This window comes from Trachypithecus francoisi, unplaced genomic scaffold, assembly GCF_009764315.1.
Source record: "Trachypithecus francoisi isolate TF-2019V2 unplaced genomic scaffold, Tfra_2.0 Lachesis_group11, whole genome shotgun sequence".
NCBI lineage: Eukaryota > Metazoa > Chordata > Mammalia > Primates > Cercopithecidae > Trachypithecus > Trachypithecus francoisi.
Window position 1 is genome coordinate 86,757,692 of NW_022681456.1, and position 144,179 is coordinate 86,901,870.

A 144,179-nucleotide genomic window follows, 5' to 3' on the forward strand; every position below is an offset into this window, starting at 1 on the left:
CCCATGGATGTCCCTAATTTGGACAAAGAACCCCCCAAACTGGACCCATCTTGGTGTGCCTGCCTGCATGACCTATTTTTTAAGCTGCAAACAGCTAGCATTACCTGTTCTCAACATCTGGCATTACCTACCTGCTTAGTCACCTTCCCTCAGGCTTCAAACAGCTGTAGGGCCCCACCTCCTATCCATCTAGGGTCCCTCCCTCCCATTTTTCTTCCTGAAAGGATCTGGAGACACCAGCTCCACAAGTCCTGGTGTCTTTAAAAGGATCAGCTTGAGGAATAAGGCTCATTTGAGAGCCGTGACATTCATCTGACTCTTGTGAAAGTACAACAGCCACTCCCTTTTTGGCCTCCAACTGGGCACCATGAGGGCCTGCATCCCTCTGGTATTGGCCGTGCTGTGCGGCCTGGCCTGGGCTGGTAAGTCACTATCTGGCGGGCATGGGATTGCTGGCAGGGCAGGATCTTGCCTAAAGAAGCAGAGAATTGGGGAACTTGGTAGAGGGCAGGGCTGTGGGACAAGGGAGGGTAAGCTCTGTCCTAAACCCGCAGAACTCTTTTGGGTTGTCCTTGTCTGAGGGTGCAGGTGTTGTTCCTGGAATGGACTGGACTATGTGGAGAGAGTTGCAGGGCTGATGGTCTGATTTCATGGAAGTCCCTTCTTGACACCTTGGAGGATCAGCCCCAAACATCCCTTAGTCCAGCCTGACTTTTGATCTCCCCAAGATTTTGTTGTCTGGGGCCACTGTATGGTATAAAGCTAGGGCTGGGTTCCATGAGGTCTAGTGGCCTGGCTGCCCTTGGTCACTCCTTCCACTGCCCGGTGACAGGTGAGGTTGTCTAGGGTGTGATCTTACTTTGTGTAGGGCCTTAGGAGGTGGGCAGGCTTAGGAGGAAACTGGAAGGATCCTTAACCAGGAGGTGGGCCACGTCCTATCTGGGCTCTACAGGGGTCAGAGGAATGGATCTCTGTTGCAGTGTTAGGGGGATCAAAGAATAGAGAAGGGACCTGGCCCACAGTTATAAGAGGTCCAGGGGATGGGACTGGCAGAGGAACAGGACCATGTTCCTGTTTAGTAACTGTGCAAAATGCTGGTGCTGATGTGTTACTTGGTAGCTAGTGGGTGGGTGGGAAGGACTGCCAAGGGAGGGGCTGAGCTGAGGAGTGTGGGGAGAATCCTCCTCTGCCCACAGGAGAAACAGTCCTTCCGCTGGGTCACTCCTGTATGGGACTGTGGAAAGGATTAAATGAGATAATGTATGAGAAGCACCTGGTGCAAAGTGAGATCTCAGTGAATTGGAAATTCGCTATGATTATGACTATAAATATTCTTGGGACAAACTTCCACTTGGGGTCATTTCCAATGGGGTTGTGGAAAGGAGACCCCTAATGGGATTTTTAAATGGAAAACCCTTGGAAGAAGAAGTTGTACCTCCCAACTGTGGATAAGATAGTGCACCTCACCAGGAACCAGCTCTGCCTGGGCCCTACTGTGGAGAGGGAGTGGGGAGCATGAGGGTGGGCCTGGGAGCCACCGGCCTCAGCCCTGTTGGTGGGGAGGAAGGTGGAACCTGGGGGGGCTTAATGTGGAGGGGTGGCCAGCAGGCTTGGCATATCCCAGCCTTAGGGAAGGAGAGCAACTCTGGACATTTGGTCCCTGGGGGGACATCCCTGAGGGCAGAGGTAGCAGTAGCTTTAGAAGTACAGGTGGAGCTCTTGCTGCTGGGTCGGAGGGCAGTATCTGCTTCATCTGTGGGATGGATGGGAAGTGAGGTCAAGTGTGTGAGGCCTCCTATGGTGGCAGGGAAGAGGCTCTGCACTTGTTGATACTATCCCAACATCTCAGAACTGAGAGGCAAGAATATGAATCACACGGGGAATCATTGACAGCCTCAGGTTCTCCTTTATGAGCTGGGTATCTGTGGAGAACCTTGGTTGATTTTTTTGGTTGTGAATGGAGGCAGGAAGCTAGTCCAAGGGGTGAGGCTTCTTGGTTGACTTGGTCTCCATGGAAACAGCATCCAGGGCCTTCTGAGAGGTACAGACATGTAGAATGTCCCAGTCATCAGAGGGACTGAGCGCCAGTGTACAGGGACACTGTGTCCACCCAGGCTTGGGACCAAGCTTTCTTGATGGCCAGTATGGATAGGGAGTGGCTGTTCTGGCATATTGAAGTCTTAGAAAGTGCAGAGAAATTGATCATTTCATAGGGAACGGAGGAAGAATCTGAACCCAAGAGAGGAAAGGCTCAAATGAAGAGAGGCAGAGAGTCAGAGAGGTGAGGCAGAGGAACAAGAGGCACAGGTTACTAGAGCAGTGATTCAGGCACCTGGCTTGGGGAGCAAGGCTTACTCAGAGTATTGGTGTCAATGGTGCAGTGTGGGGGTGCTGGAGTGAGTTAGGGTGACTAGTTACTCATGAGAGTGTCCCCAGAACGTCACAGCAAAGTGCCTGTGAGGAAAAGTTCCTCCCACCCCTGCCCTCCACTGTCAAATCCCAAGGTCACCTTGAAGCAGACCAAGTGCACAGAGAAATGTGAGAAAGTGCTGGCATGGGGCTCTTGCTGGAGACAAAGTTTTTGAGCAGAGATGAAAAAGCCCACTCAGCTTGGGCCGGCGGGGGTGCTCTCCTGCACGTCCAGCTGACTGCTTGCTTGCAACCCTTCTCAACTGGTGCCAGCTGCTGGAATGAAGTGAATTCTTTCCCTGGACTCTGCTGATTTGGCCCATTAAAAACATTGCCCTGATTTGCCTGAATTCTCTCCCTTTGGATTCTGGGTGTACTGCCAGGCTGACTGAGTAGGGAGCTGATGGGCTGAAAATTTCTCCTTAAGATCTTCGCATTCAAGCTCCAAGGGAGCATCATTTAACATTCAAGAGGAGTTCCTGTGGGCTTGAAGGAACAAGTGGCCTTAGGCCTGGTCTCTTTTAGGAACTGGAAACCTGCCTTCCTGGCCATCTTGGAGGCCTGACAATACGAAGTTGTCTGAAGACCTGGGTTAACCTTGACCCGATGCCTCTCTAATGTAAAGAATACAGACCTGTAGTGATGAAGTCAGCCAGGAAACCAGCAACACAGATGTGCTGACAACTCAGCCCAAGGGATGGCCCTGTTGAAACCCTGGGAGAATGTCAGCTAGATTAAGTGTGTCAATAGGGCCACCACACAGGGAAGACTTCTCCACCTAGTCTGAACACTTGTCACTTGGAAGACGGGCAAGAAATATTGCCACCATTTATTCACCTAACAAATACTTCTATAGTACTACTATGTGTCACTTGCTGTCCTAAGTGCTTTACACATATTAACTCATTTAATTCTTAAAAATATTCTATGAGATAGGCTCCATTATCATCCCACTTTTACAGATAAGAAAACCAAGGCACAGAAGTTTAAATAACTTGCCCAAGATCACATAGCTAGAAAGCAGTAGAACCAGAATTCCAGCCTCAAGCAGTTTGGCGCCAGAGTCTAGGTTCTTAACCTCTCTGCTATGCCATCCCTCATTAGACACAGTATCAACCCTAATCCCAGAATCCAATACTAGGGACTGGTAACTAAACCCAACCCCTAATATTTGAGCTCTAACCCACTCCAGGCTTAAATTAAGACACTATACCTCTGTTGAATCATAACCAGAACCAAGCCCTCAAACAAAACAGAGATTATTCATCTTTTCTCATCCTGAATCCTCAACCCCGAATGTTATCTTAAGTCTATTCCTGTTCCTTACCCGAATAGCAATACAAAATTGCAATACAACTAATTTAACTCAAGCCCAAATCCTAACTGTAGTTCTTAACCTAACTAACCCCAACCCTGGTCCAAATTAGGTTTCAGTTTCCTCACTGATACAAATTCTGATGCCGATGGTAACTCTGACTCTGATCTTGACATTCTCTGTAACCCACAGTATGACCTCTGAACCCAGTGTTCGTGAAATCCAAACCTCAGGAACCTCAAATCGAACAAAGACTCTTATCACCCTTAAAGCCCAGAGTGGATAGTGGGTTTCCACTTTTCCTTCAAAATGTCTTGTCTTACGTCCCTTGCGACCAAAACCTTGCTTCTGCAAACTGTTTGGCTGCAGTGGGGGATGTGGTCTGTGGTTACACAATAGAATGCTAGGCCAGAGCCCAATTCTCACCCGTACCCACCTCATTCCCCACCCTGAGCATAAATTAATCTGAATGTACTCCAAAGATGGGAAAGAACAGAAAGATGTGACACAGGGGGAAAGAGGGTACAGAGAAGACAGATGAAGGGGAGAGAAGAGCAAAGAAGCAAAGAACATAACAGGGATGGGATAAGAGCCAGGGGAAGGTCAGAAGGCAGGGGACATCCTTGGGGCAGCATCTACATGATAGGTGAAGGGGGCCTGTGGGCTACACCCAGTTCACAGACCTATTTCTTTGGCGTGCTTAAAGTTTTACATGGTTGGAAAATTTCGCACCAAAATGAAGATTTATCTTGAAAAAAAAAAAAATGGGAGGCTCTGGCAATACTGAGCCCACATCCCAACATGGCAACAATCAGCTGGAGCTGAGCATCAGCTACGAATTTCAGATGGAGCATTGCTCTCAAGTTTGTCACGGTCTCCATTTCTTCCTACTGCCTCAGACCCTGCTTCTTTACTTGTTTATGTTCTGGGCCTAACCCAAATAGGCATTTGGGTTTGTGATCCTGATCTCTTTGATGAGCCTTGAAATATTTGGTGGGTGTTGGGCGGTGGGGAGGAGGCTTATGTTGTGCACGGGAGGCTGTGGATGTACTTCTCCCTTGCAAAGAGTAATGCCCTTCCCTGCCAGGTACACTCCTGTCCTGATCTGTGAACCCTCCTGTGGGAGGCACCTTGGGGAGGAGAACAGGGTCTCCACAGAGCTGAGTTTGTGACCTTTACTGCCTATAGGAAAAATGGAATCCTGTGCATCTCGATGTAATGAGAAATTTAACCGGGACGCTGCCTGCCAGTGTGACCGCCGGTGTCTCCGGCATGGGAACTGCTGCGAAGACTACGAACATCTGTGTACTGGTAAGCCTCCTTGTGAGACAAAGGCACGTCCAGCCTGTCTAAGGGGCCATTGGCCTGGGTGTCCAGCAGGCCAGAGCAGCGTTCAGAGCTGACAGGGGCTCTAAAGGTCTGGACAGAAAGCACCGAGAGACAGAGGCAGGGTCAAGACTTTGGCCACCACTTTTCTCAGGTTTTCTAGGATGTCTCCAACTTAAAACACAGTAGATGTCATTTACCTAGAATTCTGTCTGAACTACTAGTATTAACAATATCTTGAAAGTTTAAGTACCAAATTCTAAAAAAGGGTAAAATGATAAAAATAATATTTTAGTATGTATGACATTACTAATTGTTATTCAACACTTTAAATCACAAAAATGTAAAAATGGTAGCAAACTCCCACAACTCGTGTACCACCAGGAAGACTGCATGGTGTCATCACAATGACGGACATGATTCATACCACTCTTCCTCTAGTGAAGGGACCACATGGCACAACATCTCCAAACTGTCATTTCCAGCCTACCAATTAGAACAGGATATGCACCACCTTTAACTGCATAGTTTTAAATGAATACTTGAAAAAAATAATGTATGAATAATCAAATTGTTTAGGTGCTTCCAATGTTGTCAAATCCCAGATTAACGCTCTTCTGCTTTGTGGCATCATTACCTAACGTGGCTTCAGTGAGCATGTTTTCAAAACTGGGAGTCAGAGTGCATGGATTGCCAGCACTTAGAACACAGCCTGACACATAGTAAGTGATCAGAAGATGTTTGCTGACTGAAGAATAACCTGACTGGTAGTTCTGATGGTAATAACTTTCCAGCAAACTCACTAGTAGATTCTGAATCACTTTGTCACAGTATTGTTTGTTGGGTGTGTGGAGGGGATTGGGGGGTATTATTCCACTCTGTGATGAGAGAGGAACTCAGAGTTCCCAGGAACATTTCTCCCTGCCACACCACTGCCAACCTCAAGTCCACCCTTCTCTGCCCAGAGCTGAGCTACAATCACTCAGCTTGCAGGTGAAGGGAGTGGGGCAGCAATAGGAATGTGCTTTTCTGAACATGCCCTTTCCATAGACACAGTCTTTGTGGCCATTTCCAAGTGGGGCAAAGAAAGAAGGGACATTGGAATCTCAGGAAACAGCTCTTATTCCTTGAGGCCCTGAGAATTTACCCTGAACTCTGATGAGAGGTTTTTCTAGGTACAGGATGTTCCTAAGTGAGGGCCTTGTCCTTAGGACAGCATCAAGGCTCTATCCATCTGTCAACTTTTGTTAAATCAGAGTTTTCATCACCAAAATCAGAGTTTTCAATCCAGATGTGTCACCTGGGGAAATTATTTTCCTTTTTTATAAGTTTTCTATAATGTGTCTTCCATTGGAAATATCTTCCATTTTCTGTTTTCATCCTCATTATTTGGTGCCCGTCCTTTGGACCCCAGCTCCTGGTCGGGATTTGCATCCAGTGCTCTTGCTTGTCCCCTGAGGCTGGGGGAGCAGAGAACTAGAAACCAAGCAGCAGGGGAATTCTCAGGTTATTGGTGACTTTATTTTTCTATCTACCTGCAGAGGACCACAAAGAGTCAGAGCCATTGCCACAGCCGGAGGAAGAGACAGAAGAGGCCCTCGCCGGCAGTGAGCCTGCCTCCCCAAAGGGGCCCTCAAGATAAAGCAGGAGGGACATGAGGGTGACAAGGAGGGGCGGCCATGGCAGTGGCACCAGGCACAGGCCTCAGCCAGATGAGAGAGGCTTGTTGGACTCTGGGAACCTGGGCAGGAAGAAGCCTGGGGGCGCTCAGCCAGCCTGGGGGGCCTATGGGGGGAGGGTAGCTAGGAAAGAGAGCCTGAGGCCTGGAGAGGGAAGTGGAAGAGATTTTATTTTTAGAATGGGAAGATTAGAAAAACAGCGTGCCAGAAAGCAAAGATCGGCATCAGAAAGGACTTCCTGACTGTGAAGGGTGTGCACGAATTAGCCTTGTTTGTTTTCCTTCCCTGGAGATCTTTGCTGGGCAGAGTCAAGAGAGCCAGGCTAGGGAGGGACGGCCTGCGGGCGTTCAGAGCGACCTCTAGAGGTCAGCCCGGGACACACCTCCCCTCTCTTCTCAGACTTGTACTCAGCACCCACCTCCTGCCAGGGCCGCTGCTACGAAGCCTTCGACAAGCACCACCAATGTCACTGCAATGCCCGCTGCCAAGAGTTTGGGAACTGCTGCAAGGATTTTGAGAGCCTGTGTAGTGACCACGGTTAGTCTTCTGCTCCTTTAGCTAAGCTGCAGAGACAGAAGGACTCTAGAGCAGGTTCTCAATGTGTGGTCCCTGGACCAGCAGCAACAGCAATGTCTGAGAACTTGTTAGAAACGCAAACTCGGCCGGGCGCGGTGGCTCAAGCCTGTAATCCCAGCACTTTGGGAGGCCGAGACGGGCAGATCACGAGGTCAGGAGATCGAGACCATCCTGGCTAACACAGTGAAACCCCATCTCTACTAAAAATACAAAAAACTAGCCGGGCGAGGTGGCGGGCGCCTGTAGTCCCAGCTACTCAGGAGGCTGAGGCAGGAGAATGGCATAAACCCGGGAGGCGGAGCTTGCAGTGAGCTGAGATCTGGCCACTGCACTCCAGTCCGGGCGACAGAGCGAGACTCCGCCTCAAAAAAAAAAAAAAAAAAAAAGAAACGCAAACTCTGGGGCTTCACTCTGGGCCTACTTAATCAGAAACTCTGGAGGTGGGACTCACTTTCCTGTTCTACCAGGGCCTCCAGGTGATTCTGATGCATGCCCAAATGTGAGACTCCTCCTAGGGGGAAGGGGCGGGGGGACATTCTGTGGGCAATGCCTGTGCTGATTTTACAGGTCCTTTAGGCTCTGGGCCCCTGTCTACCACTAGGGTGTCCAACTGTGGCTCCCCTCTGTCCTTGCTGGCTTCTTGAAGGTGCCCAGGAGGGGATGCACACAGACAATTTCCTGCCCGCCCCCCCTTCCCTCTGGCTCTGAGGCCACCCCTCTCCTAATTCCTCCCAGAGGGCTTCTCCCACAGCAGTGATGCCATAACCAAAGAGGAGATTCAGAGCATCTCTGAGAAGATCTACAGGGCAGACACCAACAAAGCCCAGAAGGAAGATATCATTCTCAATAGCCAAAACTGCATCTCCCCATCAGAGACCAGAGACCAAAGGGATCGCTGCCCAAAGCCGTGAGTTCCCGCAGTTCCTCTTCCTACCCCCCAAATCTCACCGCCATCTTTGCTTTTCTTGATGCCTTAGCTCTTTTATCCTCAAGTCAGGCAGGATCAAAGGGAGAGCAGAAAAAAAAATAGGTCTCCAGAGACAAAGCCATCTTGAGCGACTGTGGATATCCAGTTGGGAGGGTTTCTGTGATTGGCCAGGTTGAGGATAGAACAGCTCCTCCAAAACATGAGGTGGAAGAAAAGTGACCTGACTGTGGCTTTCAAGAGTACCCAAAGTGCCCCCTCGGCTCCTGAAGCCAGCCCTCGCCTGCCTGCCCCTGGCCTGTCTAGAAGTCTCTGGAGGGGTTGCTGCCCCGTGTTTGGGGCTCTCAATGGGGTTCCCCTCTGCCTTCCCCAGACTCTTCACTTACGTCAATGAGAAGCTGTTCTCCAAGCCCACCTACGCAGCCTTCATCAACCTCCTCAACAACTACCAGCGGGCGACAGGTCATGGAGAGCACTTCAGTGCCCAGGAGCTGGCCGAACAGGACGCCTTCCTCAGAGAGATCATGAAGACGGCAGTCATGAAGGAGCTCTACAGCTTCCTCCATCACCAGAGTGAGTGAGCACCCCCAGGCCCCAGGGTGCATGAGTCTGTCTGAAGGGAGCCAGGCGGGTGGGGGAGGAGAAGGTTAGGAGGGCAGGTGAGGAGGCGGTGGCGACTCTGTGGAGGTCAGTGTACAACTGGCAGGGATGAGGGATGAGGCCAGGGGGAAGCCAAGGAGAGGTTAGGAACCCAACCAGGAGCTGACACATCCTCTGGCTGGCTGGCTTGGAAATCACCCCACCTTTGACTTCACGTTAACTGCCTCATGCATGCCCACCCTTTGCTACAGTCTCAGGGTTCTCTGCCGGGCATGAGCCTCCCCTCACATCCCAACCCCACCCAGGGCACGTCTCAGCCACCTCTGCGATCCCGGAGTTAGCACCATGTTTCAGACAGGTAGAGTCACCGACTCTACTCCCTCCTCCTGCACTAAAGTCCAGGAATCGGGTTGGCTGAGTCCACCTTTTGGCTGGGGAAACAGCATCAGAAAATCAACAAAGGTTCAGAGAGGGAAGTCCTATCGGGAAGAGTTGTGGTTGGAAAGCCTCCAGATAGAGATACATTAGAGTCAGACCAAAAAAGATTTTGGCCGCAGGACTTCTTGGCATGGGGTTGTGTTTGTTAGTGTTCTGCAGATTCCTTTCCCAAACTCCAGGCAGCTGGGCTTTGTCTGAGGGGTGGCTCTGTCTGGGTCTTCCCTCGTTGTCCCTGAGAGTGCCTTGGCTCAGAGCTGCTGCCTCCCTTAAGAGTTGGTGACACTGTTTTTAGGTAAAGTGACAGTGACACAGGAGCGACTCTATGAAGAAGTTGCAATCCTGTGCTGCCCCCTGGCGTTCTCTTTGTAGTAAATACACAAGAGAATCTTGGAGGTCTAGACTGAGCAAGGGCTTTTCAAATGAGAGAAATGGAGGCCAGACAGGCTAGACTTATCTGAGGCCACAAACGAGTTGGAAGCACAGCTAGGGCTGGAACTCAGGGTTCCGATGCCAAGGCCAGGCTGTCCCGTTACTCACTCTCTCCTCGCCTCTCTCCTTGACCAAATCCCACTTATCCTTAAAGTTCTATAATAGATCATATCCTACCACATTTGTGAAGGCTGCACCTGCCCCAGCTCACTCTGGCTTTCGGCAGCTCTGCAGAGTTTGGAGTGTCGTCCACAATAGCCTTGGGTCAGAGAGACTTGGTTAAATCTTGGCTCTGCCACTTGCTAGTGACTTGACCCTGGGCAATTTATTTGACCTCTCTGGGGCTTCCCTTTGAAATGGGGTTTTTGAGGATGATTGCTTATAAAGCACTCAGTAGAAAGCTTGGCACTCAGTCCACGCTCAGTAAGGGTAGCTATTCAGTGTGTGAAGCCATTCTCTGTTATTTTATGTATATTTAGTCTTGTTTTCCAAATGTGTTTCAAGTCTTTGAAAGGAAGGAATATGTCTGGTATTTCTTTTGTATTCACCGTACAAAATTGTGGGCAGTGAACAGTCAATTTCTGATGGTTCCTTCATTGAATCTCCAGCCCCGAACTTTCCCAAGGGCCTTTTCAACAACTCCACTTAGCTATCTAACTGATATTCACACAGAACTTAGTGTAGAAAGAATTTTTGGTTCCCATCTCTTCCTCCACACCTGCTCCTCTCTGGGTCTTCCCCATTTCATAAATGGCAACGTAACCCATCCGGATGCTCAAGCCAAAAGCCTAGTAGTTAGATTTAATTGTTCTCTTTACCTCAAAGTTCCCTGCTCCCATCTCCTCCATCAGTAATGTAATGTCCATCACTCCCACTTCAAAATATGTCCTGGGCCTACTGCTTCTCTCTCCTCCTCTGGAGTTAATACCACTATCTAAGCCCCATCAACTTCTTACATGGACAAAGCATGAGCCTCAAAACTGGTCTCTCTCTGCTTCCACTCATACCACCCTATTGCCTTTTTAACATACACAGCCAGGGTGATCTTTTAAATGCTCCTATCATACAATTCCCCTGCTTAAAATCCTTCAGTGGCTCTGCACTACCAAGAAGCTATAGAGTTGTTAAAGAGATTGGTCTCTGGAGCTAGACTGAGTGGACTCAAGCGCTGTCTCCACCTTTCATTAACTGTGATCTTGCATGAGTTTCATATTTTGTCTATCTCAGTTTCTTCATTTCTAAGTTGGGGATAATTAGTATCAACCTTATGTGAAGATTCAATGTGAGGATTCAGTGTTAACATTGAAAGCACTTAAAATGGCACTAAATGGACAGAAAACAATTAGTAAATCTAAAATATTTTTTATTTTATTTCTATTTGCTTGAGATCTGACCTTCTTGCCATGGCTTGAAGGATCTGACCTCTGGCTGCTTCTCAAACCTCCTCTCCTACCACTCTCCCCTCCTGCTCCAGCCTCACTGACTTCTTTTGGTTCTTTGACCAGCAAACTCAAGTCTGTCTAGAGCCTTTGCTCTTGCAGTTCCCTCTACATAGAAGAATCTTCCCCCCAGTCCTTCTTTGTGTAGCCAGTTCCTTATCCTTCAGCTCTCTGATAAGTACTACTTTCTCACAGAGGCCTTTCTGTTCTTCCTTTCTAGAAGACTCCCCCCTGCCTCCTGCCCCCAATGTGCCAGCCCTTTCCCGTCATTACGGGCTACTCTGCTTCATAGCACCGATTTGAAATCATATTTCTTATTGTTTACTTGTTTATTATTTGACTCCTCCACTGGAATGTAATACAGATAGAGACTGTGTCTGGAATGTAATATAGATAGAGACTGTGTCCTCGCTATTCCCAGCTGAATCCTCAGCCTTTAGATCTAGACCTGGCACAAAATAGGCATCCCATAGATAATCATTGAATAAACAGCTGAACACATTTGTTGATTGAACCCCCATGTTTCTTGATGTGTGTAACAAGTAGCTCTTCAGGTCTCTGTTTAGCGCTCCCAGGACCTGGCCCTGCCTCCCCTCTCCAAAACCCTCTGTGTTCCTCTCTGCAGGTCGCTATGGCTCAGAACAAGAGTTCACTGATGACTTGAAGAACATGTGGTTTGGGCTCTATTCAAGAGGCAATGAAGAGGGGGACTCGAGTGGCTTTGAACATGTCTTCTCAGGTGGGAGCACTTTTCTTGGAAAGAAAGAGTCAGAGGGATGAAGAGGAATGGTTTTGCCCTGGGTATGGATTAATCAGCAGTCCAGCCAGCTAGCATGGAGGGACCTGTGCACGCTCCCCCACCCAGATGGCCAGGGGAGGGGGGTGTCTGAGGAGCCATTCTGAGAAACAGTCTTTTCTGGAGTACCTAAGGGGGAAAGAAGACCAGATGCTGGGGCTCCCCAGGGGGCACATCTAGGACAAGACATGTGTCTGGGAGCAAGTTTGCCTACCTCTGAACAGTCCTTTGCTTCCAGAGCCTGGCCAGCTGCTTCCCAAGAGGGCCATGGTCTGTTCCCCCCTGTTCTACCCCATACAACTCCCACCAAGCCTGGCTTGCTGCTGGAGTAATGGCTGAGAGAGGTCATCAGGATTACCAGAAGGAAGGATTCTCCCAAGGGCTTGAGCCAGAAGGGGTGCCTTCCTGAGGTGAGAGATAGGACTGTGAGAGACTCTGGGGGCTCAGAGCAAGGGGCCAAGCAGCTAGAAGTCAGAGACTGGAGAAGGGGGAAGCCTTGGCATGGGGTGGAGAAAGGGGACTGGAGGAGAGGGTGGGGAAGGAGCCCAGGTTATCCATCTTGGACTCTTTATTATAGGTGAGGTCAAAAAAGGCAAGGTCACTGGCTTCCATAACTGGATCCGCTTCTACCTGGAGGAGAAGGAGGGTCTGGTTGACTATTACAGTCACATCTACGATGGGCCTGTGAGTACACAACCTGGAAAAGCCTTGTCAGCGCCCAGACGTCCTGCTCTCACTCTGCATTCTAGTCAGACTTGTCTCGCAGCCTGACTCTCATGGGGCAACCCCAGGCAATTGTGACTATGATGTCCTCACCTGCTGACAGCCAGTTTAGCCAGCCAGGACACTGGAATTCCCTTCCAAACAGTGAAGGCTTAACTGCAAGGGACAGGAGGCAGGAGGCACCATATTTGGGTGGGAGCCTGGAGCCTGGGGAGGATTCTCAGAGGGAAGAACAAATATATGCAATTACGCCCTGCCTCAGTTTCCTTAGAATGTGGCTGAAAATTTCAGCCTGGCTAGTCTGAGCTAAACTTCATACACTTTGTAAGACAGAAACCTTTGCTGCCCGGTACCAGGAAATAATTTGGGGGTAGTAAACTATCCTTCTCTTCCATGTGTGAGGGCCATTGGGAACAGTGATGTCCTTGATACCCAGAGATGGATCCTATGGATAGTGATTTTGGCCTTCCTGGTAGATGTGCACTAGCAGCTCCAGGCAGAGGGTCTGGGTGGGCTCAGACAACTTAGCAAGGCAGACTGGCTCCTCTATTTAAAGAATCCAGTCTCCCTGGAAGGTTCACACAGGCCCCTAATGGACCCTCAACAAATACTGTCTGACTGTTGCCATTGGGCACCTGTTCTACTCCACTCTGTGGCACTCACCAGACCCCCTTTTCTGCCCTTCCCTCCACAGTGGGATTCTTACCCCGACGTACTGGCAATGCAGTTCAACTGGGATGGCTACTATAAGGAAGTGGGCTCCGCTTTCATCGGCAGCAGCCCTGAGTTTGAGTTTGCACTCTACTCCCTGTGCTTCATCGCCAGGCCAGGCAAAGTGTAAGGACGGGGCCAGCCAGGCCTGGGGAGCAGGCTGGGGCTGCAGGCTGTCCTCAGCCAGCACAGAGTCAAGAGACCTGGACTCTGCCACAAAGAAGCTGACAGGGCTTGGACAAATCTGTGCTTTGGGCCTCAGTTCTCTTGCTTGAACAATTAAGTTTTTGGATTGGTTCAGTGGCTGCCAAACTTCATCTTAGCAGCAAAACTATCTCCCCTCATCCCCTCACAGTGAAATCTTACATAGGACCTTAATATATGAAATAGAAATGGAGTCGTCCTGGGGCTCTCAGCCTCTTTATTTGTGCCCTGAGGCTACTGAGGGGAACCTAGAGCCCCAGAAAGTACCACTAGGAACCACGGGGCCTCATGTTCTCTAACATTCGGACACATTAAGTTCTTCCACTTCTGAAACCCTAAGCAAACATTTAATTTCTGAGGATTTCACCTCTAGAATCTGGGATTTTGTAATACTGCTCTGGGAAAGATGAGGAACAGCATTCTTTAAGAAGACAAGAAATAAGGCAAAGATTTTGAAATGGCTCCTTGCACATGGGGAGCTGGAGGCAGCTGCTGAAGAAAGCAGTGCCAGCTCTGTCTTTCAGGCTGTTTAAGCAGAACGGAGCCCTTCTGCTTAGGTTGGGCTTGATCCTTCCAGCCCAGGGAGAGGCAGGGTGAAGTGGGGAGCACCTCTGATTTCAGGATCTTTCCCCGCAGGTGCCAGTTAAGCCTGGGAGGATATCCCTTAGCCATCCGGACATATACCTGGGACAAGTCCACCTACGGGATTGGCAAGAAGTACATCGCCACAGCCTACATAGTGTCTTCCGCCTCATAGAACTTCGAGCCAGAAACGGGTATGAGGGCTCTTGCAAGACTGAAGTGCTATCTTCTCCAGACTAGAGAGAAGAGGGAGAGGACTGGGAGGGATCACCAAATCTCAAAGCAATGAGAAGCATTCCTAAATCCCAAAGTGCCCACATGGGAAAGAGATAAAATGTACAAATTAGAAAAATTGGATAAACAGTCAAACCTTTATCCTCTGGAATTTTGGCAATGTAGACTAAGAAACAGAGTCCAGGCAGAGAAGGTAGGAGCCCTCCATAGCTCTCTGCCCTGATGTGTGGGGGAACTAGGAAGAAGTCCTTTGACCTCCCCAGGCCTCATGCTTCCCTTTAATGTAAAGGAAGGGGTTTCCCCACTTTCCTCTTTTCGGGGTTGGGGAAAGGGCAAACCCTGATATTTTTACTGTGATGGTGTTTTCAATTGTTCTTAGGAAGAGCAGCTGATAGAAATTCAAGATTACTATAATGGCTGTTATTATACACAGCTCTGTAAACTACAACTCAGCCCTGTGTTGCGATCCTCAAAGAAGTAAGGCCACAGTAATCAAGCAAGGGCCTTTGGTTTTTTTTCCAGAGTTAGATCCTCTCAGAATAGAGCGGGGAGAACTCCAATGCTGAATGGAGAAGGGTAATAGGTTGGTGCAGTGAATGGGCTGAGGGTGGGGTGGCCTTCTCCAGGCCTGAGTGTTTTTGTGTCCAGCTCAGTATCTGCATCAAGAAGTTTCCCACTTGTGGATGTTTAGTGCAGCCATAGACTTGTATTTTGATCCCCAATGTTTTTCTTGAAAGAGTTCTCCTCATAGGAAGAAGATTCAGCATCAGAAAAAGAAGGAATTCACAGCTTGGTGTCATTAACATAATTATTTTAAGGCTTATCCAGCAGGCATAATTTGAATAACTCTAGGAGACCAGAGAGACTGTGGTTCCCTATTTTAACCTCAATTATGCATTTGTCCCCCAACCCCACTGAGAACTAAATGCTGTTCCACAGAGCCAGGTGTGAACTACGGTTTAGAAGGTTCAAGTTTCCAATTAAAGTCATGGAAGAAAACTTGAAATGAGTGTCTTCTTTGTATACGGCCTCCCTCCACTGTCTGTCTCCCTGCCTTTTCCCAGGAGCAGGGCTGGGAGTGATACTTTTGCTCTAGAGTCTTTTCAGAATGGCTTGAAGAATGCGGTATCTGGGTGAAGTCCCTGTTGACTCACTAAGTCTCTCTAGCCAAGAGGGGAAGAGAATTCTGTAACATGAAGAGTGGAAGGAGCATTGCATACAGATAGTGAGGTGGGGGGTAAATGGAGATTGGTGGTCCCCATCCCCAATAACCAGTTCCCTTGATCACATATACAGGAGTATAAGGACATTTCTGGATGTAGCTTCTGTGGTTGCAGAGGTTGACTACACTGGGGGAAGAGGAGATGCTAAAGAGATACAGAAAAAGACTTCTTATCTGTAAACAGATTACTCAAGTCACAATGCTAGAAAATGGTCAGATACGAAGGGATACCTCTGGCAAGTTTATAGACTGCAGATGGATGAAACAGGGCTGTGTCCTGCCCTTTCCCAGGGATGTTCACAGTCAACGGGCAAGACAGTGAGTCAGCAGAGCACAGGGGTAACAGGTATAGGCTCTGAAGTCATGTTGCCCAGGTACCTAGCCAGGCTCTGTTGCTTACTGGCCATATGAGCAAATTTCTTAGTTATTCAGATTGTTTCCTCACCAGTCAAATGGGGATAATATTACCATTGTTGTGAGATAAGGAATGTGAAATAACATGCTAGTCTTTCTTATAGTAATAATTGTCTCACTTATGATACAAATTTAATTTTATACTGGGAGAGGCAATTTACTATCCCTGCTATCAGCCTTAACCTTCACCTACTGGTGCCCAGTACTTGTGCTCTTCATAGGCCTCTTCAGAGGTCTTCCAGGTAGTCCAGTAGGAGATAGAAAGACAGAAATGTAGGAGAGAGTACTGTATTCCAGGGTCTGGGCCTTAGCTTTGCAGGAGAGAAGGGTAAGAACTAACATTTGTTAAGCTCTTACCATGTCCCAAGCTGTGCTAAGTTGTCCTTTTATATTAATTTTCTCAATCTGGTGGGTATTTTTATCTTCACCACTTTAATTTTACCTAGACAACTGAAGCTCAGATTAAGTCACATTCTTAGTCAGTAGCAGAATCAGGATTGCAAATTCAACTCTTTTCCTTATGTTGTAGTGAGCCTGGATTTCTAGTAGTATCTACTCACTTATTCATTCATTATTTTTTAAAGAATATTTATTAAGACCCCTTACAGAGGCTGCTGGTTACCCCTCAGTGTCTGCTCTCCTCTTCTTCCTTATTCATTGAACTCTTAGTTTTTAGGTACACAAATGACTGTCAAGAGTACAGACTCTTGACCTCCCTTACAACTGGAAGTAGGCGTGTGTCTATGTCCTCACCAATGGCATGCAAAAGGAAGTATTCTTAATGGGCAGCGGGTACTGTTATTCCCACTCTTGCCCTTTGCTGCTGACTGGATTTCAGACAAGATCGTGGGAGCTTGAGCAGCCAGCTTGAACCATGAATGAAAGCCATGTGCTGAAGATCACAGAGCAGCCAGGAAGGAGCCTGGGTCTCACACTGGAACTGTCACACTAGTCCTGGATTGCTTATATTCAGTCTTACATGAAAGAGAAATATCTTTCATGTTTAAGCCAGTCTTATTTTGGGCTTTCTGTCACATGCAACCAAACTTAACAGAGTATCTCCATAACAGGAAGTTCCAAGGTTCATTTTCTTCCTAAAGTTACTCAGTTAATACTTCCTTTTTTTTTTTGAGATGGAGTTTCGCTCTGTTGCCCAGGCTGGAGTGCAGTGGCCGGATCTCAGCTCACTGCAAGCTCTGCCTCCCGGGTTTACGCCATTCTCCTGCCTCAACCTCCCGAGTAGCTGGGACTACAGGTGCCCGCCACCTCGCCCGGCTAGTTTTTTGTATTTTTTAGTAGAGACAGGGTTTCACCGGGTTAGCCAGGATGGTCTCGATCTCCTGACCTCGTGATCCGTCCGTCTCGGCCTCCCAAAGTGCTGGGATTACAGGCTTGAGCCACCGCACCCAGCCAATACTTCCTTTCTTAAGATTTACATTAACTGTCAGACTCTTTAACTATTTGAAAGATCCCAATAATTGTTTTGGATATTCAAATTAATAGCATTTACAATCATTAATTGCAGCATTTTAATGTTGCAATAATAAACACTCCTGTTTATTTCCACTGACCATTACAATTTCAACATATAAAACACATAAAGAGGTTTGTCTCTTTGAAAATAACTATTCAGGTATTAATGGTAAGTTCAATTGAGATGACTGGAGTAGATGAATAAAACAGACATAAAAGAAAGGCATGATTTACACATTTTGTTGAAATCCATTTGAAGATAACTGCCAATAGAAGTGGGGAGGTCTGCATGGAATCTAGGAAAGAACTTAAGGTGGCCTCGGTCTGAGCTCACAGCAGAGAAGGCTGCCATTGCAGGCACAGGTTTTGTGGGACAGCAGGAGCCTCAGAATTAGGTGATGATGACCATCAAAACCATTTGATTAACTTTTCTCACTTTGACTCTATATTCATTAAGCTACTTCTGATTATTATGTGGTTTGAGAGAGAAAAAGAGAGAGAGAAAAGAGTGGTCACCTAACGGTCTATGAGGTTTTACCAGAGTAGCCAGCTAGTCCCTTATCTCTCATCTCAATCAACTCTGCCAGAATAAACCAAATGTGGTTGCTTTTGTTAAAAACACCAATCAAGCAATATTTGTTTTTAAATACTTAACAAAAAAATTCTTAAAAAGTTCTCTATCTCCCTAATACAACCAAAGAATAATTTCATTAGTAAATATTTTGACATACACTTAATGATTTGACTACCATGATTTTAAAATATAAAGATACCACTAATTAAACAATGGGAAGGATGTGTTAATGATATGACCTTGTAAGAGAGGACCCCAGGCTAGTTCTTCATTGATCAGCACCTGGGTTAGTGGCTGCCAGCTTCAAACGCACAGCTGTATCCTATGCTTTAAAAAATTCTGATTGGCTTCACTCAAGACTAGTTACATCAGAATCTCTGGGATAGGACACAGAAATCAGTATATATATATATAATATATATATATATACACACACACACACACACTCACACGTATATGTATACACTCCCTAAGTGATTCCAAAGTTCAGTCAAGACAGAACCACCGATCTGGATTTTGAGGATAATATTTGAGGTTACAGTCCTGTTTTAAATGAAAAGTTTCATTTGTTTGTGTTTGCTTTTGTGGACTTCTGCAGTTATTTTTGTTTTGCTTTCGTTTAAGAGTTGTCATTGCAAGGATGACTCCCTCACACGGGAAGCAGAAGCAAAAAGTGTTAAAAGTTTCGTTCTTTTTTCTCTGTAAGCCAGGGCACATATAAAGACAGAGTGTAACACTGGCACATGTCAAAGAAAGACTCAGAGATAGATTCACCCAGAAAACGAGTTTACTTGCAAAAGATGCAAGGGAGTTAGACGGAAGGACTAGTTTGCCAAATACCAGTACTTCAAGAAAAAAAAATACCATACAATTACCAGGATTACCAGTTGACAGTAGTCTGTTCATGGTGGGAAAAACAGTAACTTCCTCACATGTTGTTATATTCACAAAGGTGAGACAAATCGTTAGACATTAGCAAGGTAAATATTAGAGTTTAAACTGTTTGAAGGGAGTCAAATAGTCAAGGTTTTATTGTTTTGGAGATCAGAAAATCAGGATGACCCTGCAGTTTTTGGGTTATCCCCTATTAAGTTTAGTCATATTGGAAGCCGGCAGAAGGCTCAGGTATTGCTTTTACATACCCTCAAGCCACCAAGCTGGTTCCATCCTGAGAAGGAAGTCACGAAGCTTACTTCCTGCGCGCGCTCAAGCCCAGGCTAAAGGGGGCGGGGCGAGGCCGCGGGGACTTGTGGGAAAGCGCAGGAGGCGGGGCTCTGCGTGAGTCACTGCGGGGCTGACGGGGCTGCAGTGCAGCGGGTTACGGCCTGGTCAGGTGAGCTGGCGTTGCGGTCCTCGCTTCCCGGAGCAGCGTAGGAAATCCGTGGGGTGGCCGGTGGGAGGAGAGGTAGCGGTTATGGTACCGGTGAGGCGGGGCGGGCTAGGACTAGCGGTGGAGGCGCACGTTGAGGCGGCGCGTCGGTATCCAGGGTAGCGGCGTCCTGGGGTGCGCGTTCCCGGAGGGGCTCGCCCTCGCAACACGGGCCTACGCGCTCTGTTTTGCGAACGGACCCTCCACCCTGCTGCCCGGGGTATTGGGCGATTTGCAGTGCTAGGGAAGGCAGAGCCGCCCTCCCGCAAAGACGGCGGTGGGACCCGCCCCCTTGCGGCGTGGGTGTGCGGCGTTCCCCCGGACAGCGTGTGTGAAAGTGATACCCCAAGCGCTGGTAGTTTCTGATTGCTGGCTCGCACCCCTGCCCCATCGCAGGGTCCCTGGGAGAGTTTTTGGGCCTGCTCGAGCAGCAGCGGTGATGGGTGAAATGGAAAAGCATCTAACCCCCGTCAGTATCTGACTGACTTGTTGCGTTTTTATTCATTTAATTGAGTCACCAACAAAGCGTTGTACCAGTGTTGGTTTTGAATGAGATGTACATGTATGATCCAACATGGACACTGCCTGAAAGAAACTTAAACCTAATGTAGTTGTTGAGGCTACGGGTTAGAAGACCTATCTGCATCCGCAACTGTCCCTTCTTAGTGAGGTATTTTTCACTGTCCTAAACAAATGTTTTTCTAATTCCGTCTCTCTCCCTCCCACCTTCTCTCCCCTGTCCCTCAAGCTTTGAATCTTCTTCCACCTTTTTGGAGACTTTTCCCCATCACTCATCCTTTTTCCTGTATCTTTTACTTTGTTCCTCTTCCCCCAGACGATGCTCAAGAACAGGTCTTACATTATCAAAGGCAAATGTACTCTAATTTCATTTGCTTAACTCATTTCATTCCCCCCTCCTTTTTTTTTTTTTTTTGTCCGAGGCTGGAGTACACTGAGGCCATCACCGCCCACTGTAGCCTCCATCTTCCGATCCTCCCACCTCAGCCTCCTGAGTAGCTGGAACTATAGGCACCCGCCACCACACCTGGCTGATTTTTGTATTTTTGGTAGAGACGGGGATCTCGAAGTGTTGCCCAGCCTGATCTCGAACTCTTGAGCACAAGCTATTCCCCCTGCCCCCCAACCTTTGCCTCCCAAAGTGCCGGGATTACAGGCATGAGCCACAGCGGTTGGCCTTCCGCCCTTTAAAAAAAATCTCAATGAAACTCTGAATAGAGGTCAGGCGTAGTGTCTCACGCCTGTAATCCCAGCACTTCGGAAGGCCGAGGTGGGCGGATCACTTGAGGTCATGAGTTCCAGACCAGCCTGGCCAACATGGTAAAACCCCGTCTTTACTGAAAAAAAATACAAAAATTAGCTGGGCGTAGTGGCCTGCACCTGTAATCCTAGCTACTCAGGAGGCTGAGGCAGGAGAATCACTTGAACCTAGGAGGTGGAGTTTGCAGTGAGCTGAGTTCATGCCACTGCACTCCAGCCTGAGCGACAGAGCGAGACTCTGTCTTAAAAAAACAAAAACAAACCAAACAAAAAAAAGCCCAGCAACTCTGAATAGTCTTTATATGACTAAACATAATGCACTTTCTTTCCCTCTATGTATTCTCTGTGCCATTTGGCACTGCTAACCTCTCTCACTTTCTTGAACTCATTTTTTGTCATCTGTAACAGTACAGTGTAGGTTTTCGTCCCAGCTGTCTAGGTGCTACTGCCTACTTTTTTCTTTCTTGGCATCTCTTCCTCCGTTTAGTGTTCTCCAGGTTCACTCCATTCCCCAGTTGTCACAGTGGTTAAACATGGCCACATCCTTGATTCTAGCTTCTACCTTTATGCTAGTGACACCGGAATTTATCTCTAATCCTATATAGCTACCTATGGAATATTTCCTCGCTCCATTAGCACTCAAATTCAGCATATCCCAAACAAATAATCTGACTTTCCGTTTGCCCTCCAACAGATGCCTCTTTTCCTTTTAACATTGTATTTCTTGACTCAAAATGGCAGTAATCTTACCAGGCTCCCAAGCCAGAAATCTAGGCCTCTGTTTGAGTCTTTCTGTGTTCTCCAACACTTCAGTCTAGTCAGTCATCAAGTTCTTTTTATTTTACTACCTTGATATATTCACATAACTTTCAGAATATAGGTTATACCTCATGGCCTGCCATTTCAAGTCTGTCCCATGTCCGCCTCTTTAATCTTCTCTTTCTTCATTCTCCCTTATAATTCCTCACTCTGCCTGCCCTCTCCTCCCTGTTAGTCACTTGGTGGGCCCCTTTGAAATCCAGCTAAGTTCCAACACCTCTTGGGACTCCTTCGTTGACTCTGCCACCCTACCATCTGATCCATGCCTATTTTTTTGCAGTCAGTTCCGTAGCATCTCTATGTACCTCTCACACAGGGTTCTCAACCGGGGTTATTTTTTACCTCTCAGGGAACATTTGGCAGTGTCTGGGATTCTTCGTTGTCGCAGTCCATGAGGGAAAGGGATGATCCTGGCACCTAGTTGGTAGAGGACAGAAATGTTGCCAACCATCCTACAGTGCACAGGACAGCACTCTTACAACAACTTTTTTGGCCCAAAATGTCAGTGGTCCCAAGGTTGAGAAACCCTGCCTAACGTATTTTGTTACTGGTACTTTATATAGTTTTTTCTTCTCTGCTACACAAGGGACCTCTTCTTGTTTTTGCATCCCTAAATCTTGATTCAGGGCCTTTCACATAGTAGAAGTTAAATGTTGGAAGAAAAAGAAATAAAGGAGGTAGTTGCTCAACTCCAGAGATGAGCAGCCTGTCTGCTACCACAGGCTGCTTGATAATTTCAGTGATTTTTCTCCCAATTACCTTTCTTTAATGTTGCCTTTCAAGGATGCTCAAGCTTGTCTATTTTTCATTTATTTATTCAGCAACTGATTTATTTTTAAAATACTGTATTGAATTTTTTTTGTTCAGCATCAGTTGGCTCTCTTCTGTCCAGGTGTCTTGGCCACTTATGAAGTGGTAAAAAATAATTAGCTAGCTTTCAGAAAAATAAACCAAATAGGCCTATTCTTATCAGAGGTTGGTTGTTCAAAACTCTGCAGGCCATAATGACTTCAGCAAATAAAGCAATTGAATTACAACTACAAGTGAAACAAAATGCGGAAGAATTACAAGACTTTATGAGGGATTTAGAAAACTGGGAAAAAGACATTAAACAAAAGGATATGGAACTAAGAAGACAGAATGGTGTTCCTGAAGAGGTAAATTAAGAATTCCTAATTAAGATCCACCAAAACTATTTTTATAAAAATAAAGCATAACTTTTAAAAATGTTTTGTGAAAATACTGAAATTGAAGTGATTTGCTTCACTGTCAATTTGTTTTTTCTTTTTATTTGTTTTTTTCTTTGCAATGGAGTCTCGCTCTGTCACCAGACCGGAGTGCAGTGGTGCGATCTGGGCTCGCTGCAACCTCCACCTCCTGGGTTCAGGCAATTCTCCTGCCTCAGCCTCCTGAGTAACTGGGACTACAGGTGCGCACCACCATGCCCAGCTACTTTTTTTTTTTTTTTTTTAGTAGAGACGGGGTTTCATCATGTTGGCCAGGATCGTCTTAATCTCTTGACCTCAAGTGATCCACCCACCTCAGCCTCCCGAAGTGCTGGGATTACAGGCGTGAGCCACCGTGCCCGGCTCACTGTCAATGTCTTTAGAAATTCTGCTTTTCAAAAAGTCTTTGTAATAATTAAATATATTACTATGTTTTAAGGCTTAGTGAATAGTTACCGAAAGGATGATCATGTGATAATACTTAGAGGTAAATAAATGACTAACATCATAAAATATATAGAGGTGTGTGTGTATAAAAATATGTGTAGTTATATACTGATGATATATTAACATACCATATTGTCATAAAAATGCAGATAGTACGTAGGTTCAACCAAAAGTTTTAAGGCAGTGCATTTAAATATGGCTGGATTTTTCATACTGTACATAATATGGAGGCAGTTCAGTTTGCATTTGCATTACTGCTGGTTCATTGTACTAAGGCTGAAGATAGGTCGTTTTTGAAGTTTGAGTTTAGGATTGCAAATTAAAGGTATAATTAGAATTTCTAGGTAATACTCTTTTCTTGTGATTGAACAATGTTCAACACTCATCAAAGTATGAATTAAACTTTTCAAGCATAATTATTATAAGTGAAGGTGGTAAATTGGTCTTTTTAAACATTTTAAAATTAATTTTTATAAGAAAATATAACATAGTGAGAATTTTAAACATAGCTAGTTATACAAAGAGTAACAGAGCATAATACTCACAACTTTGTGTTTTTTTTTTTTTTTTTTTCCCTCCTCAGAATTTACCTCCTATTCGAAATGGGAATTTTAGGAAAAAGAAGAAAGGCAAAGCTAAAGAGCCTTCCAAAAAAACCAAAGAGGAAAACACAAAAAACAGGATAAAATCTTATGATTATGAGGCATGGGCAAAACTTGATGTGGTAAGTTAATCTAGTCATTTGCTTGTTAATATTTGAGTGAAATTTTCTGGGAGTTAGCTAATAGTCATGGGTTAAGTGAAGAATAATGTAGGGTTATGGCCTGTGTCTTTCTCTTATATATGATTTTATGTGGAATAAACATTTAATTACATAGCTCTTTAATGAAATAATATTTTTTCCTGCAATCCTCTTTCAGCGAATTGTGGCTAAAACAGCCAGGATTTTATTCTTTTTTCTTTCTTTTTACAAAAATTACTATTTATTTACTTATTAGTATTTATCCAGTGTACTCTTCATCCAGTTTCCTCTGGTGGTTACATCTTTCTTAGCTGCAGTATACAGTATCAATTGTATACTGTACAATTACTATAGTATACAATATCACTAGGAATTGACATTGGTATAGTGTGTGTATGGTTCTATGTTATTTTATCCCACGTGTAGGTTTGGATTACCCAACCGCAATTAAGATGCAGATATATGGCACCACCACAAAGATTCCCTTTGTGCCATCCCTTTGTAGTCGTACTGCTCCCCTCTTCGCCACCTTCTCTAACCCCTAAACAGCCAGAATTCTAAGATACTCCCAGAAAAGAATGACTGTGCAGATGTCTTTGTTGTAAACTGAAGGACCTGCAGTAATCTGTTAAAAGAGAATGCCTTTGTGTCTAGTCTTAGGACTGGGGTTGTGTAACAATAAACATAAGCCTATCTTGATCCCAGGAAATTGGGCTTCTTTACCCTTCCAGACTGGGATAGCAGATGTGTGTCCTCCCATCTCCCACGTGTGATACACAACATACTTGGAGAATCACCACCAGTGCTCTGCCTTACAATCCTTTACTAGTGTTTTAAGCAGCCACTGTCGTGTCAGCCTGTGAAAGAGAACCTGTTGGCCAGCCCTATTCTGCACTCTGATCTACTTTAAGGGTTGATTTGGTTAGGGATATGTATGTTGAGGGATGTGATAACCAACTGATGAATTTGGAATATATATTCCTCTTTAGTTTTTAAACAAGTGTTTATTATGTAATATTTGATTCATACCAAAGAATATGTAGAGATATATGTTCTAAAGCGTAGTAATAAAATGAATACATGAACATACTAACTTAAAGAGAATTTTTCCAATATCATTGAAGCTACTGGTGTGCTCCTTTCTGATCCCATGTTCTTTTCTCCCTTCTACTCCCAGAAGTAACCACTGTCTGATTTCTCTGTTTATTGTTTTCTCTGCATTTTTCTGTTTAACATTTTTACTGAGGTATAATGTGCATAAAGTCCAAAAATCTTAAGTGTGCATCTTCCTGAATTTTTACTCAAGTGTACACCTGTGAAACCACTGTTCAGATCAAGATATAGAACATTCTGGGAGGCTGAGGCACGAGAATGGCTTGAACCCGGGAGACAGAGGTTGCGGTGCACGTCACTGCACTCCAGCCTGGGCGACTCTGTCTCAAAAAAACAAACAAAAAGAACATTTCCAGCCTCGCAGAGGCCTTACTTTCGGTAGATGACTTCTCAAAATTAGCCACTGTTCTCACCTCTCATACTGTATACAGTTTTGGAATTTCATATAAATGTATTATACAGTATGCATTAAGTTTGGCTTCTTTCGCTATCATTATTTGAGATCCATATTGTGAGTAGCAGCAGTTCTTTTTCATTGCTGACCAGAATTCCATTGTGTGGATGTCTTAATTTGTGTCTGTTCTTCTATTGATAATACTTTTGTATTGTTGGTGATTTGGGGCTATGATGAACCTGCTGTGAACATTCTTGTACTTGTCTTTTGATGGTTATAAGCACCCTAGAGGGGATTTGCTGGGGCATAGTTTATAAATACATTTAGCTTTAGAAAATACTGTCAAACAGTTTTCCAAATTATTTGTGTGGTATTTTTCTTAATAAAACTAAGGCTAATTAAGAGAGAGCTGGGGCTTTTATTTAGTTTGCCATCTGCTTCAGGATTGTCCCAATATAGGAGAAGTAAAATTTTGGGTCTTGAATTTATCACTGTTGGAAATACTTTCTGAAAATAGAATTTATTCTCAAGTGTCATGTAGACTGTCTTCATTTTTTTGTGTGTGTGACTTTATAGCCTATTCCTTTTCATCAGTTGGTGTCTTCTTATAATGTCCTTTCCTGAAAGGCATCATCTCAGATGATTTCTTGTAGAGGTGTTTTCTACACAGGCATTTACTCATTCAGCAGATACTGATTAAGCTCCTGCTGTATGTGGACAATGCCATTAAGATTGTACTGCATAGCTTGCAATTGTCATTTAGTGTCTCTATACAAGATATAGTTGTTTACTTCCCATTTCTTTCTAGTTCAGATCTGAGCAGCTGCTTTAGTGTTCTGCTGCTGTTAGTTTTCTATACATGTCAGCATAGCAGAGTTGGATAATCCTGGCTACAATGTTGGTAGGCTGGTGGTGTTTCTAGAATCTTCATGCTAAAACACATAGCTAAATTTTAATCCATGTTTCAATGTTCATCTAATGAAACTATGCATAGTTTTTTTATTTTTATAAGCAATTTGTTTTTTTCTTATGTAAATAACTTTAAAATAGTGTTTGAATGCAAAAAGGATTTTGTTTTACATAATAATTAAAGTTTGTGTTTAAAAATGCTTTAATGAACTCTAATGGTCGTTGTGGTGGCTCACGCCTGTAATCCCAACACTTTGGGAGGCTGAGGTGGGCAGATTGCTTGGGCTTAGTATCCAGACCAGCCTGGCCAACGTGGCAAAAGCCCGTCTCTACAAAAAATAAAAAACTAGCTGCACATGGTAGTGCACGCCTGTAGTCCCAGTTACTTGGGAGAGCGAGGTGGGAGGATGGCTTGAGCCTGGGAGTTGGAGGTTGCAATAAACTGACATCACACTACTGCACTCCAGCCTAGGCAACAGAGCCAGATGCTGTCTCAAAAATAAAAATAAAAATAATATCTTACTAAAAATCATTGTTTTATCATATAAAAAATAAGAGAAAAATTCTGGTGGCAGTCTATGAAATTATTTATTACCATGAAAGTAGTGTGAGTCAAAAGAGATTGAGAATCGTGGTACTAGCACATTTTTTATTTTTCCTTTGGTAGAGGCAGCTATATTTTGGAATACCCTCAGAGACAGTATAACATATCGATTGACAGCTCTTGGAGGAAGTAGACTTGGTCACTTACTAGCTGAGTGACCTCGAATGAGTTAACTAACTTCTGCATTTCAGTTCCCTCAAGTGGAAAACATGGGTAATTATGCCTTCCTCATAGGTTATTGTGAAGATTAGGAGTTAATGTGCTCTTCTTTTGTTTGTTTTAAAATAGCAGTTTTAAAATAGCAGTTTTTTGTTTTAAAATAAGGAAGAAAAAAAATTTTTAAAAAAACTTTCTCTGCTAATGGGTGCTAATTATATTAGTTTAGGGCTATTTGCAAACTTCCTTTAAACCATAATACCTAATTGCTAATAGTTTGCGATTTAGGGGTGATTTGTACAGTCTGTTGACTTAGCTTTATGAGTTCGTAGTCAGATTCTTGGTTTGCATCTTGGTTTTCTAAACAAAGGCATCTTTTTCTCTGGATATAATCTTAACAATGAGAGATTTGGGTTGCTTTGTAAGCCTGTAGGTCCTTAGATTGTAACAATTTACATTCCTTTGAGTGTATTTTTTTAGTATGTCTTTTTTTTTTTCCCCCCAATCATATAATTATGACCACTGTTTTCCTCCTTTTGGTTTTAGGACAGTATCCTTGATGAGCTTGACAAAGACGATAGTACCCATGAGTCTCTGTCTCAAGAATCAGAGTCGGAAGAAGATGGGATTCATGTAGATTCACAAAAGGCTCTTGTTTTAAAAGAAAAGGTACTAATTAGTTAGATTTTTTTTTTTTTTTCAGGTAAGCAGGAGATGTTGAAAATCATGTGGACCCTAAAGTTTCTTGAGCACAGTTTTAGTAGGTGTTTAAACTTTCTGTTGTTATTGGCTACATCCCTCTCTGGAGGCAGTGTAACATTGGTTAGGAGTACATGCTCTGGAGCCAGATTACCTGGGTTCAAATCTCTGATAAGTTCTTTAAACTTCTGAACTTCAGTTATCTCATCTGTAAAATGATAATAATAAAATTACCAACCTCAATGGGTTCTTAGGAGTAGTAAGTGAACTGTTTTATGTAAAATGCTTAGACTGTATCTGGAGTTGTCCAGTGTTTTTAGTAGTAGATTGAAGTAACTTGAAATTAGTGTGTGATTCTTGGCATAACTATTATATTCCACTCCCAGGTATCAAAGGCTATCTTTGGTTACTTTTTGGAATATTCAGTATCTCCCTGAGGGATGCCTCATTGTTATAAAACCAGCTGTATTACTTTCACAAAGGTGGAACTCTTTTCAGATTAAACTCTTGATGCTTTTTTTTGGTTACATTTCTGTAGGTTGGCATTGTCAATAAGGAATATAATGCTAGGTATTTTACTCATTTTTCTGCCTAGGCTCTTGGTTTGTGCCCATACAATGACCATATACAGTTACCCTTGAACAGTATGGGGTCAGTGCCTCATGCAGTAAAAAGTCTGCATATAACTTGTGACTCCCCCAAAAACTTAACTACTAATAGCTTACTGTTGACCGGAAGCAGTATGGATAACACAAATAGTTGATTAGCACAAACTTTATGTGTTATATGTATTATATACTGTATTCTTACAAAAAAGTAAGCTAGAGAAAAGAAAATATTAGAACATTTTAAGGAAGAGAATGTGTATTTATTTATATAAATATATTTCACTATGTAGAAGTGGATCATTTAAAAGTCTCCATCCTTGTCATCTTCACATTGAGTAGGCTGAGGATGGGGAAGAGGAGGAGTTGGTCTTGCTCTCTCAGGGGTGGCAGAGGCCGAAGAGGTAGAATAGTTGGAAGGGGAGGCAGGCACACTTGATGTAGACTTTTATTAAAAAAATCCACATTTAAGTGGACCCTTGCCCTTCAAACCTGGGTTGTTCAAGGGTCAACTGTAGTGAATTTCAGAATTTGTAAAAAGGATCATTTTATGTAATTTTTTTTCAGGGCAATAAATACTTCAAACAAGGAAAATATGATGAAGCAATTGACTGCTACACAAAAGGCATGGATGCCGATCCATATAATCCCGTGTTGCCAACGAACAGAGCATCAGCGTATTTTAGACTGAAAAAGTAAGGACTTTTGTAACGTGTGTGAATGTGAATGTCTTATGTATATATGGAGACTTATTAAAAAAACTTCTGGAATAAGGTGTGGAGGGCAGATTGAGAATGTATCGCATTTTCTTTTCAACTGTAAATTCTTATAGCTCACTCCTTTTTATTGAATTATTTTGCTTAAGCCATTTTAAACATCTGGTGCTAAAACCTTGTTCCCATGGCTCACTTTACTGAGGTATTCTTCTAAAAATTCAGTAATAGTGTTCTTATCTAATTCACAAAGCTAAAAAAGTTAGTTGGATATTTTTAGAAATCAATATCCCATTATTTTGAAAAGCTATTTATCTACTATTTAATCTAGATAACATTTATTATGGAAAACTTAAGATATGTTTCAACATTTGTTTGTCATTAAGTCATACTGACTTTTAAAATAAATAATGTGGAAGAATATAAATGTGGTATTGTCTTGTCATATGCAGGTAACCAACCTATCATAGGGGTTTTTAAAAAAGATAAACACCATCAAGGAAGACATTCTTACTGTTTTAATTATTTGGAAATACAAATTTTATTGGTATCTGAGTTTTTACTATTTAAATAGCATATTTTTATGTCTTTGAAACTCGTGATATTAATCTTCTAAAAAATTAGGGAAATATTTACATTTTATAATATTTGATATCTGCAATATATGTATCACATACATAAATTACAGAGAATAATTTAAAATAAGCCTATATAAGCACCCCCCTCAACTTAAGAACCAGAACATTAGCATTATTTTTGAAGTTACCTTGATGCTGCTTTCTGTATCCTGTCCCTTGCCTCCCTCCCCATTAACCACTATCTTGAATTATATATTTGTCATTCTTTTGATTTAAAAACGGTTTATTATATATGTATATGTTCGTAAATAATATATGGTATAATCTTGCTTATTTTTGAGCTTTAAAAATATATCATACTGTGTGTAGTTTTCTGTGGCTCACCTATTTCTCTATTATATTTTTATGATTCATTCTTGTTTTGATGCATATAGCTCTAGAGCTCTGATTGTAACTGTTACAAAGGATAATTTCTTTTTAGAAATATACCATTATATGTCTATTCTTGTGTTGCTGGATTGTTGGTTCATTCCTTTCTTCCTTTCTTTTTCTCTCTCTCCCTCCCACTCTTTCTTCCCTCCTTCTGTCCCTCTTTTTATTGCCTACCTTCTGTCTTTTCCTTCCTTAGTTCAGCAATGCTGTGAATATTTTTGTATATGTTTCTTGGTGTTGGGTCATAAAATGTGTAGATGTTCAGCTTCACAGGATGATGACAAAGATAGTTTGTTGTTACACAGTTGTTACAAAGGTAAATGGATGAGTTTACAGTCTCATTAGCAGTGTATAATAATGCCTATTTCTTACCCTTAGCAACACTGATATAGTTGGGCTTCTTAATTGTTGTCAATCTAGTGGGTGTAAAATGGCGTTTCATTGTGTCTTTGAAATGCCATTTTGCATTTCTCAACTATTAGTAAGGTTTTCATTTCTCAACTGTTGGTAAGGTTAAGCATCTTATATATTTTCCACTTTTTTTTTTTTTTTTCCCTCTGAAATGCCTATTTGGTGTTTGGCCATTTTTTTTAGGGCTTTTTCTGTTGATTTATTTTGAGAGTTCTTTATTCTGGATACTAATCTTTTGATCTTTTTCATAATAACTCTCTTTTCTCAATTTGTAGCTTATCTTCTTTATGGAATTTTAATGAATATAAGCATTCAATTTTAATATAGTTCAACTTATTGATTTTTTGAAAAGATTAGGACTTTATAAAATGATTTGTTCAAAAAAAGATTTGCTGCTTGAGTTCATAATAGTCTCCTCTACTTTCTTCTAAACATTTTTTAAGATTTAATTTTCACACTTAGGCGTTTTCACATATGCTGAAGGTTTTTCCAGCTCTATTTTTGGAATAGCCCTGCTTTCTCCTGTGGATCTGCCATGCTACTATTGTCGTATGTCATGTTTGCCTAGATTGCTTTCTCATCTCTCTGTTCTTTACACTGGTCTATTGCCTGTCCTTTCATCCGTTCCACACTATCTTTAATTATTATAGCATTATGATTGTAAGTCTTAATATTTGGTATACTGAATATTCTGCTACCTTTTATTATTCAGGAATGTTTTGGGTATTCTTGGACTTTTACTCATCAATGTAACTTTTAGAATTATCTTCCCAAATTCCTTAAAATATCCTCCTGGGATTTTGATTAGAATTGCATTAGATTTATAAATCAGTCTGGAGAGAATCATATTGTATGTTTTTGTACTTTATTGTAGGTGAATGTGAAATATCTCCACTTACATTGTCATTAATGTCTTTGAAAACAGTCTTACAATTTTTTGCATCTGTGTCTGGTAGGTCTTTGTTAGATGTTTTGTTTGTTTCTTGTTGGTCTGTCGTAGTCACCTTACTAAACTTTTAATATTTCTAGCAATTTCTCTAGATTGTTTTGAGTTTTCTTTTTGGACCATCATATCATCTGAGAATAATTTCAGGCTTTTTTCTTTGTTTCTAATCTGTGTTTCTTTCTTGTGGAACTGCTTTGGTGAAGACCTCTGTGTAATACCAAGAAAAAGCAGTGATAATGGGCATTCTTGTTTCTGGCATTAAAGGGAATGCTACTAATGTTTCGCCATTAGGAATTATAGGCATACCTTGTTTTATTGTGTGTCGCTTTATTGCATCCACAGATACTGTTTTTACAAAATGAAAGTTTGTGGCAACCTAGTATCAGGGAAGTCAAGCAACTCTATTGGTACCATTTGTCCAACAGCATGTGTTTACTTTGTGTCTGTGTGTCACGTTTTGGTAATTGTTACAGTATTTCAGATTTCTTTTATTATTATTGTATCTGTTATGGTGATCTCTGATCAGGGATCTTTGATGTTTCTATTGTAATTGTTTTGGGGAGCCATCAAGCACACCCATATGTTATTGTGCATCCTGTCTGCTTCATTGACCAGCCGCCCCCACAACCCAATCTCTCTCCTTCTCCTTGGGCCTCCCTATTCCCTGAGACACAACAGTATTGAAATTAGGCCAGTTAATAACCCTACAGTGAGGCCAGGCAAGGTGGCTCACACCTGTAATCCCAGCACTTTGGGAGGCCGAGGTGGGCGGCATCACTTGAGGTCAGGAATTGGAGACCAGCCTGGCCAACATGGTGAAACCCTATCTCTACTAAAAATACAAAAATTTAGCCAAGTGTGGTGGCGCATACCTGTAATCCCAGCTACATGAGAGGGGTGAGGCACGAGAATCTCTTGAGCCCAGGAGGCGGAGGTTGCAGTGAGTTGAGATCCTGCCACTGCACTCTAGCCTGGGCGAGAGAGTGAGACTCCATCTCAAAACAAACAAACAAACAAAACCCTACAGTGGCATGTAAGTATTCAAGTGAAAGAAGACTCGCAGATCTCTCACTTTAAATTGGAAGCTGGAAATGATTAAACTTAGGAAGGCATGTCGAAAGCAAAGACTGACTGAAAGCTAGGCCTCTTGTGCCAGTTAGCCAAGATGTGAATGCAAAGGAAAAGTTCTTGAAAAAAATTAAAAGGGCTACTCCAATGAACACAAATAATTAAAAGCAAAAGAAGCTTATTGTTGATAGGGAGAAAGTTTTATTGGTATGTATAGAAGATCAAATCAGCCGCAACATTCCCCTGATCCTAAGTGTAATCCAGTGCAAGGCCCTAGCGCTCTTCAATTTAGTGAAGGCTGAGAGAGGTGAGAAAGCTGCAGAAGAAAAGTTGAAAGAAAGCTAGTAGAAGTTGATTCATGAAGTTTAGGGAAAGAAGCTTAAACATAAAAGTGGAAAGTGAAGTAGCAGGTGCTGATGGAGAACCTGCAGAAAGTTATCCAGAAGATCTAGCTAAGGTAATTGATGAAGGTGACTATGTTAAACAACACATTTTCAGTGTTGACTAAACAGCCTTCTGTTAGAAGACAGTGCCATTTGGGCTTTCACAGCTAGAGGGAATGCCTGGCTTCAAAGGACAGTCTGATTCTCTTGTTAGAGGCTAATGCAACTGATGACTTGAAGTTGAAGACAGTGGCTCATTTACCATTCCAAAAGTCCTAGGGCCCTTAGGAATTATGCTGTATCTACTCTGCTTGTGCTCTATAAATAAAACAACAGAGTCCGGATGACAGCACATCTGTTTATGAACTGGTTTACTGAACTTTTTAAGCCTGCTATTGAGACCTACTGCTTAGAAAAAAAGATTTATTTCAAAGTAGTGTATTGACAATGCACCTACTCACCCAAGATCTCTGATATACAAGGAGATGAATGTTGTTTTCATGCCTCCTAACCCAATATCCGTTCTGCAGCCCATGGATCGAAGAGTCATTTCAAATTTCAAGTCTTGTTATTTAAGAAATACATTTCATAGGCTGTAGCTGTCATAGATTGTGATTCCTCTAGTGGATCTGGGCAAAGTAGATTGAAACCTGGAAAGGATTAACTATTTTAGATGCCATTAAAAGTGTCCGTAATTCATGGGAGGAGGTCAAAATGTCAGTGTTAACAGGAGTTTGGAAGAAGTTAATTTCAACTCTTATGGATGACTTTGAGGGGTTCAGGATTTTAGTGGAGGAAGATGTGACTGAATTGCTGCAATCTTGTGTTCAAACTTGAATGGATGATCAGTTGCTTCTTATGGATGAACAAAGAAAGTGGTTTCTTGAGAGAGAATCTATTCTAGGCGAAGGTGCCGTGAATGTTTTTGAAAGGACAACAGAAGATTTAGAACATTATATAAACTTAGTTGATAAAGTGGCAGAGTTTGAGAGGATTGACTCCAATATTAAAAGAAGTTCTATTATGTAAATGCTATCAAACAGCATCACATGCTACCTCCACCACCCTGATCAGTCAGTAGCCATCAACATCAAGGCAAGATCCTCCAACAGCACAAAGATAAATATTCACTGAAGACTCAGATAATTATTAGCATTTTTTAGCAATAAAGTATTTTTTAATTAAGGTATATACATTGTTATTTAGACATAAAGCTTTTGCACACTTACTAGATTACAGTATAGTGTAAATAAAACTTTTGTATGCACTGGAAAACCAAAAAATTTGTGTGACTAGCTTTATTGTGACATTTGTTGTGGTGGTCTAGAATCAAACCCACAATATCTTTGAGGAATGGCAGTATTGCTTTTATTATGCTTAATTAACTAAAAGGAGGTGGGAAAAATGCCTTCAGTGGGCAAGTAAATTCCCTTTTCAAGGATTTCGGAAACAAATTTTGAAGTTTTGGTTTAGTAAATTAGTTTTATTAACTTTATTTGTTTTAATGTTTTTAAATTGCAGATTTGCTGTTGCTGAGTCTGATTGTAATTTAGCAATTGCCTTGAATAGAAGTTATACAAAGGCTTATTCCAGACGAGGTGCTGCTCGATTTGCTTTGCAAAAATTAGAAGAGGCCAAAAAAGGTATTTTCTAGTCATTATTTAAAAAATTCTTTAACAGTGTTATCTAACAGATGCTATATAGAGAATACTGAGTAATCACAGTTACTACCTTCAGAGAGCTTTCTGTATTTGAACAAAGGTCATTTTTGGAACTGAAAAGATATCTTGATTTTTTAAGAAAGAATGTGTTATTTGCCACCAATCAGAATTTGGTTCAAATTTTCATGTTACTAAGTACTAGCTATGTAACCAGTATCTTCTCTTTCAGTTTCTCATCTGTAAAATAGGCATTAAAATGTCTTGTTGGCTTTTGTGAGGCAAGAGGTAGTATGTTTAAAGCTCATAACACATTTTTGTTCACTTATAAATTCTTTTTTTTTTTTTTTTCGAGACGGAGTCTCGCTCTGTTGCCGGGACTGGAGTGCAGTGGCCGGATCTCAGCTCACTGCAAGCTCCGCCTCCCGGGTTCCCGCCATTCTCCTGCCTCAGCCTCCGGAGTAGCTGGGACTACAGGCGCCCGCCACCTTGCCCGGCTAGATTTTTGTATTTTTTAGTAGAGACGGGGTTTCACTGTGTTAGCCAGGATGGTCTCGATCTCCTGACCTTGTGATCCGCCCGTCTCGGCCTCCCAAAGTGCTGGGATTACAGGCTTGAGCCACCGCGCCCGGCCACTTATAAATTCTAAGCCTTCTATTATTCCATAAAATAGGTTTGTGTATTATAAATCACGAAATCTGAATAAAGCTGATATTTAATTGGATTTTGCTGCTGCTTAGGTCTTTTTTTTTTTTTTTTGAGACAGAGTCTTGCTTTTTCACCCAGGCTAGAGTGCAATGGCGCGATCTTGGCTCACTGCAACCTCTGCCTCCTGGGTTCAAGTGATTCTCCCTGCCTCAGCCTTCCAAGTAGCTGGGATTACAGGTGCCCACCACCACGCCTGGCTAATTTTTATAGTTTTAGTAGAGACAGAGTTTCGCCATGTTGGCCAGGCTGGTCTTGACTCCTGACTTCAGGTGATCTTCCCACCTCGGCCTCCCAAAGTGCTGGAATTACAGGAGTGAGCTACCGCGCCTGGCCTGCTTCTTGGTTTTATGATGTACAACTTATGATAGCAGGTATCCTTCCTGGGGCTGGTGGAAGATGGTTTATCATAGGATTTTGTCTGCCCTGGGGGAGAAGAAGAAAGTTCAGTGGCTTCGCTGGACACAGTGGCTTACACCTGTAATCCTAGCAGTCTCGGAGGCCAAGATGGGAAGACTGCTTGAGGCCAGGAGTTTGAGACTAACCTGGCCAACGTGGAGAAAACCTGTCTCTACTAAAAATACAAAAATTAACTGAGCTTGGTGGTGTGTGCCTGTAGTCCCAGCTACTCAGGAGGTTGAGATACAGAATCACTGGAACCTGGGAGCTGGAGGTTGCAGTGAGCCAAGATTGCGCCACTGCACTCAGCCTGGGCAACAGAGTGAGAATGTCTTAAGAAAGTTCAGTGGCCTAATGATAGTATTTCTTTGTTTCTCTTTTATTTTGCTGTAGGACAGTTGCCTAATTGTCACAGGCAACAAAAGATTGTTTTATACAAGTTTTTAAATATTACCGATCTTTAGAAATTTTTTTATCTTCTCTTAGATTATGAAAGAGTATTAGAACTGGAACCAAATAACTTTGAAGTAACAAATGAACTCAGGAAAATCAATCAGGTAAACTATAGTTATTTAAAATTTAAGTGTATTACTTATAACCTTTATTTGAAGAAGTAAAGCTTTTTGCATGTATTTTGTACTATAGATTTCTTAATATTGAGATTTTCTAATTTTAATTCTTTGTACCATAGAGTTTTACTAAATGAATTTGCAAGCCAGAGGGAGTGTAGTGGTATTTAAAGACCCTTGATTGTTCTAAAAGTTGCCTGAGATCTTTAGAACTACTACTGCTTTACTCTTTCCCAGATGACAGAATTATTATTTTTTTATCCCACTGATTTTCTTCCTTTTTGGCTTATGCACAGATTGAAACATTGAGAGAAAAATGACAGTGATTGGGGAAAGTGTGCTTTTAAATATTACCATTACTATTGCATGTAAGATCTGCTGGTAAATATGTTAACTTGATTGTAGTTGTGAACTCTATTATATATTTTTAAAATTTTGTGTTAGGTCAAATAATGACTGTGAGTATTGAATTTGAGAAGTTTGGTAATGTAGATGTAATGAACCGTTAGGTCTGAAAACAGCTCCTAAAACAGTGCCTGGCCAGTATAGAAATTCAATAAATATTTGTTGAATAAATGAGCAACTACTTTTAATGGATGCTACTTATTTATTTAAAATAATTTGAACTACTATTTTAGATTCAAAAGATACATATGAAGGCTTTTTACATGGGCATATTGTATGAAACTGAGGTTTGGGGTATGAATGATTCCGTCTCCTAGATAGTGAGCATAGTACCCAATAGGTAGTTTTTCATCCCGTCCCCTCCCCACCCCCAGTGTTTCTCTCCCCAACAGGTAGTCTGTAGTGTGTATTGTTTCCGTTCCATGTGTACCCAATGTTGACCTCCCACTTATAAGTCAGAATATGCAGTATGTGGTGTTTGATACTAATTTTAATTGAAATGAGAAGCACATTAAATTTGTTATATACTTATTTTACTTTTTACTTTAATAAGTAGAAAGATTTTGAATTAGAGTAGAAAATGTTATTTCGATTATTTAAAATGTGGCAGAAATTCTAATATATTTGAGGTATTTATGTTTTAAGGTCAACTATATATGCGTCTTGTATTACTTGTTTTATTTTAGCTGACTGCTATGTCTCCTAGGCTTTAGCATCCAAAGAAAACTCATATCCAGAGGAAGCTGACACAGTGGTTAAATCAACAGGAGAGCGAAAGCAAATTGAAGCACAGCAGAATAAGCAGCAGGCCATTTCAGAGAAAGATCGGGTAATCCAAAGCTAATCCAACGTAGAATGTATATATTTTGCTGAGTGTTGATTTATTTCTTGTATATCACTTAAATTTTTTCTCTAATATTAAAGTTTTGCTTGAGTAGGAATTGGAAATTAAATACACTAAAGCCTCTGGGACCTACTAATTCAAAATTTGGGTAATTGATGACTTTATACATAAATTAAAAAAGTAACTATGGAAACACTTAAGTTTGGAAACTACTTTTGAATGTTTTATATATTTACATATACATAGTTATAAATTTAACGTAGAAGTTAATTACAATCCATTCTTATAATGTACTTTTTTCATTAATTCACACTGGACTGTTTCTGATTGAAATTCCTCTGTTAATCGTGAGTTGAGGAGGTTTCATTTATTTATAGCCTTTCCTGGACCCACAGAAGGTTCATAATAAATACTTATGAAATGATTATTGATTGTGATATTTGACTCTGATTATAAGTAAATGTTATAGTGAAATCAGGTATACAAATTCCAATACAGTTGAATTTATCTTATATTTGGGCATATTAAAGTTATTGAAGAGTGGGCTTTATGATTCTGGTACTGTGTTCTTTCACAAAATTTATTTGAGTTATGAAATTCTTTTGTACAGCTTCTAATGTAACTTAAGGAAGTATATTATTTGGACCTTTGTTAAAATAGGTTTTTAAATTTAAGCTTTGCGTAATATGTAATTAATGGAATAATAGTGAATGCTACAAAATAATATAGTAGTATACATGTTTTTCCTTTTTAGTACCGAAGAACAATAATGCCATTAAAAAAGAAACAACCCAAACCAACAGATTCTAAAACGTGTCTCGGGCCAGATTTTTAACAATATTCTTTCCTGAAATACTGTTGGTGAATATCCTTGCAGTGTTTCATAAGATTTGAATTCATTTAATTTTTTTGTATTTTTTTTAATTCTCCATATTTCTCTACAAAACAACAGGGGAATGGATTTTTCAAAGAGGGGAAATATGAAAGAGCAATTGAATGCTATACTCGAGGGATAGCAGCAGATGGTGCTAATGCCCTTCTTCCAGCTAACAGAGCTATGGCCTATCTGAAGATTCAGAAGTAAGTATTTGTTAATTTTAGTGCTTTTCAGGATAAAAATTTACAATAAATTGGTAAATTTTTACCATAAGTTACCTAACATACCAATTATGGCATGTTGGGTTAGCTCACATGCCAATTTATGGTAAATTTAAGTAAATTAAAATTTAATTGATAGATTTTTGAGCATTTAAAGTGAAATGAGAGGGGAAAAATAGTGTGTGTGTGTATGTGTGTATGTGTATGTGTGTGTTTATGTACCTGTGGTATACATAGTTCCAGGCACAAGGTGTGTATTCAGTAGATGTTCTTGTTAATATTTTCCCACTTTTGGCCGGACGCGGTGGCTCACGCCTGTAATCTCAGCACTTTGGGAGGCCAGACGGGCGGATCACAAGGTCAGGAGATGGAGACCATTCTGGCTAACATGGTGAAACCTCGTCTCTACTAAAAATACAAAAAAATTAGCTGGGTATAGTGGCGGGCACCTGTAGTCCCAGCTACTCGGAGGCTGAGGCAGGAGAATGGCGTGAACCCGGGAGGCGGAGCTTGCAGTGAGCCGAGATGGCGCCAGCACACTCCAGCCTGGGTGACTAAGCAAGACTCTCAAAAAAAAAAAAAAAAAAAAATATATATATATATATATTTCCCCACTTTTAAGTCTGGCATTACACAGTTTACCAGTTTTTCTCTAGTTGCTTTATATATAGTATTCTGAATCTTGATTTAAAAATTATTTTTAACTTCAGAGCCCTTTGGGCAAAGTCTTACCTGGAAGTGTTGTATAGACATACATGTAAAACAAAAGGGAACTGCTATCTTTGAAACTGCTGATTAATGACATATGTAACAAAACTTGATCCTATATTAACCAGCTTTTTCTGGATGTGCCCAAGTTGGACAATCAGTGGAATTATATCCGATGGCAGAAACTTAGACTTATACTTTGTATCTCTTGTTATAATACTTTACACACTAATGCCAGAATTTTTAAAAGCCTATAAATATTATAAATAGGAATTCAATACTTCTTCAGTGCCATGAATTCCCCTTTAGCTGTATGTTGAACAATTCTCAGAATATTTTTAAATGCTTAGCTATACAACTAGGATTACAAAGGAAACCAATTATATCAAAATATAGTTTTGAAAATATTAAAAATTGTGATATAGTAGTATATGTGCTTTTTTATTAACACACCTCAAAATGAGAAACTACATTTAAAATACAGGCAAGTGCTGTGTTTTATGCTCACCACTATTCAGAATTACAGTAGAAATTTAACCTGCTGCTTATTTGCAATCACATTGTACCGTATTTGAAACTACATTTAAAATACAGACAAGTTAATGTTAAAAAAATTTTAAAGACATGATTGTAAGGTTTCAATAAGGACACTACATTTTGGGATGATCCCTGACACATCTTCCAACAATACTAATACTAATCAACTTCCAACAATACTAATCAACAAACAAGTGTGGACAGGGAATACCTGAAGCAATGCAGATGATTAGATTTCCAATGTGATAACACATGCCTTAGCTCTTTGGCTTCTGAATAACTACTAGGGCAGAGTTGCCCAGTGGTTGCCAGCCTTGTCACAAGAGTATCTATGAACGAGACACTGCAATCACATGCAAGTAAGCAACAGGTTACATTTTTACTGTAATTCTGAATAGTAGTGAGCATAAGCAATATTTTGAGATACCAGTTGTAATGTGATACGGAAATATCTGATTTTTACTTTTTTTTTTTGAGACAGAGTCCCACTCTGTCACCCAGGCTGGAGCGCAGTGGCGTAATTTTGGCTCACTGCAACCTCCACCTCCCGGGTTCAAGTGATTCTCCTGCCTCAACCTCCTGAGTAGCTGGGACTACAGGCATGCGCCATGACGCCTGGCTAATTTTTGTATTTTTAGTAGAGATGGGGTTTTACCATGTTGGCCAGGCTGGTCTCGAACTCCTGACCTCAGGTGATCTGCCTGCCTCGGCCTCCCAGAATGCTGGGATAATAGGCATGAGCCACCACGCCTGGCCAAAATGTCTGATTTTTATTGGTGACAAAGTGATAGGTACTGTTGTCTGCATTTGTATTTGAAAGAAAGCTAAATTTTATTTAACGTTTAGTGAAAATAGTGATACAGTTTTTTTCCTGAACGAGTTTTCACATCCCCCAGAGAATCTCAGGTTAGGAGCTCCTGTCATAGAAATAAATTTTGATTATATATTTAACCTCATTTAAAGCAATAGATATCATTAGAGATCGATTCTTTTGTTGACTAGTCATAGTAAAGATCATTGCTTCTCTTGCTAACTTATGAAAATTTTGATTTTTGCTATGGAAGAATTGTGCATTGGTTTAAAAATTGTAAAGCCTGAGTCCGTTGGTTTGACTAATGCTAAGAGTAATACCTTCTTATAGGTGAGAGGTTATATATGCATTTATAAGATATCTATTGTATTAGTTTTATTGCTTTAGTTTATAATCATATTAGTGGAATATATTATACCAAGTTAGCAGAGTATATTTTAAATTAAAAGAACTTTATGACTCTTATTTGTATCTTTTTCTAGTGTATCTTTTAGATTCACAGTTAATACCAGAATTTTTTTTCTGTACGTGGAGACTGTTATGTATTATGGACTATGTGAGGAACATAAAAAAGCAACATTTCAATCTTGGGCTACTCCTAGTTTAGGTAACCCCCCTATAGCTTGAGGTTCTACAAACGGTGTCAAATTAGAGCTAATGAGAACCAGCAGTGTAGTCAGTCTTACCTACCAGTGTGTGGGGTAGCAGTAGGGAGTAAGAAGGAATTCACCTAGTTAGGCCAACAAGGATTCCTAGAGAATGTGGTTTCTGGAGGTGATAGTCTACATTAGTAGATTGCATCAGGAGATGAGCAAGACATCCTTGAGTTACAATGGGATGTAGGTTGGTAGATGGTTAGGTTCAGAAAGGCTAAAGAAGTAAGAAGATAATCAGAAATAAGGACAGAAGTTTGGGCCTACATTGTAGTCCTTGAAGAGAACTGACTGAGAACAAATCTGGGTCCTATTCTTAGAGTGAGTAAAGCACAGATTTAGAGATAGGATAAGAAGAAAACAACCCAATAGTATTAGATACTAGATTTGGGAAACAGAGTTGAGAGTTGGTCACAAAAATAAGGTGGAATCTTGGTTGCTGGAACTGGAACCAGGTTAAGACTTGATTTAGTAGAGGGTTCACTTAATGGTGATTAGGGGTGGCATTGACACTAGAGCTAGAGTAGACTCAGGAAAAGTGGACCTAACTGAAAATCAGAAGGAATCAGGGCTAAGGAGCTAGGCAGAGATGATAGTTTTTTGCACTCATCATTTTTATTCTATTTTTGATTAGTCTGTCTTTTTCTCCAACCACCTAAAAGATGTTTGTTGATTGGATTTTTCTAAATTCAGTTTACAAATGGAGTGCACAGGAGACATTTAACAATTTTAAAGGATTTACATGAGTCCATTTTCAAAGAAAAATCATCTACCTCTGTGGCAACTTCAGACTTTAAGAAAAATTGGTGGGTTTTCTTCAGCTGTACAATAGAACATGCAATTAAATATGCAATTAAAATGGTTTCCTAAATGTTTATCTTCTAAGTTTTCTTTGAGTTTGGGTGTTGGAAATTTTTTTTTTTTTTTTTTTTTTTTTTTTTTTGAGACGGAGTCTTGCTCTGTCACCGGGGCTGGAGTGCTGTGGCCGGATCTCAGCTCACTGCAAGCTCCGCCTCCCGGGTTCACGCCATTCTCCTGCCTCAGCCTCCCGAGTAGCTGGGACTACAGACGCCCGCCACCTCGCCCGGCTAGTTTTTTGTATTTTTTTTTTTTTTAGTAGAGACGGGGTTTCACAGTGTTCGCCAGGATGGTCTCGATCTCCTGACCTCGTGATCCGCCCGTCTCGGCCTCCCAAAGTGCTGGGATTACAGGCTTGAGCCACCGCGCCCGGCGGGTGTTGGAAATTTTTTGATTTACTTATTCAGCAAACATTTATTGCACTAAAATATATCAGATGTTCTGTTAGGCACTGTGGAAGGTATTAAGTATACTAATGTATAGTTGTTTTTAAGAAACCCGAAGTTTGCAGGAAGCGACAGAAAAGGAGACCAATATTTGTGAAAATATGCTAAGATAATGCTATGAAGGACACGTGCTATGGGAGTTCAGGGTGGGAAGAATTCTGGCATAGACTGAGTCCAGGCAGGGGAATTCATGGAAAGCATCTTGAATTGTTCGAACCAAACTGAGATCTAAACGAGTACTACGAGTTAGTGAGGTGAAAAAACAGGAAACAGGTCAAGTGTTCTAGTGCAGGTTCAAAGACATGGGAGTAGGCAGGTTGATGGTACCTCAACCTGGAAAGGGTGAGTAGTTCATATTATGGCTGTTATTGCAGGGGACAGTGGCAGAGAGAAGGCCAGATACTCAGGCAGGCCCCTGACTTTACGCTCCAAAGCAGTTTGACTTTATCCTGAAAAGTGTGGGGGCCATGCATATATCTTGAATGATATAATCAGGCAAGTAGAAAATACATTGATAAGGGCATGAACACAGATATATTTTTTATCTCTTGCTGGAAAGTGAGTTAAATAAATCAGAGATGTTTTAAGTTCATTCGAAATTCTGATTTTGTTCATATGAGATCTTGTTTTGAGGGGAAGATGACATCCATTTAGGCCTTGGGGAGAATGCAATTACAGGAGTTTTTTTTTTTTTTTTAATATGAAACTTTTCAAACTTATACAAAAGTAGTATAATAAACCCTATGTGTCCATCATCTAGTTCTATCAGGCCATACTTTTTTGGGTCATATTTGTTTCAGCATTTTCCCCCTGAATTATTGTAAAGCAAATCATGACGTTTTATCACTAAAGAAAGGATATTTTATGCGTAACGACAACCATTAGCACTCCTAAGAAATTAACAATAATTCATTAATGCCATGTTAATATACGGGAATGTCTCAGGTATTTTTGTTGTTGGGTTTTTTTTGGGGGGGGCCTTTTTTGAGCTCTTCTTAAGCACTTTGTTATTGTAGAGCAGTAATGAGTAAATCTGTAAGTCTGAATTGATTGCTGGTTGCATGGCTGAGTAGTATTTATGCAAAGTATTAGATGATATACTATCACATACATAGCAAGTTCTCATTTTTTGGTTTTTCTGTGAGTATGGGAAGTTTACTGTGGGTAAATGTTAATAAAGTTTTGTTGGAAAAGTAATGCCAGTTAAAATTCTAATGTAGTACCTGTGCATATTGAGACTTGGAGAAGAGGTAGGCTGCCAGCAGTGGTATTCTTTTGTCTGCCCTAGTCATACTTTTGCATTATTATTCCATTGCTCCAGCAGACTCTCCTAACATTCCCTCAATCTGGTACCTTCTCCCTCCTCACCAAATGATTCCAAGATTTGGTGAGAATAAAAAATTTATAAATAGTTCTCCACTTCAAACACAGATTTAGGAGTTAGTGATTGAAATTATATACAAGCTTTTAAAATTAGAAACTTAGTTTATATGACATTTTTCCATAAGCTGCCTTTTTTCCAGTCAGTAATTTTATCATGTTCAATAGATACGAAGAAGCTGAAAAAGACTGCACACAAGCCATTTTATTAGATGGCTCATATTCTAAAGCTTTTGCCAGAAGAGGAACTGCAAGAACATTTTTGGGAAAGCTAAATGAGGCAAAACAAGGTAAGACTTTATAACAGCTGGCACTCAGTCATCCTGATGAGTGCCCAAGTTTTAGAAGCAGAGATTCATGTAACTTACCCATGGTTCAAAGATATTGAACTTAGAGAATTATGTTTTCTTTCCACAGTTTAGATCATGAATAAATTTGGAGGAATGCAGCTTCCACAGTGTACCAGATTATTTTTTTGTTTAGTAGCATACAGTACATTCTGGCTAATTGCCAGCCAGCATTAATGAAAAATTTTAATTATAGGTGAAAATGGAAAAAGCGATAAAAAGACAAGAATGAAAAGGAAGGGAATCAGTGTTGTTGAGCGAAAGGGACTCACTGCATGATGTGCTTGAAGCCAATACTGTGACACCAGGTTTTTGAGAAAAGGCTTTATTTATATTGAAAGTTGACTCCCAAAGAAACAGGAATTAAACTCAAATCTGTCTCCTTGTCCTGGCGTTAAGGCAGTAATTTTATTAGAAAAGGTTTAGGAAGGTGGATACTGGAATTATCAGGTAATTAGTGGAAGGAAAGGGAAAAGTTCTTGGGCCTATGTAACTGTCTCTTCATGCTAACTAATGGATTGCAGATGCAAATTTGGGGTAGTTAGTAGAACTTGGTGGAAATTCAGGCTATGACATCGGCAAGCTCGTTTTTATGCAACCTCCACTTGGCCATCTTGGTTCCAACCGATTTCAGGAGTTTTTTTTTTTTTTTTTTTTTTTTGAGACGGAGTCTTGCTCTGCCGCCCAGGCTGGAGTGCAGTGGCCGGGTCTCAGCTCACTGCAAGCTCCGCCTCCCGGGTTTACGCCATTCTCCTGCCTCAGCCTCCCGAGCAGCTGGGACTACAGGCGCCCGCCATGTCGCCCGGCTAGTTTTTTTTTGTATTTTTTTTTTTAGTAGAGACGGGGTTTCACCGTGTTAGCCAGGATGGTCTCGATCTCCTGACCTCGTGATCCGCCCGTCTCGGCCTCCCAAAGTGCTGGGATTACAGGCTTGAGCCACCGCGCCCGGCCTTTTTTTTTTTTTTTTAATCCCAGCGAGCAGAGGAAGTTTCATTGTTGCAGCAAGTTGTATTTTTTACTATCTGCCATCCTGCAAACTCAAGAATTTCTGTTAGTGATTGAATTTTTTTTTTTTTTAAACTCTTTGAGCAGTGGTTTTATCAGCAGGTAGGGAATGGAGGATAATGGAGATCTGATGCCATTTTAATTCTTGATACAAGTTTTTTTTTTTTTTTTCTTTTTTCTTTTTTTTATGATCTTGTCTTTTAGGGTATTCATTGAGTTAGTCTTTTCGAAGAACCAACTTGGTTCTCCTGTGTGTGTTTTCTATTTAATTTCCTTCTGCTCTTTATTTTATTCCTTCAACTTTCTTTTGGTTTAATTTGCTATTTTTCTAGCTTCTTGAGATCAGTACTTAGATAAGTGATTTTCAGTCTCTGTTCTTTTCTGGTATGTGCATTTAAAATCTGGCAGTTTCTCTGTAAGCCTGTTAGCTACAGCAGTGTTTTTTTATTGTGGTAAAAAAAATATGTAACATTAAATTTATTATTTTAACCATTTTTCAATATATGGCTCAGTGGCATTAAGTACATTTACATTGTGTAGCCATCACCACTGTCCATCTCCAGAACTTTGTCATCATCCATTCTAAAACTCTATACACATTAAACAATAACTCCATTCTCCTCTCCCCCCAGCCCTGGTAACCTCCATTCTGCTTTCTGTCTCTGAATTTGACTGTTCTAGATAGCCTATGTAAGTGGAATCGTGCAGTATTTGTCCTTTTGCCTCTGGCTTATTTGACTTAGCATAATGTCCATGTTGGAGCATGTATCAGATTTTCATTCCTTTTTAAGGCTGAGTAATACTTTGTTGTATGTAATTCTCTTAATCTATTAATATTTTACATTTAGTGAGTTACTCTGTCATTTGTTTACTTGGTGAACTTTGCTAAGTTAGATGACCTCTAGGGGCTTCAGTTTTATCACCTTTAAAGTGGGATTGTAGTGAGGGTTACATGAAAATTCATATAAAACAACTACAACAGTGTTCAGTAAAGGTTCTTACTATAGCTCACCTGTTTCCTAGTAATCCGAGTAAAACTTCTTGAGCTAAAAATGTGATTACCAACTGAATGTATCATGAATATACATGCAAATATGAAAACTCCACATTTTAACTATGTTGTAATATTTTTAAAAAACTCACTTTAGATTTTGAAACTGTTTTACTTCTGGAACCTGGAAATAAGCAAGCAGTAACTGAACTCTCCAAAATTAAAAAGGTAATGTATTCTTTTCACTCAAACGTGGTCATATTTTCTGAAACATAAATATATTTATTTGTTGTATAATGAATATTTTGATAGTTATGATTATAAATTTATTTTCAAGGAATTAATTGAGAAAGGACACTGGGATGATGTCTTTCTTGATTCCACACAAAGACAAAATGTGGTAAAACTCATTGATAATCCACCGCATCCTGGATCAACTGTAAGTAAAGCACTTTCATTTTTTCCTTGCCATTTAAATATGTTGTATTAAGAGAATTAGAAACCAACTATTGTATTAAGAAACTTTTTTTTATTGTTATTATACTTTAAGTTCTAGGGTACGTGTGCACAATGTGCAGGTTTGATACATAGGTATACATGTGCCATGTTGGTTTGCTGCACCCATCAGCTCATCGTTTACATTAGGTATTTCTCCTAATGCTATCCCTCCCCTAAAACCCACCCCCACAACAGGCCCTGGTGTGTGATATTCCCTGCTCTGTGTCCAAGTGATCTCATTGTTCAGTTACCACCTATGAGTGAGAACATGTGGTGTTTGGTTTTCTGTCCTTGTGATAGTTTGTCCGACAAAGGACATGAACTCATCCTTTTTTATGGCTGCATAGTATTCCGTATTCCGTGGTGTATATGTGCCACATTTTCTTAATCCAGTCATTGCTGGACATTTGGGTTGGTTCCAAGTCTTTGCCATTGTGAATAGTGCCTCAGTAAACATACGTGTGCATGTGTCTTTATAGTAGCATGATTTATAATCCTTTGGGTATATACCCAGTAATGGAATGGCTGGGTCAAATGGTAATTATAGTTCTAGATCCTTGAGGAATCACCACACTGTCTTCCACAATGGTTGAACCAATTTACACTCCCACCAACAGTATAAAAGCCGTTCCTATTTCTCCACATTGTCTCCAGCATCGTTGTTTCCTGACTTTTTAATGATTGCCATTCTAACTGGTGTGAGATGGTATCTCATTGTGGTTTTGATTTGCATTTCTCTGATGACCAGTGATGATGAGCATTTTTTTGTTTGTCTGTTGACTGCATAGATGTCTTCTTTTGAGAAGTGTCTGTTCATATCCTTTGCCCATTTTCCCATAGGGTTGTTTTTTTCTTGTAAATTTGTTTGAGTTCTTTGTAGATTCTGGATATGAGCCCTTTGTCAGATGAGTAGATTACAAAAATTTTCTCCCATTCTGTAGGTTGTCTGTTCACTCTGAGGGTAGTTTCTTTTGCTGTGCAGAAGCTCTTTCGTTTAATTAGATCCCATTTGTCCATTTTGGCTTTTGTAGCCATTGCTTTTGGTGTTTTAGTCATAAAGTCCTTGCCCATGCCTATGTCCTGAATGGTATTGCCTCCTTTTTCTTTTAGGGTTTTTATGGTTTTAGGTCTAACATTTAAGTCTTTAATCCATCTTGAATTAATTTTTGTATAAGGCGTAAGGAAGAGATCCAGTTTCAGCTTTCTGCATATGGCTAGCCAGTTTTCCCAGCACCATTTATTAAATAGGGAATCCTTTCCCCATTTCTTGTTTTTGTCAGGTTTGTCAAAGATCAGATGGTTGTAGATGTGTGGTGTTATTTCTGAGGCCTCTGTTCTGTTCCATTGGTCTATATCTCTGTTTTGGTACCAGTACCATGGTGTTTTGGCTACTGTAACCGTTTAGTATAGTTTGAAGTCAGGTAGCTTGATGCCTCCAGCTCTGTTCTTTTTGCTTAGGATTGTCTTGGCAATGCGGGCTCTTTTTTGGTTCCATATGAACTTTAGTTTTTTTCCAATTCTGTGAAGAAAGTCATTGGTAGCTTGATGGGGTTGGCATTGAATCTATAAATCACTTTGGGCAGTATGGCCATTTTCACGATATTGATTCTTCCTATCTATGAGCATAGAATATTCTTCCATTTGTTTGTGTCCTCTTTTATTTCATTGAGCAGTGGTTTGTAGTTCTCCTTGAAGAGGTCCTTCACATCCCTTGTAAGTTGGATTCCTAGGTATTTTATTCTCTTTGTAGCAATTGTAAATGGGAGTTCACTCATGATTTGGCTCTCTGCTTGTCTGTTATTGGTGTATAGGAATGCTTGTGATTTTTGCACATTGATTTTGTATCCTGAGACTTTGCTGAAGTTGCCTATCAGTTTAAGGAGATTTTGGGCTGAGATGATGGGGTTTTCTAAATATATAGTCCTGTCATCTACAAACAGAGACAATTTGACTTCCTCATTTGCTAATTGACTACCCTTTCTTTCTTTCTCCTGCCCAACTGCCCTGTCCAGAACTTCCAACACTGTGTTGAATAGGAGTGGTGAGAGAGGGCATCCTTGTCTTGTGCTGGTTTTCAAAGGCAGTGCTTCCAGTTTTTGCCCATTCAGTATGATATTGGCTGTGGGTTTATCGTAAATAGCTCTTATTATTTTGAGATATATTCCATTAGTTTATTGAGTGTTTTTAGCATAAAGGGCTATTGAATTTTGTCAAAGGCCTTTTCTACATCTTTTGAGATAATCATGTGGTTTTTGTCGTTGATTCTGTTTATGTGATGGATTACGTTTATTGATTTGCATATGTTGAACCAGCCTTGTATCCCAGGGATGAAGCCAACTTGATTGTGGTCGATAAGTTTTTGATGTGCTGCTGGATTGGGTTTACCAGTATTTTATTGAGGATTTTTGCATCGATGTTCATCAGGGATATTAGTCTAAAATTCTCTTTTTTTGTTGTGTCTCTGCCAGGCTTTGGTATCGGGATGATGCTGGCCTCATGAAGTGAGTTAGGGAGGATTCTCTCTTTTTCTGTTGATTGAAATAGTTTCAGGAGGAATGGTACCAGCTCCTCTTTGTACCTCTGTTAGAATTCAGCTGTGAATCTGTCCGGTCCTGGACTTTTTATGGTTGGTAGGCTATTAATTATCACCTTAATTCCAGAGCCTATTACTGGTCTGCTCAGACATTAAAATTCTTCCTGGTTTAGTCTTGGGAGGATGTATGTGTCCAGGAATTTATCCATTTCTAGATTTTTTGGTTTATTTACGTAGAGGTGTTTATAGTATTCTCTGATGGTAGTTTGTATTTCTGTGACATCGGTGGTGATATCCCCTTTATCATTTTTTATTTCGTCTATTTGATTCTTCTCTCTTTTCTTCTTTATTAGTCTTGCTAGTGGTCTATCAATTTTGATGATCTTTTCAAAAAACCAGCTCCTGGATTCATTGATTTTTTTGAAGGGTTTTTTGTTTCTGTCTCTGTCAGTTCTGCTCTGATGTTAGTTATTTCTTGCCTTCTGCTAGCTTTTGAATTTGTTTGCTCTTGCTTGTCTAGTTCTTTTAATTGTGATGTTAGGGTGTCGATTTTAGATCTTTTCCTGCTTTCTCTTGTGGGTATTTAGTGCTATAAATTTCCCTCTACACACTGTTTTAAATGTATCCCAAAGATGCTGGTACGTTGTGTCTTTGTTCTCATTGGTTTCAAAGAACATCTTTATTTCTGCCTTCATTTTGTTATTTACCCAGTAGTCATTCGGGAGCAGGTTGTTCAGTTTTCATGTAGTTTTGTGGTTTTGAGTGAGTTTCTTAATCCTGAGTTCTAATTTGATTGCACTGTGGTCTGAGAGGCAGTTTGTTGTGATTTATGTTCTTTTACGTTTGCTGAGGAGTGCTTTACTTCCAATTATGTGGTCAATTTTGGAATAAGTGCGATGTGGTGCTGAAAATGATGTATATTCTGTTGATTTGGGGTGGAGAGTTCTGTAGATGTCTGTTAGGTCTGCTTGTTGCAAAGCTGAGTTCAATTCCTGGGTATCCTTGTTAACTTTCTGTCTTGTTGATCTGTCCAATATTGACAGTGGGGTGTTAAATTCTCCCATTATTATTGTGTGGGAGTCTAAGTCTCTTTGTAGGTCTCTAAGGACTTGCTTTATGAATCTGGGTGCTCCTGTATTGGGTGCATATATTTAGGATAGTTAGCTCTTATTTTTGAATTGATCCCTTTACCATTATGTAATGGCCTTTTTTTGTTTCTTTTGATCTTTGTTGGTTTAAAGTCTGTTTTATCAGAGACTAGGATTGCAACCCCTGGTTTTTTTTTTTTGCTTTCCATTTGCTTGGTAGATCTTCCTCCATCCCTTTGTTTTGAGCCTATGTGCGTCTTTGCACGTGAGATGGTCTCCTGAATGCAGCACACTGATGGGTCTTGACTCTTTATCCAATTTGCCAGTCTATGTCTTTTAATTGGGGCATCTAGCCCGTTTACATTTAAGGTTAATATTGTTAAGTGTGAATTTGATCCTGTCATTATGATGTTTGCTGGTTATTTTGTCCGTTAATTGATGCAGTTTCTTCCTAGCATCGATGGTCTTTACAGTTTGGCATGTTTTTGCAGTGGCAGGTACTGGTTGTTTCTTTCCATATTTAGTGCTTCTTTCAGAGCTCTTGTAAGGCAAGCCTGGTGTTGACAAAATCTCTCAGCATTTGCTTGTCTGTAAAGGATTTTATTTCTCCTTCACTTATGAAGCTTAGTTTGGCTGGATATGAAATTCTGGGTTGAAAATTGTTTTCTTTAAGAATGTTGAACATTGGCCCCCACTCTCTTCTGGCTTGTAGGGTTTGTGCTGAGAGATCTGCGGGCTTCCCTTTGTGGGTAATTCTGCCTTTCTCTCTGGTGCCCTTAACACTTTTTCCTTCATTTGAACCTTGGTGAATCTGACAATTATGTGTCTTGGGGTTCTTCTCGAGGAATATCTTTGTGGCGTTCTCTATTTCCTGAATTTGAATGTTGGCCTGCCTTGCTAGATTGGGGAAGTTCTCCTGGATAGTATCCTGAAGTGTGTTTTCCAACTTGGTTCCATTCTCCCTATCACTTTTAGGTACACCAATCAAACGTAGATTTGGCCTTTTCACATAGTCCCATATTTCTTGGAGGCTTTGTTTCTTTTACCCTTTTTTCTCTAACCTTGTCTTCTTCTTTATTTCATTAATTTGCTCTTCAGTCAGTGATACCCTTTCTTCCACTTTATCGAATCGGCTATTGAAACTTATGTATACGTCATGGCATTCTTATGCCATGGTTTTCGGCTCCATCAGGTAATTTAAGGTCTTCTCTATGCTGTTTATTCTAGTTAGTCATTCATCTAATCTCTTTTCATGGTTTTTAGCTTCCTTGTGATGAGTTCGAACATCCTCCTTTAGCTCAGAGAAGTTTGTTATTACTGACCTTCTGAAGCCTACTTCTGTCAGCTTGTCAAAGTCATTCTCTGTCCAGCTGGCGAGGAGCTGCGATCCTTTGGAGAAGAGGTGCTCTAATTTTTAGAATTTTCAGCTTTTCTGCTCTGGTTTCTCCCCTTCTTTGTGGTTTAATCTACCTTTGGTCTTTGATGTTTGTGACCTCAGTTGCAAATGCAGAAATCACCTGTCTTCTGCGCTGATCATGCTGGGAGCTGCAGACTGGAGCTGTTCCTATTTGACCATCTTGGAACGTCCCCTAACTCTTAAAGGAAATGTTGAAATGTCTTCCTGGGGACTTTTTTTTTTTTAAGAATCTTTAAGAAATACTTCCTAGGATTACTGACATATGAGGGAAATTTAGCAGTGTTTAGAGTTTTGGGGTAACTTTTTTAGTGGCTATTTTAATTTAACACTGTAAATTTTAATATTTCTACCTATTTCTCTTATATTAAAGGAATTTCAAGCAGTTTTGCATTTTATAGAATTTAAATGTCTTTGTATTTTTATTACTATTCTTTTCTGAAGTTGGGATAAACACCGTTGCAGCAAGTAAATTATGAAATGTACAGTAAAGTACACAAGACAAGGTATGATTTAGAGAATAATTACAAAGTGAATACCCATGAAACCACCAAGTCAGAAAACTAAAAGATATCACCCTCAAAAAACCTCTCTATGTACCCCTGACTGATCAAGATCCTCTTCCTGCCCTCTTAAACTGTTATACATAGATGATCCTCTGCATAATAGTTAGTTTTCTTTATTAGAAATAAGAATTTCATAAGGAAGTCAGAGGAGGTATTTTTATCCTCTTTTTGTAAAGGCAGAAAAGGAAAGAAAGTTTATTTTGTTACGTTTGTACTAGTTAGTAGTTAGTAGCAGATAGATTTCTTAGTTTAATACTTTTCCAGTGCATTTAATATGACTGTATTCTTTTTTCTTTTTTTTTGAGACGGCGTTTTACTCTTGTCCCCCAGGCTGGAGTGCAGTGGCATGATCGCAGCTCACTGCAACTTCTGACTCCCGGGTTCAAGCAGTTCTCTTGCCTCAGCCTCCCTTGCAGCTGGGATTACGGGTGCCTGCCACCATGCCTGGCTAATTTTTGTAATTTTAGTAGCATGGGGTTTCACCATGTTGGCCAGACTGGTCTCAAACTCCTGACCTCAAGTGATCTGCCCGCCTTGGCCTCCCAAAGTGCTAGGATTGTAGGCATGAGCCACCGTGCCTGGCCTATTACAGCTGTATTTTTGGTAATACTGGTTGTGTGTGTTGTGTATGCCAGGCATAAATCTAGTTGTTTTCACACATTATGGTCATTTTCATGTATTTATTTACTGTTCTTTTCAGTAAAAGTGATTAAGTATTAAATGTAGTTTAAACTTTTACATCTTTGTAAGACTTCCTTACAAAAATTAATTCACAAGTTTACAGAAGGCCTTTGTTAGACATCACTGTCCATAATTATAAAAACATTGCCACGTGATATGTGTAATGTCGTGCGACTAGCATACCATAAATAGCTTTTACAAATTTGTTGGGTTCACCTTCTTGTTAAAAATGAATTTATGTTAATAGTTGTGAAAATACAATGTGAATTTAAATCTCTTATGGCAATATGACAAAACAAACACCTCTAGGAAATGAGAAATCTTGGGGTAAACCATTGTGTAAATGATCCAAAATCAACAAAGTTAGTATCCTAGTGGGGAGGAAAAAAATTGCTGTTTATTTTTATAATGGATCTTCATGATAAAAAAAAAAGTGGGCATTATTTTTAAAAAGTAGAGGATAGTAGTTTGGTATAATGCCTTTGAGACTGGATTTGAGCCCCACTTGATAAAACTTCGCAATCTTGAGCAAGTTAGTTAATCCCTGTGTTTTCTCCTTAAATTGAGAATAACTCCCAGATTATATCGAAGGAAATAATGTGCATAAATGTTGAGGCAATTTCAGGTGAAACAAATTTTAATTTCCTTTTTAGTCACATATTTGTGACACCACCTGGTCACTGGGGAAAGTGGTCAGGAAAGAAAGGAAGACGACAGAAAGTAGAGAGAGAGTGAGTCTCAGTATTATTGAAATTAAAGGCTAGGCCAGGGTAGTCGGTGCTTGAAGGGCTGGCAGCTTGGAAGTATTTTTAGCAAACCTCTAGACCGAGTGTAGGAGAGCAGAGACGTAGGTGAACTTGGGCCTGGGGTTTCCCCTGAGAATGGTATCAAGTGAAAGTTTTCCTGATCCTTTAGTCTCTGCTAAAATATCTTATTTTGCTTTATTTCCTTTTTTTTTTTTTTTTTTCATTTTTCTGTTACCTGATGTCAAAACTTCACCTATTTGGTCCCTTTTTCTTTTTATTCCTTTGTTCTTTTCTCTCTCTCTCTTTTTGTAAATGATCACAATATACAACTAAATAAAATGTTAACGCTTCTGAGTCATGATTTAAGAAAGGAATGAATTGAACCTTTCATATTTTCTTAAGTGCTTTCTTTCTATAGTGGTTTCTTTCATGGTTTACTCCTGTTACTAGCATACTGTTCTTCCCCACAGTCCTTGCCGCTGTCATCAGTGACCCTCAGCAGCTCTCAGTACCCCGGGTCTACACTTAGCAGAGACCAATGATTAGGAAAGTCATAAATTCAAATCATTATTTACATATCTGTTGTCAAGGAAAAGGTTTAATAGACATATCCATTCTTGATCAGTATCTTGATGAAAACTGTTGCTGATATAGTTCTTAGCAAAGCATAGGCCATAACTTAATATTATTCTTTAAAATAGAACTGCTTGAAGGATTCTGTTACAAATTTTCTTACAGCTTTTTCATTTTTGTACCTTCATTTAGTAACACTCATTTATTACCATTGGGTCATATCTCAGCTGCGTTAATGGAATTTCTGGTTTTAATATTGAGTTTGATATCTATTGCAGAAGCAGAAGTTCTTATATTTATAATTTTGCAATTTATAATTCAACTGTGTTGTTGGAATGTATACTTAGAGTATATTGAGGAAAGTTTTTTCTCTTTTCTAAAGATAAAACAAAACAAATTTCAAACATACATAAAAGTATATAGTGCCAACTGTTAATCAATATTTGCAAATTTTAGAAGAAGCTTTTCTTAACTTGTTTCATTTTTCAATACCCTTGGTGGAACAATAGCTCCTCAGTGTATTTCTGTGTGTCTGGTATGATGATATAGTGAAGAATATTGTTATATTTTATTAGATATAAATATATTATTAAATATCAACGTAAGTTGAAAATGACACGTGTGGTGATTGAGATAAACAGTGAAAGCCATTTACTTTATTAAATTGGAAAAAAGGGTTTACTTTTACCAACTTTATGAATATTACTTGACAGATTTTTAATCCTGGGGTGGTTTTATCCAGCTACTATATATATAATCCTATTAATCTAGTAAACACATTTGTTTAGGTTTTAATGATAGTCTGTCCCATACATAATGCTGGTTATTGTCTGTCCTTATTCCACTTGTCTTCAGTTAGTCCACAATACTACTGTTGGTTTGGTAATTTCTTTGCTGTATTGCCCCTAGAATAGAGTCCAAACTCCTTCCATGGCATCCAAGTCCTTTCATAAACTGTCTTCAAGCAGCCTTTCAGGCTTCGTCTCCACCGTGCCTTGCCTTGCACCAGCCCCACTGGACCTTTCACCTTTCCACTGACCGTGCTGCACCCATCAACTTTGCCATTCCTGTGTACTTTTTCTGTGAAGGCTTCCCTTATGCCAGTGTTTATCTTCCTTCCTGTGTTCTCTTAGCATTTTGTGCTTTCATCTCTTAAACATACCCATGGCCTTATATATTTACATATACATGTCTCTCTCCCTCGTTTAGACCTACCTGGGATAAGTGCTTTGTATAGCTTTGTATTTTTGTATTCTCAGACTCCTATGAACTGAATTTACTAATCACTGGGATTTTAGCTGTAAGAACATTGTAGCCTTTTAACTTGTGACCCTAAAATAGGAAACCTTTAATATTTTGATTTAAGGAATTGATTTTAATTGTTTTAGAAACCACTCAAGAAGGTTATTATTGAAGAAACTGGTAATTTGATACAGACTATTGATGTGCCAGATAGCACTACTGCTGATGCTCCAGAGAATAATCCTATTAATCTAGCAAATGTAATAGCAGCCACAGGCACCACAAGTGAGAAGAATTCAAGCCAAGATGACCTTTTTCCCACAAGTGATACTCCAAGAGCAAAAGTATTGAAAATAGAAGAAATCAGTGATACTTCATCCCTGCAGTGAGTAGAAATACTGTTATTTGATGATCATCTAGAATGGGATAATTCCACTGGAGAATTGGTATTACTGAGACTTCTGATTTGTACTCATCATGGTGATTTTTTGAACTGCCTAACTTAAGGTTCTGGCTTTTTCTTTTTTATTTGTACTTATTGTAAGGGTGATTTTGCTTAAGGAATGATTACTATCTTTTTTTTTTTTTTTTTTTTTAACCATAGTGTGAAATTTAGAGATGGTAAGAAGGTATCTTGAAAATTGATTTTGTTTAAAATTTTTCATTTCTAGGATTTCAGTTTTTTTATTTAGTTCAGCAAAATTTTAATTTTTTTAAAGGAAGCTTCATAAAAATGTAAAAATTATGTATTATTTCATCCATTAGTATTTAAGACTGTTGTGGACTTTAACTTTTATTTGGCATTTAAAAAATATTACGTGTTTTTTCTTAATAATGAGAATATAGAAGATACAGACTAATTAGGTTCATTTTGAGGTATTGGAAACCTTACTCATAGTTTTACATTGCTACTCAACAAACCTGCTAAAAGTTGTTTTTTTCTTGTAAACTTTGAACTTCAATAGTACTTTTATTTAAAGTGATAGTATAGATCATGGGACAATACTAAATAGGCAGTTTTTTTTTTTTTGGAAGATGCATTTCTTCCTTTTTGGAGTATCTTGAAAATGATCATTTAGATCTTTGAAAGGCTAAATCATTAGTGTATGTGACACGGTAACTGAGATATATAGAAATGGTGTACTCAAAAGGTGGATGGGCTAGCTGCCCAGCAGAGTAGAATAGTCATTACATAGCCAGCATATGAAAATTTGCAGGAGCTTAATCTGTTTTTCCAAAAAATGTTTATATATTATTAGCTGAAATAATTTTGAATGCTTGTATAATACAAATAGATTATATAATATCAAAAATTTAAAAATTTTTATTGATGTCTCCTTGATTGAGCTGATTATTTATGGTTCTTTTCTGTTTGATACCTCTGAAATATTTCAGACCTCAAGCCAATTTGAAACAGGATGTATGTCAGTCTTACAGCGAGAAATTGACTAGAGAGATAGTACAAAAACCTGCTCAGTTTGCCACAGCTGTTCTTCCTCCAATTCCTGCAAACTCGTTCCAGCTTGAATCTGATTTCAGACAATTGAAAAGTTCTCCAGATATGTTGTTTCAGTATTTAAAGGTAAGAGAGAGGAAGCTGGTACTTCTGTTGTAAGTAAAAGGTCAGAGAACTTCTTTTGTCACTTTATAATAATGGTGCCATATTTGCTTTTTGTAAGATATTGTTGTAGAATACATCACCCTGGTCAGACCATTTAAAAATATTTACAACCAGGGAACCTGGGTGTTCTCCTTTTTCAATAGATTCTGTGTCAAATTCCATTGTCTCAAATAACTTAATCTAATTTCATATATATTAGCTTAAGCTTAATTCTTCATAAAAATCCTAAAATGCATTGAGTGTCTTCTGTATGCCAAGCAGTACTTGCAATATGTAGGCAATCATTCTTATAATATTTGCTCTAAGAAAAAGAATCAAATCCTATGAAATTTAGCAAATAATGGATTAGCATGGTCTTTTTCAAGTGTAATGAGAGTAACATTTCCTTATAATTATGCAATATAAAATTACTTCCAAATACGTTTTCCCAGGTAATTCTACTTTTTCAAATCTCTAGTGTTCTTTGAGAGCCTCTAAAGTTTTCTGTCTGTCTGAGGATGATGTGTATTTCTTCCGCTCATAAGACTTTTCTGTGACTGGAACAGAGTGATTATCATGCAGTTCCTATAACTTTCATTCTTCTATCATAATTGCATTTTAATGTGACTCCATTATTATTCATAAGTGCTAATGCATAGTAGTTATTCTTTTCTTTTCGTTTGGGATGGAGTTTTGCTCTTGTTGCCTAGGCTGGAGTGCAATGGCGCAATCTCACCTTACTACAACCTCCGCCTCCCAGATTCAAGTGATTCTCCTGCCTCAGCCTCCCGAGTAGCTGGGATTACAGGGATGCACCACCACCCCCGGCTAATGTTTTGTATTTTTAGTAGAGATGGGGTTTCGTCATGTTGGTCAGGCTGGTCTCGAACTCCCAGCCTCAGGTGATCCTCCCACCTTGGCCTCCCAAAGTAGTTATTCTTTACTATTTTTACCCAAGCAATTGTTGTGTAATTTGTGATCTGTAAGTGTTGTCTAACTTTTTATTTTTATTTTTCAAGCGAATTGAACCATCTTTGTATCCTAAGTTGTTTCAGAAAAATCTGGATCCAGATGTATTCAACCAGATCATTAAAATTCTGCATGACTTTTACATTGAGTAAGTCAAGTTTTTTTTAGTTATACAGTAAGTCCTCACTTAATGTCATTGATAGGTTTTTGGAAACTGCAACTTTACTTAAAATGATTAAGACATAGGAACATAAGTCTTGTTTATATCAGTTGGCCTATGGTAATTTGGTTTGTTTATACAGTATACCATTTCACATAAAGTCGCAGTTTTCACGAACCTATTGATGTTAAGTGAGGATTTACTGTACTCTCATAATGCTATGCTATTTCCAATGATTTGGGGAGTTCATTCTTTTTGAATGTATATAGCAAATTAGCAGCATATAGCAAAGTTAGCTTTTTTGTAAGTTTCACTGTTACAGAAGTTGCAAGGAAATGACAAGTACAAACAATAAAAAGGGAAAAGTTTAAAAGGGAGGAAAAAGGACTCTTAATTTTTTCGTAGAGAAAAGTAGGGTGTGGAAGTGACCAGTGTTTTAACAGAATGATAGTTTCCGTGCTAAGCTCTTATTTAAGAATATTGTAATTTCTTCAGTTGACTTGATAAATCTCTTCATTTGGGCATTTAAAACATAGGTAATATCCAGGGGAAAAATAATGTCATTTATGTATAATTAGATGCCTTGTGTTAGCAAACAGAATTATTAATAAATGAGCTACTTTGAACTGATCTTTTGTTTTTATATTTGGATTATTTCAGGAAAGAAAAACCATCACTCATCTTTGAAATCTTACAAAGACTTTCTGAACTAAAAAGGTTTGATATGGCAGTGATGTTTATGTCAGAAACAGAGAAGAAGAGTAAGTTCTATGAAAGTTTTCCCATGTTTGTTTATTTTTGTACTTTCCTTTATTCATTCAACAAATAATAGCTGACTTTTATTGACTATTTACTCTGTATAAGTTAATTAAATTGGATAACAACAGTTAAAATTGTATTGTTAGTCCTGACAGTATTATGAAGTGTAGATACTGTTTTCACTCTCCTTTTACGGAGGAGGAGACTGAGGTCTAGAGAGGCTAAGAAACTTGCTAAGGTTGCATAGCTAGGAAGCCAGACCTAGGATTCGAACCCAGGCAGTCCAACTCCATGGTCTGAGTTCTATTTGAAAACTCAGTAAATGGTATAATGGTTGAGTTTCTACTGTTACTGAGTATGTGAAGGATCAAAGCCACAGGACCGTGTAACCAGGTGAGGTACAGCAAAGGCCTGATCCATTCTGAGAGAGGTAATTTCCTTGAGTTTGATTTTAGCTGAATTCTCAAAGAAGTGCAAGAGTCAGAGGAAAGGCTGGGCAAGAGAGTTTTAAACTGAAATAATGATATGTGCGGTGGTTCTAAGGCAGGAAAGAACAAATTGAGTCCAGAGAATTTAAAGTGGTATGGCTGGATTGTAGAATAGGGAGTAATAAGTGGCAGATGATGAACCTGAAGAATTTTATTTCTCTTTTATTTCCACATCACAATCTTTGGCATAAAGAGTCCGTTTTGAGAAATCTTAATTAAAGCAAAATTGCACTATGCAGAAACTTCAGTTACTCGGAGTTTTGGACTATACTCGTTTCGGGAAAAAAGAGAAAAATCATTCACATACAAGTGTGTCTGTTTTTTTATTTTTAAAAATTAGCAAAACTCAGTGTACCATTTTCAGATACCTCCTGTGCTAAACATACATGGGCTTCTTTTATTTCTTCTTTATCTTTTTAGCAGTGATGTTGAATGATTTTTAAATCTATAAGAAAGATACTTTTGAAATTATACTTAGGGAAGTGGACATGTAATTTAGATATATATTTTTTTAGGCCAGGCATGGTGGCTCATGTCTGTAATCCCAGCACTTTGGGAGGTTAAAGTGGGAGGATCGCTTGAAACCAGCCTGGCCAACATGGCAAAACCCTGTCTTTACAAAAAATATAGGAATTGGTTGGTTGCGGTGGTGTGCATCTGTAGTCCCAGCTACTCGGGGAGCTGAGGTGTGAGAATCGTTTCAGCGCAGAAGGTTGAGGCTTCAGTGAGCCATGATTGTGCCACTGCATTCCAGCCTAGGCAACAGAGTGAGACTCTGCCTCAAATAAATAGTTAAATAAAAATTATATATATATATATATATATATTTAATAGTGAGGGTTTAAACCAAAAGTTTTGGTTTTAGCTTTAGTTAACCAGAAATGTTCCTTGAAATCCCTGAAAAATGTTACTGTTTCTTATTACTGTTTTGACCTCATCTTTTACTGCTCTTTTTTCAACCACTCTGCCCTGTTGTAGTGGTTTTATGTAGCTTTTAATATACCAAACTGCCGACTGGGCACAGTGGCTCACGCCTGTAATCCCAGCACTTTGGGAGGCTGAGGCAGGCAGATCACCTGAAGTCAGGAGCTCAAGACCAGCCTGGCCAACATGGTGCAACCCCATCTCTACTAAAAATACAAAAAAAAAAAAAAAAAGAGAAAATTAGCTGGGTGTGGTGGTGGACACCTGTAATCCCAGCTACTTGGGAGGCTGAGGCAGGAGAATTGCTTGAACCTGGGAGGCATAGGTTGCAGTGAGCTGAGATTGCACCATTGCACTCCAGCCTGGGCAACAAGAGTGAAACTCCGTCTCAAAAGAAAAAAAAAATTACCAAACTGCCAAACTTATTTTGGCCTCGAGGACTTTGTGTTTGGCTCTTCTCTCAACCTAGGATATCTTCCTACATATCTTCACTTGTGTGCTTCTTCATTTGGTTTTCCTCTATCACCGCTTCAAAAACATCTTTCTTTACCAACCCCCAGTCAACCTCTCTCTTCTTACCTTGCTTTATTTCTCTTCATAATACATTACTAACTGACAGTGGTTTATGTGTATGTTTATTATATCTCCCTCTCTAATAGAATGAAAGCTCCATGACAGCAGGAACTTTGTCTACCTCGTTCTCTGGGCCTCAGTGCTAGTACATAATAACCCCTCAGTGTTAGTGTGTTGAATGAATGAATTTATTGTAACTCTAATGTGATAAGTTCAAGGTGTCCGAGAATGCAAGTGGGCTCTTCAGACTGGCTGACAAATAGTACTGTCTTGATGGGGTTTCCACTGTCTGCTAAGTTAAACATGGAAAGCACTTAGAATGGTTCTGGCATGCAACTGAGTATTCAGTAAATACTTAGCTGTTGTTATCTTTTATTATTGCCATTATCATTAATAACTGTTAGCCAGTTCTCCAGTTTTAATGTTGAGAAGCATGAACTATAACAGTGTTTTCCTAATGTTGAGTGTCGACCGATTAGTGGTAGTAAATACGATTTTTTTGCGATTCATAATCTTATTCTTAACGTTTAGTAGTTTTAATTTGTAATATAAAAATATTTAAATGTCCTATCAAGTGTGATTTCATCAATGTCATTGCTATTTTTCATTTGCAATAGTGATGTAAAGTTTTCTTTTAAAATAAAATGATTTAGGTTTGAAAAACAGTTTAATTGAAATAAAAATATTAAGTAAATAGAAGTTCACTTGTTAGATAGGGTGAACATTTTAAAGGTAGTACAGAATGAATTAAGTTTAATCTGCAAGATTAATATTGAGAATGCAGGGGAAAGTTTATACTACTAAAGCAAAATATTCTGGAAAGAACCATTGTTGGATTGCTATATAATTTTGTATTCTCCGATTGGCTTTTTAAACATCTGAATTAGAATTTATAAACCTATTTATTGCTTTAAAATGTAAAATGTTTTTGACATATCAGATTGCTCCTTTTAATTTACATTTTGCTTGGTTTTTAAAAAATGAGATTAAAATGGAGATTTTTTTTTTCTTTTTCAGTTGCACATGCATTATTTAATCACATAGACAAGTCAGGATTGAAGGATAATTCTGTCGAAGAACTCAAGAAAAGATATGGTGGTTGATTTCCATTTTTGCTGAAATAATTATTTTTGACTTTCATATGTAAATTTTTTCTACTGACTGTTTTGCTTTTTAAGAAAATGAAATTATATAGCAGGAAAGGACTATCTTTGAACCTAATTAACTATAAAGTGAATTGTGATTTAACTGGTGAGAATTGTATTCAAGTGAACTCTGTGTTTTTCTGAAAATAAAAATATAAACAATGAGGTATGTTTGTAAGGATCAGCATTTTATTTTATGAGTCATTTTAAAAGTTAAATTTAGATACATTCTTCAGTGACCCATAAATGTAACATTATTATATTTTCATGAGTTTTTGTAAATACATGCCAAAGCTGCTTCATTAGCATATGAATAATTACCTTTGTATAGAGGAAGTTAAATAGTGAGGTCCTTTCTTTATAAAAATTTTTAATGTTATTGTGCCAATTCACTAACATAAAGTTATTTAGTTGCAGGGTATGTATTTTTAGTATTTATGTTGAAAGAAAAAAGACTTTTAACTAGACTTTCAAACTAGGTTAACTGAAGTATGACAGTATTCTTACATTTTAATGCCATAGGGTTTTTTTCCCTTATGATATCCATGTTACATACCAGCTAAGGACAGATAATCTAATGAAGGTGTAAAAATGTAAAAATTAGTAATGTTTAAAGTACTAATTAGTATATATTCCATATGTGTGTGTTGGATGTGAGTGTAGCATTTGTAAGCTTTTGAAAGTAGGGCTAGAACTCTATTCATCGCTATACTCTGCATGGTACCTAGTACAAACCTTTGCACATAGTTAGGTGCTCAGCTGATACTTACAAAATTTAATTGAATTTGACACAAGAATCATATGAAGTAAATGTTTAAAGTAGCAGCCTAGCAAATTTTTGGCATGGTGTAAACACTGGTAAAACCAGTGTAATTTTAGAGACTATCAAGTTGTTAAAAAATGTTAGGACACCATTCTATAATTGTTATCAGCATCAATAAGACAGTTCAGTTTACAATTTTATACAATATTGTTAATTTTTATTGCCATTATACATATTACTATTCTTATGAATTGTTTGAGAAGTAATCATAATTTATTTACAAAGATAATTTCTCCAGGTTGTGGTATAAATTATTGAGATATGTTTGTAATTTGGATAATTTGAATGCTTTACAATACACTTAAGATAGCGTTTATTTTTTGTTCATTGTCAAATGTATTATGATATATAAACAGGCAATGGATTTTAGCTTTTTATCTGCTATGATCTGAATGTTTATATCCCCCACAAATTCATATGTTGAAATCCTAACCCTGAAGGCGATGGTCTTCAGAGGTGGGGCCTTTGGGAAGTGATTAGGTCAGGAGGGCAGGCCCTTGTAAAAGAGGCCCCCGAGAGCTTATTCACCAATTCCACCATGTAAGGACACATAAGAAGGCACCATCTACAAATAAGAAGGTGGGCTTTCACCAGACACCAGAGACCAGAATCTGCTGGCATCTTCATCTTGGATTCCCCAGCCTCCAGAACTGTAAGAAATAAATTTCTGTTTTTATTAATGTAAGCTACCCAGTTTGACATTTTATTATAGTAACCTGAATGGACTAAGGTATGATCCTTTGAAGAAACTTACAAGGTAGTCAGGGCAGGTAATGTTATTGTCATTCTTAATGTAAGAAAAGGAGGCTCAGAGGGTTAATGTTCTCTGCATGATTATAGAGCTAAAAATTGGCCAAAACAGTTCAGAACGTGCCATCTTCTCTTAATGTAGAGCGATTTGAACTACTCCCAGCTGCAGTTTTTTTTTTTTTTTGGAGATAGGGTCTTGCTTAGTCGCCCAGGCTGGAGGGCAGTGGCCTGATCTCGGCTCACTGCAAGCTCCGCCTCCCGGGTTCACACCATTCTCCTGCCTCAGCCTCCTGAGTAGCTGGGACTACAGGCGCCCGCCGCTACGCCCAGCTAATTTTTTTGTATTTTTAGTAGAGACGGGGTTTCACCGTGTTAGCCAGAATGATCTTGATCTCCTGACCTCGTGATCCGCCCGCCTTGGCCTCCCAAAGTTCTGAGATTACAGGCAGGAGCCACTGCGCCCGGCCTCCCAGCTGCAGTTTTTATGTTGTGTTATCTGTGTAGAGATTGTTAACTGAAGAAGTACAGAGCACAAGATTTACTGTAGAATTTTAATTTTAAAAAATTTCTAATGTTAGCCTGATTTCTCCCCAGAGACATTTTCATGTAGTGATTTACGACCAGAGGCTCTGAATTCAGACTTCTTGAGTTTGAATTCTGGCTCCATCTGGCTTTAGGGCCTCGAACAAGTTACTTTTCTATTCTTTGTTTTTGAAATCTGTAGAATGGGTATAAGTGAGGATTGAACAAATGCACACATTTTGTTTTTGGAGCAGGGCTGGATATATAGTAAGCTACCATTGTTACTATTGTTATTACAATTACCATCATTTCCTAAAAGTGATCAGAATAAAGAACAGTTTTTAGGGGCTATCATATTGTTGCCTTATTGCAAAATAGCATAGTGGTTAATAGAGTCATTTTTGGGTCAAATAACCTGAGTATACAGCCTATTGCACTCAACTAGCTTGTGAATTTGGACATACTGCTTAGCCCCTCTCAGCTTCAGTTTCCTCTCATATAAAATAGAATATTAATAAATGCCTACCTCAGAGATTTTTAGAAAGGCTAATACTTGTAAGTATTAGCACATTAGTGCCTGTCACATAGTGCTCAGTCATTTTTATTAATAATAGTAATATTATTGCCTTAAAGGTACAGAAGCAGTACTTTCCCAAGTGGTTTCTTTCTGGAAATGTAGTTATTTACTGTTAATTGTATCTTTTGACTTGATAGCAACATTTACATCATAATTATTCTTGTATTGTTGGCCGAAGCACCATGCCCATCATTTATTGGCTGTCTCCCACTCTTGTTTTAGTTACACTCAATTTAATAAATTGATGGAGCATACCCAAGTCCTCACCATTTTAACAATTTGTGCTAATGCATTTGAAAAAAATTTTACTTCCAACATATAAATCCATTATCTCTGTTAACAGGAGGCATTTCTGAACATAGTACCAAGGCTCATTTTACCTTTTTGCAATTCTTTCTTAATGTTTGACCTTTGTCAGAGTTATGTTTAAAGAAACATTAAAAATTTAATGTTAAGGAAACTTGTGTTTGATTCATTCATTTAATTAATTTAACAAATATTTGTTGAATCTACATATAATGCCAGGTACTGCTAGGCACTGGAAATACAAAAATGAATACAGTAAACATGGATTATTTCCTCACAAAGCTTACAATGAAGTGGGAGGTGGGATGGGATGGGGGGGATACAAATAAAGAGGTACAGTGTAATAAATGCTAAACAGGTAATACCAAGGGATCATGGGAAATACCAGGAACAATAGATGCAAAAGACAAGACAAGTTTGAGAAAACTTGTTTTATTTCCAGCATAGAGTGGGGACTGGATAATGGTTAGAAATGAGGCTGGGGAAGAAAGAAGGGTTGAGATTCTAGAGGACATTTAAACTTCATCCTGAGGGTACTGCGGAACTAGTGATAAGTTTATATGGGAAGGTGATTCTCAAATTTGTATTTTATAAAATTTACTTTGGCTACTATGGGAAGAGCAATTGCCTGGGGACATTAGAGATGGGAACTTGTCAGAGGACTTTTGGGGTACCTAAGGCAAGAGAGTATGGTGTCCTGAACAAGAGTACTAGCTGTGAGGATGGAGAGAAGTGACCAGAATGGAGATATATTTGGGAAGTAGAATGGGTAAGATTTGGCAGCAGATTCAGGGCCCCCACATTCAGGGCTTAACTCCAAAGAGCACCCTTTACATTGTGGTCTGCGTGAACGGCATCCCTGGCACATAATGTGAATGCTTCCTAACTTGTACAATTTGGTGATCCTGTGTGGACTGGGAAGCAAGTTGAGAAGCAGAAGGAAGCATTAATGGTTGTGCGTAGATTTTTTCCCCCTAGGACAGTGCTTTCATTCACTGAAATATAGACCACAGCGGGTGGTGACACCATATGTGGCAGTGGAAAGTTTGGTTGAGTGGCTGAGAGAAAGGTTCAACTTGGGATTTGTTCATTTGTGATCCCTTTGGTCATTGAAATAGATTAGGGATGGTGATTTGGGTTTGGACATTAAAAAGCATGTAGGTGAAGTCTCAGGATTAGATGAGATTACTTGGAAGTATAGAATCAGGAGAAAAGGGTGACTACCAACACCCACATTTAACAGATTGGAAAAGGAGCACATAAAGCAGACTGGGGAGAGTGGGCACAGAGAGGGTGACGTTGGCAAAAAGCATGTGATGGAATTAAGTTTTTTGTTATTGATAATTTAAAAGCTTTGTCTTCATAACTAATTATTGGTTCTGTCATGTAAGTTTTTAGGATTGTTGCCAAGTTTGAGAAAATCTCTACCATGCTTCTTTTGTATTTGAGCCATATGATTCAGGGGTTTATATGAGTATATATTTCTGGCAAGGCAGATCTCCCATTTTGACCAGGCATCCATGAAGCATCCTGTTACAATACATGTCGAAAGACTGAGAAGTATCTCCACAGATTAGCTTTGCGATCCATACATTACAAATTTTGTCTGCCACTGCACATGTACTTCTGGGGGTTACTGTCTAATGCATTTATATCATGGTTCACCTTCTGGCCTAAAACTGGGAAAGTTGATGGTATGGACAGTAGGAGTATCCCTAAAATCTTCCTGTGCTGAGATGGTGAGCAGTAGTTCACCCTGGTACAGAAATGACTGCAGACAATATAAATATATTCCATAACACTCAGCTGCTTCATAGTCTAGATCTCAGAACACCTGGTGCAGGGAAGTTAGAGTGGAAAGGGACAGCAGTCTAGACTACTTGTGGTTAAAATATCTTAGTTTTGAAATTTAGTTTGAAAATGTAGTTTGTAAAAACATAGTCATGTAATCACTTCCCTGGGGCCCCTCTCAGGGTGAAAGTGGCCTGTGCAAGTGAGAGTTCCTGGAGCTTAAGCTTTGTTAACTTCAGGGTGAATCAGCTGTTTTCTCAGTCCATAACCCTGAGGCCTATGAGTGTTTAGCAAGCATCTCTTCTTTTGCAACACCAGGGGTTTTGGATGCACAGTTTATACATCTCAACTATCAAATTTGTGAAAAGCTGAAGGCTTATGCCTTTTTAGGGCTTGATCTGTCTGGTATTGATTTTTCATTTTAGGTATGAGTTATAAAAGCTAACTCTGAAGAGGTTATTTGTTTTCTCTTGCATGTATATCTCCTTTTTTTAGAGTGTGGGCCTTGAGCCCATGCCCTTCTCTCTTTTCTATTATCTTGTATCCTGTTGTCCTCTATTTTCTGAGGCTCCTTCCCTGACTACAAGCAAGTCTGGATTTCCCTGCTTAGAGGAATGGTCCTTTGACCATGTCCATGTCCTGTCTCTCTCCTGGCTATCCCAAGTAGTTCTGTGATGGTAAAATTAGTCATTTTCCCCTTAGTTCTTACTGTCCTTGACCCCCTGTAGCATTTGACCTGGTTGGCTATCTTGGCCTTGGTGACAGTTTACCCTTTGGTTCCTTGCCTCCTCCTCATAGCTCTGTCTCTGTCTCCTTTGTCTTTGCATCTTCAGTGTCTAGTCCTTGTCCCTTTCCTCTCCCCTGAGAGCTTGACTACTCAGAACCTCTACTAACAACTCCCAAATTTGTTTCTTAATTGCTCTCCTTTTTCCCAAGTGCTAGTCTTTTTCCCTGGTTCTGTACTGTTATTCCTTGGTGTGCTATTACTGACCAGAACCCAGCATTGTAAATAGCAGCTCATTTCCCTTGCAATCCAGCAGCCCCATTCTAGCCGTCTCTCCTGACTGCCCTTATTTTAATGTGGCCTTTGTTGGTTCAGACACAAATTTCAACCTTAGCAATATTTTTGACCCCTGCTTCTTTTTGCTTACATCCAATCACTAACTCATGAAGTCCAGTGAGCTTTCCCCTTGCAGTGTCTGCCATGTGTCACCTCATGTCCTGAAGATGGCAGTAACCCTTAAAGTGTCTCTGGCTGTACTCCTGTATAATCCACTGTGTGCCTCTGCCAGCTAAATCTTCCTTTAGCATTGCTCTCATCATGTCACCTGTGCACACAGCCTGCAAGACACCTCACTGCTTATGAGACTTCTTGTGATGGCCATCTTCTGAGTTAAATATTGGGACAACGTGTTTGACCAAGGGCTTTGTGATTTGTGGATTTAACTCTTAATTCAGCAACACATATTACGTGCCAGCTGCTATGCTAAGCCACAGCCTCTACCCTGAAGTATCTCAATCTGTGGGAATTGAACAAGAAACATGAACTATAAAAAGGGTGACAAATATAATGATAGAAGTCTAAGAGGCAGGACTCAAAGCTCACCTGGTAGGATTGAGAAAGGCATCTCTGCAGAGGAGCCATCTAGTCTCAGACATGAAGGATTACCAAGAATCCAGACGGATGTGGGGAAAGCATGGTTTAGGTAGAGCAGCTTGGAACAGAGGAGTATGAAAACAGGAAACATTTAGGGATTTGCAGGCAGTGGAGGTACTTGGGGCTTGGCTGTGGGGAGATGGTGAAGAAGTAGGAGCCAGATTATGAAAGGCCTTTGCTGTGACAAAAAGGTCAATTTTCTGAAAGTGATCCAGAATCACTCAAGGGCTTCATTTTAAAGGTAAGGAAACGGAGGCTTATATAGGTTATATAATTTGCCCATAGACATCTGATTAACAGGTGATGGAGCAGAGATACTGTACCAAGTAGTCTGATTCCAGAAGCCACATGCCCAACCACCATTCTATATGTTGTCCTCTTGGATGTATAGAGAAGACAGGATGGATTTTTATTTTTATTTTTTTGAGACAGAGCCTTCCTGTCACCCAGCCTGGAGTGCAGTGATGCGATCTTGGCTCACTGTAGCCTCAGCCTATTGGGTTCAAGCGATTCTCTAGCCTCAGCCTCCCAAGTAGGATTACAGGTATGCGCCACCATGTCCAGCTAAGTTTTATATTTTTAGTAGAGATAGGGTTTCACAATCTTGGCCAGGCTGGTCTCGAACTCCTGACCTCAAGTGATCCACCCCATCTCGGCCTCCCAAAGTGCTGGGATTACAGGCACGCCCAGGCGACAAGATGGATTTTAAAAATATATGTAGGAGGGAGAATCCACAGGACTTGTGGGCATTCATTCATTCAAACATTTCTTAAGTGTCTATAATGTACCTGGTAGGGGATTAAGCATGAGAAAACAGACATAACTTCTGCCCTTCAGTAACACACAGGGTAGCTGGGGAGTCAAATAAATCTGCAGTTACAGCACAGTGTCATGAGTGCCCTAATAAAGGTTTGGAAAGAGCACAGAGGGCAGCCCTGAATCAGACTTGGTGGGACAGGGAAGGAAGAGGCAGCATTTGATATGAGACTTGAGAAGGATGGTCCAGGTGCACAGTGGGAAGGAGGATATCCAGGTGGCGGGATCAGCATAGATGAAGGCCATGTATTAATGGCATAGTCATGAGCACCTTGACTTGACCTTGGGGTTGTAGGCAATTCTGTACGCTATGGAAGGTGACATGGGGGATAGAGTTTGAGTTGACTGGTAACATTTTCCCTTCGTTTTTTATTTGTTAATTTTTCATGTGTGCACATAACTGGATTTTAAGTTCCTGGAGGGTCGTGACATCATCTTAGATGTCATTAGTGCTAACGTTGGCCTTGTCTATGGCAGATGCTCAGCTAATATTTATTGAGTGATCAGTCTAGATTATTATGACGTTAGGCTAGAATTAGTGAGTTTCACCTCTTACTGTGGTTATTTAATGTAGGACTGTCAAATCTAATTCATGAGAGAATTACACTCTTCATGACTTTTTCATTGTAATCACTTAAAGAGAAGAAAAATCAAGCCACACATGATATAGGCTGTCCCAATCAGTTTGATTCTACTTTGTCAAATAATAATTTGGGGCAACAAAAAGACTTGATTAAAAATAGTTTTTAACATGATTGTTTTGTTGAGCTTATATAAGTTTAAAATTTATTTCCCATCACACATGAGGATGGGTAGCCTCACTTCAATTTAGTCTTAACGGCAGCCTGTCTAGCCATAAGGCTTTTAAGATTTGTGACGTCTTTGAATTTTATACAGCAGCAATTTTAACCTAGTAGCATCAAGGAGACAAAATTCCTTACGTTCTGTCTCTGGAAATAACCACTCCTAAAGTAGGAACACCTCAGGGATCTGGGAGCCTCCATTAGCTGATGCTCACAATTAGAGTTTGAATTAAGTGAAAAAAGGCCTCTGGGTAATTTTATGTAATAAATGCTGTTCACCTAGTATATAATTTTTTGCTATGGTCTTATTTTCTGTGTCTCCCCAAATTCATATGTTGAAAACGAATCTCCAGTGTGATGGTATTAGGAAGTGGGACCGTTGGGAGGTGATTAAGTCATGAGGTCAGAGCTCTTATGAATGGGATTAGTGACCTTATTTAATAAAAAAAAACCCCAAAGAGCTGCCTTGTCCCTTCTCCCAAGGGAGGTTATAGCAAGAAGATTATCCCTCACCAGCCATCAAATCTGCCATGATCTTTGACTTCCCATTATCTAGAATGATGAGAAATAAATTTTTGTTGTTTATAAGCTACCCAGTTTATGGTGATTTGTTACTGTAGCCCAATTAGACTAAAACAAATTTAGAATATCCATTTATATTTTATAATAGACAAAATACCAAACAACAGTAACAGACCCAAGGTTTATGTGTGTATGAAGCCTTGCTCTGGTGTCCTGCTGAACGCAGCTCTGGAGGAGGCTGTAGTTAACACTGCAGGGGTCTCCAGAGGGCTTGGCCTTGGGTTCATCTGGAATCTGCAATCCTGGAGGCCTATCCCAGGATCCAGGTATATGGGCAGTTTACCTAAGCAGAAGACCCTCCTTCAGTGTGTTTGACTTCTGTGATCACAAGCAGCCAGTCAAATGGGAGGTAGGAGACATTTCCCTTGTGGCTTATGGAATCAGTACCGTGTTTTTGTAGTGACTGGTGCTGTGCTAAGAACTGCAAAGAAGTAAGACTGTGAGTGATGACTCCATCAGGGGTTTGATGATTCTGGAGGTGGCAATCTGGGGAATAGACAGGGAAGGTGGCATGGAAGAGGTGGAGTCTGAGGAGGCCTAGAAGGGTGGGTCTGATCTGGTTTAGGTGGAGGAGGGTTCATGGCTTCTCTTAACAGGATCCATCTTAACTTCTGAGAGATACAGATGGATAGCAGAATGGTGGGATGGGAATTGCTGTGGCACCTTTCTTGAATGGCACATCAAAGCCCAGACCTGTTCACTCAGAGACATCTTGGGATGGAGAACAGTGGTAGAATTGTTACTTGGTTTGTCTCTTAAAAGATTCTTAAATTTTATGTAACACTTCAGCATTTAAACTTCCTGCTTTCAAAATACCAACCTGAAAGGTCAGAGGAAAAGAAGATACAGAGTGCAGGCACTCAGGCAGTTGACATGGGTAAAACTCGATATTTGGGCCTCACTAGAATCTTTCTTTTGGTTTGTTATATCTTCAGGGAATAGTGTAAATGAGAAAGATATGCCTGAGTCCTGGGGTCTGTTTTAACCTACCAATTATAGCTTGCTTTATTGACATTTCAGATCACCCAAGCCAGTGAACACATTCGTGATGATCCTGAAGCTGATCGTGGGGGAAAATGTTTTCTAAAACTAGGGGCATCCTTTGGGTGGATGAAACAGATGAAATCAGGATGAAACAAGCAGATTAATAAGGGTTGAGCATAGGCCATAAGAAATAGTAAAAAACATAGAAAACTGTCATCAGTGATAAAATATTCTCAGCTACTAATAAGTTACTGAAATATATCAAACGTTCTTCTGATCCTTGGCTGGTTCTCTTTGAGTAATGAGTCACTGCAGTTTCTGCCACCTCGGGAGGGAGACCAGTGTGCACAGGGCAGAGCACTGAGGAGGCACTTGGTAAATGTTCACTGAGAGAAAAGCGAACAAAGCTGGAGACAGTTGTTGCTGTGCATTGTCCATGAACACCAGGCAAAAGTTGTAAATTAATTTGATTGTAATATTATTTTTGAGACAGAGTCTGGCTGTGTCACTCAGGCTGGAGTGCAGTGGCGCAATCTTGGCTCACTGCAAGCTCTGCCTCCTGGGTTCGTGCCATTCTCCTGCCTCAGCCTCCCAAGTAGCTGGGACGACAGGCGCCCACCACCACGCCTGGCTAATTTTTTGTGTTTTTATTAGAGACGGGGTTTCACTGTGTTAGCCCGGATGGTCTCGCCATCTCCTGACCTTGTGATCCGCCCGTCTCAGCCTCCTAAAGTGCTGGGATTACAGGTGTGAGCCACCATGCCTGGCTGATTGTAAATTAAGTTGATATTTTAAAAGGTAAACTAAAAAGACAAACCATTCTGTAGCCAGAGTAGTGGAAATACACGAAAATAGATGACTCAGTCATTCCATTGATCCTGTACTAGAACAGAAGTTGTAATACCATTTAGAATACTTCTGGAACTCTATCCCAATAAGAGCAATAGAAGATAAGCTTTTATCATAACAAGGTGCTCTGAGCTGTATAGTTTTGGTGACTTTTTTTTTTTTTTTGAGATGGAGTCTCACTCTATTGCCAGGCCTGGAGTGCAGTGGCACAATCTCAGCTCACTGCAACCTCTGCCTCCTGGGTTCAAGCAGTTCTGCCTCAGCCTCCTGAGTAGCTGGGATTACAGGTACACACCATCACACCCGACTAATTTTTGTATTTTTAGTAGAGACAGGGTTTTACCATGTTGGCCAGGCTGGTCTCAAACTTCTGACCTCAGGTGATCTGCCTGCCTCAACCTCCCAAAGTGCTGGGATTTCAGGTGTGAGCCACCACACCTGACCCTTCATGACATTTTCAGTTTATCTTATTTGACTTTTGCAACTGTGTTCAGTGGGATAGTTAGAGCAGTTTACTGAGTCAACCCTGTCGCACTGCAGACCATGAATGTGGATTCAGTGGTGCTACAGACTGAATGTTGTGTCCTACCCAAAATCTGTATGTTGAAATCCTAATCCCCACTGTGATGGTATGTGGAGATGGGGCCTTTGGGAGGTTAATTGGGCCATCAGGGTGGAGCCCTCATGCTGGGATTACTACCCATATTAAAAAGGAACAGGAAAGAGCTTCTTCCCCTACCCGACCCTCTTTCTCTCTGGTTCTTTTTCTGTCTGTCTCTGTCCTCTGCCATGTGAGGATACGATGAGACGACAGCCATCTGCAAACCAGGAAGAGGGCCCTCACCAAACACCGGGTCTGCTGGCTTCTTGATCATGGACTTCTCAGTGTCCAGAACTGTGAGAAATAAATGTTTCTTGTTTAAGCCACCTAGTGTATGGTATTCTTAAAATAGGCTCCTGAACTAAGAGAAATGAAAACTAGAATTGGTCTGCCTATCAGTGAGATTATAAATGTGCAATGTATTTTAAGGAGTTGATCTCCAAAGTACAGTACTTAGCACATAATATGAAGTTAATAAATGTTTGCTAGATAAATGAACGAATGCAAGCAGTATAGAATGAGGATGAAGTATTCAGATAAGCCTTAAGTTTGGCTAAAAGCAATTGTCTGGACATTTAAAGACCTTTTCATCATCAATGAGGATTATTTTAATTCCCTTTTATAGGATTGTGTTCAGAGTGTTCCTCCCTCAAAATGTTTTTTGAATATCAAGTGAATGTAAAAAGGAATAGGGTTATAATGTTCTGTTTCTCGTGTGGAACTCCCTTGTTCGTGGCAGTTCAAATAGACTAATATTAGCTAATATTTATATGCATCCTACTGTGTGGCAGGCAGTGTACCAAGGGTTTTGCATATATTATCTCAATCCTAGAAACATGCAGAATAGGTTTTCCTGTGAAGCTGGAGGTCAAGCAGAAGCTAGTCTGACTTAGATGCTCATATTCTTCCTCATACACTGCAATGGTTGCTGAGCCACTGTCAGCATAACACAAGAGCACAGTGGCTGGAGAAGGCAGGCTGGCAGTTGGCATTTCCTTGGTATTACTGCCACCCACTGGATGTTCAGAAAATAGCAGTATGCGCGTGGCAGAAAGCATTCTGATAGGAATAAAAATGAAAGTGAATTTTAATTTCTTAAGAATTCGGCCAGCGCGGTGGCTCACGCCTGTAATCCTAGCACTTTGTGAGTCCAAGGCGGGCAGATTGCCTGAGCTCAGGAGTTCGAGACCAGCCTAGGTAACATGGCAAAACCCCATCTCTACTAAAAATACAAAAAATCGGCTGGGCATGATGGTGCATGCCTGTAGTCCAGCAACTCTGAAGGCTGAGGCATGACAATCACTTGAACGTGGGAGGCAGAGGTTGCAGTGAGCTGAGTTTGCGCCACTGCACTCCACCTTGAGCAATTGAGTGACACCCTGTCTCAAAACAAAGATTTTGGCTGTTTAGTATCTGTGAAAGTCTTCTAGTGCATAATGAAGCAAAATCAGCAAAATGTGCATCAGCAAAAATGAAGAGGTAATATTTGATCATGTTGTTCAGCATTGAAACCTGGGAGGAGGATATGGTGAAAGGGGAGGATATGGTGAAAGGAGAGAGTATGGTGGACAGTTCGTTACGGCAAGTTCATTCATTCAGCCAACATACAGGTCCTGGAGGCCTCCTCTGTGCCAGTCACTGTGGTGGTTGGCTTGAGTAGTTGGTAGACAGGAAGAGATGTCAGTGCTTATTTGGGCCCTGTTATGAGACGTTGGATTTACTCTGTCCTGTAGCCTGACAGTCCTGGGCCACGGTCATGTAGGGAAGCGTGGAATCATGGTGGAGTGTCCGGACAGGGAGCATACCTCAAAGTCAGTTCCTAAGCATAGCTAGGTCAGAACTTCATCTTCCTACATCAAGGAAAGTCCCCTTCCTAATGTGTCACAAGGTCTTTCTAGGGACTTAGGGGGGAGTGTGTGGGCAGCATTTTTCCTCCCCTCAGTACTTTAGTACATGAGACCTAGATTTAAGCTAAATGTTGACTAAATTTTGAAGAGGAGGAGGTGTCACAAAAATGCAGTTAGAAAGGAATGTGCAGAAAGGACTGTTCTTCCTTGAGAGAGGGGTGTGTGCGTGTGCATGGACGTGGTGGGCAATGCTGTTTCTGTGTAATATTCAGGTCTGCTTTACTGGCCTACAGAGATACCTGCTTCTCTTCTACTTCCCCTTCCTCTCAGTTTCTAACATCAGTGAGTCATTTTGATATTTACTGTATGAGGCCTCTTTAAGTGGTAAAAACAGTGATTTTGTTTAGTCTCACTTGGATAATTGAATATGCATTTCTGTAACATCAGAGCAAAACTATATTTGTTAAGTCAACACAGACCCTGAATTATGATGAAGAAGCACACTTGCAATGGCAAAAAGCCAAGTTGACACCAAGAAGTGTCATAGTTTTGTGGTCATTGATTTGATTTCTTAAAGATTATACCATGTTCAGTTCTCTCTTTTCTGTGCTTTGTACCAAGCCTTTTTGTGAGTGCTAAACATCTTCGAATTATCTGTGATTAGGTACTGCTCACTGGGCAGGTGTTAGTTTATGAGGAGGGTGAAAAGACCAAAAGAAAGGACTCACTCACAATTCTGTCCAACAATAAATAGAGTTGACTGAGGTGGCAGTCTGTTTTTTCCAGCTGAAGTTGCTACCTGGCTGGGCGTGGTGGCTCACGTCTGTAATCCTAGCACTTTGGGAGGCTGAGGCAGGTGGATCACTTGAGGTCACAAGTTCAAGACCAGCCTGGCCAACATAGTGAAACCCCATCTCAACTAAATGTACAAAAATTAGCTGCGCATGGTGACACGCACCTGTAGTTTCAGCTATTCGGGAGGCTGAGGAAAGAGAATCTCTTGAACCTGGGGGGTGGAGGTTGCAGTGAGCTGAGATCACACCACTGCACTCTAACCTGGGTGGCAGAGCAAGACCCTGTCTCAAAATAAAATAAAATAAAATAAAATAAAATAATCTAAGTAAAATAAAATAAAATAAAAATAAAAAAGGTTGCTATCAACCTTATTTTAACCCTAACATCCTACAATTCAAGACCCAGGGCAGTATTATTCATAGAGTCTGGCAGTAGTGGAAGCTCTGCGTGGTTACAGACTGGATCGTGTCTTCTCTCCTGGCCCTGGACTAGCCAGCAACCTCAAAGTGCCAGAGGGCTCCTGCCAAATACATTTCCCCCCTGCCTTGCTAGAATGCCTGCAAATCCTGTCCTAGACTTCTTAGAGACACAAACATTTTAAACTTAGCCCAGGTATTACTATAATTTGAAAATAGTAACATATGAGCTAATTCATCTATTAACAAAGATGATTTTATTTTATCAGTCCCATGCTTTGGAGAGGAGGATCCTGGAGGAACCTAAAAGCAGGCCTTGGGAGGCAAAAGCCAAGGTAGGGTTTAGGTTAAGTCAGAAGTGAAAAAGGATGATTTAACTGGGGAAATGAAGAATAAAGAAGGTAGGCATAGTCTTTTTACCTCCCATAGGCTCAGAGTTTTGCCTTAGTTGGGGCTGGAGAGGCTGAGATCCCAGGCTCATAAATTTGACATAGGGGTTTTCCTGAGTAGACTCAGTACTAGGTAATTATAACTTATGGCTCTGGTTATTATTACTTCAGTGATAATTAGATTGAGCTTAATGGAGGGTGGGGTTCAGTAGGATTTTGCAAGGCAGCTACCATCTGCTTTTAAACCCCACCGCAAACCAAGCAGCAAAGCCATCTGAAGCCCCCAATTTGCTGGAAAGGCAGAAGCAAAAATAGAGAACCAGATTCAAATGAACTTCTATAACTATCATCAGGATATCCTCAAGGGCTCTAGCTTTAGAGGGCCATCTGTCCCATTGATGCTGGAAAACATAACGGGAGCCTCTTTCTTGTGTCACGAGAAGATATCAGTCTTTGTTGGGTCCCAGCAACACCTACCTAGGGAGTGTTTACACACACACACAAATCCAGCCAGACTGTTCCCAGTCAGCTCTCCTGTGGGCAGCTGCCCAGGCTTCCCTGCTGCGGTTGTAGCCTGGTCTCTAGGCTTCCTCTCCACCCCCAGCCTGTTTAACCCCAGGCATGGGTGCAGGCCCTTCTGTTAGCCTTCCAAACACAGCTGATACTAGAAAGCACAGTTTAACAATACTTTACCATATACTTGAAGATACCATTGGGGCCTTATGCGACACAAAACGAACTTTAAAACCAGGCACCCCTGCTCCTGGAGTCCACTGGCTGTGTTTCTTTGCAAAAGTGCCCCTCCTTAAATCCAGAATTCTCCACCAGTTGGCCTAAGCCAGATGAAGTGAAAACCAGTTCTCATCCTCTAACAGTCTCTGCAGAGCTTCACTACGCACTCAGTGAAGACCGGCTCAGCATCTGAGTCTGAAGCCTGTGCATGTGGATTACTCCTTGCTTTCAGGACTTCCCTGACCTGAAAGAGTTGAGTAGGCATTTACCTTAGATCTGCTTGACCAAAACAAACTTTTTCCTAGAACAATAGGAGAATCTTCCCAAAGGAAAAAGAAAATCCAGGAAGCACACAAGAATGAAAAGAATGCTTCTGATTCCCCAAATGTTGGCTTTAATTTTGTTTTCTCATGTCTGTTGCAGTGGGTACCTGGAATTTGATTTTGTCCTTTTTTACTCACTCACCTTACCACCTTTTCCATCCGAGAATGCCTGATTTGGATAATCAGAGTAAGTCAGTCAAAATGTTTAAATTGGGTATAAGGTCTCTCAGGTAAATATCAGCCCTTACAATCTGAAATGTTGTCAAGTCAAGCTACACTGCGTGTTTGCCATCTCACTTTTCATTACACTTGATTTGTCCTTGCATTTGACCAAGAAGCAGAACAAAGTTTTCACCAACCAACCACATGACAGCATTAACCACCAGAGGATTTTGAACCCAAGCCTAGTGAAAATTCAGAAGCAGGGAAAATCATGTAAGGCAATGAGGCTTCTTAGAGAAACTTCAAAGATCTTGTTAATAGATCAACTTAACTAACTGTAAATAACCTGAATTCAGGACTAAGATTTCCATAAATATAGTGATCAATGTTGATTTTAATTACATGACCTTTAACACTTGTTAGAAGGAAAGCAAAGAATCTCATTTTCATGTATAATTACTTTTCATAGATCTGATATACTTTTTACTTAGCTTGGGGCAATGGGTCATTTTTTAAAGGACTACATTATTAGCTTTGATCTAATTTTCCTGGGCTGCGTTTAAAATGTTTGTGTTTCTAAGAAGTCTAGGACAGGATTTTCAGGCATGAGATGGCTCTGTGCTTTCCATTTTGGTACTTGGATGTGAAATTTTATACCTCTTATTCCCAATAAGCTATCATATATAATAGGGTGGTGCATTGTGAATTTCATGATGTATTCATTGGTCCACTACATTAAAACATAAAAACTGAATCTGAATTATAGGAGTGGGGTCATATTATAAATTCATAAAAATTATTTTTACCAATCAAATAATGAATATTTAATACAATACTGGGCATTGGGGGTAAAATAGAAATTTTAAAAGCCATCGTTGCTTAAAACCTGTAAGTGGGGTCATAAGACTACTAAAAATGAAACAAGACAAATATGTGTTAAATGAATTAAGAATTAGGATAAAGGAGAGATTACTGTGGTCTAACATCAGCAAGAAGACTTCTTAGTGGGAGGTGATACTTAAAAAGTTTGGGGGGACTCCTAGGAAAAGATGGTGGATTAAGCACATTTTTTCTTCTCCTTATCTTTCCTCAGATTCATGTAAAATAATAGTAAAGAATTACACATGAATAAATCATAAACAGCAAAAAGAAGGGGAACTGCATTAGGAAACAAAAAGTATTAATGCATTTAGAAAGATGAAGGTGGAGTTACAGAAAGGATTTGCATGAGGGAGCATGAGGAAAGTATTATGGGCTTAATTATGTTCTCCTTAAAATTCATATGCTGAAGTCCCACCCCCCAGTACCTCAGAATGTGACTACATGTGGAGATAGGATCTTTAAAGAGGTAATTAAGTTAAAGTGAGGTCATTAGGGTAGGCCCTAATACGATTTGCTGTCCCTATATGAAGGTGATTAGGACACAAGCACATATGGAGGGAAGACACAGGGAGAAGACAGCCATCTGCAAGCCAAGGAGAGAGGCCTTTAGAAGAAACCAATGCTACTGGCACCTTGATCTTGGACTTCTAACCTCCAGAATTGTGAGAAAATACATTTTTATTATTTAAGCCATCCAGTGTGTGGTACTTTGTTATGGCAGTCCTAGCAACTGAGTACAGATGGTACTTACATTCTGGACTAGGGAACACTAGGTACAGTAAAGGGTGTATAGTCTGTTGAGTAAATATCAGCTGATATTTTGGGAAAGTCTCAGTCATTATTGCTTCAAATATTTCTTCTGTTCCTTTCTCTCTTTCTTCTTCTGGTATTTCCATTATGTGCATGTTAGATCTTTTGTAATTGTCCCACAGTTCTTGAATAGCCTGTCTTTTTCATTCTTTTTTCTTTTTGCATTTCAGTTTGGATATTTTGTGTTCTGCATTTAGGCCTATGATCCATTTCGAGTTAGTTTTTATAAAAAAATTGTACTAGCTAATGCATTGGTTAGACCTTCCAGCATTATGCAGAGTAAAGAATGGTGAGAATGAACATTCTGGCCTTGTACCTGATCTTAGGGAGAAAGCATTCATTCTTTTATCTTATGAAGTATAACTCTAGCTGTAGGTTTTTGTAAATATCCTTTATCAAGTTGAGGGAACTTTCTTCTATTTGTTTTTTCTCTTTATTTAAAAAAAATAAATTTAGGAACAACTCTACCTTTTTCTCTCCAGGAAAGTCCCTTCAATTTCTGTTACTCAGAGAGTTTTTATCAAGAATCTCTGTTGAATTTTTTCATATGCTTTTTCTGTATCAATTGATATGACTATATTTCTTTTCATTAGCACAATATGGTAGGTTATATTGATTGAATTTTAAATATTGAATTAGTCTTGCATCCCTGGAATAAATTCCACTGGGACATGGTGTATAATTCATTTGGTATAATGCTGAATTCTATTTGCTAATATTTTGTGTCTGTGTTCATGAAGGATATTGTCTGGTTTTCTTTCTTTTTTAAATATTCTTTGTCTGTTTTTGGTATCAGGGTAGTACGATATTCAAAAATGAATTAAGAAACCTCTCTTCCTCTGTCTTCTGGAAGAAATTACGTAGAATAGATACTAATTCTTATTTAAAAAATAGGTCAAATTATCCAGTGAAACAATCTGGGCCTACAGATTTATTTTTTTGGAGTTTTAAAATTGTAAGTTAAATTTCCTTAATATTGTAGGCTATTCAGATTATCTATTTCATAATAGAAAATGTATGGTAATTTGTGTCTTTTGAGGCATTGATGTATTTCTTCTGAGTTGTCAAGTTTGTGTGTGTAGAGTTTTTTGCAGTACTCCCTTATCATCCTTTGATGTCGGTAGGGTCTATATGATAGTCTCTGTTTTACTCCGGATATTGGTAATTTGTATCTTTTCTTTTTACTCTGTATAATTTCAGTTCTTTTAAATTTGTTGAGGTTTGTTTTATTTCCCAATTTATGGTCTGTCTTGGTATATGATTTGTGGATTCTTGAAAAATCTGTTGATTCTGTTGTTGTGGGGTGGAATAGTTTATAAATGCTAACCTGTTGGTTGATGGTATTGAGTTTTCCTGTATCGTTGCTGATTTTATGTTTAGTTGTTCTGTCAGTTGTTGAGAGGGTATGGGAGCCTCCAGTTATAATTGTGGATTTCTCTGTTTGTCTTTTCAGTTGTATCAGTTTTTGTTTCACATATTTTGCAGTTCTATTTTTGGGTGCATACACATTTAGAATTACTATGTCTTTTTAGTTGATTTATCCTATTGTCATTATGTAATGTCCCTACTTGTTTTTGGTAATTTTCTTTGCTCTGAAGTCTACTTTATCTGATATTAATATAGCCATCCTTGCTTTCCTTTGATTAATGTTTGCATGAGATGCCTTTTTCCATTCTTTTACTTTCAGTCCTTTTATATAATTATATTTGAAGCAAGTTGGTTATAGACAGCATATAGTTGAGTCATGTTTTGTAACCCAACATGCCATCTCTTTCTTTTAATTTGATTTTAGACCATTTACATTAAACATAATTGTTATGTTAGAATGTGTGTCTACCATTTTATTTTTTGTTTTCTGTTGTTTTCATATTTTTTTGCCTTCCTGTGTGTTACTGTAATATATTTTAGAATTCCACTTTGATTTATCTATATAGTTTTGAAAAAGTATATGTCTTAATTGTTTGGGTGCTGTAGGTATTACATTATATATACATGTCTTATTGCAGTCTACTGTTGTTATCATTTACCAGTTCAAGTATAGAAACCTTGCCTTCCTTTTTGTTCTGTCATCCTCCGCTACTTATAGTTGTCTTAAATATTTCCTGTACATACATTTACAACTACATAGCACAATGCTGTGATTTTTGCTTCAACCTTCAAACATAATTTAGAAAACTCAAGAAGAAAAGAAAAACCTGCTGTATTTGTTCATAGTTTTTGCTTACTGCGGTCTTTCTTCCTGATGTTTCAAGTACCTCTTTTTATTATTTTCTTTCTGTTTGGAGAACTTCCTTTACCCATTCTTTTGGGTAGTTTTGCTGGTGAAAAATTATCTTAGTTTTCCTTCAAATGGTAATTTCTTAATATTTATATATTAATAATTCCTAAAAGATATTTTTACTGGACATAGAATTCTTGGTTGGCAGTTGTTTTGTTTTGGTTTGGTTTTTTGAGATGGAGTCTTGCTATATCACCCAAGCTGGAGTGCAGTGGTATGACTTTGGCTCACTGCAACTTCTGCCTCCTAGGTTCAAGGGATTCCCCTGCCTCAGCCTCCCGAGTAGTTGGGATTACAGGCATGCACCACCATGCCTGGCTAATTTTTTTCTTGTATTTTAGTAGAGACAGGGTGTCACTATGTTGGCCAGGCTAGTCTTGAACTCCTGCCCTCAAGTGATCCACCCACCTCAGCCTCCCAAAGTGCTGGGATTACAGGCATGAGCCCTACATGGTTTCTGATGAAAAATCTGTGGGCTTTTTTTTTTGCTTTTTTCTGTAGATAAGTTGTCATTTTTCTCTGGCTGCTTTCAATATTTTAAAATTTGTATGTAGTTTTCAGAAGCTGGCATGGATTTCTTTCAGTTGATTATGTTTGGAGTTTGCCCAGCTTCTTGAATTAGTAGGTCTTTGTCTCCTGGCAAATTTGGGAAATTTTCAGCCATTACTTCTTTGAGTGCTTTTTCAGTCTTATTGCCTTTGTCCTCTCCTTTTGAAACTTTGATTATATGAATGTTATTTTTTAAATAGTCCCACAGGTCCGTGACACACTGTTAATTTTATTTTGGTCTATTTTCTCTGTGTTTTTCAGATTCACTAATTTTTATTGTTTTATCTCTCAATTCACGATTTCTTTCCTGTGTTTCCTCCTCTTACTATTGAGCCCATCCACTGAGACTCTTATTTCAGTTATTTTATTTTTGAATTTTAAAATTTTCATTTAGTTCTTTATATCTTCTATTTTCTATAATTTATTTGTTTCAAGAAGGCTTGTAATTGCTTGTTGAAGCATTTTTATTTTGGCTGCTTTATTATTTATTTTTGAAATATTTTTATTAAATATTAAAATATTATTATTTTATTTCAATTAAAATTTTTTTAAAATTATACTTTAAGTTCTAGGGTACATGTTCACAAAGTGCAGGTTTGTTACATATGTTTACATGTGCCATGTTGGTGTGCTGCACCCATTAATTCGTCATTTACATTAGGTATATCTCCTAATGCTATCCCTTCCCCCTCCCCCAACCCCACAACAAGCCCTGGTGTGTGATGTTCCCCTTCCTGTGTCCAAGTGTTCTCATTGTTCAGTTCCCACCTATGAGGGAGAACATGTGGTGTTTGGTTTTCTGTTCTTGTGATAGTTTGCTGAGAATGATGGTTTCCAGCTGCATCCATGTCCCTACAAAGGACATGAACTCATCCTTTTTTATGGCTGCATAGTATTCCATGGTGTATATGTGCCACATTTTCTTAATCCAGTCTGTCACAGATGGACATTTGGGTTGATTCCAAGTCTTTGCTATTCTGAATAGTGCCACAATAAACATACATGTGCATGTGTCTTTATAGCAGCATGACTTATAATCCTTTGGGTATATCCCCAGTAATGGGGTGGCTGTGTCAAATGGTATTTCTAGTTCTAGATTCTTGAGGAATGGCCACACTGTTTTCCACAATGGTTGAACTAGTTTACAATCCCACCAACAGTGTAAAAGTGTTCCTATTTCTCCACATCCTCTCCAGCACCTGTTGTTTCCTGAATTTTTAATGATTGCCATTCTAACTGGTGTAAGATGGTATCTATTGTGGTTTTGATTTGCATTTCTCTGATGGCGAGTGATGATGAGCATTTTTTCACGTGTCTGTTGGCTGTATAAATGTCTTCTTTTGAGAAGTGTCTATTCATATCCTTTGCCCACTTTTTGATGGGATTTTTTTTTCTTGTAAATTTGTTTGAGTTCTTTGTAGGTTCTCGATATTAGCCCTGTGTCAGATGAGTAGATTGCAAAAATTTTCTCCCATTCTGTAGGTTGCCTGTGTTCACTCTGATGGTAGTTCTTTTGCTGTGCAGAAGCTCTTTAGTTTAATTAGATCCCATTTGTCCATTTTGGCTTTTGTTGCCATTGCTTTTGGTGTTTTAGACATGAAGTCCTTGCCCATGCTTATGTCCTGAATGGTATTGCCTAGGTTTTCTTCTAGGGTTTTTATGGTTTTTTGGTCTAACATTTAAGTCTTTAATCTGTCTTGAATTAATTTTCATTTAAGGTGTAAGGAAGGGATCCAGTTTCAGCTTTCTACATATGGCTAGCCAGTTTTCCTAGCACTATTTATTAAATAGGGAATCCTTTCCCCATTTCTTGTTTTTGTCAGGTTTGTCAAAGATCAGATGTTTGTAGATGTGTGGTGTTATTTCTGAGGCCTCTGTTCTGTTCCATTGGTCTATATCTCTGTTGTGGTACCAGTACCATGCTGTTTTGGTTACTGTAGCCTTGTAGTATAGTTTGAAGTCAGGCAGTGTGATGCCTCCAGCTTTGTTCTTTTTGCTTAGTATTGTCTTGGCAATGTGGGCTCTTTTTTGATTCCACATGAACTTTAAAGTAGTTTTTTCCAATTCTGTGAAGAAAGTCATTGGTAGCTTGATGAGGATGAAAGCATTGAATCTATAAATCACTTTGGGCAGTATGGCCATTTTCACGATATTGATTCTTCCTATCCATGAGCATGGAATGTTCTTTCATTTGTTTGTCCTCTTTTATTTGAGCAGTGGTTTGTAGTTCTCCTTGAAGAGGTCCTTCACATCCCTTGTAAATTGGATTCCGAGGTGTTTTATTCTCTTTGTAGCAATTGTGAATGGGAGTTCACTCATGATTTGGGTCTCTGTTAGTCTGTTATTGGTGTATAAGAATGCTTGTGATTTTTGCACATTGATTTTGTATCCTGAGACTTTGCTGAAGTTGTTTATCAGCTTAAGGAGATTTTGGGCTGAGATGATGGGATTTTCTAAATATACAATCATGTCATCTGCAAACAGGGACAATTTGACTTCCTGTTTTCCTAATTGAATACCCTTTCTTTCTCTCTCCTGCCCAATTGCCCTGTCCAGAACTTCCAACACTATGTTGAATAGGAGTGGTGAGAGAGGGCATCCCTGTCTTGTGCCAGTTTTCAAAGGGAATGCTTCCAGTTTTTGCCCATTCAGTATGATATTGGCTGTGGGTTTGTCATAAATAGCTCTTATTACTTTGAGATACATTCAATACTGAACTTATTGAGAGTTTTTAGCATGAAGGGCTGTTGAATTTTGTCAAAGGCCTTTTCTATATCTATTGAGATAATCATGTGGTTTTTGTCTTTGGTTCTGTTTATATGCTGAATTATGTTTACTGATTTGTGTATGTTGAACCAGCTTTGCATCCCAGGGATGAAGCCCACTTGATCATGGTGGATAAGCTTTTTGATGTGCTGCTGGATTCGGTTTGCCAGTATTTTATTGAAGATTTTTGCATCGATGTTCATCAGGGATATTGGTCTAAATTTCTCTTTTTTTTTGTTGTGTCTCTGCCAGGCTTTGGTATCAGGATGATGTTGGCCTCATAAAATGAGTTAGGGAGGATTCCCTCTTTTTCTATTGATTGGAATAGTTTCAGAAGGAATGGTACCAGCTCCTCCTTGTACCTCTTAGAATTCAGCTGTGAATCTGTCTGGTCCTGGACTTTTTTTGATTGGTAGGCTATTAATTATTGCCTCAATTTCAGAGCCTGTTATTGGTCTATTCAGGGATTCAACTTCTTCCTGGTTTAGTCTTGGGAGAGTGTATGTGTCCAGGAATTTATCCATTTCTTCTAGGTTTTCTAGTTTATTTGCGTAGAGGTGTTTATAGTATTCTCTGATGGTAGTTTGTATTTCTGTGGGACTGGTGGTGATATCCCCTTTATCATTTTTTTATTGCGTCTATTTGATTATTCTCTGTTTTCTTCTTTATTAGTCTTGCTAGCGGTCTATCAATTTTGTTGATCTTTTCAAAAAACCAGCTCCTGGATTCATTTATTTTTTTGAAGGGTTTTTTTTTTTTTTTTTTTGGTATCTCTATCTCCTTCAGTTCTGCTCTGATCTTAGTTATTTCTTGCCTTCTGCTTGCTTTTGAATGTGTTTGCTCTTGCTTCTCTAGTTCTTTTAATTGTGATGTTAGGGTGTCAATTTTAGATCTTTCCTGCTTTCTCTTGTGGGCATTTAGTGCTATAAATTACCCTCTACACACTGCTTTAAATGTGTCCCAGATATTCTGTTCTGTTGTATCTTTGTTTTCATTGGTTTCAAAGAACATCTTTATTTCTGCCTTCATTTTTTTTTTTTTTTTTTTTTTTGAGACAGAGTCTTGCTCTTTCGCCCGGGCTGGAGTGCAGTGGCCAGATCTCAGCTCACTGCAAGCTCCGCCTCCCGGGTTTTACGCCATTCTCCTGCCTCAGCCTCCGGAGTAGCTGGGACTACAGGCGCCCGCCACCTCGCCCGGCTAGTTTTTTGTATTTTTAGTAGAGATGGGGTTTCACCGTGTTAGCCAGGAGGGTCTTGATCTCCTGACCTCGTGATCCGCCCGTCTCGGCCTCCCAAAGTGCTGGGATTACAGGCTTGAGCCACCGAGCCCGGCACTGCCTTCATTTTGTTATGTACCCAGTAGTCATTCAGGAGCAGGTTGTTCAGTTTCCATGTAGCTGAGCAATTTTGAGTGAGTTTTTTTTTTTTTTTTTTTTTTTTTTGAGACGGAGTCTTGCTCAGTCACCTGGGCTGGAGTGCAGTGGCCAGATCTCAGCTCACTGCAAGCTCCGCCTCCCGGGTTTACGCCATTCTCCTGCCTCAACCTCCCGAGTAACTGGGACTACAGGTGCCCGCCACCTCGCCCGGGTAGTTTCTTTTTTGTATTTTTTAGTAGAGACGGGGTTTCACCGTGTTAGCCAGGATGGTCTTGATCTCCTGACCTCGTGATCTGCCCGTCTCGGCCTCCCAAAGTGCTGGGATTACAGGCTTGAGCCACTGCGCCCGGCCGAGTGAGTTTCTTAATCCTGAGTTCTAGTTTGATTGCACTGTGGTCTGAGAGACAGTTTGTTATAATTTCTGTTTTTTAACATTTGCTGAGGAGTGCTTTACTTCCAAATATGTGGTCAATTTTGGAATAAGTGCAATGTGGTGCTAAGAAGAAGAATGTATATTCTGTTGATTTGGGGTGGAGAGTTCTGTAGATGTCTATTAGGTCTGCTTGGTGCAGAGATGAGTTCAATTCCTGGATATCCTTGTTAACTTTCTGTCTCATTGATCTGTCTAATGGTGACAGTGGGGTGTTAAACTCTCCCATTATTATTGTGTGGGAGTCTAAGTCTCTTTGTAAGTCTCTAAGGACTTGCTTTTTGAATCTGGGTGCTCCTGTATTGGGTGCATATATATTTAGGATAGCTCTTCTTGTTGAATTGATCCCTTTACCATTATGTGATGGCCTTCTTTGTCTCTTTTGATCTTTGTTGGTTTAAAGTCTGTTTTATCAGAGACTAGGATTGCAACCCCTGTCTTTTTTTGTTTTCCATTTGCTTGGTAGATCTTCCTCTATCCCTTTATTTTGAGCCTATGTGTGTCTCTGCATATGAGATGGGTCTCCTGAATGCAGTACATTGATGGATCTTGACTCTTTATCCAATTTGCCAGTCTGTGTCTTTTAATTGGAGCATTTAGCCCATTTACATTTAAGGTTAATATTGTTATGTGTGAATTTGATCCTGTCATTATGATGTCAGCTGGTTATTTTGCTTGGTAGTTGATGCAGTTTGTTCCTAGCCTCGATGTTCTTTACATTTTGGCATGTTTTTGCAGTGGCTGGTACTGGTTGTTCCTTTCCATGTTTAGTGCTTCCTTCAGGAGCTCTTGTAGGGTAGGCCTGGTGGTGACAGAATCTCTCAGCATTTGCTTTTCTGTAAAGGATTTTATTTCTCCTTCACTGATGAAACTTAGTTTGGCTAGATATGAAATTCTGGGTTGAAAATTGTTTTCGTTAAGAATGTTGAACATTGGCCCCCACTCTCTTCTGGCTTGTAGAGTTTCTGCCAAGAGATCTGCTGTTAGTCTGATGGGCTTCCCTTTGTGGGTAACCCAACCTTTCTCTCTGTCTGCCCTTAACATATTTTCCCTCATTTCAACTTTGGTGAATCTGACAATTATGAAGTTGCTCCTTTCAAGGAGTATCTTTGTGGCATTCTCTGTATTTCCTGAATTTGAATGTTGGCCTTCCTTGCTAGGTTGGGAAGTTCTCCTGGATAATATCCTGCAGAGTGTTTTCCAACTTGGTTCCATTCTCTCCGTCACTTTCAGGTACACCAATCAGATGTAGATTTGGTATTTTCACATAGTCACATATTTCTTAGAGGCTTTGTTTGTTTCTTTTACTCTTTTTTCTCTAAACTTCTCTTCTTGCTTCATTTCATTCATTTGATCTTCAGTCACTGATACCCTGTCTTCCAGTTGATCGAATCAGTTACTGAAGCTTGTGCATTTGTCACATAGTTCTCATGCATGATTTTCAGCTCTATCAGGTCATTTAAGGACTTCTCTACAGTGGTTATTCTAGTTAGCCATTCGTCTAATATTATTTCAAGGTTTTTAGCTTCTTTGCGATGCGTTCGAACTTCCTCCTTTAGCTCAGAGAAGTTTGATCATCTGAAGCCTTCTTCTCTCAGCTCATCAAAGTCATTCTCTGTCCAGCTTTGTTCCGTTGCTGGTGAGGAGCTGCGTTCCTTTGGAGGGGGAGAGGCACTCTGATTTTTAGAATTTTCAGCTTTTCTCTTCTGTTTTTTCCCTGTCTTTGTGGTTTTATCTACCTTTGGTCTTTGATGATGGTGACATACAGACGGGATTTTGGTGTGGATGTCCTTTCTGTTTGTTAGTTTTCCTTCTAACAGTCAGGACCCTCAGCTGCAGGCCTGTTGGAGTTTGCTCGAGGTCCACTCCAGACCCTGTTTGCCTGAGTATCAGCAGCGGAGGCTGCAGAAGAGTGAATATTGCTGAACAGCAAATTTGCTGCCTGATCATTCCTCTGGAAACTTCGTCTCAGAGAGGTACCCCCCGTGTGAGGTGTCAGTCTACCCCTACTGGGCGGTGCCTCCCAGTTAGGCTACTTGGGGGTCAGGGACCCACTTGAGGAGGCAGTCTGTCCATTCTCAGATCTCAAACATTAATTTTCATACAAGGTGTAAGGAATGGGTCCAGTTTCAGTTTTCTGCATGTGACTAGCCAGTTTCCCCGGCACCATTTAGTAAATAGAGAATCCTTTCCCCTTTGCTTGTTTTTGTCAGATTTGCCAAAGATCAGATGGTTGTAGATGTGTGGCATTATTTCTGAGGGCTCTGTTCTGTTCTCTTGGTCTCTATATCTGTTTTGGTACCAGTACCGTGCCATTTTGGTTATAGTAGCCTTGTAGTATAGTTCGAAGTCAGGTAGCATGATGCCTCCAGCTTTGTTCTTTTTGCTTAGGATTGTCTTGGCTATATGGGCTCTTTTTTGGTTCCATATGAAATTTAAAGTAGTTTTTGCTAGTTCTGTTAAGAAAGTCACTGGTAGTTTGATGGGAATAGCATTGAATCTATAAATTACTTTGGGCAGTATGGCCATTTTCATATTGATTCTGTCCATGAGCATGGATTATTTTTCCATTTGTTTTTGTCCTCTTTTATTTCCTTGAGCAGTGGTTTGTGGTTCTCCTTGAAGAGGTCCTTCACTTCCCTTGTAAGTTGTATTCCTACATATTTTATTCTCTTTGTAGCAATTGTGAATGGGAGTTCGCTCATTATTTGGGTCTCTGCTTGTCTATTATTGGTGTATAGGAATGCTTATGATTTTTGCACATTGATTTTGTATCCTGAGACTTTGCTGAAGTTGTTTATCAGCTTAAAGAGTTTTTGGGCTGAGATAATGGGGTTTTCTAAATATACAATCATGCTCTCTGCAAACAGAAACAATTTGACTTCTTGTCTTCCTATTTGAATACCCTTTATTTCTTTCTCTTGCCTGACTGCTCTGGCCAGAACTTTCAATACTGTGTTGAATAGGAGTGTTGAGAGAGGGCATCGTTGTCTTGTGCCGATTTTCAAAGGGAATGCTTCCAACTTTTGCCCATTCAGTATGATATTGGCTAAGGGTTTGTCATGAACAGCTCTTATTATTTTGAGATATGTTCCATCAATACCTAGTTTATTGGGTGTTTTTAGCATCAAGGGGTGTTGAATTTTATTGAAGGCCTTTTCTGCATCTATTGAAATAATCATGTGGTTTTTGTAATTGGTTCTGTTTATGTGACTGATTATGTTTATTGATATGCATATGTTGAACCAGCCTTGCATCCCAGGGATGAAGCTGACTTGATCATGGTAGATAAGGTTTTTGATGTGCTGCTGGATTGTTTGCCAGTATTTTATTGAGGATTTTCGCATCGATGTTTATCAGGGATATTGGCCTGAAATTTTCTTTTTTGTTGTGTCTCTGCCAGGTTTTGGAATCAGGATGAAACTGGCCTCATAAAATGAGTTAGGGAGGATTCCCTCTTTTTCTATTGTTTGGATTAGTTTCAGAAGGATTGGTACCAGTTCCTCTTTGTACCTCTGGTAGAATTTGGCTGTGAATCCATCTAGTCCTGGAGATTTTTTCGTTGATAGGCTATTAATTACTGCCTCAATTTCAGAACTTGTTATTGGTCTTTTCAGAGATTCAACCTCTTCCTGGTTTAGTCTTGGGAGGGTGTATGTGTCCAGGAATTTATCTATTTCTTCTAGATTTTCTAGTTTATTTGTGTAGAGGTGTTTATAGTATTCTCTGATGGTAGTTTGTATTTCTGTGGGGTTGGTGGTGATATCCCCTTTATCATTTTTTTACTGTGTCTATTTGCTGCTTCTCTCTTTTCTTCTTTATTAGTCTGGCTAGCAGTCTATCTATTTTGTTAATTTTTTTTTAAAGAAACCGGCTCCTGGATTCATTGATTTCTTTTTTGAAGTTTTTTGTGTGTGTGTCTCCTTCGGTTTTGCTCTGATCTTAGTTATTTCTTCTGTTCTGCTAGAATTTGAATTTGTTTGCTCTTGCTTCTCTAGTTCTTTTAATTGTGATGTTAGAGTGTCAATTTTAGGTCTTTTCTGATTTATCATGTGGGCATTTAGTGCTATAAATTTCCCTCTAAACACTGCTTTAGCTATGTCCCAGAAATTCTGGTATGTTGTCTCTTTGTTCTCATTGGTTTCAAAGAACTTTGTTATTTCTGCCTTAATTTCATTATTTACCTGGTAGTCATTCAGGATCAGGTTGCTCAGTTTCCGTGTAGCTGTGCAATTTTGAGTGAGTTGGTTTCTTAATCCTGAGTTCTAATTTGATTGCGCTGTAGTCTGAGACACTGTTTGTTATGATTTCCGTTCTTTTGCATTTCCTGAGGAGTGTTTTACTTCCAATTTTGTGGTCGCTTTTAGAGTAAGTGCTATGTGGTGCTGAGACGAATGTATATTCTATTGATTTGGGGTGGAGAGTTCTGTAGATATCTATTAGGCCCGCTTGGTCCAGAGCTGAGTTCAAATTCTGAATATCCTTGTTAATTTTCTGTCTTATTGATCTAATATCAACAGTGGGGTATTAAAGTCTCCCACTATTATTGAGTGGGAATCTAAGTCTCTTTTTAGGTCTCTAAGAACTTGTTTTACGAATCTGTGTGCTCCTGTATTGGGTGCATATGTATTTAGGATAGTTAGCTCTTCTTGTTGCATTGATCCCTTTACCATTATATAATGTCCTTCTTTGTCTTTTTTTATCTTTGTTTAAAGTCTGTTTTTATCAGGGATTAGAATTACAACCCCTGCTTTTTTTGCTTTCCATTTGCTTGGTAAATATTCCTCCATCCCTTTGTTTTGAGCCTATGTGTGTCGTTTTGCATGTGACATGGCTTTCCTGAATACAGCACAACGATAGTTCTTGACTCTATCCAGTTTGCCAGTCTGTGTCTTTTAATTGGGGCATTTAGCCCTTTTACATTTAAGTTTAATATTGTTATGTGTGAATTTGATCCTGTCATTATGATGCTAGGTGGTGATGTTGCACATTAGTTGAGGCAGTTTCTTCATAGTTTCGTTGGTCTTTATATTTTGGTGTGTTTTTGCAGTGGCTGGTACCAGTTTTTCCTTTCCATATTTAGTGCTTCCTTCAGGAGCTCTTGCAAGGCAGACCCACTGGTGACAAAATCCCTCAGCATTTGCTTGTCTGTAAAGTCTTTTATTTCTCCTTCACTTATGAAACTTAGTTTGGCTGGATATGAAATTCTGGGTTGAAAATTCTTTAAGAATGTTGAAAATTGGCCCTCATGCTCTTCTGGCTTGTAGGGTTTCTGCTGACAGATCTGTTGTTAGTCTGATGGGCTTCCCTTTGTAGGTAAGCTGACCTTTCTCTCTGGCTGCCGTTAACATTTTTTCCTTCATTTCAACCTTGGTGAATCTGAGAATTATGTGTCTTGGAGTTGCTCTTCTCAAGGTGTTCTCTGTATTTCCTGAATTTGAATGTTGGCCTGTCTTGCTAGGTTCGGGAAGTTCTCCTGGATAATATCCTGAAGTGTGTTTTCCAACTTGGTTTCATTCTCCCCATCACTTTCAGGTACCCCATCAATTGTAGGTTTGATCTTTTCACATAGTCCCATATTTTTTGGAGGCTTCGTTCGTTCATTTTCATTCTTTTTTGTCTAAGCTTGTCTTCACGCCTTATTTCGGTAAGTTGATCTTCAGTCTCTGGTATCCTTTTTTCTGCTTGATCAATTTGGCTATTGATACTTGTGTATGCTTCCTGAAGTTCTCATGCTGTGTTTTTCAGCTCCATCAGGTCATTTATATTCTTCTCTAAACTGGTTATTCTGGGTGGCAGTTCCTGTAACCTTTTGTCAAGGTTCTTAGCTTCCTTACATTGGGTTAGAACATGCTCCTTTAGCTTAGAGAAGTTTGTTGTTACCCACCATCTGAAGCCTACTTCTGTTAATTCATCAAACTTATTATCTGTGCAATTTTGTGCCCTTGCTGGAGAGGAGTTGTGATCATTTGGAGAAGAGGCATTCTAATTTTTGGGATTTTCAGCATTTTTGCACTGGTTTTTCCTCATCTTCGTGGATTTATCTTCCTTCAGTCTTTGAGACTGATAACCTTTGGATGGGATTTCCGTGTGTGGGTCCTTTTTGTTGATGTTGATGTTATTGCTTTCTGTTTGTTAGTTTTTCTTCTAACAGGCACCTCTTCTGCAGGTCTGCTGCAGTTTGCTGGAGGTCCACTCCAGACCCTGTTTGCCTGGGTATCACCCATGGAGGCTGCAGAAGAGCAAAGATTGCTGCCTGATCCTTCCTCTGGAAGCTTCATCCCAGAGGGGCACATGATGCCAGCCAGAGCTTTCCTGTATGAGGTTTCTGTCAACCCCTTTTGGGAGGTCTCTCCCAGTCAGGAGGCATGGGGGCCAGGGACCCACTTGAGGAGGCAGTCTGTCCCTTAGCAGAGCTCAAGCACTGTGCTGAGAGAACCCTCCTTGTCAGGATCTGCTGGTCTTTTCCGAGCCGGCAGGCAGGAATGTTTAAGTTTGCTGAAACTGTGTGCACAGCCTCCCCTTCCCCCAGGTGCTCTGTCACAGGAAGATGGGAGTTTTATGTATAAGCCCCTGACTGGGACTGCTGCCTTTCTTTCAGAGTTGCCCTGCCTAGTGAAGAGGAATCTAGAGAGGCAGTCTGGCCACAGCCACTTTGTCATGCTATGTTGAGTTCCACCCAGTCTGAACCTCCACTCCAGGCTTCCTTAGCACTGTTAGGGGAAAACCGTCTACTCAAGCCTCAGTAATGGCAGATGCACCCCCCATCACCCCCCAGCCCACCAAGCTCAATCATACCAGGTCGACTTCAGACTGCTGTGCTGGTAGTTAGAATTTCAAGCCAGTGGTTCTTAGCTTGCTGGGCTCTGTGGGATTGGGACCCCACTGAGCAAGACCACTTGGCTCCCTGGCTTCAGCCCCATTTCCAGGTGAGTGAACGTTTCTGTCTTGCTGGGGTTCCAGCCATCTTTGGGGTACCAAAAAAAAAACAAAAAACCTCCTGCAGCTAGCTCGGTGTCTGTCCAAACAGCTGCCCAGTTTTGTACTTGAAACCCAGGGTCCAGGTGATATAGGCACACGAGGGAGTCTTCTGGTCTGTGAATTGCAAAAACTGTGGGAAAAGTGTAGTATCCAGGCCAAGTAGCACAGTCCCTCATGGCTTCCCTTGGCTGGGAAAGGGAGGCCCCCTACTCCTTGCACTTCCTGGGTGAGGCAATGCCCCACCTTTCTTCTGCTTGCCCTCCGTGGGCTGCACCCATTGCGTAACCAGTCCCAATCAGATGAACAGGGTACTTTAGTTGGAAGTGCAGAAATCACCCTCCTGTGTTGGTCGTGCTGGAAGCTGCAGACTGGAGCTCTTCCTATTTGGCCATCCTGCCAGATCCCCTCACAACATTTATTAAAGTCTGCAGGAATGGGAATCTGGTTGAATAACTGTATGAATAGAGTTTCTTTTCTGAGTTAATGAATTTTTTTTATCTCCAAGAGTCAATAAATGTTTGGTCTGCCTAAGATTTGCACTTCCCAAGCTTTAGATGGTTTTTCCTCAGTTAACCTCTTCATTTGAATGAACTATGATAGAACCATATGGAAGTGGGGATAATGGCGTGGTAAACTCATTCATAGCCTCAGTTTGCCTATACTGTATTTGGCAAAGACTTCTTTACCCTTTGCCAATATGACTACATGGCATAAAATCCCTTAACTAGGAATTATTTGCTGTGGATTAAACTTTAAATACTGCTTGGAAAGGAAACATAAAATTGATGTTACTGGATATTATTAATAATACCTTCATGATAAATATTTTTTGTGAGTATCTTCTCTCTGTGCTATTTAATATGTCCTTAGAGAGTGAAGGGAGTGTGGCCTTTGGATTTGGGGAGAAGGATGGGAAGGAGTGCTGAATAGATGCCAGAAGTGAGTTAGGTGCTCTGGTGCTTTATGCATTTTATCTTCTCAGCACTATTCTCTTAATTTTACAGATTGGCTCACTGAGACACTTAAAAGTTGAGTAGCTTGACTGACGTCGCACTGCTAATTGTAGTAAAACTGTAATTCAGAAGCCAGATCTGCTTCCAACTTGGAGTGCCAGTGGAGGTGGGAGCATGGTAGGGAAAAAATGGAAAAGATGTAAGACAACTAAAGTTCATTGAGTTCCCAGTCACACTTTTTTTCAGAGACAGGGTCTTGCTTTGTCACCTAGGGTGGAGTGCAGTGGTGCCATTGTAGCTCACTGCATCCTTGAACTTCTGGGTTCAAGCCATCCTCCTGCTTCAGCCTCCAGAGTAACTGGGACAACAGATGTGCACCACAATGCTTGGCTAGTTAAAAACATTTTTTTTCTTTTTTCTTTTTTTTTGTAGAGCTGGAGTCTTGCTCTGTTGCCTAGGTTCACAGTCACACTTTGGCCCTGAGACCTGCCTCTCTGGTCCAGGTGTTGTCTCTTTGACCTTATCGATGTGCTATCTCTCTGTAGCATTTGGAGGGGTAGAAGCATTTTCTAAACAGGAAAATAGGCTGATGAAATTCTGGGTAAAATAAGGATGTGCCAGGCAACTATTTAAAATGGCCTGCATGCTTGCTTCCTGTAGTGAATCTGTGGTTTGGAGATCATCAGAAACTCATTTTTACCACATGACGTATCATAAGCACTATGAAGGAGGGTAAAACATGAGCCAGACAAACGGTTAGGTATAGACTGGCTTAAGCATGTCATCCCTTGTTCCTCAGAAGGCTGGTGTGGGTCTTTGCCAAGTTTCCTTCCTGTTCATGCTTGAATCCCTTGGAAGGAGCAAGCATGACTCTTCAGAATTTGTCATCCAGAAATGAGGGCTACAGTCCCCAGGGATATTGCCTCCTATGTGTTATATACATTTTATCCTTTGGAGTTTGAAAAGGATCATGCACCCGGCCAAGCTAGGAAACTATTGTGCAGATTGTGAGTAGGGACACACACACACATACAGAGCAATGGCATGACCATCTTCTTCTCTCTCTCTCTTTTTTTTTTATCATACTGTATGTTCTAGGGTACATGTGCACAACGTGCAGATTTGTTACGTATGTATACATGTGCCATGTTGGTGTGCTGCACCCATTAATTCGTCATTTACATTAGGTATATCTCCTAATGCTATCCCTCCCCCCTCCCCCAACCCTACAACAGGCCCCGGTGTGTGATGTTCCCCTTCCTGTGTCCAAGTGTTCTCATTGTTCATTTCCCACCTGTGAGTGAGAACATGTGGTGTTTGGTTTTCTGTTCTTGCGATAATTTGCTGAGAATGATGGTTTCCAGCTGCATCTATGTCCCTACAAAGGACATGAACTCATCCTTTTTTATGGCTGCATAGTATTCCATGGTGTATATGTGCCACATTTTCTTAATCCAGTCTGTCACCGATGGACATTTGGGTTGATTCCAAGTCTTTGCTATTGTGGATTGTGCTGCAATAAACATACGTGTGCATGTGTCTTTATAGCAGCATGATTTATAATCCTTTGGGTATATCCCCAGTAATGGGGTGACTGTGTCAAATGGTATTTCTAGTTCTAGATCCTTGAGGAATCGCCACACTGGGCATGACCATCTTCTACTCCTTATACGTAACATAATAAACTTTGACTTGCCGTTCTCAGTTCTGCAGTATCTCTAGGGGGTCTAGCCACCCACTCAGTGTGCAGCAGAGGGAGAAGGAAGGACTCTGCATCTTGGACTTTAGATCAGGTTCTTAGTCCTCTACAGGGCACATCATTCTGTAACTTCTTCCTTTGAGCTGAAAGCTGGGTATTGTTCACTCTTTCATTTCTTCATGCAGCAAACATTTTATTCAGTGACAATTAACATAAACCTTGAACACATCACTAAGTGCTATAGATTCAGAGGTAAAGGAGACAACATTGACTTACAATTACCCTGAAAATAAAACCTCATCTCCAGCATCAGGTGGAATATCCTCCTTGTTTGTTTTGCTCCAGCCACATGAACCTCCTCTCTATTTCTTAAAACATGGCTCAGTCCCTTGCCTGGGATTCTCTTTCCCCAGATTTCACATTACTGTTTCTTTCTTATCTTGCAGGTTTCAGCTCAAATGTTATCTCCTAAGGAAGATCTTCCCTAGTCACTCAGGTTAAAGTTACACCCGCCTTCTCAGCCACACACCTGGACCTAGTGATTCTCTAGCCAGCATGTCTGCTTATTTTATTACAATCTTAGTATTTATCACTACCTGATTTGTCTTTTTCATTTATTGGGTTACTTGTTTCTTGTCTGTTTTCCCATCTGCAGAATGTTAGCTTCTTACAAATAGCAGCGTTGTCTGTTTACTGTACTCGTAACACTTAGAATAGCTTACAGGAGTCTATAGTAGTTGCTCAAAATATTTGTTGGATGGATGAATGAATGGCACTTTTCCTGCCTTTGTATTTACAGTCTACAGAAGTGGTATAGCATCAGAGCTTAGACTCAAGAGTCAGATGGCCAGTGGTTTGAGTCAAGCAATGGGGCTAATGACCCAAAGTCCCCAAACTTCAGATTCATAATCTTTAAAAAGGGGTAATTATAGCACCCACTACACAGGGTTGATGTGAAGACTAAATGAGATAATTCATCTAAATTACTTGGCATTGGGTTTGCAACATAGTCAATGACAATATATGTTGTGTTTTATTATTACTGGAAGTGAATTTAATGAGAATACAATAAAATGTAATAAATGGCATCATAGACTCAGAAGAATCATACCCAAGTTTCCCTTGCCCTGAGTAGCTCTCGTCCACTTACCTATAGCTTGAGAATCAGACTCTTCATTACAGTGAAGACAGCAGCCCTAGAGCAGTGAGCACCTGTGGCTAGGGATGCGATGGTGACTTTAATAATCTGATGTGGTGGAGAATAATTTTCTCTCTATTTTGAGTCCAGGTCATGTATTTGAAGTAACATCCTAGCCCTTCCATCTGCTGTCAGTTCTGATTTCATGCTTTTTTCTGCACATTCTATCTAAATTAAATCTCTACTGGGAAGCCCTCTGGCATTTAGATCCTATTTTCAGAATAGTAGTTAAGACTTAGATCTCCAGAAAAGGAGGCCCCAGGGCTCCTGCTGTGGTCTTGGACCCCCAGGCTCTGCCTGGTCTGCATACTCAGCCAGACATGCATGGCTCTGAGGGTTACAGTATTTTTTTTGCCTGTCACTGGGAAATTGTTCAACAAGACACCAATAGTGGCTTAATGCTGAGCACTGGTCCACCTGTAATGATGGGACTGCCCAACAGGCTCTGAAGCCACAGTCCCAAAGTCAGCATTGAGTTTCTGCCGTTCATGCTTGTCTGGCTCTTTTTTGGATGAGTAGGTAGATGCCCAACAGAGAATGACATGCAAATTAGAGTTGTAAGAGGGAAGAAGTGAACCTGGAAGCTCAGTCATGGACTGTGTTGAAGATACTGGGAAAGACCAGCTGTCAACAGCCCTGGGCCCTGTTGCTATTTTTAGTAACACTTGTTGGTAGGGTTGGGGGTGGAGAACTGAGGGTGCTTTTGTAGAGATCTTTCTTACAGGGCTGGAGGTACCTGACAGGTGAGGAATTGTGGTGGGACCAAGGGATTGTGACTTGGTTTTCCCTTGGAGCACTCATATTAGGATGTCCACTGCCACCCCTGAGCCTGGCTCCTAGTGTGCAGGGATTAGGCTGTGAAAAATATAGGCCCACGAATGGATATAAACCCTTTCCTTTGGTTCCCCTCAGTCCAGCTTAGACAAGCTGGCAGTTTCAAGAGGGCTTCACCAAATTCTAGGGGCAAATGTAAAATATAAATAAAGATATTAGAGGCAGAAAAGTTCAGCTTAAACAATCTAAGTCTCTTGATGTTACCCTGGGTGGCTCTGTCACCGGATTCCCAGGCCTATGCCATTCTGCTGTGTCTTCCTGAGTCCCCCAATCCAGTTCCTACACTGCCTCCATGTGGAGGACAATTTCTGTCTTCCCTGATGCTGAAATCTGGTTTCCTAGATGTCAGCACTGATTTCCCTGACACTTAAGGTTCTTCAAGGTCAGGGCCAAGGAAAAATGCGAATTCTGCCTCTCACCTAGGGCCTTCCCCTCAGTTCTAGATTCTGGTCTGAATATGAGTTTTTCTCCAGCCACCCAAGATGGTGCATTTCAGGTGAGATCCTTTCTCTACTTTGAAAAAGCAGCTTTGCTCTTAACATGTCCAAGGATAAAACAATAGATAAGAATGCCCATAAGAACTACCCACTCACAGTTTTTAGAGGAATTCACTGATAGACGATGCTCCAGTGGAGCAAATGTGAAGCGTGAAAGCTTAGAAAGTTTGGAAACCCTACCGTCTTCTTCACTGTCTTTCTCAGAGTATCTCTTTGTTGGCTTCATACATCATATTCGCACATGTTATGCATTTATTGATTGTCACTAATTATGCCCGTGAGCTTTTATAAGCTTCTTAGCAAGTGAGTATCTTAATCTGCTTGGGCTACTATACAAAAATACCATAAACTGGGTGGCTTATAAACAATAGAAACTTATTTCTGACAGTTCTGGAGCCTGGAAGTCCAGGGTCAAGATGCCAGCAGATTCAGTGTCTGGTTCATAGACAGCCGTCTTCTCTGTGAGTCCTCACATGGTGGTAGTGGCAAAGGTGCTTACTGGGCACTAATTTCATTCATGTGCCCAAGAGTGCTCCACCCTCATGACCTAATCTCCTCCAAATACCATCACATTACAGATTAGAACGTAACATATGAATTTTGGCGGGACACAGACATTCAGTCTGTAGCAGTGGGCTTTCCGCATTGTATAGCATGTGAGGAGTACCATCTTTCATTACAACAGGTGGAAACTTGTGGCAGTGGGTGTGGGTGAGGGAGGAAGGTATTTCTTCAACTGAAAGTTGAAGGGCTGTGCTGGACTGGATGGTTTCTACCTTTTCACTCTTAAAGTCTTTCACATCTCAGTGGGCCTCTTATTTTTCTATCAGACAATTGCATTTAATAAAGCATTTGCTTTCTTACTTTTTTTTTTCTATTCAGGACCTGGCCAGGCATTCATTATTATGACACAACCAGTGTTACTGCATGGAGGTGGTACAATTCCAGTCCTAAGCAAAGAAACCTGGACATATTAATTAACCTGTGCTCTGCTAGCACATGTGAGGTTTTCATGTTTAAAATAGCAAGGTATCCTTCTTAGAGATATAAAGGGATACTGAGTAAGGTGGTTGGCAGAGGAATTAGTTGATGTGAGCGGAAATGGATTGGTATGGGCTTCTGGAGTTGAGGGATGGTGGGGATATGAAGTCGACATTTATGGCAACAGTTTGGGAATTTTGGAGAGGAACAGGGGAAGAAGGAAGGCACTGGAGGCAGGGTAATATTGTGGGGTAATAAACAATGTGGTATTACTCCATACTTAGCATTCCATGCTAAGGAGCTTTGGAAGATGGAGGTAAAAACAGAATGGGCAGACTGGACATCTTCATGTGCTAAGCCATGGAGACTAAAACTGTATTTTGGAGACAAGGGAGACCCGTTGGAGGAATTTGAGCTAGGAAGTAATCTGATGAGCCTGGTTTCAGGAAACTGGTCTGGCTGCATAGGATGATTATACCAATTTTAGTTGCAGAGATGTATAGAGCAGTGTATTAAATGGAGAAACCATAACATGTAATTTGTTGACAAAAGTGTAACTCTTATATTGTGTTGTGTCAGGAGAATATGTTAAGATACTAATGAATTTTTTTCTCACCCTGAATTTCCTTCTGTCTCTTGTGCATTCAAGCGATTAGTTGGTCTTGTGTTTCTTACCCCAGGGAAGAGAGAAGAGAGTGTGGTAGAGATGTATACATGTGGAAATCTTTCTAGTTTTTATCTTTGAAAGTCCAAACCCAAAGGAATGAGGAAAAAATTCTGAAGAATGGATAAAAGTTTCTGCCAGAAACTGAAGGGAAATATGATTTCTCAAAGACTAGGAAAAAAAAAAAAAAGAAAAATATCCATCTTGTCCCCAGGTTGGGGAGAGGGTAAGAGGTGACGAGAACAGAGAGAACCTCTACCCCATTTCCTAGGCAGAGGCTGTCAGAGGCAGCCAGTTTTCCAGAGACCCTGCAAAAGAGGATGCAAGCTTTAGCAGTTTGCCAAAAGCCTGTGAGTTCAGCCTGTCACAGGAGTATCAGGGCTGCGAGGCTTCACGCATCTTGTGTGGGCCGATGACACAGTAACCAGAAGGGACCCTGCTCCTACGGAACCTGACACTGAGTAAGATCCCAGAATCGTAGCCCATGTTAGGGAGAGAGCCTAGAAGCAGTACTTCCACTATTCCAGCAAGGAGGAGGATTTAAAATAGAAACCAAGTTCAATTATACCAAATTAAGTTCTAATTTTTGACATCATCATGTATGGACTGAGATTCATACCAGCTACAAGGTTAATTTACATGTAGGAAAAATACTAGTTTATATGAGTATTTGAGTATCTGATCAGAGGCAGTTATCTATAAGAGTCCATTTACAAATCTGAGTGGGGGTTTAGGCCCCTTATTCTGGTGTGGTGGAAAGAGCCCTGGGTTTAGGAGCAAAGACCTATCTTGTAGTTCCAAACTTGCCTCACGCCATTAGTGTGATTTTAGGCTAAGGCTGTCATATATAAATACAGGACACCAAGATGAATTTGAATATTAGATAAATAATACTATTTGGGACATAACTTACACTAAAAGTTATTTTGTTGCTTATCTGAAATGGAATAAACTGAAATTGATAAGTACCAAATAAGTTTTTAGTATGTTTCCCAAATATTATTTGTTATCTGAAAATGGAATTTAACTGAAAGTCCCATATTTGCACCCATAGACATGGCAGCCATACTTTGGGCAAGTTATTCAAACTCTTGGAGCTTCAATTTTTTTCTGGACATAATGATAGCTACTACAGAGTGCTGTGCTTCAGATCAAATAAGATCACAATGGTTAAAATGATTTAGAATCTATAGTCCTTTGCACTCCTAGAATAGTGCTATGAAAGTTAAGTCTGTGTGGTGTAAGACAAACTCAGATTTTAAATTTTCTGCTTAATAGATGTGTGTTCTTGAGTATCCATAAAAAGGGATAATTTATCTACCTCACAGCACACTTATGATATGACTTAGTTATTACTGCATGATGTAATATTATTAAAGTGAATCAAGGACACTTGGAAATGAATCATTGAACCAGGGATGATGTAATGAGTACTACCTCTGTGCTGAGTGGCAATATCTTTTCCTTCCAGTGACTTATCAGAAGGGGATGAGAACTTCCAAATTTATCTGGGGAAGAAATTTACAAATTTTGCTGAATATGTTGAGACACAGATAACACCTTCGTGAGCATTTTTGAAAAAAACCTAAAATAATTGCCCAAATCTTGGTCCATTCTGCAAACTCAGAAGAAATCAACAGCTCATGTTTTATCCTAGGCAAAAACATCCCTTGTAAACAAACTGTGGGTCCACTGCAGCGTTAGATGTATTGATAGCCCAAGGCTAAAACTCTTACTATTTATTAAATGAAACATATCCAATCCAGGTCACAGTATTAGCAAATGGTGAGCTAGTCTTGCCAGATTTCGCTAGATCCCTGAGCTCAGAGGGAGAAAAAAAAGAATTAAGAAAGCAGAGCTGGGCAGGGGAGTTTCAGGGGAGGCTCTGGCACCTTTAAAATAGGAAAATACTAAGATGTAACCAGACAGAAAGGTAGGAATAGAAGCTAGATATTAGTGGCAGTAGTAGCCATTTTAAACAATTTGTGAATTTGTTTCAAAAATGTGAATATTATTTGTTTCACTGCATCTCATGTATTACCAGGGCTGACTTTGCAGGGACCTCAGAGACTTAATGGAGAAGTGAACTGATGAGCAAGGGAGTCAGCTATCAGACCCTCCAGCCATTAGATAAACAGAAAACCCAGCCTTCAGAAAACCCAGCCTTCCTCCCCATCTACCTTCCTCATGGTTCCAGAACCCACCCTAACTTGTGGTACAGATTTCTTTATGTTGCTTTGTCTCTTTTCTTTTCTCTTTCAATCTTTCTGGTAGTTTCTTTACAAAGTCTTTCTATTCCAAAGCCTTCAAAATCCAGTTTCCATGTTGCTGTCTTATAAGTCACTTTTAATATTTGGTAGGCTTAATTGCTGAAGTAATTATGCCTTTCCCTGAACCAATGTGTCAGAATGTGGAGTAAAGTGGAGAAGTAAATATCTGTTTATAGTACTAGTAGAGTGATACACGGATTTACATCAATCAAGCTACATAGTCTGAACTGACATATAAGATGTCCCTTGGGAGTGACTGATTTATTTTTGCTTTCTTTTTCAGTTGAAGAAGTTATCATTTCTTTCCCTTTCATGTTTCTCCAGATGCAATCAAGGCATGTCAGTAAATTTAAAATGCACAAGTCAAACATTTCTCTAAAAAGCAGTTGCTTTGAAATAATATATTCCATAGAACCAAGATAATTTTCTTAACCTATCATAAACATTTACTAATGTAGAAGCCTTATTATATAAACCCTTATGTATATGTAATAGTGTTTGTGTCCTTCCAAATTCATATTTCGAAATCCTAACCTCCAATGTCATGGTAGTAGAAGGTGGGGCCTTTGAGAGGTAAGTAGGTCATTAGGATGGAGCACTCGTCAATAGGATTAGTACTCCTACACAAAAAGACTGGCGAGCTTGCGCGCTCCCTCTGATCTTTGACACGTGAGGGCACAATGAGAAGATGGCTATCTGCAAGCCCCTAAGAGTGCCTTTATCAGACACTGAATTTGCTGGCACATTGAATTTGGCTGAATTATGGTCATGTCCTCAAACTTTATGGAAGGCAGAACTTAAACAGTGATAAACTAGGATATTTGGCAAAAGAAATCTCTAAGCAGAAATCTCAAGCAGGATGCTGTGTGGCTTCCCTCAGTTGCTTATAGTAAAATGCAAGAAAATAGAAATGATTAAAGATGGAATTTATAACTAAAAGGGAAGCAGAATGCAAATATTTGGAAAATTCTCAGCCTGGTCATGTAACGACTAAACGTGTGTTTAGGAGAAAAAGCCAAGAGTGTGGCCAAGTGACTGTTTGATAGAGATTAGTATGGATAGAAGGAGGCCAAGTGCTATTTATCAAGACAAAGGGAAAATGACCCAAAAGATGTTGCAGAGATATTTGAGCTGCCCCTCCAATCACAGGCTCAGGGTACCAGGGCCAGAATGGTTTGTGGGGATGGACCCAGGTCACTCATGGGACTTCAGGACTCACTGCCCAGGGCTGCCTGAGGTCTGTGCTCCCCACGTTCCAGTGCAGTAGTGCTCCTTAGCTGCCCCAGCTGTGGCTCAGGGGGGCCCAAGTATGGCTTGGGTCACAACTCCTGAGGGCTTAAGTGGTGAGCCTTGGTGGTGTCCATGTGATGCTAATTCTGCAAGTACTTAGAGTGAAAGAGTTTAGGAGGCATGGCTTCCTTCACTTAAATTTCAAAGGATGTTTTGGACAGCCTCAGACCTTTAACAGAGACCTGCAGCAAGGAGAGAGCCACTGGAGAGAGTCTCATTAGGGCAATTCTTAGTGGAGCTGTGGGAATGAATGGGGCCATGCCCAAGGCTCTAGAACTGTAGAGCCACCAGTATGCAGCATCAGCCTGGGAGAGCTGCAGGCATGTGACTTTAATGTGTGAGAGCTGAAGCATGTACTTTGCCCTATGAAGCTATAGGGACATGGCTGTTCAGGGGCTTGGAGCCCAACCCCACCCCAGGATGTTTGGAAGGTGAGACATGGAGAACAAAAAGACGGTTCTCAACTTGTAGGATTTAATGTTTGCCCTGTGGAGTTTTAGACTTACTTGGAACCTGTTTCTCCTTTCTTCTGTCTTATTCACCCCCTTGGAATAGAAATGTCTGTTTTACAACCGTTCCACCATCGTATTTTGGAAGCACATAACTTGTTTGATTTCTTAGGATCACAGATAGAGGGAATTTGCCTCAGGATAAATTGTGCCTTGAGTTTCAACCACATCTGATTTAGTTGAGACTTTGGACTTGAACTTTTGAGTTGATATTGGAATGAATTAGGATTTTTGGAGCCTTTGGGATGAAATGAATGTGTTTCATATGTGAGAAGTACATGTATGTGGGGGGCCAGAGGTGGAATGCTATGGTGTTGGGAACAGGCCCCCCAAAATCTGGCCATAAACTGGCCCCAAAACTGGCCGTAAAAAAAATGTCTACAGCACTGTGACATGTTCTTGATGGCCATAATGCCCACACTGGAAGGTTGTGGGTTTACTGGAATGACAGCAAGGAACACCTGGCCCGCCCAGGGCGGAAAACCGCTTAAAGGCATTTTTAAACTACAAACAATAACATGAGCGATCTGTGCCTTAAGGTCATGTTCCTGCTGCAGATAACTAGCCAGACCTACCCCTTTATTTCGGCCCATTCCTTTGTTTCCCATAAGGTATACTTTTAGTTAATTGGATGTCTACAGAAACAATGTTAATTAGTGACTTGCTGTTAATAAATACATGGGTAAATCTCTGTTTGGGGCTCTCAGCTCTGAAGGCTGTGAGACCCCTAATTTCCCACTTTACATCTGTATATTTCTGTGTTTGTGTCTTTAATTCCTCCAGCGCTGGTGGGTTAGGGTCTCCCTGACTGAGCTGGTCTTGGCACTATGGTCTGAATATACTCCCCAAAGTATATGTCTTGGAAATTTAATCAAGTACGTTTGTGGTCCAACATGAACTCCAAAGTCCAAGTTTCATCTGAGACTCAAGAAAGTTATTTACAGTTGTGAGCCTGTAAAATAAAAAAAGTTATTTACTTCCAAGATACAATGGTGGTACAGGCACTGGGTAAACATTCCCATTCCAAAAGGGAGGAATTGGCCAAAAGAAAAGGATAATAGGACCCATTCAAGTCTGAAGCCCAGAAGAGCAGACATTAAGTCTTAATGATAAAAAATATATATATATTTGATTCATGTCTCACATCCTGGCACACATGTCTCACACCCCAAGGCCATGGCTTTGCTGGGTACAGGCCATGCAGCTGCTCTCATGGGTTGGAATTGAATGCCAGTGCCTTTTTCAGGCTGAGGTTGCAAGCTTCCAGTGACTCTATAATTCTGGGGTCTAGAGAGCACAAACCCTACTCTCACAGCTCCAATAGTCTGCTTCCTTAGTAGAATCTCTATGTGATGGCTCCATACCTGGGGCAGAATTCTGCCTTGGGCATTCAGTCTTTCTAATACCTCCTCTGAAATTTAGATGGAAGCTTCCTTGCCTCTACCACTCTTGCATTTTGGGTGCCTACACTCAATACTACATGGAAGCTGCCAAGTCTTATGGTGTGTGCCTCCTAGAGCAGATGCTTGAGCAATACCTGAGGCCATTTGAGCCTGGGCTGTACTAGCCAAAGTGGCTGGAATGTGGGGAATGGCATCCTGAGGCAGTGCAGGGCAGCAGCACCCTGGGCCTGTCCACATAAACCATTCTGTCCTCCTAGGCCTCTAGGCCCGTGATGGAAGGAGCTGCCTCAAATATTTCTGAAATACCTTTGGGGCTTTTTCCCCATTGTCTTGACTATTAGCAGCTGGCTCCTTTTAAGTCATGCCAATCTCTTTAGCAAGTGGTTGCTCTGCAGCACCCTTGGATTCCTCTCCTGAAAATGTTCTTTCCTTATCCAACACATGACCAGGCTGTGAATTTTACAAACTTTTACTCTTTGCTTCTCTTTTAAGTATAAATTTCACTTTTAGGAGCTTCCTTTGCTGCCATATCTGATTGTAAGCTGTTAAAAGCAGCCCACCATGCCTTGAATGCTTCGCTGCTTAGAAATTTCTTCTGCTAGATAGCTCATCATGCTTAAGTTTAGCCTTCCACAAATTCCTAGATCATGGACACAATGCAAGCAAGTTATTTGCTAAGATGTAACATGAGTGACCTTTGCTTCAGTTCCCAATGAGACCTTGTCATCAGGGCCTTTTCTCTATATATTTCTATCAGCATTTTGGTCACAACCACTTAACCAATCTCTAAGAATTTCCAAACTTTACGTCATCTTCCTATCTTCTTCTGAGCCCTCTAAACTCTTCCAACCTCTGCCCATTACCCAGTTCTAAAGCTTCTTCCACATTTTCAAATGTCTTTAGAGCAACACTTTACTCCTTGTTACCAATTTTATGACTTAGTCCATTTGTGTTGCTATAAAGGAATACCAGAAGCTGTGTAATTTATAAAGAAAAGAGATTTATTTGGCTCACAGTTCTGCAGGTTGTACTGCAGGTTGTACAAGAAGCATGGTACCCAGCATCTGCCTCTAGTGAGGGCCTCGAGCAGATTACGTTCAGAGCAGAAGGGAAAGAAGAGTCAGCATGTACAGAGACCACATGGAAAGAAAGGAAGCAAGAGAGAGAGGGGGAAGTTACAATGTTCTTTTTAACAACTAGCTCTTGCAGTAACTAATAGAGTGAGAGCTAACTTATTACCATGAGGATGGCAGCAAGCCATCCATGAGGGATCTCTCCCCCGACCCAAATACCTCCCACTCTGCCCTCCCTCCAACACTGGGGATCAAATTTCAACATGAGATTTAGAAGGACAAACATCCAAACTACAGCTTGTCACTATAAAAAGGGCGTATGGGAGTGGGTTCTCTCTCTTCTGCTCTACTGCCATATGAGGACATGGTGTTCCTACCCTCTGGAAGATACAGTGTTCAAATTGCCATCTTAGAAACAGAGAGACTGAGCCCTAACCTGTCAGCACCTTGATCTTGGACTTCCCAGGTTTTAGAACTACGAGAAATAAATTTATGTTCTTCATGATTACCCAGTCTCAGGTATTCTGTTATAGAGCACCAAACAGACGAAGACAATGCTTGTGAGTCTGAACATTGGCTTAGAACTAAAAAGTCCATTTCCATTTTACATTTCAGAATCCATTTAGATTCATTCTTTGTTTCAGAAATGTAATTAACTTCCACCTAGGTTTTTTAGGATCTCAATTAAATGTAGATCTCAACAGGATAAATTCACGTAAGTCAGAATTAGTAATGATTAGTGTAGGTTGAAAGAAGAGGGGAAATTAGGCACCGTTTATTTCATTCTTAACAGGAAAAGGTGCTATTGAAACAAAAACAAAGCAAACAAAACATTCCAGGGAAGGGTGGAATTAATCACAGGCATAGATTGCTCCTTCAAAAGTAATTCTCATCACTGAGCTCTTTGTTTAGTGATTGAGAGCCAAACAGCCTGGTAATAAGATGTACAGGGCAGAGGTTCTCAGGAGGATGGGTGAAGTGTTTTAGTAGAGAAGGAGTCCAAATGCTTCTTGCGGTAAAACATCATCTCAGAAATTCCCTATAGTGAAAATGGCAAAGGGATTTTATGGGAGAAAGCTTGTTAGGGAGAAAACCAAGGTTTGGCTTTGTCTGTTTTTTTCTTTTTTTATTCCTGGAGTCATGCCAATTGCCAGACATACTAAGTGCACATAGTTATGTGCCAGATCGTGCATTAGGCCCTGGTAAAGTAGAGAAGTGACTCACAGTCCCTGCCTCAAGAGCACGGAGTATAGAAAAGGAGACTGACACATGGACTATGACAGTACTCTGCACTGTGGTTAATGGTATGCTGTATAATGTAGGGTAGGCTAACTGCTGTAACAAACAGCTCCCAAAGCCCCATGACTTAGCGTAGTAGATGTTTGTTTCCCTCCTCTATTACAGAGTAGAGTAGGTGCTTGGCAGACAGTGCTCACTAGCTCCAACAATCTCCGTAGTCTCAAAGTTCTCTTCTGGATCCTCTGCAACAGTCAGCAAATGGAAGAAAGAGGAAACTGGAGTGTGGCACAGGAAGATTTGGGGGGATAGGTTTGGAAGAGGTGCCCATAAGCCGTTCATTAGAGCTTAGTCCTCTTGGCCTCATGTTATGGCTAGGTAGCCACTTTCTGGCAACAACTTTGCACTGTGGAAGGGGAGTATCAGTCTTTGATCAACAGTCAACTGTTTCTGGGACTTATGCATGGGGTAGGGGTGTAATGGGAGCTCAGAAGAGGTAAACCCATGTGTGTGTGTGTGTGTGTGTGTGTGTGTGTGTGTGTGTGTGGTGGGGAGGGGAGGGAAAGTATAGCAAAAGCTTTCCAGAGGAATCGATATTGAAACTAAGTTTTGGAAGAAAAATGGGGTTTAAGTCATAAAAGGCAGTGGGGAAAGGACATGTTAAGTGGAAGGAATAGTGTGTGCATAGGCACTGAGGTATTCATTAATTCATTCATCCATTTAAAAAATCTTTATAGATGTGCCTTTCAGGTATCAGGAGTCATTCCATGTGTTGGCAATACCACCATACATAAATCAGACAAGTTTCCCACTCATTACCCAATATTCTAACGATGGGAGATAGACCATAAGGAATCAGCAAATAAATACACAACCTAAAAAATCAAATTGCATGTTATGTGTTGGGGAACTGCATGTCTTTAAGTAGGGTTGGGGCAAAGATTGCATGTGGAAGAAGTGAAAAATGATGAGACTGGAGAACGTAGAAAAGGCCAGCCATGAGAAGGCCTTTCATGCATTAAGGGGCATCAGGAAGAGGATATGGACTTAAATTTGCATTATAGAAAGGTCACTGGCTTATGACTGCAGAGAGACTTCTGGAGTGGCTGCAGGGAGGCCAATTATTAGACTGTTGGAATAATTTAGATATGAAATGATGAGGTCTTAGTGAGGAGAGGGTGGAAATGAGAGTTACAAAGGAGGTGCCATGTGCAGGACTAAGCAGTTGCATCACAGGAATGAAGGGAAGGGAAGGCTCTGAGGATGACCCCTCCTTCCTCCTTCCAGGTTTCAGGCAGAAAATGAGCAGCATGTATTTCTTTGAGTTCAGTGCAGCCATTCTAATTTGTGTACACTTTTATGTTAAAAAAATGGATTATTTACAAGATGTCACGAAACGGCTAATAAACTAAAATTACACTCTGTCTTTTACTGGAAAGCAGTGGGAATAAATTATGTTATTTTAATGTAATATGTGGTTTATGTATTTTGGTTATTTGGCTTGTTTCCACTTGTTCCAGATACCACCCCTTATGAATGGCATTTCTGTGAGTGGGACATCCATGGAGGCTGTTGGGGTGGGCACCCACCAAACAGCATCATTGGATGAAGAATGTCTGCCCAACATGAAAGTTGGGAGAAAATCTGATTTGAATGTATAGATTATGGACTGAATGTTTGTGTCCCCCCCCCAAATTTATATGTTGAAACCCTATACCCAGTTATGATGGTATTAGTAGGTGGGGCCTTTGGGAGGTAATTAGGATTAGATGAGCTCATGAGGCAGGGAGCCCTCATAAATTGAATTAGTGCCCTTATAAGAAGTAACAGGAGAGGCTGGGTGTGGTGGCTCATGCCTGTAATCCCAGCACTTTGGGAGGCCAAGGTGGGTGGATCACCTGAGGTCAGGAGTTCAAGACCAGCCTGCCCAACATGGCGAAACCCTGTCTCTACTAAAAAAAAACCCAAAAAATTAGCTGGGCACGGTGGTGGGCGCCTGTAATCCCAGCTACTCTGGAGGCTGAGATGGGAGAATCGCTTGAACCCGGGAGGCAGAGCTTACAGTTAGCCAAGATTGCACCATTGCACTTCAGCCTGGGTGACAAGAGTGAAACTCTGTCTCAAAAAAAAAAAAAAAGAAGTAACAGGAGAGTTTGCTTCCCCTTTCTGCTTTCTGCTGACAGGAGAAGTCAGCAATCGGCAACTGTGAGAGGACCCTCACCAGAACTGACCATGCAGGCACTCTGACCTCAGACTTCCAACTTCCAGAACTGTGGAACTATGGGAAATATATTTCCATTGGTTTTAAGTCACCTAGTATATAGTATTTTGTTATAGCAGCCAGAACTAAGAAAATTAGTACCAAAAAGTGGGTGTGCTGTTGTAACAAATAACTAAAAATGTGAAACTGCATAGTGGGTAGAGGATGGAAGAATTCTGAGGTGCATATTAGAAATATGGATGTTAAGGGTCAGTCTGTCATTCTAGTGAGAGCTCAGAAAGAAAAGAGGACAGCTGGAGAGAAAACCTCAATCTTCTTAGAGAATACCTAAGTAATCCTGAACAGAACATTGGTAGAAATGTGGATGGTAAAGGCCATTCTGATGAGGACTATGTTATTGGAAACTGGAGGAAAGGCCATCTTTGTCATAAAGTAGGAAAGAACGTGGCGGACTTGTGTTCGTATTCTAGTATTTTGTGAAAGATAGAACTTATGAGAGGTTTTACTGGATATTTAGCTGAGGAGATTTCTAAGCAAAGTGTTAAAGATGTGGCTTGGCTTTTCCTGACTGCTTATACTAAAATGAGACATGAGAGAAATGACTTAAAGACAGAATTTCTGGGCAAAAAGAAAGCAGAACTAAAAGGTTTGGGAAATTCTCAGCCTGTTCATATTGCAAAAAATGAGAACACCAGTGGTGTAGCCAAATCCCCTTTGATAAGTATGATTAGTATGGGTGGGAACCATGGACTTAATCAGCCACTCCAACAGAATAATTGTCAGTTTGAACTGATGAGGATGGAGAAGGGAAAGAATGAAGGAAGGCTGTCAAACTTATATTTAACAGTATGGGTCATAGAGTTATTCAACTGTGAAGGTGCACTGTTCTTCAAGACAAGGGAAGAAGGACCATGAAGGCTATTCAGAGGTCATCAGTGTTGCTTCCTTGGTTTCCAAAGGGGAGGACCATTGCTTTGCTTTCAACAGGCCAGATAGCTCCAACCCAAAGCCATGGGGACAGGATCACCCAAAACTCTAATCACCTAATGGATTCTTCTTGCCCACTGCACAGATAGAGCCAATTCATTGAGACAGTGGTATCGCAGTAAAGAAAGAGTTTAATTAAAGTTTAATTAAAGGCTAGCCACATGGAAGGCAGGAGTTTATTATTCAAATTAGTGTCTCCAAGAATTCAGAGGCTAGTGTTTTATGGAGAAGGTTGTAGGCAGGGGGTTAGAGAATGGGTGCTGCTGATTGGTTGGGGATGAACTCATATATGGGTGAGACTCAAGATATGATTCATTTGAGACAGAATTCCTCCCCAGCTCCAAACTTGTGAAACCAAACAAGTTTTGTGCTTCTAAAATACAGTGGTGGGAGAGGCATAGGATAGACACTCCCCTTCCAAAAGAGAGAAATGAGGAAGAAGAAAAGAAGAAAAATAGGGAGGAAAGTATGGGTCCCAAGCAAGTATAAAACTTAGCAAGGCAAACTCCATGAGAGCTTAAGGCTTGAGAATAATCCTCTTTGACTCCACACTCTGCCCTTCAGGCCCACTGGGGCACACTAGGGCAGAGGTGCTACCCTACAGCTCTACCTGGCAGGGGTGTTCCCACCACCACCTCTGGGCACCCCATGCCCCCATGGCTTTGAAACCTCCTTTGCAAAGATTGTGACATCAAGAGAAGTCTAGCATGGTGATATGGTTTGGCTCTCTGTCCCCGCCCAAATCTCAACTTGTAGCTCCCATAATTCCCGTGTGTTGTGAGAGGGACCTGGTGGGAGATGATTAAATCATGGGGGCGGGTCTTTCCCATGCTGTTCTCATGATAATGAATGAGTCTCATGAGATCTGATGGTTTTAAAAAATGGGAATTTCTCTGCACAAGCCCTCTCTTATTGCCTGCTGCCATCCACGTAAGATGTGACATGGTCCTCCTTGCCTTCTGCTAGGATTGTGAGGCTTCCCCAGCCACGTGGAACTGTGAGTCCAGTTAAATGTCTTTCTTTTGTAAGTTGCCCAGTCTTGGGTATGTCTTCATCAGCAGCTTGAAAACAGACTAATACGGTAAATTGGTACCAGTAGGGTGGGGCACTGCTGAAAAAATACCCCAAAATGTTGAAGTGACTTTGGAACTGGGTAACACGCAGAGGTTGGAACAGTTTGGAGGGCTGGGAAATATGGAAGACAGGGAAATATGAAATGGTTTGGAACCTCCTAGAGACTTGTTGAATGGCTTTGACCAAAATGCTTATAATGACATAAACAGTGAAATCCAGGCTGAGGTGGTCTCACATGGAGATGAAGAACTTGTTGGGAACTGGAGCAAAGGTGACTCTTGTTATGTTTTAGCAAAGAGACTGGCAGCATTTTGCCTTTGCCATAGAGATCTATGGAACTTTGAACTTGAGAGAGATGATTTAGGATATCTGGTGGAAGAAATTTCCAAGCAGCAAAGCATTCAAGAGGCGACTTGGGTGCTGTTAAAGACATTCAGTTTTATAAGGGAAGCAGAGGATAAAAGTTTGGAAAATTTGCAGCTTGATAATGTGATAGAAAAGAAAAACCCATTTTCTGAGGAGAAATTCAAGTTGGCTACAGAGATGTTCATAAGTAACCAGGAGCCGAATGTTAATCCTCAAGACAATGGGAAAAATGTCTCCAGGGCATGTCAGAGGTCTTCACGGCATCCCCTCCCATCACAGGCCCTGAGGCTTAGGAGAAAATGGTTTCATGGGCCGGGCCTGGGGTCCTTCTAATGTGTGCAGCCTAGGGACTTGGTGCTCCACATCCCAGCCATTCCAGCCTGGGCTGAAAGGGGCCAACGTAGAGCTTGGGCAGCGGCTCCAGAGGGTGCAAGTCCCAAGCCTTGGCAGCTTCCACATAGTGTTCAGCCTTCGAGTGCACAGAAGTCAATAATTGGGGTTTGGGAACCTCCACCTAGATTTCAGAAGACATATGGAAATGCCTGGATGCCCAGGCAGAAGTTTGCTGCAGGGGCAGGGCACTCATGGATAACCTCTGCTAGGGCACTGCAGAAGGGAAATGTGGGGTTGGAGCCCCACATGGAATCCCTGCTGGGGCACTGCCTAGTGGAGCTGTGAGAAGAGGGTCACCATCCTTCAGACTCCAGAATAGTAGATCCACTGACAGCTTGCACAGTTTGCCTGGAAAAGCCTCAGACATTCAATGGCAGCCCATGAAAGCAGCCAGAAGGGAGGCTGTACCCTGCAAAGCCATAAGTGTGGAGCCACCCAAGACCATGGGAACCCACCTCTTGCATCTGTGTGACCTGGATGTGAGACATGGAGTCAAAGGAGGTATTTTGGAGCTTTAAGATTTGACTGCCCTGCTGTAGTTCGGACTTGAATAGGGCCTGTAGCCCCTTTGTTTTGGCCAATTTTTTCCAATTTGGAATGGCTGTATTTACTCAATGCCTGTACTCCCATTGTGTCTAGGCGGTAACTAACTTACTTTTGATTTTATAGGCTCATAGGTGGAAGAGACTTGCTGTGCCTTGGATGAGACTTTGGACTGTGGGCTTTGGAGTTAATGCTGAAATGAGTTAAGACTTTGGGAAGCTGTTGGGAAGGCATAATTGGTTTTGAAATGTGAAGATAATGAGATTTGGGAGGGGCTGGGGCAGAATGATATGATTTGGCTCTGTGTCCCCACCAAAATCTCGTCTTGTAGCTCCCATAATTCCCACATGCTGTGGGAGGGGCCTGGTGGGAGATGATTGAATCATGGGGGCAGGTCTTTCCTGTGCTGTTCTTGTGATAGTGAATGGGTCTCACGAAATCTGATGGTTTTAAAAAATGGGAGTTTCTCTGCACAAGCCCTCTCTTATTGCCTGCTGCCATCCATGTAAGATGTGACTTGCTCCTCCTTGCCTTCCCCATGATTGTGAGGCTTCCCCAGCCACGTGGAATTGTAAGTCCAGTTAAACCTTTTTCTTTTGTAAGTTGCCCAGTCTTGGGTATGTCTTTACCAGCAGCTTGAAAATGAACTTGAAAATGAATACGTGGCCACTGTATTTTAGAAGCACATAACTTGTTTGGTTTCACAGGTTCATAACTGGAGAGAAATTTCCTCTCAGATGAATCATACCTTCAGTCTCACCCGTATCTGATGAAACATATTTTGTTAAAACCATAAAAATACATGAAATCATATGATTTTGTAGTCATATATTGCATCTGCAGGTTTTCAGAACAGCTTTGTAGTGATCAGTTGTGCACCATGTGGGCTGGTCTGTAGTGATCCAGAGGAGAAGAGATATCACTGAGAGGCTATGGCTTGGGAGTGCTCTTTAAAATAGAAACCTCCCTCTCTTGAGAGCTTGGCACATGCTCACCAAACACCTATAATGTGCCACTGTGTTTGTTTGCTGGAAGGCGGTAGACTGCAATATTCAGCAGAAAGGGCTTTGGCATCAGACTTGCATTTGAAGCAGTAGTGTGCTGGAGCCAGCCTGTACAGGCTCTCGAGCTGCTTGTCAAATATACAGGAATTTTACAAGCCAATTGTTAAACCATTGGTAATTAGAAATCAGCCATAGTGGGAGTATTTACGCTATGGAAATTGACAGTTACTACAAATCAGGCATTTTTCCCCCTCCCTCCACACAGTAAGCTGGTTTACCAGCACACACCACTGGAAGTCCACTTCCACCACTTACTAGCTAGTAGGTACTAGTGTACCTGCACCTCCAGCACCCTGCTGTCAGGTTCCAGCTTTGTATGATATGGAGTGTTAGCTATATGATGTGACTTTGGGGGAAGAAGCATGACATTTCCCAACTTCATTTCCTCATCTGTAAAATAGTAATTCAATTCAATGCTATTTACCTCATAACTTTATTTAGAGAATAAAATGAAATAATGGATGCAAAATACTTTACATAATGATTATTTCATATTAGGAGCTCACACCACAGTTGCTATTGTTGTTGTTGGATGCTGTTTGATAGTAGTATCACACATACTAGGCACACAGACTGATTTGCTCGAAAATAGCTCTTATTATCTCCATTGTAAAGGTGAGGAACCTGGAGTTCAAAGAGATCAAGTTACTTGCCCAGGACTATACACCTGGTAACTGATGGCACAAAAGCTGCCAGTCTCCTGGAGCTCATGCACTTTCTGCTGTCCTTGTTGCATCTGTACTTGGTGGTGGTAGCCAAAAGTTAAGTTGCTTGACCAGCGCAGGCTCTGCATCACAGATCTAGTTACCTTGGAGTCTTGGCACTGTCTTCTGGAGTCGGTGGGAGAATCCAGCTTCTCTGGTAGAGGCTCTGAAATACAACTATCTCAGAAACCCAGGGTTGTTCCTGACCAGACCTGGGGGAAGCTAAAAGCAGAGGCTCCCAGATTTCTGGAGCGGGGTGAGGTGGTGGGAGTCACAGGACTGCAAGCGGGGCAGTGGCAGAGGCATGACTGAGGTATGTGCTATGAGCACAGCGGTGCTGGCGGTGTACGAGGGTGTTGGTGACCCTGTGCCAGGTGTGTGTGGAAGGAGGTGTGGGGGGTGTGAACCTGTGCCTCCAGCACCCTGCTGTCAGATTCTGGCTTCGTATGATACAAGGTGTTGGCAAGAAGATCCTAGACTCCCTGACGTTGTGTTTCTTTCCTTCTCCAAGAGCAGTGCTGCCTGCTGCAGGAAAGAATGGCTGTTGCATATCTAACGTTGCTGACCTGTAGGACAGTAGGAGGAAGCCACGTTGGAGCCCTTGTTGGCTCACCAGTCTCTGAGCCAGGCTGGGGCCAGAACCACACTGCTTCTCTCTTTTTTTCTTTACCCATCATTGCATTTCACTTTCTTTTATCCCTCAAATGAGATGACCCAACATTCTTTATGACAAAGCTGGAAATCTAGCTAATGTCTTTGATTTTGAATTAAAAAAAAACCAATGGATGGCTTAGAACTGATGTGCTATTCTAATAGAAGTGTTCTGATATATTTGGGAGATTAGGAAAGGGAGAAGACAATATTGATATAGTAAGTGCAATTATTATATTATTGCACAGAACAGCTTTCCTGAAGACCAGAGCTACAATCTCTGTATGTTTTTAAACTAACTTATAAATGATATAACTATACTTAGCTAACTCTCTGATTATCGCTTTGTTCACAGTTGTGGCTTCTGGCATATTTGGCCTACCATCTTACAGTAACTCTTTGTCATAGAAGCATGGCTGTTTTCGAAGAAAGATTTAAAATATTTCTCAGAATAACATAAACCATCCACTAAGAAGGAGACTGTTAGGAGAGTTTGGTTTTCTAAGGTGCATCATTAGTAAGCAAGTATTTTGTGTTGAAGACTCTCCCTCCTTAGGGAGAAAAATGGAACCACAGTAGTCAAGGCAGAACATTATGCTTATATAACCTTCTGGAGTCAAATGACTAGGCTCTAAGATGAATGTAATGAAAATTTCAAAGATCAAGTGAGTTGCCAGAGTACAATTCCTTAGAGTATGGAGGGAGGAGGGAAAAACAGCAGAGTGGCATCCCATGACAACTCTATTTACTTTAGTCATAGACGCTGCTGCTAAGGCAGGACTTCAGATTGTAGGGACGTCCCTGTGAGCAGCACCAGAAAATGTCTCTGTGAAAGGAGCTGGACTCCTACACATGCTCACTGGCTAAAGAAAGGGATCAGGCACTCTGGAGACTGACTCATTTTCTTAGAGAAGCTGACTAAAGCTAGGCAGAGATCAGAAGCTGGAAATAAACAGTCCTTCAAAGTTCATGGCATCCAAGAAAGAAAAATCAGTTCCTTTCTGCTGTGTGTGTTTTTACAGAGAAGTGACATGCTAGATTTCAGTATAAATGTAACACTGGGGTTATTGAACAATCGCTTATTCATTTATTCAAATACACACTTATTGAATAACTATATTGGTATCTATATTGGCACACACATATTGAGTATGTACCAGAAACTGGGCTTGATCCTACGGATTGGAAAATGAATAAGCCACAGTGTTTTATCTTCCTAGGTGCAAAATCCCAGTAAGTACAATTATCTAAACAAGTAAGTTTAATATGGCAAGATATGTGCTCATAGAGGTATATACAAAATGCTAGGGGAACCGTGTTAAGCCCAGCTGGATACTGTTAGGGAAGATTTCATAGAGGAGATAATATTTGAGTATATTAGACTTATCTTCCAATGTATGTCTAAACTCCAGTGAAAACTAATAAACACAAACAATATTTATTAACTGTGTTCCTTCTTTGCTACCAAAACCATAGAATACAATGAAACAGGTTTCAAACCTGGCATCCATCAGACAGACACCTGTGGGGAGGAGACAACATTTCTGGGGAGTGACAAAATTTCTGTGACCTTCAAACATATCAGAAGAGTCTCAACCATACTTACAATAAAATAAATGTAAATTATCTGTCAGACTGGCAAAAATCTAATACTCATTCTATTTGTGGCGCTGTAGAAATGCAAACTGCTACTCTGCAGGAGAATGTGGCAATATCATAAATTAAAGAATCACTTACTTTTTGACCCAGCAATTCCACTCCTAGAAATGTATTCTAAACATATACCTGTATCAGTACAAAATGACACATGCACAAAGGTCATTCAGTGTGGCTTTTATTTTTAAATAGGAAAAAATTGGAAATATGTCAAATGAGCATCATTTGAGGGCATGGAGCACTATGCAGCCATAAAAGAGAATGAGGAAGATCTATCTCCACATGTACTCATGTGAAATGTTATCCAGAATATATTGTTACATGTGAAAAAAATAAAAAGGAGGTTGGAGAACATCTTAGTTTTGCATAAGAAGGGAGGAAATAAGAATTTAGGTATCTTTTTCCTAAATTTGCTCTGACAATCACTGAAAGGTTAAATCAGAAACTAATAAAAACAACTAATAAAAAAGCTATCTAAAACTTAAACAATACCTTTTGTTTTAAAATAATGTCAAACTTAAAGAAAAGTTGCAAGTACAAATACCTCTTTTTCACAATCATTTTGAGTAAATTGCTGAAATGATGATCCTTCCAACACCAAAATGTTTAGTGTGCCTTTTTTGGGGACACAGTATGCTCATCACAGCAGGCATTAACATCAAAACATGACTACCATCGAATCCTTAGACCCCATCCGGTTTCAGCACTTGTGCCTGTATTGTCCTTCGATGCAAAAGGATCACGTTGAGCATCACACATTGCATTTAGTGTCCAGTGTCTTCAGTCTCCTGACATCTAGATCAGTTCTTCAGTGTTCACTTTCATGACGCTTTGATGATTTTGAAGATTATAGGCCAGTTATGTTGAAGAATTTCGTATTTCCTCATGATTACATTTGGGCTGTGCATTTTTGGCAGGAATATCACAGAAATGATGTGTGTTCTTATTGCATCTTATCAGATGGTGCATAATTTTGGGTTGTTCCATTACTGATCATGTTGAGCTTGATCACTTGGAGGAGTCCTCCTCCACTGAAGTTAATCTTTTTCCCCTTTGTAATTAATATGCTTTTGCAGGAAGGTGCTTTTAAGCTGTGTAAATACAGTATCTTGTTCCTCAGCAAACTTTTAATTAATTAATATGATTTCCTATTGTATTCATGGGTTATAATGTTACTATCTGATCTAGTTGGATACTTGTCCCCACCCAAATCTCATGTTGAACTGTAATCCTCAGTGTTGGAGGTGGGGCCTGGTGGGAGGTATTTGGGCCATGGGAGCGGATTCCTCAAGAATGGCTTGAACCATCCCCTTGGTGGCAACTGAGCTCTCGCTCTGAGTTCACATGGGATCTGGTCATTTAAAAGTGTGTGGCATTTCCCTTGCTCATCTTTCACTTGCTTTCATCACCATGGGATGTGCCTGTTCACCCTTCACCTTCCACCAGGATTGAAAGCTCCCTGTGAGTTCACCAAAGGCTAAGCAGATGCCAGCACCATGCATCCTGTAAAGCCTGCAGAACTGTGAGCCAACTGAACCTCTTTTCTTTATAAATTACCCAGTCTCAGTTATTTTTAGCAATGCAAGAATGGCCAAATATACTATCATTATTTATTCTGAGGCCCAATTTGTCTTAGATTTGACTATGAGAGCCCTTTCAAGCTGGCTTTTGTGTCCTTTTGAGATGATTCCATTATTCTTGGAGTACTTCCTTATTTTTTTGGTACAAAATGCCCTAAACTAATGTACTTTCCCTGCCTTAGCCCTGGAACCACTAATTTCTACAAGGAAACCTGGTTCCTTTAAGTGGAGAATGGTGTTTAGAAACTAAGATTTAAGTGATAGGTGTGTTCATTACTATTGGAGTGTCACTGCACTCATGCTGTCTCAGTGGACAGATGAATATCTGTATGTGTTTGTGTGTATGTAAATTTACATCTACATTTATTTCTATATATATGCATATATTTTGAAAATAGAGTTTAGCCTGATGCCTATGCGTTCTGTCTAATATCACAAGATTCATTCTAGTTTTCTCCCTTTCCATATTAGTAACTCCATTCTTGGATACTAAGAAACCTGGCTCCCATTTTCCTTACTATATTTACTTATTTGCTCAACCCACCTGTATGTAGTCAATCTTCCATTACTGTTTCTGCCCTCTTCCCCACGCAGATACTCTCCTTACTCCTCTTGTGTTCTGCTACTTGCACCAGTTGGAAACACTGTGTGGAAGCTCTCTCCATCCTGTACTGAGCCACCCCCATCTCTGGACATCTCCTTTACCCAGTGTGGGCTCTGGCCCCTGCTGTGGAGAACCACACTTTCCTCTACTCCCTGCCGTAGCCACCTGCTTTACTCTGACTTGCCTATGGGCAGTAAGACTGAATTGTTCAGGAAGGGAAGGGAGAGGAGAGGAAGAGGAGGAATATGAAAAAGTGTAAAAATGTTAACTTTTTAATGATATTATAAGATGGAGGAGATGGAAACAAGACTTGATTATTTTGATTGTTTTGACTAAGTAAATCTTTTAATATTCAGAAAGAAGCCTCTAAAATGGAAAATAAATAAATCTAATAATAGACCAAATTGACAACAAACATAGCAAGAAAATAATTATTTCAAATGCTTTAGAAGACAATAACTGTACATGCTTATTTGGATATATTCTTGGGACAAGAGAGATCTTAAATTCAATTCAGGAGCTTAAAGCAAGTTATACTGGAATTTTTTATTTTAAAACTATTTGATGTATATTGCAAGATAAGAAAATATACTATATTCATGTTGTTAACCACTAAGATTTTTAGGATAAGAGAAAAGCAATGTAAGTATAAAAACAAAAACTGTTAAAACACCCGTGTTATTAAATTTGTATTGGAAATTTCAATATGAATATATCATTTAAAAATGTATACATATGGCTGGGTGTGGTGGTTCATGCCTGTAATTCCAGCACTTTGGGAGGCTGAGGTAGGTGGATCACGAGGTCGGGAGATTGAGACTATTCTGGCTAACGGTGAAACCGTTATCTCTGCTAAAAATATAAAAAATTAGCTGGGTGTGGTGGTGGGTGCCTGTAGTCCCAGCTACTTGGGAGGCTGATGCAGGAGAATGGCATGAACCAGGAGGCGGAGGTTGCCATGAGCCAAGATTGCATCACTGCACTCCAGCCTGGGCGACAGAGCGAGACTCCATCTAAAAAAAAAAAAAAAAAAAATATATATATATATATATATGTATATGTATATATACACACACGCATATATATACACATATATACATACACATATATACATAGATATCCCCCCTCACCTCTGTTCATTGAAAGGGAGGGCCTAGAAACATTGACAACCCAGCAGAGGTAAGTACTCCTAGCACTTAGATTTTGATGACTAAATACCATTCCCCATTAAAAGAAACCAGGGTCTTTGGAGAAATGGCTGATTTTGGGTGTGGGTGAGGGATTGTACAAGGTGAGCCCAGGACATCTTCCTTCGTGCCAGAAAGAGAGCCAGTTTATTAAGCGTTCTCAATGGCTAAAGACGGAACTATTTGAACTTCAAAAAGATGACTGCAATAGAATGAAACACACTGAATGTATAAAAGTTTGTAAGTCTGTAAAATGATATTCAGAAAAGAGAAAATCAGAGAACAAAGGAAAACAAAATATCATTTGTCACCTACTCCTTACTCTGAAAAATGATAATTCAAATTTAATGATTATTTATTTACCTTGACTTTTCAGTAGGAGCAGTTAATGAGACAAATCTCTCTCCTCTTTTGCTCTTTCTCTCTTAAAAACTGCCAGCTAATAAGTATAGAAGGAATGGAAGAAATAGAAAATCACCATTTTGCAACCCTTAAGGAAGTAGTTGATTGAGACAAGAATCATTCAATGGATGGTGAAACCATTAGGTGACAGATGAGTGGAGACTTGGATATGCTAGTGCTGCTGAAGTATTACTCCATAGATTATTTGATGGTTGAACAAAATGAAACTTTACAATGGAGGGCTGAAGCTGTCTCTGGCTTACTGAAAGTGGGTCAATTAGATATGACACACCTCACAATGTGTTGCAATATTACACAGCATCAGTAATGATGTCTTATCTAAAATGTAAACTTACAATCTCTAGATTTAAATGTAGGGAATGCATGGGTTAGTGGAATAAATTAAATGACACTACAAATTCAGCAGTTGGACAAAATCTGAAAGTAGCCTATTGTGTTAGTCTGTTCTCACATTGCTATAAGGAAATACATGAGACTGGGTAATTTATACAGAAAAGAGGTTTAATTGGCTCACAGTTCTGCAGACTGTACAGGAAGCATGGCAGCGTCAGCTTTTGGGGAGGCCACAGGGAACTTAGAATCATGGCGGAAGGCAAAGGGAGAGCCAGCCCTTCACATGGTTGGAGCAGGAGAGAGTGAGAAGGGGGAGGTGCCATAAACTTTTAAATAACCAGATCTTGTGAGGACTCTATCAGGAGAACAGCACCAAGTTTAGCATCAGGATGGTGCTCAACTGTTCATGAAGGATCTGCCTCCATGATCCAATCACCTCCCACCAGGCCCCACCTCCAACACTGGGGATTATGATTTGACATGAGATTTGGTTAGGGACAAATATCCAAACTATATCAGCTATTCTGAGGGACATCTGGCTTGGTCTCTTCACCAAGTTGATGTCATGTCAAATAAAGGGTGCAGGGAGTTGGGAGAGCACTCATAAAGGTTATACAACCAAATGTAATACATGGACTTTGATTGGATCTTGGTAAGAACAAACTGGGAATAACACTTTTCTGTAAAGCTATTGGCAAGGTTTAAATATGAGTCAGGTGTTAGATGAGGATAATAAAGAACTGTTAATTTTGGTATTGATTTTAGTAGGGAAAATGTTCTTATTTTCATGATGTCTATATAATTTGTACAAAATACTTTAGCAAAAAAGTTGAGGCAAACATGGTAAAAATGTTAACAACTGACAATCTAGGTAGTGGATATATGAGTGGTCATTAGACAATTCTCCATCTTTCTTTCTTTTTTCTTTTCTTTTCTTTTTTTTTCTTGAGACAGAGTTTCACTCTTGTTGCCCAGGCTGGAGTGCAGTGGCACAATCTTAGCTCACAGCAACCTCTACCTCCTGGGATCAAGCAATTCTCCTGCCTCAGCCTCCTGAGTAGCTGGGATTACAGGCATGCACCACCACGCCCAGCTAATTTTGTATTTTTAGTAGAGACGGGGTTTCTCCTTGTTGGTCAGGCTGGTCTCGAACTCCCACCACAGGTGATCCACCTGCCTTGGCCTCCCAAAGTGCTGGGATTACAGGCACGAGCCACTGTGCCGGGTTTTTTTTTTTTTTTTTTTTTTTTTTTGAGACAGAGTCTCATTATTGTCGCTCTGGCTGGAGTGCAATGGCACGATCTTGGCTCACTGCAACCTCTGCCTCCCGGGGCCCAGCAATTCACCTGCCTCAGCCTCCAGAGTAGCTGGGATTACAGGCACCTGCCACCATGCTCAGCTAATTTTTGTATTTGTAGGAGAGACGGAGTTTCACCATGTTGGCCAGGCTTGAACTCCTGAACTCAGGTGATCCACCTGCCTCAGCCTCCCAAAGTGATTACAGGTATGAGCCACTGAGCCTGACCAATGATTCTCCATCTTTCTATGGCCATCTATTCTCCATCTATAAAATATTCATAATACCAAGTTAAACATAATTCTGACTCCTAGGCCTCTTGACTTAGTGAATGAGACTGAATCCTACCAGGTATCTTCATTTTACCAAGTATCTCCAGCAGGAAATGAATAAATTAATGTCTTAAAATTTAAAAAAAATAGACTTTATTTTTTAGAGCAGTTTTAGGTTCACAACAAAATTGAGAGGATATTACAGAGATTTCCCATATACCCAATAACACACATGTACAGCCTTCTCCATGATCAACATCCTGCACCAGAGTGGCACATTTGTTACAATCCATGAAGTAACATGAACTGAGACATCATTATCACCCAAAGTACATAGTTTACATTCGGGTTCACTCTTGATGTATATCCTGTGGGTTTTGACAACGAATAACGATGAATTTTTTTTCTTCTGTGTGATCTTCAAATAATGTTCAACAAATATTTACTGGGTGTCTACTATGTGCCAAGCACTTTTCTGGGTGCTTAAGATTCAGCAGTGAGCAAAAGAGATGCAGGGGATTTTAAACCCATGGAGCTTGGCATCCTGCCTTGCCCATAGTAGGCCCCTTTAATAAAACAAAATACCTTTAAAAGTTGTTTAAAATAACACAAACACAGAAAACTGCATTAAACAAATGAACAGCTTAGTGAACTTTTAGAAAGTAACCTCCTTCCCTGTAATCCTCCCCCTAGATCTAGTACCCTGCCATCCGGTCAAGAGTCTCCCATGCACCACCCACCCCCACCCCAGCACAACCCCGCTTCAAGGGTATATCGTGTAGAACGCCATTGCAGGGAGCAGAGACAAAGTTCAGAACTCTGCCCTTAAAATTCTTCTACCTACTGTACCCCTCAAAAGTGAGATCTTCAATTTTTTTTCTTTGGTTCAGAAGGTTTTCAGCTTCAGACTTTCACTACACTGAGTACAATTCAGACATGCATTATTAGCCATGGGATTTTCACTTTATAATATCAAGTAAATGGAGCAGCTTGGGGGCACACTCATTCCTGATTTACAGCTAATTCTGTGGACATAATGTCACAACGAATCTCCCAGACGCATAATTCTGTCATGGTGGGATAAAGAAATTAAAACATAATTTAAAATAACCTCAGTGCCAGCTTCAAATGAGTGAAGTTAAGGTCCCGAGAGACTGTCTGCAGAAGCTTCATTATGTTGCAGTTGTGTTGAAAGGTGACCTAAGGCATTGCTTGTTACCTGGGCTGGTGGATCAAATGAGAAATAAGCTTTGCTATTAAAAAAAAAAAAACTTTAATATTATCCTCCATTTTATATGATTTTTTCTACCTTCAGACTTAGGTCTTTCAAGACCCAGAACTGAAATACTGTAAAAACGGATAATGTGTTCCCTGTCTATTTTCAGAGTGGCCAAATCTTGGTACCAACACAAGGATTGAAATGTAAAGCTGCATGCATTTTATTTGAAAGTCTCAAAGGTCTAACACTTGCAATTTTTGTTGGGGGAGGGTAGAGCTACAACAACTTTATTAAAAGAAAAGTGCAGTGAGATTTGTTGAAAGCTCAAAAGAAAGGGAAAACTTAGATGCCGCCCCTCAAGTACAGAAACAAGTGCCGAGTGGATATTAGACATTTTGGAGATGTCGTAGTCAGATGGTGTTCTCATCTTCCAGTTGTTTCTGGCAAAGATCTGCTGGTCAGGGAGAAGGACTTCTTCATCTTGAATCTTTGCCTTGACATTCTCAATGGTGTCACTGGGTTCGACCTCAAGGGTAATGGTCTTACCTGTCAAGGCGTTCACAAAGATCTGCATTGTCAAGTGGCGATGGCAGCACTGCACAAGAACAGCGGCTCGACTCCCAGCTTTGACGGAACTCTGGTAACTTTTAATGCACAATAATATGATGCCATACAAGCTGTTGTGTGCATTATATAAAATAATAAATACACAGTCCAGTTTGGAGCACACCACAGGAGTGAAGAAAGAATTTGGGAGGCAGCTGAAGTTGGCTGGAAGGGGTCTAGACTGGGTGGGAAATGAGCTTTCTCTTCCAGCATCTCCACTTCTTAACTTGATGGCTTTGGCCCATCTTGACTTGGTGAAGCCTCAGTCTCTTCCTTGGTAAATGGGGGAAGACACCAGTTTCTCACAGGGATTCTATGCCAGGTAATGGTGACACCTACATGTGACCTAGTGCCACTGTGTCTCCACGGCTCTCATCTCATATATTCTCCACATGTCTACCTTCTCATGCAACTGATGAGCAAATACAAAATGTAGGATATGTAAGCTTTTTAAAAAGGGAGGCGGCCAGGCACATTGGTTCATGCCTGTAATCCCAGCATTTTGGGAGGCCGAAGAGGGTGGATCTCCTGAGGTCAGGAGTTTGAGACCAGCCTGGCCAACACAGTGAAACTCCTACTCTACTAAAAATACAGTAAATAAATAAATAAATAAATAAGTAAATAAATAAATAAAAATAAGCCGGCCATGGTGGTGGGTGTCTGTAATTCCAGCTACTTGGGAGGCTGAGGCAGGATAATCGCTTGAACCTGGGAAGCGGAGGTTGCAGTGAGCCAAGATCGTGCCATTGCACTCCAGCCTGAGCAACAAGAGTGAAACTCCATCTCAAATAAATAAATAAATAAAATAAAAATAAAAATAAAAGGGAGGCATTTTTGCCATTTCTTCTCTCTCTCTCCCCCAACACAGGAGGCATCCCAATTGCATACAGGTCCTCATTTAATAATTTTAATCCTTTTCAAGTTACTTAATCTCTCTAAACCTTAATTTCCTCACACATAAAATGGGGATTAAATTAATGCCTTTCCATTGGACGGTAGTGAGGATTAAATGAAATCATGCATCTTTGTTTTTCTTGGTGGTGATGAGTCTGGAATGTCACATAAGGTCTTGAATCTGAGGCACAGCTGTGCTGAGAGGACACCCGCCTCCTGCCTCCCAGTGTGAGGCTGAGATGTGTTTCTTGAAGGCAGCAGCTGAGGCTACAGGATGACAGATATGGCTCGAAGCATGGGATCGGAACTCACTCTACAGCCCAGGCTCTGCTCAGCAAGTCCCTGGAAATAGCACTGGTGGGGACAGCACAATTGTATTGTCCTTCCCTGTCTATTTTTCACTTCCTCCCTTGGGCAGTAAATGTCTCTCAGCTATATTCCTGGGGGTTGAGAGCTTGACACTTGAAATTTTAATAAGGAATAATAGCCACATTTGGCCTTTTCCCCCATGTACAAAGCTTTACATTTCTTTGCTTTCTGGAACAAAAACAAGTGTGTCATGTTGTCAGTCTTGGGCTGGACATGAAATAAAACAGTCAAATTGAGATGGAATGTCAGCATGAAGGTTTAGTTTTGGCTGTGGGGTTTCCAAGCGTGAGCTTCCTGGCGCCTGTGGTGCTGGGAAGAGTGGCTCCTCCCAGAAGGAGGTAACAGCACAGGCTATTTCTCTCTGGAAGTTTCTCAAGTAGTCTGTTGCACCTAAAAGCTATTTGGCCATGTTCCTAATTTGAATTCTGTCTACATTTGTTTCTCCCTGTGGTGCTCATTTGAATGTAGGCTGTGTGCCCAATGACTAGAGGCTATTAGGCTGCTCCAAGGGGCACCAGGAGACCCTCATGTCCCTGAATATCTTCCCTGCCCACCAGCCTAAAGTTCTGTCATTAGCCATTATCTGCAGAAGTTCAATGTTGAAATGCTGCGGGGGCAGGGGTGGGGGAGCGAGCGTGGTGTTCCATCCCATTGACTCAGTTCCCTGCCTTGGATTGGCTGCAGCTGGGCTCCAGCAGATTCCTTCCTGAGGCTCAGAGGCATCAGGGCCCCTGTGGCCTTAGCGCACTCTTTTGCACACTGCTCCCAATTCTCCCTTCCTTTTCCTCTCTGCTCACGTGTATTTCATTTAATGCTGAATCTGACAACTGTTGTTTCCCCCTCTGAAAAAAGTGTAAGTACTTTTCTCTTTGTGAAATACATTTTATGGATGAATTGCTTCCTTTTTCATTGTAAACTTTACTGGAATGTCAAATGTGTTAAAAAGTACCTGAGCTTTCCTCTCCCTTCTGTCCCTGGGAATGAATACTCCCAGCAGACAGCAGACTTCTCTTCTAAATTCTCTCTGCTTTGGCAAAAACAAGTAAATAAACTAACACCTTTTCTTAACTAGCTGTGTGATGTATGAGCAATCCTCATAGAAAATGAGACACAAAAATTTCTTTTTCTTCCTTACAAATATGGTAAGTCACTTTGAAACTATCGTTTCTTCTCTTCCTTCCTTTTTCTAGTGAAATTAGAATGAGTTTCTAATAATAAAGTTTATTTATATATTTCCGATTATTGGTAACTAAAGTGTTTATATATATGCTCATGTGAACTAATAGGTATGCGACAATACATTTAGTGGGCTTCTTTGTCCTTTATCTGGTGATTCACGTCACTCATTCAATCACTTTCTCATTCATTTAATAAGTAGTTTTAAATGCCTCCATATATTAGACATTATGCTAAGTTTACTATGGGGATAGTATGGGGCACACATGGCCGCAGGGAAAATACTACATTTTCCAGCCATCTGAGCATCTGTATGTAGCTGTATGTTGCAGGTTGGATTATTACTATTACTCTGAGATGGAGTTTAGAGGGTAAGGGCTTATTATGGGGTGACTTACCATCCAGTGGTGCCTGCACTGTTCTGAGATTCAGGAGGCTAAGTTCTAATATTAGTTCTGCCCCTCAAAAGCTGTGCAGTCATGAATAGATCAGTTCACCTCTCTGGACCCAGTTTTCCAACGGCAAAATCTAGAAGAGTTATGCATTCTATAAGATTCTTAAGAGTTTTAAGCAGTAGCTGCCATTTCATCGGAAGGGCACAGTAATGATGATGTTACTGCTTATGCTTGTATAAATACTTAATTACTAATAAAATAGAAAGCAGAAAACCTCAGTCTATAGGAGATCCCATGAAGTAGACTGACAAGGAGACATTATTCCAATTTTACCAATAAGAAAGTAGATTTAGAGAGCTTAAGCAACCTACTTAGGAACACGTGATAGTCAAATTTGCTTCAGCAGTATCATCAGATTAGAAGTGTCAGATGGCTCCTTCACCCTGGTATCCAGTGGCTTTAGAAATAGTCTTTGCTTGGAAGGAAGGCGACTGATATTTATTGAATGCTTGCTCTGTCCAAGGCATCAGTAATATGTTATTTTACCTGGATTTTTTTCACTGTGTGTGGTCATATTCCTATGGTGTTATGTATTATCAATTTATCATTTCACATTACCATGTTGCAAATGAAATACTGAGGTTCAGAAAGGTTATGTGGCTTGTCCTAGGAAGAGGAAGAGATGGATTTAAATTCTGTCTTCTCTCACTGCAAAGTCCAGAACTGGCAGGGATCATGAAGCAGAACTGTCCACTCTAGTTTTCCAGTGGGCCATCAAAATAGGGTTTTCCTCAAATGAGGGTGGTCCTGGCTATGCAGTTCCAATTCCAGCCCAATCGTCCCAATGTCTACAGACCTTCTTCGATGAAGTACATGCCTGTCTTTATGGAGGTTCATGGAAACCCCATGTTAATTTTGCTGTTGACCATTTAATGTATCTGTGATCCAGGCCACATTTCTTCACATAGTGGTCATTTTAAAACGAGCATTTAAGCAGTCTTTTTTTTTTTTTTTTTTTTTTTTTTTTTTTTTGAGACGGAGTCTCGCTCTGCCGCCCAGGCTGGAGTGCTGTGGCCGGATCTCAGCTCACTGCAAGCTCCGCCTCCCGGGTTCACGCCATTCTCCTGCCTCAGCCTCCCGAGTAGCTGGGACTACAGGCGCCCGCCACCTCGCCCGGCTAATTTTTTTGTATTTTTTAGTAGAGACGGGGTTTCACCATGTTAGCCAGGATGGTCTCGATCTCCTGACCTCGTGATCCACCCGTCTCGGCCTCCCAAAGTGCTGGGATTACAGGCTTGACCCACCGCGCCCGGCCCATTTAAGCAGTCTTATTCATTAGTCATGCCTCCTCTGACTGACAGGCACAATTTGTTAAGCCAGTCCAAAGTCAAATTTATTTATTATTAAAATATTACTGAAATATAATCAATTTCCAGATTTCTAGGGTTTATATGAGATCCCACAGTGTTGATACATCATCCACTCTAATATTTAAATGTTCAGTTAGGTTCTAAAAAAATAATTTTGTCCTAGTTTCTAACATTTATTTTGTCATAAAGTTTATTTGGCTTAATGGCTGGTTAAATATCCCCCATAAGAAACTTTTTGCAACTCCACATTTTATTTTCAGAAGAGGACAGAAAGTGATAAATACACACAGAGTGGAAAGTTATGGGAAAGAACACTTTGCAGCTATTGGTAACTTTGGGCAAACCATACATAGTATCAGATACCTGAGAAAAGTTCAGTCTTGTGGGTGAATGAGTGTGGATGTTTACTGGAAAATCAGCACTGGATTTAAACATCCAATAGATTTAAAAAATACTCTCAGTGAATTTTTTTCTTTCCATTTTGAAATGTGTGATTCATTAATGAAACATAATATTTAGGTAGCTGCAGCTGAATCAAGGTTTTCAGTAGACATTTACATAAAAGTTTTTCAGTGGATATTTACATAAAGTTTATTTCCTCTTTAAGAATTTTGAGTTTCGGAAGAACTTCAGAGGAAATTCAGTTCTATCCTTTTGACAGAGGTTCATAGATGAAGTGACTTGCTGAAGTCCACACAGGTAGTTAGGTGGAGGTGGAAACAGACATGGTCTCTTCACTCTGACTGGGCTGTCGTTCCTGCTCCAAATGCAGCAAGCGTTTGTAGGAAACAGGAAACAGGAAACAGCTATAGGAAATAGGAAACAGGATGTTCATACATCGGTTAATAGAGAGCTATTCAATTACCCACTGATGAAGGACTGATGATTTTTTTTATGATGCTACAAACTTGCAAAAATTCCAAACACTATGCATGTGTATAAAAGTGTATAAAAATGAAAGTCCACCACTTCCCGGCCTCCTCCAGTCCCACTGCTCAGAGCTCATCATCACAATAGCCCGGTACATACCCATCCAGATTTTTCTATTCACATTTAAAACTCTTCTCTCGGCCAGGCACGGTGACTCACGCCTGTAATCCTAGCACTTTGGGAGGCCGAGACGGGCGGATCATGAGGTCAAGAGATCGAGACCATCCTGGCTAACACAACGAAACCCCGTCTCTACTAAAAATACAAAAAAATTAGCCGGGCGTAGTGGCGGGCGCCTGTAGTCCCTGGCATTGACGGCTGCCACCTGTGTCCCTGGCCCAGCCAGCCTCCCCTTCCGATTCAGCTCCAGTTGCTCCTCAGTGGGACCCTCCTCTCTTTGGATCTTCTTTGGGTCTTCTTGCCATTCATCAAACACCCCACCACCTTCCCATCTTTCCTTGTGTCAAACCTACCTGCCCCCTGACCCCTTACCTCAAGTCTCCCCCGTGACACCACCTCCACTCCTCCTGGAAATCAGAGGAGGGCAGCTTGCTAGGTTCCTGCTGGAACCCACCTCCCTGCAAACGAAGCAGTTCCTTTATGTGGTCTTAAAACAAAAGGAGGCAGTGTGGCCCCCAGAGTTGGGGCTTGGACTCTGAATCCTGAAAGCTGGGTTCTACCTCATAGTGCGTGATCTTGAGCAGGCACTTGAGGCTTTGTTTCTTCACCTCTAAAGCAGGGGAAATAATTATTCCTATTTCATAGGGCACTGATTAAATGATGTAATGTTGGTAAAGTGGTTAGAACAGTGCTTGGTGCATAGTAAGCATTCGCTAAATAGTAGCATTATTATTTTCATTGTTGTTAATATTATTAGAATCCCACTTCCTTTCATCTTGTTTAGGACATCATTGCAGCAATTCTCTGAATCCTGAATCATCCATTTTACTCTCCACTGGGTCATTTCTGTTGGCATACACATGGGTGGTTGTTTCTCCCACCTTAAAAAACAAAACCAACTTAAATTAACAATACTCCCAACCCCTTTCTGGCAGCTTCTCCTGACCTTCCTCCCCACTCTCTTCTCCCTTTTACAGCAAAACTCAGAGAGGGTGTTCTCCGTATTCCAGATCTCCTACTCCTCGTCTCCACTGCTCTCTCGAGCTCACTCTGCTCAGGCTTTGCTAAGTTGCTCTTGCTGAGAGCCCTGTGACCTCCACATTGCCAAATGCAGTGGCCACTGAGAAGCCCCCTCTGGCTTTGCCACAGCTTCCTCTCCTCTGGGAAGCCCCTGATTTTGCTCTCACTTCATCAGCCAGTCTCCTTTGTTGTCTTCTCCTTAGTTTGACACCTCAAGTGATGGGGGGCCCTGGGGCTCAGTCTTCGGACCTCTTTCCTTTTCCATCTACACTGACTAGTGAGCTCATCCATCTCGTGGCTTTAATATCTAAGTGTGGACACTCTTCAATTTATATCTCTGGCCTGGACTTCTCTCCTGAACTGCAGACTCATATAGCACCCGCCCACCTGGCAGCTCCACTTGGATGTCCAACAGACATCTCAAACTTGATGTATCCAGAACCAAACTCCTGATCTTACCCAACTCCCAGCCTGGCTCTCCCTATCAGCTCAGGGCACCTCCTTCCTTTCAGTTGCTTAGGCTGAACTCTTTGGGGTTGTGCTTATCTCTTCTTGTGTCAGCACACCTGACTGATTGTACTTTAAAAATATATCCAGAGTCTGACCACATCTCATCATATCCACTATGCTCATTCTGGTCTAAGTCACCATCACGTTTTTCCGATACATACCAGATCTGTGTAATCTCCTTCTACATGGTGCTACGGCCCCAGACTCCCCATGGTTAAATGTGAAATGTTGAATTGGATCCCTTCACTCCTCTGTTTTAATCCCTCTAAAGGCTTTGCATCTCATCCTAAGTAAAAGTCAAGGTGATAGTGAAGGCCCCTAAGGCCCTACATGATCTGCCTTCCTCCCACCCCACTCCCTCATGGCCTCATTACTTTCAATGCCTTATGTATAAATCTCTGCTTTGCTCACCTCTTTTGAGTTCCTCCTCAAACATGTCAGGTATGTTCCTACCTCAGGGCCTTTGCACTTGCTGCTCGTTTTCTGAAATACTCCCCCAAATTTTCACTTTTTTCTAAAATTTGTATCTTTCTCAGTGAGGTCTTTCCTGGCCACTTTATTTAAAATGACTTCCCAGTCGGGCACAGTGGCTTATACCTGTAATCTCAGCATTTTGGGAGGCCAGATGGGCAGATCACTTGAGGTCAGGAGTTCAAGAACAGCCTGGTCAAAATGGTGAAACCTTCTATCTCCTAAAAGTACAAAAATTAGCTGGGTGTGATGGCACACCCTTGTAGTTCCAGCTACTTGAGAGACTGGGGCAGGAGAATCACTTGAACCCAGGAGGCAGAGGTTGCAATGAGCCAAGATGGCACCACTGTACTCCAGCCTGGGTGACAGAGTGAGTGAGACTCTGTCTCAAAAAATTGAAAAATGAAATGACTTCCCCTCCCCAACTGGCATTCTCTTTTCCTCTTTTATATTCTGCATCTCCCTGGTATTTCTAATACTTATGGTTGTTTAACTCTATAATTCACTTACTAATGGTGTTTTTGTCTATCTCTGGACTTTTATCTATTTTGTTCTCTCTAGCACCTAGAACAGTGCCTGACACATAGTGGGCACTCAGCAAATGTGTGCTAAGTGGCTGAATGAACAAATTAATGAGGAAATGGGTGGAGCAGACAGATTTTTTGAGGGATATGATCTTTTGATGACTTGGAGCCTCAGTTTGCTGGGTAAGAAGCTCATTGTATTTGTACTTATGGAGAAAATCAGACTTGGGAGAATCAGTCACAATAATTACACATACAGGTGGCTGGTCTATTCTAGTTTTTTGTTTTTTTTGTCATAATGAGCCATACCTGGCCCATATTAAGCACCAGCTGCTGGAGAATGGAATTCCCCTCTTGGTATACGTGTCTGCTTAGGAGCCCAAAGGCTCCTCAGGAGAGTGCCCAACACACACAGAATTAGAGCAAAGAGATGTAATTCTTTTTTTTCTTTTTTTTTTTGAGACGGAGTCTCGCTCTGTCCCCCAGGCTGGAGTGCAGTGGCCGGATCTCAGCTCACTGCAAGCTCCGCCTCCCGGGTTTACGCCATTCTCCTGCCTCAGCCTCCCGAGTAGCTGGGACTACAGGCGCCCGCCACCTCGCCCGGCTAGTTTTTTTGTATTTTTTTAGTAGAGACAGGGTTTCACCGTGTTAGCCAGGATGGTCTCGATCTCCTGACCTCGTGATCCAGCCATCTCGGCCTCCCAAAGTGCTGGGATTACAGGCTTGAGCCACCGCGCCCGGCCCGAGATGTAATTCTTAAGAGTTATTTTTGACTGGGTGTGGTGGCTCACCCCTGTGATCCCAGCACTTTGGGAGGCCGAGGTCACTTGAGCCCAGGGGTTCAAGGCCAGCCTGGGCAACATGGCAAACACCTGTTTCTACAAAAAATACAAAAAGTAACTGGGCATGTGGTGTGCAACTGTAGTCCTAGCTACTCAGGAGGCTGAGGTAGGAGGATCAATTGAGCCTGAGAGATGGAGGCTGCAGTGAGCCATGATCATGCCACTGCACACTAGCCTGGGTGACAGAGAGAGACCCTATCCTCCCTCCACCCCCAAAAAAGAGTTATTCTTAAAAGACACTTCTCATTTATGATTCTGTATTTACGATTATTTTGGTCTGAAGAATAAGGAAATACCAAAAGCCCCTTTATTTGTTACTTCCTACTTTCTGACTTTTTCTCTGTTAGGTGTGGGCCATCATCTGTGTGTGCCTTTGCCATTGACAGCGCCTTCATTTCATCATTTCTCGCTTTCACCTTCCAAGTCTTAAATGCTACAGACTATCTTTCACTGACTTTCCTTTAGTTTCTCTTAGCTTCGCCAAGAGGCCCATCTTTTAAAGTCCTATGAAAAGTGTTTCAAGCTTAATAGCCTCTCTTGCAGTTTTCAGCTGAGAACATTTCCTCATTGCTTAAAGGAAATGAAATTGCCGATGAGTATCTTTAGCCACTGGGCCTAGTCTGACATTTTTTCATACTGGTAAGCACCAATCAACAACCTCATAACTTCAGTGTACTTCATAGACATAGTCCCATCTGGTTAGACTCAAAGAATATTGGACTTCATTTTAAAATACGACAACCATGTCATGGGCTATAGGCATTGCATTTCAATGTTTCGCCTTTCTTCTCTCAAGCCTGCAGGTCTGCATTTCCAAGGCTGGCATTTTATACGAGGAGCAAGTGAGCTTCAGTCCTGGCTTCTCCATGACCCCTGTGTGCCCTCCAACTAGCTTGACCTTTGACTGACCTTTCCGTGACGTTTGACTATATGACAGTAGCCACCTTTGGGTCAGCATGAATGACCTCCTTATGGATTCATAGTTTTTGGTATTTAGAGAAATCAGCTTTTTACACCATGGTGAGAGCTGGAATTGGCTGGCACATCTTTTGATGATGCAGCTAACATTGCCTGGTGCCATAAACCAGGGCTGTGTTCTGGGCCCCCTTTTTACATATTAAACATTAATAATTTGAAACTGACTTTGGTTAATTTCTCCTGGCTATGGAAAATAGGCAAATGAGTCTCCTTCTGTACACCAATATTATTGTCACAGCCTGGAAGTGGCCTCTGTGGTTGGTTCATCCTGTGATGAGCCCACTACCAGAACGACTAGTTTTAGATAAATGATTTTGCAATTAAAATATTATTGTGGTGGGTGTTCCCCAAATGTCGAGGTCCTAAATTTAATAATTCCATTCAACCAGCTATTTTTTTTTAGTTATTTAAAGCAACAGTATCCCAACTGTTTTAACCCATTCATGCTTGAGGTTGCAATTTTTTGAATTTTTGCAATGAGACCTTGGTGATGACCTTGAGCAGTAGGATATAAATAACTCCCACATGCTTAGCGTTCAATTATTGGAAAGCATAAATTACCTACCTCATTAGTGAAAGGAAAGTGTCAATATGCTCTCTCAATCTATATGGATTCATTAATAAATGATACACAGTGCTATTATATTAGTATATTATTTATATTATAAAGATACACAAAGTAGCAATTTAAATGAATGAGATAAAAATGAAATAAATGGGCCGGGCGCGCGGTGGCTCATGCCTGTAATCACAGCACTTTGGGAGGCAAAGGCGGGCGGATCACGAGGTCAGGAGATCAAGACCATGGTGAAACCCTGTCTATATTAAAAAAATACAAAAACTTTAGCTAGACGTGGCAGCAGGCGCCTGTAGTCCCAGCTACTCGGGAGGCTGAGGCAGGAGAATGGTGTGTACCCGGGAGGTGGAGTTTGCAGTGAGCCGAGATCGCGCCACTGCACTCCAGCCTGTGTGACAGAGCGAGACTCCATCTCAAAAAAAAAAAAAAAAAGAAAAGAAATAAATGATTTTTCTTATTTTATTTATTAATAGAACAATATCACTCTATTATGATGATGAAGGTTCTGGCTGCTTCATTTTTAAAATCTCTTGGTAATCCTGATGGCTTCATGCTCTCATTAGCTAATATCACAGGCAAAATACACACTCAAAGCAAGGACCAAAATTAATAAGAGTGGAGGTAAATCCTTATTTTAAATAGCTTTTTGTTCATTTCAGATTTGAGGTTGACTTTCTGTCAGATATGATCAGATCACTGTTTTCCTCACTATGCCACTGATAAAAAGCTTGTCTGTTCTAAGTATTGGAGAAGTACGGCTCTGTCAGACAAGCTTTCTGTTTGCTTGAGCTTGTATTACTGATATTACCTTTAATCCTCTACATTCGTGAGAGCTCATTTCATTAAAACTGGATGTTATATTCCATATATCCACTTAACTAGACCATTCTGAAATCTAACATGTGCCCGTTTGGTGACAGTGAACAAAAATGTGCCAACCTTCTGCATAGGGAACTTCCGCTTTTCCCTCAAGATACCCAGAGAACTGCAAGGGGCAACCTGGGCAGGTAACCATCTTACAAGTTGAGCAGGTGGGGTGCCTCTGTGTCAACTGGAATATATAAGCAGTATTGAAGTTTACCTTCTTTCATACTGTTGCATATAAATATAGGGATAACTTCTAATGTTTTTCATGCATACCAGTGTCACATGGCCCGTGTGGTGTACTGACTCCATTTGGAGAAGTATTTGTTACTAACTCACATTTGAAAGTTCACTGGGAACCAGTGCTCCTCATGAATGGATGTCCCAAACTCTGGGCATTTACATAATACGGTCACAGGTTTGCTTCACCTATATACTATCTATACTTTTATCTAATTAATATTGATAACTCTATGGACTTACTTTTAAAACTTAAATTTATTTAAAAAGGAAACGCCACGTTCCTGACATGAATGGAGAAATCCATACTATTTTTCCTTCTTCTTCTTCCATGAGCATCAGTGATTCTTACCATGGTCTGAACACAGTCCCTGCTGTTGACCTGGGGCTGAGCTCTCCTGACCTTGCAGCAGAGGTCAGACTGATTCTTGTGCTGCCCACTGCAATACCCAGAAATAACCAGCACTCAGGAGGTGAGGTGACACCATGGACAGGAAGGACATTGGACTGGCACCTGCTGAAGAGCTTCTTAGCAGCTATTATGCTGAGGGTGGGAAGGTAGGTGTGTGTTGGCCAGCTTTTTACCACCCCAGATCAATTTGTGCACCACCTTTGGGAAACAGCTCTTTATGTATTTATTTTGAGAAGGAGTCTCGCTCTATCACCCAGGCTGGAGTGCAGTGGCACGATCTTGGCTCACTGCAAACTCCACCTCCTGGGTTCGAGCAATTCTCCTGCCTCAGCCTCCCGAGTAGCTGGGACTATAGGCGCGTGCCACCATGCTTGGCTAATTTTTTGTATTTTTAGTACAGACAGATTTTCACTGTGTTAGCCAGAATGGTCTCTATCTCCTGACCTTGTGGTCCACTCGCCTCAGCCTCCCAAAGTGCTGGGATTATAGGCGTGAGTCCCCGCGCCCGGCCTATTTTATTTCTAGGAAATATGGAGGCAAATATAAGACTCCAGTATAGTCATGATATTGCCCTTATGGCAGCATTTGCATATTTGGGATAGTCCTGTACCCCTCCTAGGCCTAGCTCTTGATTGCCTACTACCAATTATATTTGTCCTGGTTCTTGTTTATAGTATACTGTTATTTTTGTGTTTGTATTCTTGTGTCAAGCTATCTCAAAGCCTTGTGGAACAAGGCAAAGGATATAAATAAATAAAATATCTCACATGACCTTCTCTGCCCCACATGTCATTACTGGCTTCATCTCTAGTTAGCAGATTAAATCTGGTATTGTGTGGAGGACAGTTCCAAAACAGATGTGTCAGTGATGTCTTATTATATGAGATCTGCTTTATGACACTTCGTGATTTACGAAATCCTGCACAGAAACCATCTCATTCAGTAAGCATGATAACCCTGAGAAAAGGGCAGACTCAAGAATTTGGTAGATGTGTCAGAAGTTCAGTTCTGAGCCCAAGTCTCAAGAACTCACACTTTCTCTCTGTTTCTCTCTCTTCTCATTCTCATTTTTTTCTCCCTCTCTCCTTATCTTTCTCTCTCTTATTCCCTACTTTTCCTCACTCTTCCTCTTCTCCCCTCCTGTCCTCTCTCATCTCTTTTCTCTCTCCTCCTCCTCCCCTGACCCCCGCTGCTTCTTCACTGCTATTATGAGAACAATCCAGGACTAGCCGACTTGGGGTTGAGATAAACTGCATGAAGTAGAGTCACGTTGTCACAGCGGGAGCCATTGGCCCCCTTGCAGCACATCAGTTGACCACAGACGGATGGCCAAGGCCCACTGAGATCGGTTGAGCCTGACCCAGATCAGCAGACCCACCTAGCCACATATTTGTGAGAAATAGTAAGTAGTTATTATTTTAAGCCATTATGTTTTGGGTTGGTTCATTACATGCAATCACCACCTGATACAGAGACTCAGAGACTTAGGTTACGTGACAGAATTGGTGGCAGAGCTAGGAGTAGAGTCAGGCTGCTGCTTTTTGTTTGTTTGTTTTCTTTTAAATTTTTGTGGCTACATACTAGGTGTATATATTTATGGGTACATGAGATGTTTTGGTACAGGCATGTACTGTGTAATAATCACATCGAGGAAAATGGGCTATCCATCCCCTAGGCTGCTGCTTATTCTTGGTCAAGGTGTTTGATACAATGCTCTGCCACTGAACTCATTTACCTGTCTTCCCCTTGACCAGCTGACCTCTTGTCCTCCGAAAAGTAAACTCTGGTGCATTTTGTCCCTCAGGGAGTCAATCGTGGCTGCATGGGTGGATGGATGAGCATTGTTTTGCAAAGAAGATCTATTTAAATTTTGTAAAATGAATCTCTTTTTTAGAAGAAACATCAAACAGTCTTTGGTTGTTCTGTAACTGTCTGGCATCTCCATCTGCCTGTTTTTTACATAAAATTTTCATAAACCAAAATCAAATGCACTTTATTTGATTTTTACATCTTAGTAGCAGTAATATGAGACCCTACACAGTATCATCTAGAGGTCATGAGGTCCATCAGAGTAATTTCCCGACATTGTTTTGACTTTCTGGGAAGCCTGAGGGAATGTTTTGAGATGGATGTCCTTCCCACCCCACTTTGGCTTGATGTTTCACTTCTGATTATTGTGGTGCAAGATCTCAACCTACAGCGTATACTAGGCTTGATTTCTAAGGTCATGCTCAACTGCAGGCTTTGTAAAATCTCCTAACAACATAGTAAGAAAGGTCACTTAACAATAAGACAATTAACATGTTCCCTCCCCATTAATGAATTTTGGTATGAAAAGAAGCAAAAATAGTGCCAGAAATAAATTACTGGCTTATAAACATGTTTATTAAATGCATCATACTTGGAGCACCAAATGTGAGGAAGACAAAGGCTAAATGCCAGCAGCAGCGTTGCTTAGTAAATTATTTGGCTTGTTGCTGGTAATGAGAGGCTGCACTTGGTGGGAGTTGCTGTGAAATTACATGTTTCTGCTGTTTGGTTCCTCAATGAACCATGATCGACTCTAGAAATTGTTTGGATAAGCTTTCCCTTTGGTGTTGATAGAAAAAATAATTCTTTAAAAAAAAATCTTGATAAGCCCAAATATTTTTTGTGAACTCACAATTTATGTCTTCATCAATAAAAGTGATTAATAAATAAATTTATCAAATGTAATTTGATTGCCTTTAATTCTCCCCTTTCTTCATATCTTACAAAAAATTCCTGTTGATTTAGGCTGAAGACTTCGTCTATATAGAAAATAGAATCTAGAAAGATGATACTGTCTGTTAGCATTTCCAGTCGTATTTCTGCTGCAGAAATGGGCACATCTTACAATAAGCCTGCTGATTTGATTAGGCAGACTAATAATTACACACCGTAGCAACACCCTCATGCACAATCTCCTATTCAGAGATCTGGCATTCTTCCTGTTTCTTCTTTAGAAAAATATTTTCTGGCTTAGTTGAGAAGAATAAGTCATTAGAAGCTCCAGTAAACAATTCTGTGTGGCGTGTCCATTTGAGCAAGCAGCTGTCCTTTGAAAATTGTCTCTATTGTTTGAGGCTCCCAATTTTGCAGCCAGGAAGTTATATAAAATCAATTAAGCCAGAGGATCTCTAGGTAATCAGCTCTGAGAACTGTTGCCCCAGCTGCGATTATTTGCCGCGGTGGCAGCTTACTCCTTTATTGCTGTGTTGTTCAGCCCCCACTTTAGCCTTCACCTCCTGGCAGCACTGCGCCTCCCTATCCCCCACTCCTCTCGGCTTCTTTCCTTCACCACTCTTGTTGGTGCAGCCCAGGCTGCTGTCTCCCTGGGTCTCACCCCAGCTCCTGCTTTCAAGGGATGCAAGGAGAATGCCCTGCTGGGTTAAGAGGTTGTGGCTTTCAGTTCCTTCTCACCAGCAGGTAGGAAGCTGGAAGGAGGTACCACAAATTGCAGCTGTTGCTATAGCAACCAGAGCTGTTCCTCGGAAATGCTGTTCCAGAGGAAAAGCTCCTTGAGTCGTTTGATCTGTCTTTCTGTGTGTTCCTCTTTCTTTGGCCCTTATGAGGCACCTCAAGTGATCATCTCTAAGAACCCCAGCCGCCTCCCCGCCACAAGGAAGTCACTCACACCGAGGATTCGACAACAGAGGAGCCTTCCCGCACTACTCCCCTCAGAGGCATTGTCCTTGAATAAGGCATACCGCAACCAGAAGAACATGCCATATCATAACGTCTAATATTATAATTCTATGCATCATTTGGCTGGGTGGGGAAAGTATTTTGAGGGGTAGGGTAGGGTAGAGAACTCATTTGTTCATTCATTGAGTGCTTATTGAATACTCACCAGGGAGTACCTGGCAAAATGCTAAGGACTGGGGTTTCAGAGACAAATATGACAATGTTGCTACCTCACAGTCTGGTGAAGAGGCAGATATAAAGAGAAATGTTCACAATAAGGCATTGCACGTGTTTGATAAAAGTCTGTCTGGGGCTTCTAGGGCATAAGGGAGGGCGTGTGTGGGCAGCTGGGAAAGCCACTTGATGTAAGTGTCATGAGAGAGAGAGGGTGTGTGGTAAGTGCACACATTACTTTGGAGGACTCTTAAATCTTCTCTTGAATCCAATATCTTACTTTCATTTATGGCTAGTTGGGCAACACCTTGGAAGGTCCAGAGAGGCTTTGTGAAGTATAATGTAAATACGAGGTAAAGGCAGCCGGTGATCTCCCCCTTATGAGTCCCTGGAAGGTGGTGATGATAGCCCTGGAAGCAGGGCTGGTGGGACTGGGAATGATCGGGGGTGGGGTGCATTCAGAGACCCTCATGGAAAGAAAGCCTTTGCTAGAACATTCAGCTAGACCTCGGGGAGGGGAGAAGTGGAATCACTGGAGACTAGTGTGGGAGGAGTAGTCACAGAGCCCCTGGCTACAGAGCTCCTGGGTGTGTGGTGTTCGGGAACCTGAAACTGCGTGGGGATACTGATGGGAAAAGATCCGTCTGACTGTTATTAAGGGCATGTATGTAGTGTTATGGTTAACTGCAGGGCTTTGGATTCCAACAGATCTGAGTTTGTCTTGACTCTGCCACCAGTAACTGGAGACTCTGGACAAGTAGCAATCCTTCTGGGCCTATTTCTTCAGGTGTAAAAGGGGATTATGTCCAGGGGCTGAATTGTGCCCCCCATTCACATGTTGAAGTCCTAACTCCAAGCACTTTAAAATATTACTGTATTTGGAGATAAAGCCTTTAAAGAGGTAATTATGTTAGAATGAGGTCATGATGGTGGGCCCTAATCCAATATGACTGGTGTCCTTTTAATAAGAGAAAATTTGGACACAGACATGTACAGAGGGAAAATGATGTGAAGAATCAGGGAGAAGACAAACCAGGGAGAGAGGCCTGGAATCGATCCTTTCCTCATGGCCCTGGAAGGAACAAACCCTGCCTACACCCTGTCTCCAGAACTGTAAGAAATAATTTTTTTAAGCCCACCAATCTGTGATAGTTTGTTATGACAGCTCAAGTTAACTAATCTACAGAGTTATTGAGAGGATAAAATCATCTAATTTATATGATGCACTAAAGCACATGATAATATTCATTATATGGTCGCTATAATTAGCAATAGCAGTAAGGTTGGCTCTACTTGAATTAGGAACAAATCTTAACTCACTTGCATTATTGGATTATTAAGGTTATGAAGATTAATTGATTTCTCTGGTCTCTGTTTAACTGAGTGTCAGAGGATGCTTTGTTTCCATTCTGATGATAACATCTTTAAAACATGCCTGATCCATCTTTATACTAATTAAAATTGAATCTTTTTGTAATTTGCAGGCCTAAGTTCCTCTCTTTGATTAGAAGAGATTGAAACTGCATACATGCTCTTTCTGGAAAGTTTTGTTTTGTTTTTAGTAAGCCAATTATGTCAATGTTTTCTAATAATTTGCTCCTTTTTTCATAATAAAGTGCTAAAACTCAGGTTAGCTTTAAGGTTCTAGACAATTGGACAGATCTGATGTGTTAGTATTCTTTACTTTCCATGAGTACATTTTGCAAAACATAGTCTTGCATATTGCTGTACACTGTAAGAACTCAAACTTGTTTCTGGAACTTTAATTATAATAAAAAATATGGAAATTGCTATCATTGTCTTCATGAGTTATAGATCAGCTGCTTCTGAACAACTAACAAATGTTTTTGGTTAGGAGAAGCACCACGCTCCCAACAACAACAACAAAAAATAGAGAAGAAACAGAATTATATTTACAACTTTCCAGATTATATTTCTCGGCTGGGTTTATGGGAGCTGGTACCAAACAGCAAATTGTACTTTATCACTTGCTTGTTTCCACTGATCTTTTAAGAGAGGACTTTATTTAGCATCTTTCTCTCTCTTGGGTAGGAGGTCACAGAGCAGATGATCTCTATTAGTTCTTATCTATCTAAGAAAATGCTGCACATGGAAATTCAAGGAAAGAAGAGTGAGAAAGGATGACTATGGAAAGATACAATTCAGTCTCAGGAGGAGGGAACAAAGGGCCAGTGGATCATATCTTTGAAAAATGTGGTGAACTGGCCGGGCGCGGTGTCTCAAGCCTGTAATCCCAGCACTTTGGGAGGCCGAGACAGGTGGATCACAAGGTCACGAGATCGAGACCATCCTGGCCAACACGGTGAAATCCTGTCTCTACTAAAAAATAGAGGAAAAAAAAAACTAGCTGGGCGAGGTGGCGGGCGCCTGTAGTCCCAGCTACTCCGGAGGCTGAGGCAGGAGAATGGCGTAAACCCGGGAGGCAGAGCTTGCAGTGAGCTGAGATCAAGCCACTGCACTCCAGCCTGGGGGACAGAGCGAGACTCTGTCTCAAAAAAAAAAAAAAAAAAAAAAAGAAAGATGTGGTGAATTAAAATGCCACTCCTTCCATGAGGAGGTGGCACCTAGTACCTTACCACATGAATTGGGACTATTCTGAGCTGTACTTGCAACTAGCTTTGGCCAGTAGAATGTGGGATAACAAACACTGTATGATTTCCAAGCAAGGCT

General features: G+C 40.8%; 2 protein-coding genes across 4 annotated transcripts; both read left to right on the forward strand.

Annotated features, from left to right (window-relative positions):
* The first annotated feature begins 219 nt into the window (after window positions 1–219).
* ENDOU (endonuclease, poly(U) specific) lies at window positions 220–15,392 on the forward strand. 2 transcript variants are annotated; one of them, XM_033222310.1, is made up of 10 exons: window positions 220–422; window positions 4,913–5,035; window positions 6,592–6,657; window positions 7,129–7,266; window positions 8,041–8,212; window positions 8,604–8,803; window positions 11,762–11,875; window positions 12,510–12,616; window positions 13,350–13,492; window positions 14,207–15,392. In XM_033222310.1, exons 1-10 carry the CDS (start codon window positions 368–370, stop codon window positions 14,325–14,327), a joined length of 1,239 nt encoding a protein of 412 aa, XP_033078201.1. In that variant the 5' UTR covers window positions 220–367; the 3' UTR covers window positions 14,328–15,392. The 2 variants fall into 2 exon arrangements, with proteins under 2 accessions (XP_033078201.1, XP_033078202.1); XM_033222311.1 differs by lacking the exon at window positions 6,592–6,657 and having other exon boundaries at window positions 242–422.
* A 3,909-nt stretch (window positions 15,393–19,301) lies between these two features.
* Window positions 19,302–63,842, forward strand: RPAP3 (RNA polymerase II associated protein 3). Of its 2 annotated transcripts, none has more exons than XM_033222312.1 (17): window positions 19,302–19,402; window positions 22,534–22,692; window positions 23,792–23,932; window positions 27,673–27,795; window positions 28,998–29,125; window positions 34,483–34,604; window positions 36,210–36,280; window positions 37,404–37,526; window positions 38,494–38,621; window positions 44,201–44,322; window positions 46,533–46,603; window positions 46,713–46,814; window positions 55,863–56,101; window positions 57,112–57,298; window positions 58,336–58,433; window positions 59,106–59,206; window positions 62,207–63,842. In XM_033222312.1, exons 2-17 carry the CDS (start codon window positions 22,540–22,542, stop codon window positions 62,290–62,292), a joined length of 1,995 nt encoding a protein of 664 aa, XP_033078203.1. In that variant the 5' UTR covers window positions 19,302–19,402; window positions 22,534–22,539; the 3' UTR covers window positions 62,293–63,842. The 2 variants fall into 2 exon arrangements, with proteins under 2 accessions (XP_033078203.1, XP_033078204.1); XM_033222313.1 differs by having other exon boundaries at window positions 58,363–58,433.
* The last annotated feature ends 80,337 nt before the right edge of the window (window positions 63,843–144,179 follow it).

Bases quoted from the DNA above. Each gene is read 5' to 3' on its own strand.
- ENDOU (XM_033222310.1), top strand. From the start codon at position 368: ATGAGGGCCTGCATCCCTCTGGTATTGGCCGTGCTGTGCGGCCTGGCC. The intron at 8,213-8,603 runs GTGAGTTCCCGC...TGCCTTCCCCAG, and splicing joins AGGGATCGCTGCCCAAAGCC to ACTCTTCACTTACGTCAATG. The intron at 12,617-13,349 runs GTGAGTACACAA...TTCCCTCCACAG, and splicing joins GTCACATCTACGATGGGCCT to TGGGATTCTTACCCCGACGT.
- RPAP3 (XM_033222312.1), top strand. From the start codon at position 22,540: ATGACTTCAGCAAATAAAGCAATTGAATTACAACTACAAGTGAAACAA. The intron at 22,693-23,791 runs GTAAATTAAGAA...TTCCCTCCTCAG, and splicing joins AGAATGGTGTTCCTGAAGAG to AATTTACCTCCTATTCGAAA. The intron at 46,604-46,712 runs GTAATGTATTCT...TTTATTTTCAAG, and splicing joins AACTCTCCAAAATTAAAAAG to GAATTAATTGAGAAAGGACA.